Source organism: Anas acuta, chromosome 36 (genome assembly GCF_963932015.1).
Source record: "Anas acuta chromosome 36, bAnaAcu1.1, whole genome shotgun sequence".
In the NCBI taxonomy this organism is placed as follows: Eukaryota; Metazoa; Chordata; class Aves; order Anseriformes; family Anatidae; genus Anas; species Anas acuta.
This window is the reverse complement of record NC_089014.1, coordinates 1-138068: the sequence shown is the minus strand read 5'-3', so window position 1 is coordinate 138068 and position 138068 is coordinate 1. Positions and strand designations below refer to the sequence as shown.

At 53.7% G+C, this 138068-nt stretch overlaps 11 protein-coding genes and 1 long non-coding RNA gene across 65 annotated transcripts in view; 6 read left to right on the top strand and 6 right to left on the bottom strand.

Annotated features, from left to right (window-relative positions):
* LOC137846655 (rRNA 2'-O-methyltransferase fibrillarin-like) overlaps positions 1-3776 on the bottom strand; it is a gene marked incomplete at its 3' end in the record, with an annotated part of 7331 nt that extends 3555 nt beyond the window's left edge. Inside the window, 3 exon segments of the mRNA XM_068664664.1 lie at positions 1384-1539; positions 2375-2467; positions 3724-3776. Coding sequence (XP_068520765.1) covers positions 1384-1539; positions 2375-2467; positions 3724-3733 — 259 coding nt within the window.
* A 3038-nt stretch (positions 3777-6814) lies between these two features.
* On the top strand, positions 6815-9987 carry COX6B1 (cytochrome c oxidase subunit 6B1). Of its 2 annotated transcripts, none has more exons than XM_068664730.1 (4): positions 6815-6975; positions 8313-8420; positions 8529-8720; positions 8867-9848. In XM_068664730.1, exons 2-4 carry the CDS (start codon positions 8315-8317, stop codon positions 8905-8907), a joined length of 339 nt encoding a protein of 112 aa, XP_068520831.1. In that variant the 5' UTR covers positions 6815-6975; positions 8313-8314; the 3' UTR covers positions 8908-9848. The 2 variants fall into 2 exon arrangements, with proteins under 2 accessions (XP_068520831.1, XP_068520832.1); XM_068664731.1 differs by having other exon boundaries at positions 6816-6975; positions 8529-8629; positions 9793-9987.
* Positions 9988-15739: 5752 nt separating this feature from the next.
* LOC137846672 (kielin/chordin-like protein) lies at positions 15740-16700 on the bottom strand. The gene has a single exon (XM_068664735.1). The coding sequence runs from the start codon at positions 16642-16644 to the stop codon at positions 15850-15852; it is 795 nt and encodes a 264-aa protein (XP_068520836.1). The 5' UTR covers positions 16645-16700; the 3' UTR covers positions 15740-15849.
* A 31466-nt stretch (positions 16701-48166) lies between these two features.
* On the bottom strand, positions 48167-58807 carry LOC137846658 (IgGFc-binding protein-like). The gene is made up of 9 exons (XM_068664667.1): positions 58478-58807; positions 57510-58105; positions 55746-56310; positions 54600-55192; positions 53026-53599; positions 52237-52436; positions 51249-51629; positions 50437-50723; positions 48167-48724 (listed from the first exon to the last, which is right to left on the bottom strand). The coding sequence occupies exons 1-9, from the start codon at positions 58674-58676 to the stop codon at positions 48667-48669; spliced, it is 3453 nt and encodes a 1150-aa protein (XP_068520768.1). The 5' UTR covers positions 58677-58807; the 3' UTR covers positions 48167-48666.
* LOC137846659 (IgGFc-binding protein-like) lies at positions 58669-63389 on the bottom strand. Its single transcript, XM_068664668.1, has 5 exons — positions 63233-63389; positions 62274-62350; positions 60268-61515; positions 59417-59732; positions 58669-58808 (listed from the first exon to the last, which is right to left on the bottom strand). The coding sequence occupies exons 2-4, from the start codon at positions 62338-62340 to the stop codon at positions 59479-59481; spliced, it is 1569 nt and encodes a 522-aa protein (XP_068520769.1). The 5' UTR covers positions 62341-62350; positions 63233-63389; the 3' UTR covers positions 58669-58808; positions 59417-59478.
* A 1458-nt stretch (positions 63390-64847) lies between these two features.
* LOC137846660 (alpha-tectorin-like) lies at positions 64848-69380 on the bottom strand. Of its 2 annotated transcripts, none has more exons than XM_068664670.1 (7): positions 69231-69380; positions 68474-68515; positions 68354-68383; positions 67793-67923; positions 67048-67329; positions 65757-65894; positions 64848-65296 (listed from the first exon to the last, which is right to left on the bottom strand). In XM_068664670.1, the coding sequence occupies exons 2-7, from the start codon at positions 68505-68507 to the stop codon at positions 65102-65104; spliced, it is 810 nt and encodes a 269-aa protein (XP_068520771.1). In that variant the 5' UTR covers positions 68508-68515; positions 69231-69380; the 3' UTR covers positions 64848-65101. The 2 variants fall into 2 exon arrangements, with proteins under 2 accessions (XP_068520771.1, XP_068520770.1); XM_068664669.1 differs by having other exon boundaries at positions 68354-68386; positions 69231-69379.
* Positions 69381-71398: 2018 nt separating this feature from the next.
* FCGBP (Fc gamma binding protein) lies at positions 71399-102430 on the top strand. Of its 3 annotated transcripts, XM_068664672.1 has the most exons (21): positions 71403-71525; positions 72693-72746; positions 74944-76164; positions 76887-77230; positions 77995-78565; positions 79289-79890; positions 80417-80981; positions 81613-82202; positions 82653-83220; positions 83677-83876; positions 84691-84832; positions 85363-85694; positions 86105-86678; positions 87314-87912; positions 90445-91009; positions 93251-93855; positions 95116-95629; positions 97309-97508; positions 99289-99663; positions 101049-101333; positions 102258-102430. In XM_068664672.1, the coding sequence occupies exons 2-21, from the start codon at positions 72695-72697 to the stop codon at positions 102258-102260; spliced, it is 8907 nt and encodes a 2968-aa protein (XP_068520773.1). In that variant the 5' UTR covers positions 71403-71525; positions 72693-72694; the 3' UTR covers positions 102261-102430. The 3 variants fall into 3 exon arrangements, with proteins under 3 accessions (XP_068520774.1, XP_068520775.1, XP_068520773.1); XM_068664673.1 differs by lacking the exons at positions 101049-101333; positions 102258-102430 and adding an exon at positions 100524-100625 and having other exon boundaries at positions 71399-71525; XM_068664674.1 differs by lacking the exons at positions 101049-101333; positions 102258-102430 and adding an exon at positions 100755-101021 and having other exon boundaries at positions 71400-71525.
* Positions 95648-97302, top strand: LOC137846662 (uncharacterized). The gene is made up of 3 exons (XR_011090596.1): positions 95648-95957; positions 96262-96452; positions 96488-97302. It is a non-coding gene; the product is annotated as an uncharacterized lncRNA (long non-coding RNA).
* A 2244-nt stretch (positions 102431-104674) lies between the features above and the next one.
* On the top strand, positions 104675-109421 carry LOC137846671 (sushi, nidogen and EGF-like domain-containing protein 1). Its single transcript, XM_068664734.1, has 3 exons — positions 104675-104731; positions 106973-107118; positions 109077-109421. Exons 1-3 carry the CDS (start codon positions 104686-104688, stop codon positions 109419-109421), a joined length of 537 nt encoding a protein of 178 aa, XP_068520835.1. The 5' UTR covers positions 104675-104685.
* A 6745-nt stretch (positions 109422-116166) lies between these two features.
* Positions 116167-122086, top strand: LOC137846667 (FXYD domain-containing ion transport regulator 3-like). Its single transcript, XM_068664729.1, has 7 exons — positions 116167-116265; positions 117780-117815; positions 119061-119084; positions 119211-119285; positions 120386-120416; positions 121790-121833; positions 121961-122086. The coding sequence occupies exons 1-7, from the start codon at positions 116223-116225 to the stop codon at positions 121978-121980; spliced, it is 273 nt and encodes a 90-aa protein (XP_068520830.1). The 5' UTR covers positions 116167-116222; the 3' UTR covers positions 121981-122086.
* A 180-nt stretch (positions 122087-122266) lies between these two features.
* LOC137846664 (coiled-coil domain-containing protein 8 homolog) lies at positions 122267-124427 on the top strand. Of its 50 annotated transcripts, none has more exons than XM_068664721.1 (14): positions 122406-122532; positions 122573-122628; positions 122669-122707; positions 122747-122899; positions 122947-123090; positions 123138-123329; positions 123370-123417; positions 123458-123601; positions 123642-123737; positions 123825-123920; positions 123961-124048; positions 124081-124112; positions 124169-124216; positions 124312-124427. In XM_068664721.1, exons 1-13 carry the CDS (start codon positions 122412-122414, stop codon positions 124181-124183), a joined length of 1224 nt encoding a protein of 407 aa, XP_068520822.1. In that variant the 5' UTR covers positions 122406-122411; the 3' UTR covers positions 124184-124216; positions 124312-124427. The 50 variants fall into 50 exon arrangements, with proteins under 50 accessions (XP_068520828.1, XP_068520803.1, XP_068520825.1 ...); XM_068664680.1 differs by having other exon boundaries at positions 122947-122986; positions 123035-123090; positions 124081-124216; positions 124312-124411; XM_068664689.1 differs by having other exon boundaries at positions 123138-123177; positions 123274-123329; positions 124081-124216; positions 124312-124411.
* On the bottom strand, positions 122927-137769 carry LOC137846663 (leucine-rich repeat LGI family member 4-like). Its single transcript, XM_068664675.1, has 6 exons — positions 137579-137769; positions 135875-135946; positions 132116-132285; positions 129994-130158; positions 126282-126790; positions 122927-124667 (listed from the first exon to the last, which is right to left on the bottom strand). Exons 1-6 carry the CDS (start codon positions 137752-137754, stop codon positions 124365-124367), a joined length of 1395 nt encoding a protein of 464 aa, XP_068520776.1. The 5' UTR covers positions 137755-137769; the 3' UTR covers positions 122927-124364.
* Positions 137770-138068: the final 299 nt, after the last annotated feature.

Below are 138068 nucleotides of genomic sequence, written 5' to 3'. Positions count from 1 at the left end.
CCCCCCAGCCCCCATATATCGCCCCCAAATCCCATATATCACCCCCAAAACCCCCACATATCGCCCCCCAGCCCCCATACATATCGCACCTAAACCCCATATATCGCTCCCCAGCCCCCACATATTGCCCCCAAGCCCCTATATATCGCCCCCAAATCCCACATATCGTCCCCGCCCCTACATATTGCCCCCCAAATCCCATATATCGCCCCCCCAGACCCCATATATCACCCCCAAAACTCATATATCGCCCCCAAAACCCATATATCGCCCCCAAAACCTATATATCGCCCCCAAAACCCCACATACTGCCCCCTGCCCCCATATATCGCCCTCAAATCCCACATATTGCACCCCTGCCTCATATATCGCCCCCCAGCCCCCATATATCACCCCCAGCCCCCATATATCGCCCCCCCCAATCCCATATAATGCCCCCACCCCCATATATTGCCCCCAAGATCCCATATATCATCCCCCAGCCCCTATATATCGCCCCCCAGACCCCATATACCACCCCACAAACCCCACATATCACCGCCCAGCCTCTATATATCGCCCCCAAATCCCACATATTGCCCCCCAAATCCCATATATTGTCCCCAAATCTCATATATCGCCCCCCAGACCCCACATATCACCCCCAAAACCCACATATCACCCCCCAGACCCCCATACAGCTCCCTAGCCCCTATATATCACCCCCCAAACCCCATATACCGCCCCCCAGCCCCCACATATTGCCCCCCAGACCCCACATATCGCCCCCAAATCCCACATACTGTCCCCCAGCCCCCATATATCGCCCCCCAAACCCCATATATCGCCCCCCAAATCCCACATACTGTCCCCCAGCCCCCATATATCGCCCCCAAATCCCATATATCGCCCCCCAAATCCCATATATCGCCCCCCAAATCCCATATATCGCCCCCAAGTCCCACATACAGCTCCCTAGCCCCCATATATCACTCCCAAAACCCCACATATCACCCCAAATCCCACATATCACACCCCTGCCCCATATATCACCCCCTAACTCCACATATCGCCCCCCAAATCCCCATATACCACCCCCAGCCCCTATATATCGCCCCCCAAACCCCATACATCGCCCCCAAATCCCACATATCACACCCCTGCCCCATATATCACCCCCCAACTCCCCATGTATCACCCCCCAAATCCCACATACCGCCCCCCCGCCCCTATATATCGCACCCAAAACCCCACATATCGCCCCCTAGACCCCATAGATATCGCACCCAAAAACCCATATACCGCCTCCCAAACTCCACATATCGCCCCCAAAAACCCCCACATATCGCCCCCAAATCCCCTTATCGCACCCCAAAACCCCACATATCGCCCCCCCCCCCATACCTTCGTGCCGATGGGGCTCCACCGTCACCTTCTTGCCCCCCTTGAAGCCCCCCCGGCCTCCGCGTCCCCCCCCCCCCGGCCCCCTCGGCCGGGGCCTCCTCGTCCTCGGCCCCCGAAACCGCCGCCACGCCCCCCCCGGGGACTTGAAACCGCCACCTGCGGGAAGAGGGGTGGGCACTGGGGGAACTGGGAGCACTGGGAGGGGGAATAAGGGGCTGGGGAGGGAACTGGGAGCACTGGGAGGAGGGATAAGGGGCTGGGGAGGGAAGTGGGAGCACTGGGAGGGGGGATGGGGGGGTTGGGAAGGGAACTGGGAGCACTGGGAGGGAGATTGGGGGGGGCTGGAAGGGGAACTGGGAGCACTGGGAGGGGGGATAAGGGGCTGGGGAGGGAACTGGGGGCACTGGGAGGGGAGACTGGGCTTACTGGGAGCACTGGGAGGAGAGACTGGGGGCACTAGGGAAGGAGCTGGGCTTACTGGGAGGGGATACAGGGGTACTGGGAAGGGAACTGGGCTTACTGGGAGCACTGGAGGGGAAATGGAGGGGCTGTGAAGGGAACTGGGCTTACTGGGAGGGGAAATGGAGGGGCTGTGAAGGGAACTGGGCTTACTGGGAGCACTGGGATGGGAGACTGGGCTTACTGGGAGCACTGGGAAGGGAAATGAGGGGCTGTGAAGGGAACTGGGCTTACTGGGAGCACTGGGATGGGAAACTGGGCTTACTGGGAGTACTGGGAGGAGAAATGGAGGGGCTGTGAAGGGAACTGGGCTTACTGGGAGCACTGGGAAGGGAAACTGGGTTTACTGGGAGCACTGGGAGGGGAACTGGGGGGGCTGTGAAGGGAACTGGGCTTACTGGGAGCACTGGGATGGGAAACTAGCGGCACTGGGAAAGGATCTAGGCTTACTGGGAGGGGATATGGAGGTACTGGCAAGGGAACTGGGCATACTGGGAGCACTGGGAGGGGAACTGGGACGGGGGGCACTCACCTCGCCCCCCCCGGAAGCCCCACGACCCCCCCGGTCGCCCCCGCGGCCCCCCCGGTCCCCGAAGCCTCCGCGCCCCCCCCCGGGGGCTGAAACCTGCGGGAGAGAGGAGTGTTACTGGGCAAACTGGGAGCACTGGGACGGCCCGGGGGGGGGGGGCTCCCGGTTCCCTCCCAGCAAGCTCAGCAGTGCCCCAGTCCGCCCAGTTCCACACCAGTTAAACCCCAGACCTTCCCAGTTGCCCCCAATCCCTCCCAGTTACCCCCCCAATCCCTCCCAGTTATCCCCAGTGCCTTCCCAGTTACTCCCCAGTTACCTCCCAGTCCACCCCAGTTGCCCCTGGTCCTTCCAATCCTTCCCAGTTCCCCCCAGTCCCTTCCCAGTTACCTCCCAGTTCCTTCCCAGTCCCTCCCATTTACCCCCAGTGCCTCCCAGTCCCCCCCAGTTACATCCCAGTCCTTCCCAATGCTTCCTAGTTACCCTCCCAGTCCCATCCCAGTTCCCCCCAGCCTCTCCCAGTGCCTCCCAGTTCCCCCCCAGTTACATCCCAGCCCCTCCCAGTGCTTCCCAGTTACCCTCTCAGTCCCTTCCCAGTGTCCCTCAGCCTCTCCCCATCCCTTCCCAGTGTCTCCCAGTCCCCCCCAGTTACATCCCAGTTCTCCCCAGTCCCTCCCAATTACCCCCGGTTACCCTCCCAGTCCCTTCCCAGCACCTCCCAGTCACCTCCCAGTTCCCCCCAGCCTCTCCCAGTGCCCCCCAGTCCCCCCCAGTTACATCCCAGTTCTTCCCAATCTCTCCCAGTGCTTCCCAGTTACACTTCCAGTTCCATCCCAGTTCCCCCCAGCCTCTCCCAGTGCCTCCCAATCCCCTCCCAGTGCCTCCCAGTCCCCCGCAGTTCCCTCCCAGCCTCTCCCAGTCGCCTCCCAGTCCCCCCCAGTTACCTCCCAGTTCCCCCCCCAGTCCCTTCCCAGTGCCCCTCAGCCCCTCCCAGTGCTTCCCAGTGCTTCCCAATCCCCCTCCAGTTACCTCCCAGTCTCCCCCAGTTACCCCCCCAGTCCCCTCCCAGTTCCCCCCAGTTACCCTCCCAGTCCCATCCCAGTGCCCCCCAGCCTCTCCCAGTGCCTCCCAATCCCTTCCCAGTGCCTCCCAGTGCCTCCCAGTTCCCCCCAGTGCTTCCCAGTTACCCTCCCAGTACCCCCCAGTTCCCCCCAGTTACCCTCCCAGTCCCATCCAGTGCCCCTCAGCCCCTCCCAGTCCCATCCCAGTGCCCCTCAGCCCCTCCCAGTCCCCTCCCAGTGCTCTCAGCCTCTCCCAGTCCCTTCCCAGTGCCTCCCAGTGCTCCCAGTCCGCACCCGGCCTCATCCCGCCGCTGCTCCACGCGGGGCCTCACGCGCCGCGCGCTCTCTGCCGCTGCCGGAAGTCGCCGTGCGTCACCCGCTAGGCCCCGCCCAGTTCCGGGCAGCGCGCATGCGCACCACCGCTCCCGAAGCTGCGCCGGGCGGAAGTAACCGCGCAGGGCCGGGATCACGCTGGGTCCTAGCGCCCGGCCGTGCCCTAAGAGCGCCCCCTAGGGGCGACCCCTGGAATAGGGGCGGGGGGATTTGGGGGCAGGAATGGGGGATTTGGGGCAGGATTGGGGGATTTGGGGTCAGGAATAGGGGATTTGGGGTCATGGAAGGAAACTGGGGAAAGGGATGGAGAATATTAGGGTGTTTGGGGGGGATTTGGGGGCAAGAATGGGGGATTTGAGGGGGTTTTGTGGGGGATTTGGGGGCAGGAGTGGGGAATTTGGGACAGGAATGGGGGATTTGGGGTCAGGAATGGGGGATTTGGGGTCAGGAATGGGGAATTTGGGGTCGTGGAGGGGGATTTGGGGAAAGGGATGAAGAATATTAGGGTGTTTGGGGGGGAATTGGGAGCAAGAATGGGGGATTTGGGACAGGAATGGGGGATTTGGGGTCAGGAATGGGGGATTTGGGACAGGAATGGGGGATTTGGGGACAGGGATGGGGAATTTGGGGTCATGGAGGGGATTTGGGGAAAGGGATGGAGAATATTAGGGTGTTTGGGGGGGATTTGGGGGCAAGAATGGGGATTTGAGGGGGTTTTGGGGGGGATTTGGGGGCAGCAGTGGGGGATTTGGGACTGGAATGGGGGATTTGGGGGCAGGAATGACGGATTTGGGGTCATGGAGGGGATTTGGGGAAAGGGATGGAGAATATTAGGGTGTTTGGGGGGATTTGGGGGAAAGAATGGGGGATTTGAGGCAGGAATGGGGGATTTTGGGGCAGGAATGGGGAATTTGGGGTCATGGAGGGAACTGGGGAAAGGGATGGAGAATATTAGGGTGTTTGGGGGGGATTTGGGGGCAAGAATGGGGGATTTGAGGGGGTGTTTGGGGGGGATTTGGGGGAAAGAATGGGGGATTTGAGGCAGGAATGGGGGATTTTGGGGCAGGAATGGGGAATTTGGGGTCATGGAGGGGAACTGGGGAAAGGGATGGAGAATATTAGGGTGTTTGGGGGGGATTTGGGGACAGGAATGGGGGATTTGGGGTCCTGGAGGGAATTTGGGGAAAGGTGTGGAGGATATGGGGGTGTTTGGGGGAGATTTGGGGGCAGAAATGGGGGAATTTGGGGTCCTGGACGGTATTTAGGGAAAGGGATGGAGGATATCGGGGTGTTTTGGGGGGGATTTGGGGACAGGAATGGGGGATTTGGGGTCCTGGAGGGAATTTGGGGAAAGGTGTGGAGGATATGGGGGTGTTTGGGGGAGATTTGGGGGCAGAAATGGGGGAATTTGGGGTCCTGGACGGTATTTAGGGAAAGGGATGGAGGATATCGGGGTGTTTTGGGGGGGATTTGGGGACAGGAATGAGGGATTTGGGGTCATGGAGAGGATTTGGGGAAAGGTGTGGAGGATATGGGGGTGTTTGGGGGAGATTTGGGGGCAGAAATGGGGGGATTTGGGGACAGAAATAGGGGAATTTGGGGTTCTGGAGAGTATTTAGGGAAAGGGATGGAGGATATCGGGGTGTTTTGGGGGGGATTTGGGGGCAGGAATGGGGGATTTGGGGGCAGAAATGGGGAATTTGGGGTCATGGAGGGGATTTGGGGAAAGGGATGAAGAATATTAGGGTGTTTGGGGGGGTTTTGAGAGCAGAAATGGGGGGATTTGGGGACAGAAATAGGGGAATTTGGGGTTCTGGAGGGTATTTAGGGAAAGGGATGGAGGATATCAGGTGTTTTGGGGGGCATTTGGGGGCAGGAATGGGGAATTTGGGGTCCTGGAGGGTATTTGGAGAAAAAGATTGGGCATTTGGGGATGTTTGGGAGGGATTTAGGGTCGTGGGGGGGATTTGGGAAAGGGATGGAGAATGTGGGGGATTTGGGGAGGGATTTTGGGGTAAGAATGGGTGATTTGGGGTCGTGGAGGGTATTTGGGGAAAGGGATGGGACATTTGGGGGGTTTTGGGGACAAGAATTTTGTGGGGTCCAGAGTGTGGCTGAAAACAGGGATGGAGCATTTGGACGGGGTCCCGAGAGCATTTAGGGGATCCTGCGAATATTTAGGGACAAATTTGGGGCATTTGGGGGCTCCTGGGGGTATTTTGGAGACAGATATTGATCATTTGGAGAATTTAAGGGGTTATTTTGGGGTAAAAATGGGGAATTTGACGTGGAAGCTGTGGGGATTTGTATATAGGAACAGGGTTTTGGGGGTTTTGGAGTATAATTGAGGACAAAAATGAGATATTTAGGATTTGTGGGGTTATTTAGAGGTAAGAAGAGTGAATTTGGGGGGATTTATGTACGGAAAGTGGATTTTTAGGGTCTTGAACTGTTTTTGAGGACAAAAATGGGATATCTGGGGGATCCGGGGACATCTAGGGGGTATTTAGGATCAGAGAGAGAATTGGGAGGTTCTGGGGGGGATTTAGGGACACAAATGTGGGATTTTGGGGGGTATTTAGGGTCAGGGACGCGGCGTTTGGTGACCTGGGGGGAAATTTGGGGACAGAAACGAACATTTTGGGGGTGGTATTTAGGGGCGAGTGGGGGGGATTTGGAGTGAGGGGATAAAGGGATGGGGCTTTTAGGGGTCGTATGGGGACATTCATGGGGCGTTTAGGGGGGGTCTGGGGAAGTTTGGGGCCAAAAATGGGGATTTGGGGGGTTTTATTTAGGGACCTGTGTGGGAGAAAGGCACAAATTGGGGGCGAATTTGAGGAAAATTTGTGGACGCTGTGAGGGATTTGGTGAACATTCAGGTTTTTGGGGGTGCTGTGAGGGCTTCTGAGCGTGTTTTGGGACATTTCGGAGCCGTTTTGGGGCGTTTTGGGGCGTTTTGATGCGATTCGGGGAGCGCCGCGGCCTCCCCGCCGCCATTTTCCCTCCCGCCCTCCCGCAGTCCTCCACACTCCCCCCCCCGCCCTCGGCGAGGGCCGCTCTACCCTCCTCGTCTCTATGGCTCCTCCCCTTCTGCGCGCTGAGCCGCGGCCGCTACTTCCGGCGACGCTCTGCGCTTCCTGTCGCGTCTCGGTGGTTCCGGCGTGAGGGCAGCGGCGGCGGTGAAAGTCACTTTGACGGGAACGGCGGCGGCTGGTGCGGGGGGGGGGAACTGGGAGCGACTGGGAGCTACTGGGAGAGCACTGGGGGTCTACTGGGAGCACTGGGAGGGCACTGGGGGGGCTGGGTTTTACTGGAGGCACTGGGGTGACGCTGGGCCTTACTGGGAGAGGTTTGTAGGGTTTACTGGGAGCACTGGGTGGACTGGGGTGGTGACTGGGGCTTACTGGGAGCACTGGGAGGGGTTGCTGGGCTTTACTGGGAGCAGCGGGGTAATTGGGAGGCGTCACTGGGCTTTACTGGGAGCACTGGGAGAGATCTATGGGGCTTACTGGGAGCGCTGGGAGGGGTTACTGGGTCTTACTGGGAGCGCTGGGAGGGGTTACTGGGTCTTACTGGGAGCGCTGGGAAGGGTTACTGGGTCTTACTGGGAGCGCTGGGAGGGGTCACTGGGTCTTACTGGGAGCGCTGGGAGGGGTTACTGGGCCTTATTGGGAGCGCTGGGAGGGGTTACTGGGCCTTATTGGGAGCGCTGGGAGGGGTCACTGGACCTTACTGGGAGCGCTGGGAGGGGTCACTGGGTCTTACTGGGAGTGCTGGGAGGGGTTACTGGGCCTTACTGGGAACGCTGGGAGGGGTTACTGGGTCTTACTGGGAGCGCTGGGAGGGGTCACTGGGCTTTACTGGAGGCATCACAGGGGCTTACTGGGAGCACTGGGAAGGGTAGTTGGGCCTTACTGGGAGTGATCACTGGGCCTTACTGGGAGCACTGGGAGGGCTCCCAGGGCCTTACTGGGAGCCCTGGGAAGGATAGCTGGGCTTTACTGGGAGCCCTGGGAAGGACAGCAGGGCTTTACTGAGAGCCCTGGGGGGGTTCACAGGGCCTTACTGGGAGGGATCCCTGGGCTTTACTGGGAGCACTGGGAGAGCTCCCAGTGCCTTACTGGGAGGGCTCCCAGTGCCTTACTGGGAACAACATCCAACCACCTCTTACTGGGAGCACTGGGAGGGATCACTGGGCCTTACTGGGAGCACTGGGAGAGCTCCCAGTACCTTACTGGGAGGGCTCCCAGTGCCTTACTGGGAACAACATCCAACCACCTCTTACTGGAAGCACTGGGAGGGATCACTGGGCCTTACTGGGACCACTGGGAGAGCTCCCAGTGCCTTACTGGGAGGGCTCCCAGTGCCTTACTGGGAACAACATCCAACCACCTCTTCCTGGGACCCAATTGGGGCCGCTATTGACATCCCCAAACCTCCTCCCCCCCCCATAAACGAACTATTAATTAACACCGCTAATTAATTAGCTAATTAACTAATTAATTAACTAATTAATTAATAATTAATTAACTAATTAACCCCCCCCGCAGCCATGGCGGAGGACATCCGGGCCAAACTGGAGCGCTACAAGACCGCGCCCTTCGACAGCCGCTTCCCCAACCAGAACCAGACCAAGAACTGCTGGCAGAACTACCTGGGTACGCCCCTCCCCCCCCCACCCTTGGGACCCCTCCCCCCCACCTTTGGGACCCCCGTGTCCCCTCCCCGGTGACCCCCGTGTCCCCCTTTTATCCCCCCCCCCCCAGATTTTCACCGCTGCGAGAAGGCGATGGCGGCCAAGGGGGCGGACGCCACCCCCTGCCAGTGGTACTACCGCGTCTACAAGTCCATCTGTCCCACCTCCTGGGTGAGTGGTCCCCTCCCCCCCCCCGTGACGTGGCACCCTTGGGTGGCCTCGTGGGCCTCGGGTCCTCCCGGTGGCCATTGGGTGGCACCTGGTGGCCTCGATGGCTTTGGGTGGCCTCATGTCGCCTAGGTGACCTGGGGTGGCTTCGTGGCCCTTGGGTGTCCCTTGGTGGCCTCACGTCTCCCAGGTGGCCCTTGGGTGACCCGGGGTGGCCCCGTGGCCGTTGGGTGTCCCCAGGTGGCCTTGTGGCCCTTGGGTGTCCCATGGTGGCCTCGTGACCCTTGGGTGACCCATGGTGGCCCTGTAGCCCTTGGGTGCCCCGTGGTGGCCTCACGTCTCCCAGGTGGCCCTTGGGTGTCTCATGGTGGCCCTGTGTCCCTTGGGTGACCCAAGGTGGCCTTGTGGCCCTTGGGTGTCACTTGGGACACCCAATGGCCTCAATGGCTTTGGGTGTCCCTTGGTGGCCTCATGTCCCCCAGGTGGCCCTTGGGTGTCCCGTGGTGGCCCTGTAGCCCTTGGGTGCCCTGTGGTGGCCTCGTGGCCCTTGGGTGTCCCATGGTGGCCTTGTGGCCCTTAGGTGTCCCAGGGTGGCCTCACGTCTCCCAGGTGGCCCTTGGGTCACTCAGGGTGGCCCCGTGGCCCTTGGGTGTCCCTTGGTGGCCTCATGTCACCCAGGTAGCCCTTGGGTGTCCCGTGGCCATTGGGTGTCCCATGGTGACCTCACGTCCCCCAGGTGGCCCTTGGGTCACCCAGCGTGGCCTCGTGGCCCTTGGGTGTCCCTTGGTGGCCTCACATCTCCCTGGTGGCCCTTGGGTGTCCTTTGGTGGCCTCATGTCCCCTAGGTGGCCCTTGGGTGTCCCGGGGTAGCCTCGTGGCCCTTGGGTGTCCCATGGTGGCCTCACGTCCCCTAGGTGGCCCTTGGGTGTCTCATGGTGGCCCCATGTCCCTTGTGGTGGCCCCATGGTGTCCCCACGCCCCTCAGGTCCCCCCCAACCTCCCCGTGGTGTCCCCAGGCCCTCAGCACCTCCAGGACCCCCCCGTGGTGTCCCCAACCAGCACGAGGTCCTCGTGTCCACCCCAACGTCCCCGTGGGGCCACCACATCCCTTTGTGGGGCCACCACGTCCCCCCGGGTGTCCCCACAAGGCCACCGTGTCCCCGCAGGTGACAACGTGGGACGAGTACCGCGAGGAGGGGACCTTCCCCGGCAAGATCTGAGCTTCTCCAACCCGGGGCACGGGGAGGGGGGGGTTGGGTCCGGGGCCACCACCGCGGCCACCAGGAGGTGACACGGATGTCACCGGGGCGGGGACGCCGCCGGCACGGGGGCGGTTGACAATAAAAAGGGTTGAACTGGCCCGTTTTGGGGGTGTTTTATTGAATTTTTTTCATCGCCAGGTTCTCGTGGTGGGGACGTGGGGGATGGAGAAAACGGGGCGAGAACGGTTCAACGTCGAAATTTTATTAATTAACAAAATTTAAATTGGGGAGGGGGGGACAACCCCTTGCTCGGTCACCCGAGGGTCCTCGAGGTGTCCCCCCCCCTGGTGTCCTACGGGACCAGGGGACCGAGCGGGGGGGGTTGGAGACCCAGGGGCAGGTTCGGGGGGGGCAGGACCCCGGGGAGAAGCGGCGTCAAGCCCAGGCCACGCAGCGGCAGCGCTCCCAGGAGGGCTCCTGGAGGGGGGGGGGACACGGGGTCAGGACACCTCCAGAAGTGGTTTCTCCACCCAACCACCCTTCCAGCCATCCATCATCAATGGTTTTTAATCCATCATCAATAGTTTGACCACCCATCCATCATCCTTCAATCAATCATCAATGGTTTATCCATCCCTCAATCCATCATCAATGGTTTCTTCATTCTTCAATTAATTATCAATACTTTCTCCATCCTTCCATCCATCATCAATAGTTCCACCACCCATCCATCATCTTTCAATCAATCATCAATGGTTTCTCCATCCATCCATGATCCTTCAATCAATCATCAATGGTTTCTCCATCCTTCAATCAATTATCAATACTTTCTCCATCCTTCCATCCATCATCAATGGTTTCTCCGTCCATCCATGATCCTTCAATCAATCATCAACCGTTTCTTCATCCCTCAATCAATCATCAATGGTTTCTCCATCCTTCATCATCAACGGTTTCTCCATCATCAATGGTTTCTCCACCTCATCCATCCATCCATCATCTTTCAATCAATCATCAATGGTTTCTCCATCCTTCGATCCATCATCAATGGTTTCTCCACCCAACCACCCTTCCAGCCATCCATCATCAATGGTTTTTCATCCATCATCAATAGTTCCACCACCCATCCATCGTCTTTCAATCAATCATCAATGGTTTCTCCATCCATCATCAATAATTTGACCACCCATCCATCATCCTTCAATCAATCATCAATGGTTTCTCCATCCCTCAATCAATCATCAATGGTTTCTCCATCCTTCAATCAATTATCAATACTTTCTCCATCCTTCCATCCATCATCAATGGTTTCTCCATCCATCCATCATCCTTCAATCAATCATCAACTGTTTCTTCATCCCTCAATCCATCATCAATGGTTTCTCCATCCATCATCAATAGTTTCACCACCCATCCATCGTCTTTCAATCAATCATCAATGGTTTCTCCATCCATCATCAATAGTTCCACCACCCATCCATCATCTTTCAATCAATCATCAATGGTTTCTCCATCCATTCTTCCATCCATCATCAATGGTTTCTCCATCCATCCATCATCCTTCAATCAATCATCAATGGTTTATTCATCCTTCGATCCATCATCAATGGTTTCTCCATCCCTCAATCAATCATCAATGGTTTCTCCATCCATCATCAATAGCTCCACCACCCATCCATCATCTTTCAATCAATCATCAATGGTTTCTCCATCCTTCAATCAATCATCAATGGTTTCTCCATCCCTCAATCCATCATCAATAGTTCCACCACCCATCCATCATCTTTCAATCAATCATCAATGGTTTCTCCATCCTTCAATCAATTATCAATACTTTCTCCATCCTTCCATCCATCATCAATGGTTTCTCCATCCATCCATCATCCTTCAATCAATCATCAACTGTTTCTTCATCCCTCAATCCATCATCAATGGTTTCTCCATCCATCATCAATAGTTTCACCACCCATCCATCGTCTTTCAATCAATCATCAATGGTTTCTCCATCCATCATCAATAGTTCCACCACCCATCCATCATCTTTCAATCAATCATCAATGGTTTCTCCATCCATTCTTCCATCCATCATCAATGGTTTCTCCATCCATCCATCATCCTTCAATCAATCATCAATGGTTTATTCATCCTTCGATCCATCATCAATGGTTTCTCCATCCCTCAATCAATCATCAATGGTTTCTCCATCCATCATCAATAGCTCCACCACCCATCCATCATCTTTCAATCAATCATCAATGGTTTCTCCATCCTTCAATCAATCATCAATGGTTTCTCCATCCCTCAATCCATCATCAATAGTTCCACCACCCATCCATCATCTTTCAATCAATCATCAATGGTTTCTCCATCCTTCAATCAATTATCAATACTTTCTCCATCCTTCCATCCATCATCAATGGTTTCTCCATCCATCCATCATCCTTCAATCAATCATCAACTGTTTCTTCATCCCTCAATCCATCATCAATGGTTTCTCCATCCATCATCAATAGTTTCACCACCCATCCATCGTCTTTCAATCAATCATCAATGGTTTCTCCATCCATCATCAATAGTTCCACCACCCATCCATCATCTTTCAATCAATCATCAATGGTTTCTCCATCCATTCTTCCATCCATCATCAATGGTTTCTCCATCCATCCATCATCTTTCAATCAATCATCAATGGTTTATCCATCCCTCAATCAATCATCAATGGTTTCTCCATCCATCATCAATACTTTGACCACCCATCCATCATCTTTCAATCAATCATCAATGGTTTCTCCATCCCTCAATCAATCATCAATGGTTTCTCCACCCAACCACCCTTCCATCCATCCATCTTCAATGTTTTTTTCATCCATCATCAATAGTTTGACCACCCATCCATCATCTTTCAATCAATCATCAATGGTTTCTCCATCCCTCAATCAATCATCAATGGTTTTTCCATCCCTCAATCAATCATCAATGGTTTCTCCATCCATCATCAATAGTTTGACCACCCATCCATCATCTTTCAATCAATCATCAATGGTTTCTCCATCCTTCAATCAATTATCAATAATTTCTCCATCCTTCCATCCATCATCAATGGTTTCTCCATCCATCATCAATAGTTTCACCACCCATCCATCATCTTTCAATCAATCATCAATGGTTTCTCCATCCATTCTTCCATCCCTCATCAATAGTTTCTCCATCCATCCATCCATCCATCACCCTTCAATCAATCATCAGTGGTTTATCCATCCCTCAATCAATCATCAATGGTTTCTCCATCCATCATCAATAGTTTGACCACCCATCTATCATCCTTCAATCAATCATCAATGGTTTCTCCATCCATTCTTCCATCCCTCATCAATGGTTTCTCCATCTATCCATCATCCTTCAATCAATCATCAATGGTTTCTCCATCCCTCAATCAATCATCAATGGTTTCTCCATCCTTCAATCAATTATCAATGGTTTCTCCATCCCTCATTGTCGATGGTTTCTCCATCCATCATCAATGGTTTCTCCATTCCTCAATCAATCATTAATGGTTTCTCCATCCATCATCAATAATTTGATCACCCATCCATCGTCTTTCAATCCATCATCAATGGTTTCTTCATCTCTCAATCAATCATCAATGGTTTCTCCATCCCTCAATCAATCATCAATGGTTTCTCCATCCCTCAATCCATCATCAATGGTTTCTCCATCCATCATCAATAGTTTGACCACCCATCCATCATCTTTCAATCAATCATCAATGTTTTCTCCATCCCTCAATCAATCATCAATAGTTTCTTCATCCTTCAATCAATCATCAATGGTTTCTCCATCCCTCAATCAATCATCAATGGTTTCTCCATCCTTCGATCCATCATCAATGGTTTTTCCATCCATCATCAATAGTTCCACCACCCATCCATCATCCCTCAATCAATCATCAATGGTTTCTCCATCCTTCAATCAATTATCAATATTTTCTCCATCCTTCCATCCCTCATCGATAGTTTCTCCATCCCTCAATCCATCGTCAATGGTTTTTCCATCCATCATCAATAGTTCCACCACCCATCCATCATCCTTCCATCCATCATCAATGGTTTCTCCATCCATCATCAATAATTTGACCACCCATCCATTGTCTTTCAATCAATCATCAATGGCTTCTCCATCCCTCAATCAATCATCAATGGTTTCTCCATCCCTCAATCAATCATCAATGGTTTCTCCATCCATCCCTTCCCCTTCGATATTTTTTTTCCATCTTTCCATCCCTTTTCACTACTTTTTTCCATCAATCTATCCTTCAATGTCTTCTCCGTCCACCTTTTCACCCCTTTCTCTGGCTATTTTCGGTGAATTCTTCATCCCATCTTCTACTTTTTCACACATTTTTAATTTTTCATGAAATTTCGTGATCTCAGATGGTTTCTCCATCCACCATCTCCCACCCTCCTCCACCTGGTGGTCCCCCATCCCCTCATCCCCACCACGTCCCCCCCCCCTTGTCCCCTCACCTGGAGACAGGTCCCGCCGCAGCAGCGCTCGGTGGGGGACGCAGGTGACACCGGGGCGGCAGCCGGAGCCCTCGACGCACCACGGAGCTGCAGGAGATACGGGAATTAGGGGGGGACGTGGCCCGGAGGAGGGGCACGGCGGGGGGAGGACGCGTGAGGAGGTCGTGGATGGAGAAGGAGATGGAGGATGTCACGGGTGCGTTGGGGACATCACACACGGGGGTGTCACGGGTGGACAGAGAGGTGGAGAATGTCGTGGAGGAACACCAAGAGGTGGAGAACGTTGTGGAGGAACACCAAGAGATGGGAAGAGGAACATCAAGAGGTGGAGAACGTTGATGGAGGGATACCAAGAGGTGGAGAACGTTGATGGAGGGACACCAAGAGGTGGAGAACGTTGATGGAGGGACACCAAGAGGTGGAGAGAGGAACACCAAGAGGTGGAGAACATTGTGGAGGAGCATCAAGAGATGGGGAGAAAAACACCGAGAGGTGGAGAACGTTGTGGAGGGATACCAAGAGATGGAGAATATTGATGGAGGAACACCAAGAGGTGAAGAGAAGAGCACTGAGAGGTGGAGAACATCGTGGAGGGACACCAAGAGGTGGGGAGAGGAACACCAAGAGGTGGAGAACATCATGGAGGAACACCAAGAGGTGGAGGATATTGATGGAGGAACACCAGGAGATGGGGAGAAGAGCACCAAGAGATGAAGAACGTCGTGGAGGAACACGAAGAGGTGGAGAACTTTGATGGAGAGATACCAAGAGATGGAGAATGTCGTGGAGGAGCACCAAGAGGTGGAGAACGTTGATGGAGAGATACCAAGAGGTGGAGAATATTGATGGAGGAACACCAGGAGACAGGGAGAAAAACACCGAGAAGTGGAGAACGTCATGGAGGAACACCAAAAGATGGAGAAAGTTGATGGAGGGACACCAAGAGATGGGGACAAAAACACCAAGAGGTGGAGAACGTCGTGGAGGAACACCAAGAGGTGGGGAGAGGAACACCAAGAGATGGGGAGAGGAACACCAAGAGATGGAGAACATCGTGGAGGAACACCAAGAGGTGGAGAACGTTGATGGAGGAACAGCAAGAGGTGGGGAGAGGAACACCAAGAGGTGGAGAACTTCATGGAGGGACACCAAGAGATGGGGAGAAAAACACCGAGAGGTGGAGAACGTCATGGAGGAACACCAAGAGGTGGAGAGAGGAACATCAAGAGGTGGAGAACGTCATGGAGGAACACCAAAAGATGGAGAAAGTTGATGGAGGAACACCAAGAGATGGAGAGAGGAACACCGAGAGGTGGAGAACATCGTGGAGGAGCACCAAGAGATGGGGAGAAAAACACCAAGAGATGGAGAACGTCGTGGCCCCAAAGGGATGTCGTGGTTGGACAGAGAGCTGGAGAACATCACGGAGGGACACACGGAGGGACGTCAAGAACGGACAGACGCGTAGGGGACACCAGGGTGGGGGACAACGGGGACGTCATGGACGGCCCCGTGACACCGTGGATGGATCCATGGGGACATCCTGGCCACGGGGGGAGTCCCACACGAGAACCTCCTCGAGAAGATCACCCCAAACACCCCACGGCCACCTCCCACCCCGTGTCCCCGCGGTCCCCAACTCACGGCAGACGCTGGGGACGCGCCAGGGTCCCACGCGGACCTTGGCCTGGCGGCAGGCGGCCTCGTAAGCGCCCAGGACCTCGCTGAGGACCTCCTTGTCCCCGGGGGCTTCGCAGAGCTCCCAGAGGCAGACGTCGAAGAAGACCCTGGGGTGGACCGCGGCGTGACAGCCCCCGAAGGGACCTTGGGGGTCCCGCAGGACGCCGCAGAGCTCGGTGTGGACGAAGGCTTTTTTGGGGGGCTGGCGGCAAGGGGGACAGGTGGGTCCGGGGCAGGGACGGTGACAAGTGGCCGTGGTGGCCTGGTGGAGGTGGTCGTTGTAGGGGTGGCCGTCGAAGTTGCCGCAGAGGCCGCAGGTGACGTTGCGGAAGCTCGGGGACACGGTGACGGCCACCGCCGCCCCGGGGCCGGCGGTGACGCGGAGGCCGAAGTCGGCCACCAGCAGGGTGGTGGCACCCCGGGGTGCCAGGCACACGGCCTGGCCTCGCAGGCAGAAGGGCAGCGACACCTTGGAGCCGTCCACCTGCGTGGGGTGGGGTGGGGTGGGGTGGGTTGGAGGCACCCAGTAGGTGCCCGGTCCTACTGGTTCTCCACCCTGGTCCTCGTAGCAGATATTTGTCGTTCTACCACCCACCCCATCTCCTTCATCCATCCAATTTTGTTCCTCCTTTTCATCTTTTCATCTTTTTTTCATCTTTATCTGTCCAACCTTCTCCATCTGTCCGTCCGTCCGTCCATCCATCCATCCATCCATCCATCCATCCATCCATCCTTCTTCTCTGTCCATCCCTCCACCTCTGCTCTTCTCCCATCCCTTTTCCCAAGCTCTTCTCCCATCCCTTTTTCCAGGTTCTTCATCCATCCATCCATCCATCCATCCATCCATCCATCCATCCATCCATCCATCCATCCATCCTTCTTCTCTGTCCATCCCTCCACCTCTGCTCTTCACCCATCCCTTTTCCCAAGCTCTTCTCCCATCCCTTTTTCCAGGTTCTTCATCCATCCATCCATCCATCCATCCATCCATCCATCCATCCATCCATCCATCCATCCATCCATCCTTCTTCTCTGTCCATCCCTCCACCTCTGCTCTTCACCCATCCCTTTTCCCAAGCTCTTCTCCCATCCCTTTTTCCAGGTTCTTCATCCATCCATCCATCCATCCATCCATCCATCCATCCATCCATCCATCCATCCATCCATCCATCCTCTTCTCTCTCCATCCCTTCTTCATTCACTTTTCCATGTTCTTCACCCATCCCTTTTTCCATGTTCTTCACCCATCCCTTTTTCCATTTTCTTCACCCATCCCGTTTTCCATTTTCTTCTCCCATCCATCCATCCATCCATCCATCCATCCATCCATGCATCCTCTATTTCTCCATCTCTGCCCTTCTCCATCCCTTTTTCCATGTTCTTCATCCACCTACCTGTCCTCTTCTCTGTCCATACCTCTACCTCTATCTTTTTCTATCCCTTTTTCCAAGTTCTTCAACCATCCATTCATCCATCTTCTTCCTTCTCCATCCCTTCTCCATCCCTTCTCCATCCTTTTTTCCACGTTCTTCATCCATCCATCCATCCATCCATCCATCCATCCATCCATCCATCCATCCATCCATCCATCCCTTCTTCATTCACTTTTCCATCTTCTTCACCCATCCCATTTTCCATGTTCTTCACCCATCCCTTTTTCCATTTTCTTCATCCATCCCTTTTTCCATTTTCTTCTCCCATCCATCCATCCATCCATCCATCCATCCATCCATCCATCCATCCATCCATCCATCCATCCATCCACCCATCCATCCACCCATCCACCCATCCACCCATCCACCCATCCACCCATCCTCTTTATCTATTCCTCCATCTCTGCTCCTCTCCATCCCCTTTTCCATGTTCTTCATCCACCTACCCATCCTCTTCTCTGTCCATACCTCTACCTCTGTCTTTTTCCATCCCGTTTTCCAAGTTCTTCAACCATCCATTCATCCATCTTCTTCCTTCTCCATCCCTTCTCCATCCTTTTTTCCACGTTCTTCATCCATCCATCCATCCATCCATCCATCCATCCATCCATCCATCCATCCATCCATCCATCCCTTCTTCATTCACTTTTCCATCTTCTTCACCCATCCCATTTTCCATTTTCTTCACCCATCCCTTTTTCCATGTTCTTCACCCATCCCTTTTTCCATTTTCTTCACCCATCCCTTTTTCCATTTTCTTCTCCCATCCATCCATCCATCCATCCATCCATCCATCCATCCATCCATCCATCCATCCATCCATCCATCCACCCATCCACCCATCCACCCATCCACCCATCCACCCATCCATCCATCCTCTTTATCTATTCCTCCATCTCTGCCCTTCTCCATCCCTTTTTCCATGTTCTTCATCCACCTACCCATCCTCTTCTCTGTCCATACCTCTACCTCTGTCCTTTTCCATCCGTTTTTCCACGTTCTTCAACCATCCATTCATCCATCTTCTTCCTTCTCCATCCCTTCTCCATCCTTTTTTCCACGTTCTTCATCCATCCATCCATCCATCCATCCATCCATCCATCCATCCATCCATCCATCCATCCATCCTCTTCTCTATCCATCCCTTCTTCATTCACTTTTCCATGTTCTTCACCCATCCCTATTTCCATGTTCTTCACCCATCCCTTTTCCCATTTTCTTCTCCCATCCATCCATCCATCCATCCATCCATCCATCCATCCATCCATCCATCCATCCATCCACCCATCCACCCATCCTCTTTATCTATTCCTCCATCTCTGCTCCTCTCCATCCCTTTTTCCATGTTCATCCATCCATCCACCCATCCACCCATCCATCCATCCTCTATCTATTCCTCCATCTCTGCCCTTCTCCATCCCCTTTTCCATGTTCTTCATCCATCTGCCCATCCTCTTCTCTGTCCATACCTCTACCTCTGTCTTTTTCCATCCCGTTTTCCAAATTCTTCAACCATCCATTCATCCATCTTCTTCTTTCTCCATCCCTTCTCCATCCTTTTTTCCACGTTCTTCATCCATCCATCCATCCATCCATCCATCCATCCATCCATCCATCCATCCATCCATCCATCCTCTTCTCTCTCTGTCCCTTCTTCATTCACTTTTCCATCTTCTTCACCCATCCCTTTTTCCATTTTCTTCACCCATCCATCCATCCATCCATCCATCCATCCATCCATCCATCCATCCATCCATCCATCCACTCATCCCTTATTTATTCCTCCATCTCTGCCCTTCTCTATCCCCTTTTCCATGTTCTTCATCCACCTACCCATCCTCTTCTCTGTCCATACCTCTACCTCTGTCTTTCTCCATCCCTTTTTCCAAGTTCTTCAACCATCCACTCATCCATCTTCTTCTTTCTCCATCCCTTCTCCATCCTTTTTTCCACGTTCTTCATCCATCCATCCATCCATCCATCCATCCATCCATCCATCCATCCATCCATCCATCCATCCATCCTCTTCTCTCTCCATCCCTTCTTCATTCACTTTTCCATCTTCTTCACCCATCCCATTTTCCATTTTCTTCACCCATCCCTTTTTCCATTTTCTTCTCCCATCCATCCATCCTTCCTTCCTTCCATCCATCCATCCATCCTCTATCTATTCCTCCATCTCTTCCCTTCTCCATCCCTTTTTCCATGTTCTTCATCCACCTACCCATCCTCTTCTCTGTCCATACCTCTACCTCTGTCCTTCTCCATCCCGTTTTCCAAGTTCTTCATCCATCTTCTTCCTTCTTCATCCCTTCTCCATTCTTTTTTTCACATTCTCCATCCATCCATCCATCCATCCATCCATCCTCTTCTCTCTCCATCTCTTCTTCATTCACTTTTCCATTTTCTTCACCCATCCCTTTTTCCATTTTCTTCTCCCATCCATCCATCCATCCATCCATCCATCCATCCATCCATCCATCCATCCATCCATCCATCCTCTTCTTCACGCCTTTTTCCACGTTCTTCATCATCCATCCATCCTCCACCCAACCATCCTCTTCTCTTTCCATGTCCTTCATCCCTCCCTCCCTCCCCCCTCAGCCTTCTCCACCTCCCCACCCTCCCATCCCTCTCTCCACCTCCTCCATCCACCCCCCCACCCATTTTTCCTCCCCCCTCACCCCCTTCTCCACCCCTTCCACCCCTTGCCCATCCCCACCCCTCTCCCCTTCCTCCTCCTCCTCCTCCTTCTCCTCCTCCTCCTCCTCCTCCTCCTCCTCCTCCTCCTCCTCCTCCTCACCTCCACCACGCCGGGGTGCCCACCCCGTAGCACGAAGCGGTGCTGGTGCACGGTGACGGTGACTCTGCGGGGGCCGGGGCCACCCCGGGGTGGGTCGGTGACGGTCACGTCGAAGGCAGGGTGGGCGCCGGGGGGGCCGCAGCTCCGGGCCACCACGTAGGAGCAGTTGTCCGCCACGGCCATGGCCACCCCGTCGAAGCTCAAGTAGTGTTGGGTCCCCACGGCCCGGCAGGTCCCCGGGGTGCCCACGGTAGCCGGTGCTGCCACCGGCTCCTCCGAGCACCTCTGGGTGCCCCCGTGGGAGTCGTCGGGGGACACGCAGCCTTCACGGCACCCCGGGGTGCAGCCGGGGGCGCAGATGGCGTAGCGGGTGCCCGCGGGGCACTGGGGGGCTGTGGGGAGAAGGTGGTGTTGGGGGAAGGTCCTCGGTCCCCTCTGGATCCTTGGCTTCTCCTAGGTGCTCTATGGGGTCATGTCCCCATCCCACCAAGACTTTGGGGGTCCTGGGGCGCTCTATGGGGTTTTTCCCATCCCACCAAGATTTATGGGGCCCTGGGGTGCTCTATAGGGTTATTTCTCCCTCCCACCAAGACTTTTGGGGCCCTGGGGTGCTCTATGGGGTTCTTTTCCCATCCCACCAGGATTTATGGGGCCCTGGGGTGCTCTATAGGGTTATTTCTCCCTCCCACCAAGAATTTTGGGGTACTGGGGTGCTCTATGGAGTTATTTCCCCATCCCACCAGGATTTATGGGGTTTTGGGATGCTCTATGGGGTTGTGTTTCTCATCCCACCAAGACCTTTGGGGCCCTGGGGTGCTCTATGGGGTTCTTTCCCCATCCCAAAAGGATTTATGGGGTCTTGGGGTGCTCTATGGGGCCATGTCCCCATCCCACCAAGACTTTTGGGGTCCTAGGGTGCTCTATGAGGTTATTTCTCCCTCCCACCAAGAATTTTGGGGTACTGGGGTGCTCTATGGGGCCATGTCCTCATTCCACCAAGACTTTTGGGGTCCTGGGGTGCTCTATGGGGCCATGTCCCCATCCCATTGTGATTTGTGGGGTCCTGGGGTGCTCTATGGGGCCATGTCCCCATCCCACCTAGACTTTTGGGACCCTGGGGTGCTCTATGGGTTTCTTTCCCCATCCCACCAGGATTTATGGGATCTTGGGGTGCTCTATGGGATCATGCCCCCATCCCACCCAGACTCCTGGATTCCCGGGGTGCTCTACGGGGCCGTGCCCCCCTCCAACCCCTACCCCCCGACCCCCCCACGAGCCACTTACAGCAGAACCCCTTGGAACGCCACTCCAGGACCTTCCTCCCGGCCTCCTGGCAGGCCGCCACGTAGGCGGCGAGGACGCGGCAGACCCCCTCGCGGTGACACCGGTCGGCGACGCAGTCCCGAAAGTAGGTTTCGGGGTGAACGGCCTCGTGGCAGAGCCGGAAGGGCCCCTCCTTGTTCAGCAGCACCCCGCACTCCCTCCCCACCTCTTCTTGCCCCTTCCCCCCGACCTCCCCGCACCCCGCCGCGTCCCCGCACCCCGACGTGTCCCCCACCCGCCACCCCCCTGCCGGCGCCAGGTCGTTGCGGGGGTCCCCGTCGAAGTCCCCGCAGAGCCCGCACAGGTGGCCGCTGTAGGCGCCCGGCACGCGGATGCTCACCCGCCCGTGGTGCCCGTCGAAGGCCACCCGCAGCCCCCGGGGGGTCCGCACCTCCACCTCCCAGCCCCGGGGCTCCAGGGTCACCGCCGAGGCCTTGGTTGTGTGGGGCAGGAGGGTCGACACGCCGTTCACCTGTTTGGGGGGGGGCACAGGGCATAAAGGGAACCCCCGGAGGGGTCAGAATCGGTTTTCAGCCCTTCTGGAGCCCATTTCCTTGCTACTCATAGTTTACTCACTCGCTACTCCTGGTTTACTCTGTCGTTACTCATGGTTTACTCGCTGGGGCATTCACAAGCTACACACTTGTTGCTCACCATTCTGCTACCTGCCCTTCGAGGCCACTTGTAGTGGGAATCAGACAGGACTGAGCTCTCTAACTGACTACTCCAGGTTTACTCTCTTGCTACTCACTCCCTGATCACCAATTTGCCTCTGGTCCTCCTAAGCAGCTTGTGGCAGGGACTGGACCAAACCCACTTACTCTCTAGTTATGCTCTCACTACTCAGCACTTCCAGCCAACTAATACATCTCCCTACTTACGACCTTCTCACCCATTATTAACACACTTGCTACTCATTCACTACTCACTCTTCACTATGTCCCCCCCCAGCACCTCCCAGACAGCTAATGTCCCTGCTTTCTATTTTACTAACTCACTGCTCATGCTTACTCTTTACTCACTATGCATCCTGTGACAACACTGAGCAAGCTCCTACACCCAGGCCTGCTCTTTTACTAACTCACTACTCATTCAATGCTCATGCTTTACTTCCTACACATCCTTGGGCAACTCTGAGCTGGCTAACATCTTCCGCTTCCCCAATTTCTTGTCTACTCATGTGTTACTCATTACTCACTTGTTACTCCCCTTGAGAAATCTGGACTGGATTTACTTGGTCTTTACTCATTACGCATCACTTGCCTTCTACTCCCTCTTTACTCATCCCTTGGTCAGTCAACACATCCCTACTTAATCCCAGTTTGGGCAGAAAGTGCTACTCAGCATCCAGCCCTTCCCTCCCGGTTTACTCCATCCTCACAACTCCCTCCTTGTGGCCCTTACTCACTCCCCAGCTTCACACCACCACCCCCGCGCTCCTACTCCTCCCTTACTCACCGTGACCCTCCCGGGCTCCAGCTCCACACGCGTGCGGCGCACCAGGACCTCGGCACCGGTGATGCCACCCAGGCCACCCCGCACCAGGACGCGGAAGGGCTCCGGGCCCTGAGTACCGGGGCAGAGTCCGGCCAGGAGGTAGAGGCAGGAGCCGGAGAAATCGTGGTGGAGGCGGTCGAAGGTGCGGACGTGGCCCATGCCCAGGGCTGAGCAGGTGGCGGGGTTGGGGACGGGGTTAGGGACCAGGTTGGGGACGGATTTGGGGACGGGGATGGGGTTGGGGATGGGGGCACAGGGCTCCTGGGGGTGTTTGGGTGAGCAGGAGGAGGCTGTGGGAAGAGGAGAAGAATTGATTATTTGGCTTCTCCTCCTGGAAGGGTTCCTTGGTCCTCCTCCATCCCCTCTTTACCAATTATCTTTCCTTTTTCACCCAATTATCCTTCCTTCTTCACCCTTTCTCCCGTCCCTTCAACCTCCTTCACCCATTTCTCCATCCTTTCACCCATTTTCCCCGTCCCTTCAACCTTCACCCAACCCTTCAACCTTTTCACCCATTTCCTCATCCCTTCATTGTCCTTCACCCATTTCTTCATCCCTTTATTGTCCTTCACCCATTTCTTCATCCCTCAACCTCCTTCACCTATTTCTTCATTCCTTTGACCTCCTTCACCCATTTCCTCTTCCCTTCAACCTCCTTCCCCCATTTCCTCATCCCTTCAAAGTCCTTCACCCATTTCTCCATTCTTTCACCCATTTCCCCATCCCTTCAACCTTCTTCACCCATTTCTCCATCCCCATTCCCATCTCAACGCCCATCCCCAACCCATTGGCTGTCTCCATCCCAGTCCCCCATTCCCTCCAGACCCTCTAACTGGGGTCCCCGTCCCCAATTAACGTCCCCAATTAACGTCCCCACGCCCCACTCACAGCACTGTGTCCCTTGTCCCTCGCCGGCCCCCTCCTCAGGATGGGCGCAGAGCCCACAGAGCTGCCCCCGTAGCGTCGCCGGTGCCGTCACCGTCACCGCGCCGTCCCCACCAACGGCCACCCGCACGCCTATGGCCGTGGCCACCCGCCGTTGTCCCCCTCTTCGCTCCAGGCGCACCCGACCCCCTGCCAGTGAGAGGGGTAGGGGGACCCGGGTCCCGGCCACCTGTAAGGGAGGACATTGGCTGGGCAACCCTGGTGAGGGCACCTGGGTCCCTTCCTCAGTCTTGGAAGGGGGATTGAGTGGACCTAGACCCCAAGTTATGGGGTTTTGGGGATGGAAATGGGGTGGGGAGGAGCTGGACAACTGGTCTACCACTCAGTTATGGGGTCTGGGGGCTGGAAATGGGGTGGGGAGGAGCTGGACAACTGGTCTACCACTCAGTTATGGGGTCTGGGGGCTGGAAATGGGGTGGGGAGGAGCTGGACAACTGGTCTACCACTAAGTTATGGGGTCTGGGGGCTGGAAATGGGGTGGGGAGGAGCTGGACAACTGGTCTACCACTAAGTTATGGGGTCTTGGGGATGGAAATGGGATGGGGAGGAGCTGGACACCTGGGCCCACTACTCAGTTATGGGATCTTGGGGCTGGAAATGGGGTGGGGAGGAGCTGGACATCTGGGCCCACCACCCCTCTTGGAGTTCTAGGGGGTTGGGAGACCCCAGACACCTGGTTCCCCGCTCCCTCCCAGGGAATATGGGACACCCCCCTCACACCCCTTGTGCCACCCTGGGTCAAATCCTCACCCTCGCCATCGTCTCCTCGCCTCGGTGCAGGACGACCTCGAAGCCATCACCGCGGAGCGTGACGTGGCTGAAGGAGGCGCCCGGTCCCGCGCCAAACTGGCCGCCCGCCGTGACATGGAGGGTGGGCAACTGGGTGCCACAGGTGCTCACCAACGTCTGGGTGCAAGCCCCCGCCAAGCCATAGCTCTTCCCATCAAAGGCCCGGTAGCGCCAGCGCCCCAAAACGTGGCAGACGAGTGGGGGCTGCGAGACGGGGAGGCATCTGGGTGAGGATTCCACCATCTTGCACGTTGTCCCCTTCGGGCAGTGCACGTCGTTGCAAGACGCCTTGTCGGGGACGCATTTGGGTGAGTTTTCCACCATCTGGCACGTCGTTCTGGACGGGCAATGCACGTCGTTGCAGGACGGCTCGTTGGGGACGCATTTGGGCCAGTCGTCCACCATCCTGCACGTGCTCCCGGATGGGCAACGCACTTCTTTGCAAGACATCTTGCTGGGCACGCATTTGGGCCACTCCTCCACCACCCTACACGTCGTTCCGGCGGGGCAATGCATGTCGTTGCAAGTTGGCTTGTTGGGCACGCATTTGGGCCAATCCTCCACTATTTGGCACGTCGTTCCGGCGGGGCAATGCATGTCGTTGCAAGTTGGCTTGTTGGGCACGCATTTGGGCCAATCCTCCACTATCTGGCACGTCGTCCCCACCGGGCAATGCACCTCTTTGCAGGTTGGTTTGTTGGGCACGCATTTGGGCCAATCTTCCACCATTTGGCACGTGGTCCCGGCCGGGCAGCGGACGGTGCTGCAGGAGGGCTTGTTGGGCACGCACGTTGGCCAACCACCCTCCACTTGGCACGTGGTGCCCTCGGGGCAGCGGACGGCGCCGCAGGTGGGCTGGTTGGGCATGCACTTGGGCCAGCCCTCCACCATGTGGCACGTGGTCCCTTCCAAGCAGTGCACCGTGTCGCAGGTGGGCTTGGGGGGCACGCAGCGGGGGACGCCCTCCACCACTTGGCACGCGGTGCCGGATTTGCAGGAGATGCCGGTGCAAGACGCCGCGGGCGCGCTCCTCACCATCCGCACGCACTTGGGCCAGCCTCGCACCACCCGGCACGCCATCCCACTCGGGCACTGCAGGTCACTGCACGAGGGGATGCGGACACAGCGGGGCCACCCATTGAGGAGCTTGCAGCCCATCCCCGCTTGGCAGTGGAGGTTCTTGCACGAAGGTCGGGAGACGCAGGTGGGGTGGCCGTGCACCACCATGCAAACGGTGCCGGGCTTGCAGGCAAAATTCTGGCAGGACGCAGGGGTGGCAGCGCAGTGGGCACCACTGCAGGACGAGGGGATGGGGGAGACCCCAGCGGAAATTTGGGGGGCAGAAGCAGGGTGACCCCAGGGTGCAGAGCGGAAGAGGGGATGGCTGGGAAGACACTGGGGCCAACCCTCTGTCATCGTGCAGGCCGTGCCCTTGGGACACTGGATGTCATTGCAGGAGGGTTGGGTGTAGACGCACTGTGGCCACCCATCGTTCACCTTGCACGTGGTCCCCTTTGGACACTGGAGGTCCCTGCAAGATGGTCTACGAATGGAGGTCTTGAGTTGCACACACTGGGGCCAACCATCAACCATCTGGCAAGCTGATCCCTTCTGGCATTGGATGTCACTGCAGGAGGGACGGTTTTGCACACACTGGGGCCAACCGTTGACAATATTGCACGTGGTCCCCTTGGGGCAGTGGACATCACTGCAGGAGGGTTGGCTGTGGACGCACTGGGGCCACCCCTGCAGCATCTTGCACGAGGTCCCTTTGGGGCAGTGGATGTTGTTGCAGGATGGTTGCCTCAGGGTGGTCTTGGTGTGCACACATCGGGGCCAACCATCAACCATCTGGCACGTGGTTCCCTTCTGGCACTGGATGTCACTGCAGGAGGGACGATTTTGGATGCATTGGGGCCAACCGTTGATAATATTGCATGTAGTCCCTTTGGGACATTGGATGTCACTGCAGGAAGGTTGGCTGTGGACACACCGTGGCCACCCATCTGTCATCTTGCACGTGGTCCCTTTGGGACAGTGGACATCGTTGCAAGAAGGCCGTCTTGGGGAGGTCTTGGTTTGGACACACTGGGGCCAACCATCGACCATCTGGCACGTGGTCCCCTTCTGGCACTGGATGTCGCTGCAGGAGGGTTGTCTATGGATACACTGAGGCCACCCGTGCAGCATCTTGCACGTGATCCCTTTGGGACACTGAATATCCCTGCAGGAAGGTCCCCTAATGGAGGTCTTGGTTTGGATGCACTGGGGCCAACCATCAACCATCTGGCACGTCGTTCCCTTCTGGCACTGGATGTCACTGCAGGAGGGACGATTTTGGACGCACTGGGGCCATCCGTTGACCATATTACAGGCGGTCCCTTTGGGGCACTGGACATCGTGACAGGAGGGCTGGGAGTGGACACACTGCGGCCACCCATGTAGCATTTTGCACATGGATCCCTTGGAACACTGGACGTCCCTACAAGTCGGTCTCCTGATGGAAGTCTTGACTTGCACACATCGGGGCCAACCATCCACCATCTGGCACACGGTTCCCTTCTGGCACTGGACGTCACTGCAGGAGGGTGGGTTCTGGACGCAGTGGGGCCACCCATTCGTCATCTTGCACGTGGTCCCTTTGGAGCAGTGGAGGTCCGCGCAAGTAGGTCGCCTTGGGGAGACCTTGATTTGAACACACCTTGGCCAACCATCAACCATCTGGCACGTGGATCCCTTCCGACACTGGATGTCATTGCAAGAGGGTTGGGTGTAGACGCACTGCGGCCAGTTGTCTGTTATCTTGCAGATGCTCCCTTTGGGACACTGGAGGTCACTGCAAGTAGGTCTACGAATGGAGGTCTTGATTTGCACACACCGGGGCCAACCGTCAACCATCTGGCACGCGGTTCCCTTCTGGCACTGGATGTTGCTGCAAGAAGGTCGGTTCGGGACGCACTGGGGCCAACCGTTGACAATATTGCACGTGGTCCCCTTGGGGCACTGGACATCACTGCAGGAGGGTTGGCTGTGGACGCACTGGGGCCACCCCTGCAGCATCTTGCACGAGGTCCCTTTGGGGCAGTGGATGTTGTTGCAGGATGGTTGCCTCAGGGTGGTCTTGGTTTGCACACATTGGGGCCAACCATCAACCATCTGGCACACGGTTCCCTTCTGGCACTGGATGTCACTGCAGGAGGGACGATTTTGGACACATTGGGGCCAGCCGTTGATAATATTGCACGTGGTTCCTTTGGGACAGTGGACATCGTTGCAAGAAGGCCGTCTTGGGGAGATCTTGGTTTGGATGCATCGGGGCCAACCATCAACCATCTGGCACACGGTTCCCTTCTGGCACTGGATGTCACTGCAGGAGGGACGATTTTGGACACATTGGGGCCATCCATTGAACACAGAGCACGTAGTGCCTTTAGGGCACTGGATGTCCTTACAAGTAGGTTGTCTCTGAACACATCGTGGCCAACCATCTACAATCTGGCACACGCTTCCCTTCTGGCACTGGATATCGTTGCAGGATGGTTGTCTGTGGACACACTGAGGCCACCCGAGTAGCACCTTGCACACGGTCCCTTTGGGACACTGGATGTCCCTGCAAGAAGGTTTTCTCGGGGCCATCTTGACTTGGACACACTGGGGCCAACCATCTGCCATCCTGCATGAGGTCCCTGTGGGACACTGGAGGTCGTTGCAAGTTGGCTGGTGCTGAACACACCTTGGCCAACCATCCGCCATCTGGCACACGCTTCCTTTCTCACACTGGATGTCGTTGCACGATGGTTGTCTGTGGACGCACTGAGGCCAACCAAATAGTATCTTGCACGTGGTTCCTTTGGGACACTGCACATCGTTGCAAGAAGGACGTCTTGGGGAGATCTTGGTTTGGACACACCGGGGCCAACCATCAACCATCTGGCAAGCTGACCCCTTCTGGCACTGGATGTCACTGCAGGAGGGACGGTTTTGCACACACTGGGGCCAACCGTTGACCATATTGCACGTGGTCCCCTTGGGACAGTGGACATCACTGCAGGAGGGTTGGCTGTGGACGCACTGGGGCCACCCCTGCAGCATCTTGCACGAGGTCCCTTTGGGACACTGGATGTTGTTGCAGGATGGTAGCCTCATGGTGGTCTTGGTGTGCACACATCGGGGCCAACCATCAACCATCTGGCACGCAGATCCCTTCTGGCACTGGACCTCATGGCAGGAAGGCTGGGTGTGGACACACCTGGCCCACCCATCTGTGATCCTACACGTGGTCCCCTTTGGACATTGGATATCCTTGCAGGAGGGTTTGTCGTGAACACATTGAGGCCACTCATCTCTCAAACTGCATGTGGTCCCCTTGGGGCATTCGACATCGCTGCAAGAAGGTTTCCTAATGGAGGTCTTGACTTGGACACACCGGGGCCAACCATCGACCATCTGGCACGTGGTTCCCTTCTGGCACTGGACATCATGGCAAGAGGGTCGGTTTTGGATGCAGAGTGGCCAACCATCATCCATCTTACACGTGGTCCCTCTGGGACAATGGATGTCACTGCAAGTAGGTTGCACTGAGTGCATTTTGGTTTGAATGCACCGGGGCCAACCATCAACCATCAGGCACACGGTTCCCTTCTGGCAGTGGATCTCATTGCAAGAGGGCGCGTTGTGGACACAGTGGGGTTGTCCATCTGCCATCTTACACGTGGTCCCTTTGGGACACTGGATGTCCTTGCAGGATGGCTGCCTCACAATGGTTTTAGTTTGCACACATCGGGGCCAACCATCAACCATCTGGCACGCGGTTCCTTTCTGGCACTGGATGTCACTGCAGGAAGGTGGGTTATGGACACATCGTGGTTGACCATCGATCAAGTTGCAAGTAGTCCCTTTTGGACAGTGGACATCGTTGCAAGAAGGCCGTCTTGGGGAGATCTTGATTTGGATGCATCGGGGCCAACCATCAACCATCTGGCACGTGGTTCCCTTCTGGCACTGGATGTCACTGCATGATGGTGTGTTGTGGACACAGTGGGGTTGTCCATCTGCCATCCTACACGTGGTCCCTTTGGGACACTGGATGTCCTTGCAAGACGGTTGCCTCACGGAGATCTTGGTTTGGATGCACTGTGGCCAACCATCAACCATTTGGCATGTGGTTCCCTTCTGGCATTGGATGTCACTGCAAGAGGGTGCATTATGGATGCATCGTGGTTGACCATCAATCAAGTTGCAAGTGGTCCCTTTGGGACAGTGGACATCATTGCAAGAAGGTTGCCTGATGGATATCTTGTTTTGAATGCACCGGGGCCAACCATCAACCATCTGGCACGCGGTTCCTTTCTGGCACTGGATGTCACTGCAGGAGGGCGCATTGTGGACACATCGTGGTTGACCATCAATCAAGTTGCAAGTAGTCCCTTTTGGACAGTGGACATCATTGCAAGAAGGTTGCCTGATGGATATCTTGGTTTGGATGCAGCGGGGCCAACCATCAACCATCTGGCAAGTGGTTCCCTTCTGGCACTGGATATCACTGCAGGAAGGTGGGTTATGGACACATCGTGGTTGGCCATCGATCAAGTTGCACGTGGTCCCTTTGGGACAGTGGACATCATTGCAAGAAGGTTGCCTGATGGATATCTTGGTTTGGATGCACCTGGGCCAACCATCAACCATCTGGCACACGGTTCCCTTCTGGCACTGGATATCACTGCAAGATGGTGCGTTGTGGACACAGTGGGGTTGTCCATCTGCCATCCTACATGTGGTCCCTTTGGGACATTGGATGTCCTTGCAAGACGGCTGCTTCATGGAGATCTTGGTTTGCACACATCGGGGCCAACCATCAACCATCTGGCATGCGGTTCCCTTCTGGCACTCGATGTCACTGCAGGAGGGTGCGTTGTGGACACATCGTAGTTGGCCATCAATCAAGTTGCACGTGGTCCCTTTAGGACATTGGATGTCACTGCAGGAAGGTCGCCTTGGTGAGACCTTGGTTTGAACGCACCGGGGCCAACCATCAACCATCTGGCATGTGGTTCCCTTCTGGCACTGGATGTCACTGCAGGAGGGTGCATTGTGGACACATCGTGGTTGGCCATCGATCATATTACATGCAGTCCCTTTAGGACAGTGGACATCGTTGCAAGAAGGTCGCCTTATGGATATCTTGGTTTGAACGCACCGTGGCCAACCATCAACCATCTGGCACGTGGTTCCCTTCTGGCATTGGATGTCACTGCAGGAGGGCGCATTGTGGACACATTGTGGTTGGCCATCAATCAAGTTGCACGTGGTCCCTTTGGGACAGTTGACATCATTGCAAGAAGGCCGTCTTGGGGAGATCTTGGTTTGGACGCACCGTGGCCAACCATCAACCATCTGGCAAGTGGTTCCCTTCTGGCACGGGACATCACTGCAGGAAGGCGGGTTATGGACACATTGTGGTTGACCATCAATCAAGTTGCAAGTGGTCCCTTTGGCACATTGCACATCGTTGCAAGAAGGTTGCCTGATGGGAATCTTGGTTTGGATGCATTGGGGCCAACCATCAACCATCTGGCAAGAGGTTCCCTTCTGGCACTGGATGTCACTGCAGGAAGGCGCGTTATGGACACAGTGGGGTTGTCCATCTGCCATCCTACATGTGGTCCCTTTGGGACATTGGATGTCCTTGCAAGACGGCTGCTTCATGGAGATCTTGGTTTGCATGCATCGGGGCCAACCATCAACCATCTGGCATGCGGTTCCCTTCTGGCATTGGATGTCACTGCAGGAGGGTGCGTTGTGGACACATCGTAGTTGGCCATCAATCAAGTTGCACGTGGTCCCTTTAGGACATTGGATGTCACTGCAGGAAGGTCGCCTTGGTGAGACCTTGGTTTGAACGCACCGGGGCCAACCATCAACCATCTGGCACGCGGTTCCTTTCTGGCATTGGATGTCACTGCAGGAGGGAGTGTTATGAACACATCGTGGTTGACCATCGATCAAGTTGCAAGTAGTCCCTTTTGGACAGTGGACATCATTGCAAGAAGGTTGCCTGAGGGATATTTTGCTTTGGACGCACCGTGGCCAACCATCAACCATCTGGCACGTGGTTCCCTTCTGGCACTGGATGTCACTGCAAGACGGCGCATTATGCATGCATCGTGGTTGACCATCAATCAAGTTGCACATGGTACCTTTAGGACATTGGATGTCACTGCAGGAAGGTCGTCTTGGGGAGATCTTGGTTTGGATGCACCGTGGCCAACCATCAACCATCTGGCACGTGGTTCCCTTCTGGCACTGGACATCACTGCAGGAAGGTGGGTTATGGACACATCGTGGTTGACCATCGATCAAGTTGCACGTGGTCCCTTTGGTGCAGTGCACATCATTGCAAGAAGGTTGCCTGATGGATATCTTGGTTTGGATGCACCTGGGCCAACCATCAACCATCTGGCATGTGGTTCCCTTCTGGCACTGGATGTCACTGCAGGAAGGTGCATTATGGACACAGTGGGGTTGTCCATCTGCCATCCTACACGTGGTCCCTTTGGGACACTGGATGTCACTGCAAGACGGCTGCCTCACTGTGGTCTTGGTTTGAACGCACCTGGGCCAACCATCAACCATCTGGCACGTGGTTCCCTTCTGGCATTGGATGTCACTGCAAGAGGGAGCATTGTGGATGCATCGTGGTTGACCATCAATCAAGTTGCACGTGGTCTCTTTAGGACATTGGATGTCACTGCAGGAAGGTCGCCTTGGTGAGAACTTGGTTTGAACACATCGGGGCCAACCATCAACCATCTGGCACGTGGTTCCCTTCTGGCACTGGATATCACTGCATGATGGTGCGTTGTGGACACAGTGGGGTTGCCCTTCTGCCATCCTACACGTGGTCCCTTTGGGACACTGGATGTCCTTGCAAGACGGTTGCCTCACCAAGGTCTTGGTTTGGATGCATCGGGGCCAACCATCAACCATCTGGCACGTGGTTCCCTTCTGGCACTGGATGTCACTACAAGAGGGCGCATTATGGATGCATCGTGGTTGACCATCAATCAAGTTGCACGTGGTCCCTTTAGGACATTGGATATCACTGCAGGAAGGTCGTCTTGGGGAGATCTTGGTTTGAATGCACCGTGGCCAACCATCAACCATCTGGCACGTGGTTCCCTTCTGGCACTGGATGTCACTGCAGGAGGGCGCGTTGTGGACACATCGTGGTTGACCATCAATCAAGTTGCACGTGGTCCCTTTAGGACATTGGATGTCACTGCAGGAAGGTCGCCTTGGTGAGACCTTGGTTTGAATGCACCGGGGCCAACCATCAACCATCTGGCACGTGGTTCCCTTCTGGCACTGGATGTCACTGCATGATGGTGCGTTGTGGACACAGTGGGGTTGTCCATCTGCCATCCTACACGTGGTCCCCTTGGGACACTGGATGTCACTGCAGGAACGACGTTGGGCAACGCATTTGGGTCCACCTTCCAGCATGTTACACACGGTTCCTTTTGCACACTGGATGTCCTCACACGTCCTTTTTTTCTGGGTTGGTTGCGTGTGGGATGTCTTGATTTGAACGCACCGGGGCCAACCGTCAACCATCTGGCACGCGGTTCCCTTCTGGCACTGGATATCACTACAGGAAGGTGGGTTGGGGACACATCGAGGTTGGTTGTCCATCATTTTACACGAGGTCCCTCGGCGACACCACACGTCGGCGCAAGATGGCTGCGCACTGGGGAGCTGTTTCGGGACGGGCTGGGAGTAGAAATATCTCCTGGTGCCTGCCCAGTTGGGAGAAGCCGGTTGCTGGTGGTGAAAGGGCCCACTCTGCACGCAGCGGGGCCAACCCTGGGCCATGAGGCACTTGGTCCCCTTCGGGCACTGGATGTTGCTGCAGGAGGGCGGGTTGTGGATGCACTTGGGCCAACCGTTGACCATCTTGCACACGGTGCCTTGGGGACACCGGATGTCGTTGCATGACGGCAAGGGACCGACGCATTTGGGCCACCCGTCGACCATTTTGCACACCGTCCCCATTTGGCAGCGGATGTCCTCGCACGACGGGGTTTTATGGGTGGGCTGCGAGTAGGAGGTCTTGGTTGGCCCGCACCACGGCCAACCATCGACCATGTGGCACACGGTTCCCTTCTGGCACTGGATGTCATCACAGGAGGGCGGGTTGTGGACACACCGCGCTTGGCCATCTGTCACCTTGCACGAGGTTCCCTTGGGACACTGGATGTCCCGACAAGGTTGTCTTGGGGACGCCTTGCTTTGGACGCACCGTGGCCAACCATCAACGAGCTGGCAGGAGGTTCCCTTCTCGCATTTGATGTCACTGCAAGAGGGGCGCTTCTGGACGCAGTGGGGCCACCCATCCGTCATCTTGCACGTGGTCCTTTTGGGACAGTGGATGTCACTGCAAGAAGGTCTCCTTGGGGACGTCTTGGTGGGGACGCACTGGGGCCACCCATCCACCACCTTGCACGTGGTCCCTTTGGTACAGGGAACGTTTTGGCACGACGGGGGCGCCTGGGGAGCTGGCAGTGGTGGCACTTCCCTCTGGAAGACCTGCTTGCGCACGCATTTGGGCCACCCGTCCACCATTTTGCAGTGGGTCCCCTTCAAGCACCGAATGTCCCGGCAGGACGGCAGGAGGTGGACACACCTGGGCCATCCGTCCACCACCTTGCACCGCATGCCCTCGCCGCACTTGGTGTTGTGGCACGAGGGCACGGGGACGCACCTGGGTCTGCCGGCCACCATCTGGCACCGCGTCCCACCCTTGCAGGGGAAGTTCCGACACGAGGGCACGGGGACGCATTTGGGCCACCCGTCCACCATCTTGCATCGCGTCCCTGCCCCACAATGGAAGTTGTTGCACGACGGCAACGGGACGCATTTGGGCAACCCGTTCACCATCTGGCACCGAGTTCCAGCCCCACATCGGGTGTTCTTGCACGATGGCAACGGGACACATTTGGGCCATCCATCCACCATCTGGCACTGAGTTCCTGCCCCACAATGGAAGTTGTTGCACGACGGCAATGGGACGCATTTGGGCAACCCGTCCACCATCTGGCACCGAGTCCCGGCTCCACATCGGGTGTTCTTGCAGGACGGCAAAGGGACACACCTGGGCCACCCGTCCACCATCTGGCACTGAGTTCCTGCTCCACACTGGAAGTTCTTGCACGATGGCAATGGGACACACTTGGGCCATCCATCCACCATCTTGCATTCTGTTCCAGCTCCACATCGGGTGTTCTTGCACGATGGTAACGGGACACATTTTGGCCACCCGTCCACCATCTTGCATTCAGTTCCAGCTTCACAATGGAAGTTCTTGCATGAGGGCAACGGGACGCATTTGGGCAACCCATCAATCATCTTGCATTCTGTTCCTTCTCCACAACGGGTGTTCTTACACGAGGGCAATGGGACGCATTTCGGCCATCCATCTACCATTTTGCACTGAGTTCCTGCTTCACAACGGGTGTTTTTACAAGAAGGCAAGGGGACACATTTTGGCCACCCGTCCACCATCTTGCACTGCGTTCCTTCTTCACAGCGGGTGTTCTTGCAGGAGGGCAAGGGGACGCATTTCGGCCATCCATCAACCATCTTGCATTCTGTTCCTGCTTGGCAGTGGAAGTTCTTACATGATGGCAACGGGACACATTTGGGCAATCCATCAACCATTTTGCATTCTGTTCCTGCTCCACATTGCGTGTTTTTACACGAGGGCAAGGGGACACATTTGGGCCATCCATCAACCATTTTGCATTCTGTTCCCGCTTGGCAGTGAAAGTTCTTGCACGATGGCAACGGGACGCATTTGGGCAACCCATCAATCATCTTGCATTGAGTTCCAGCTCCACAACGGGTGTTCTTGCACGATGGCAAAGGGACGCACCTGGGCAATCCATCCACCATCTGGCACTGAGTTCCTGCCCCACAACGAGTGTTTTTACACGAGGGCAAGGGGACGCATTTGGGCCATCCATCAACCATCTTGCATTCGGTTCCAGCTTCACAACGGGTGTTTTTACATGAGGGCAAGGGGACGCATTTGGGCAATCCATCAACCATCTTGCATTCAGTTCCTGCTCCGCATCGGGTGTTCTTGCACGAGGGCAATGGGACACACTTAGGCCACCCGTCCACCATTTGGCACTGAGTTCCTGCTCCACATCGGGTGTTTTTACATGAAGGCAACGGGACACATTTGGGCCACCCGTCCACCATCTGGCACTGAGTTCCAGCTCCACAACGGGTGTTCTTGCACGACGGCAACGGGACACATTTTGGCCACCCGTCCACCATCTTGCACTCTGTTCCTGCTTCACAACGGGTGTTCTTGCACGACGGCACTGGGACGCACTGGGGCCAGCCATCCACCATCTGGCACCGGGTCCCGTCTTTGCACTGGTAATTTTTGCAGGAGGGCGAGGGGACGCACTTGGGCCTGCCGTCCAACACTCTGCAAGTGGTCCCCAGCCCGCATTGTACCCCAGCGCAGAGCTTGGCGCTGCTGTGGGCTGGTGGATCAGCACCTGGGGAATAAAACCAAGAGCCCGGTGAGCGACACCCCAACCCCTTATCAGACAGCAGAGAATCCACTGCTCAACGATTGGGTTAGTTTTGTGATAAATAAGGCAGATTTTCCCACCTTTTCCTCTCCTCCTGCTAAAAACACCGCTTCCTTCCCTTGGGGGCGTACTCATGGGAGGATTTAAGGGGGAGTATTCTCTAGGGGCTTGTATAAGGGTTGAGCGCCCACTGCTGCCCATTCCCAGGGGAGGGGATGGTGCAGTTATGGAGTTGAATGGATTTTGGGCTAGAAACACCAAATCTGGGCATTGGGGATGCAAAAGGAGAAGCGCAATGAAAGGATTTGGGAGATAAAAATGCCAGATTTGGGGTGGGAGAAGCAAAGCAAGAGGTGCAATGAAAGGACGCATGGATTTTGGGGTTGGAAATGCAAAATTTGGCAGGTTGGAGATGCAAAGGGAAAGGAGGGACACAATGGAGGAGACATTTCAGAGACTGGTGGGGAGAGGGGTGGGGTGGCATTTGGGTGCAGAAATGGGGATTTTGGCCAAACTGGACTCACCACACTGGAGCACGAGCCAGGCCCAGAGAAGCCACGTCCGACGAGGCCCCATCTGCACCACGCACCGCAGAGAGGACATTAAGAAAGGGTGTGGGGGGACCCAGGCATCCGAGGACCCACCCTGCCCCATAGACCCCACAACCCCCCGGGAATGGAAGGGGAGCCGTATGTCCAGGACCCACCTTGACCCCGCTCTACCCCATTGACCCCATTCCCACCTAAAACGGGGCAGGGGACCCAGGCATTTGGGAACTCTACCCCATAAATCCCCACAGCTGGGCAATGGAAGCAGCCATCCAAGACCCTCCCCACCCCACTGCACCCCACAGAACCCATCCCCACCTAAAACAGGGCAGGGGACCCCAGATGTCAAGGACCCACCTTGCCCCACCGTACCCCATAGCCCCATATCCCACTAAAATGGGGGAGGGGACCACAGTATCCAGGACCTGTCCTGCCCCACTCCACCCCATAGACCCCACGATGCCCCAGAACAGGGTAGGAGACCCAGGTGCCCACCTTGCCCCACTCCACCCCGTAGACCCCATAACCCCCCAAAATGAGGAAGGCGATGAAGGCTTCTGGGACCCACCCTACCCAATAGACCCTAAAGACCCCATAGACCCCTACAGACCCCTATAGACCCTCCCCACCCCCCTCAAATGGACCGGGGACCCAAGCGTCCAGGACTCACCATGCCAGGGCCACGGGGCTGTGACTCCTCCGAGGGCTCCGGGTTTTTGTAGGGGCCAAAGGGGTGGCAGCAGCCAATGGCGTGCTGGCTCCACCCCCCCCCCAGTGCCACCCCCACTGGTCCCCGTGGAGGGGGGTGAGGTCTGGGGGCACCCTGGCCCCGGGGGGCAGAGATAAGATCTGGGGCTGGACGGATTCGGGCCGGTGCTGGCGCCAGCAGGGCGGCGGGGGGGGGTGGTTGTGGTGGTGGTAGTGGCTCCTCTGTGGTCTTTCCATCCATCTGTCCTTCCATCCCTCCTTCCATCTCGCCATCCACTCCTTCGTTCACGCAGCGATCCGTCCGTCCGTCTGTCCATCCATCCATCCCTCCATCTGTCTGTCCATCTGTTCGTCCATCCTATGATTCATCCTTCTGTTGATCACTCCGTCCGTCCGTCCATCCATCCATCCAAGGATCCCTCAATCCATTCTTCCACCCATCCCTCCAACAATTCCTTCCTTGGTTGACCCCTCCATCCACCCGTTCCTCCATCCCCCCTACGATCCCTCCATCCCTCCTTCTACCCATCCAACAATCCCTCGATCCATTTTTCCATAAATCCCTCCATCCGTCCACCCATCCCTCCAAGAATTCCTTCCTCGGTTGACCCCACCATCCCTCCTTCTACCCATCCAACAATCCCTCCATCCATTCTTCCATTACTCCACCATCCGTCCACTTCATCCCTCCAATTCCTTCCTCAGCTGATCCCTCCGTCCATCCTTGAATCCAACGATCCCTCCATCCCTCTCTCTACCCATCCAACGACCCCTCCATGAATTATTCCATTAAACCATCCGTCCACCCGTCCCTCCGACAATTCCTTCCTCGGTTGACCCTTCCATCCATCCGTTCCTCCATCCATCCGTCCACCCAATGATCCCTCCACCCATCCAATTGTTCTTCTCTCTCTCCATCCTCCATTTCTCCTTCCATCCCTCCATCCTTCCACCTACCCATCCTTCCTTCCACCCCCCCATCTTTCCATCCCTCCACCCTTCCATCCCTCCATCCTTCCATCCCTCCACCCACCCACTCCTTCATCCACCCACCTGGATACAAACCTTCCCCATTCCCACCCCTCCATCCCCGTGCCCCCCAGCCCCCTTTTTGCCACCCCCCCAGCCCCCAGGACCCAGGAGGCCGGGTCCGACATGGGGCAGGGCCTTGTTTGGGGACGCTCGGGTCCCTCTGCTCTCCTGCTCCGGATAATTGGGGCTGCGACGGGGCAGGAGCCTTTTGTTCTCGGGAACAATAGGCATGGCCGAGGTGGGGTGGACGGGGGGGGGGGGAACAGGGGAGGTACCCAGGGTCCCAGGTAGTTGGGGGGGTTCCAAAGCTCCATGGAGTACCCATAGACCCACCAGAATAGGTGGGGGAGGGCATCTCCCCAAATATCCCCAAGGACCCCCTAATCACCCCCAAAATGACCCAAGTGCCTGGACACCCCCTCCTGACCCCCCCTGTTGTCCTGAGGGTCTCAGGGCACCTTCCCCACCCTCCAAAGCACCCAAATTTCCCCCCCTCCCCAAATCAATGTGCCTTGGGGGGGAGTCCCAAGCATCTGTGGACCCCCCCCCACCCTAGACCCTTGGGGGACCCAGGTCTGGGGACCCCCTCCCCACCCCCATAGGGACTTCAGAGATTCCTCCCTACCCCGCAGAGGATCCCAGGCATTTAGGGGGGTCCCCTCCTCAGACCCCACCACCATCACCCTGTGGGACATAGGGGTGGGGGGGGTCTGCCCCCAACTCCCCCCCCCAAAGGGACCCAGGCGTCTGAGGCAGCTGTGGGTCAGCCCCACCTTCGTCGCCGCTAATTGCTGAGCAAATGAACAGGCGGCACCGGGGCATCACGGCCCGGAGAGCCGCTAACGAGGGGCCCGGACGCTGTGGGGTCCCCCTCCCCACCAGCCATACGGGGGGCTCGGGTGTTCCCTAAGCAGGTTTGGGGGGTAGCTGGGGAAATTTGGGGGGCTTGAGGTGGTTTGGAGGGGGCCTGGGGTAGGCTGGAGGGTGCTTGGGGTAGGTTGGAGGGGACTTGGGGTAGGTTGGAGGGGTCTATGGGGTGGTGTTGGGGGTCCATGGAAGGTTTGGGTGCACCCTGGGGTGGTTTAGGGGGCATCTTGGAGGGGTTTGGGGATCTCAGGAGGGATTTAGGGTGACCCTGAGGTGATTATGGGGAGGTCCTTGGGGTGGTTTGAGGGGGTCCCTGGAAAGATTTGGGGCATGACAGAGGGTCTGGAGGGTCCTGGGGTGGTTTGGGGGGGACTCTGGAGCAGTTTGAGGGTCCCAGAAGGGATTTAGGGGTCCCTAGGCTGGTTTGAGGGGACCCTGGATGGATTTGGGTGTTCTGGGGGGCCTGAAGGGGTCCCCAAGGAGGTCTGGGGTTCTATGGAGGGTTTGGGAGCACCCTGTGATGGTTTATAGGGGTCCCTGCTTGGATTTGGGGGGGTTCTGGAGCAGCTTGGGGAATTTAAGGGGTCTCTGGGGGTGTTTTGGGGGGGTCTCTGGAGCATTTTGGGGATCCCAGCTGGATTTAGGAGCTCCCTAGGGTGATCTGAGGGCATCTTCGGGGTCATTTTTGGAATCCCCAGAGGAGTTTGGAGCTTGGGGTGAGGGGGGAGTGAGAGGGGGTCCCTGTGGAAATCTTGGGTGTCTCTGGGGTGGTTTGGGGGGACCATGGAGGGTTTTGGGGGACCCCAGAGTGGGTTGGGGGGGGTCTCTGTAGAAATTTAGGGGTAGCAGTGGGTATTTAGAGATTCCTAGGGGGTACTTAGGTTGTCCATGGGGTAATGAGAGGGTGCTAACAGTAGTTTTGGGGTCCCTGAAGTGGTCTCGGGGTCTCTGGAAGGTTTAGGGGGTCCCTGTGGTGGTTCTGGAGGACGCCCAGAGCGTTTTGGGTGATTCCTCCACCAACCCCAAGGCCAAGGCCTACCCCAAGGCCAAGGTCGACCCCAACACCAAGGCCAACCCCAACCCTCCACGTCCCCCACCCCTCAGCACCCCATCATGCTCCTATCACCCCCCCCCAAAACCCCTGAAGGCCCCATGTTGAGGTCACAAGGCCTACCCCAATGCCAACCCCAACCCCAAGGCCAAGGCCTGCCCCAACACCAAGGTCAACCCCAAACTCTACACCAAGGCCTACCCCAACCCTCCAAGTCCCCATCCCTCTCCCCATACCCCTCTACACCCCACCATGCTCCCAGCACCCCCCAAAACCCCTGAAGGTCCCATGTTGGGGCCACAAGGCCTACCCCAATGCCAACCCTAATGCCAAGGCCAACCCCAAGGCCAAGGCCTACCCTAAACCCAAGGCCAACCCCAAACCCAACTCCAAGGCCAACCCTGAACCTTCAGCCCTCTCCTCCCACCCCTCAGCACCCCACCATGGTCCCATCACCCCCCAAAACCCCTGAAGGCCCCATATTGGGGCCACAAGGCCCCAATACCCTAATGCCAACCCTAATGCCAAGGCCAACCCCAAGGCCAAGGCCTACCCTAAACCCAAGGCCTACCCCAAGGCCAAGGCCTACCCCAAAGACAAGGCCAACCCCAAACCCAACTCCAAGGCCAACCCTGAACTTTCAGCCCTCTCCTCCCACCCCTCAGCACCCCACCATGGTCCCAGCACCCCCCAAAACCCCTGAAGGCCCCATGTTGGGGCCACAAGGCCTAACCCAATGCCAACCCTAATGCCAAGGCCAACCCCAAGGCCAAGGCCTACCCCAAGGCCAAGGCCAACCCCAAACCCAAATCCAAGGCCAACCCTGAAATTTCAGCCCTCTCCTCCCACCCCTCAGCACCCCACCATGCTCCCAGCACCCCCCAAAACCCCTGAAGGCCCCATGTTGGGGCCACAAGGCCTACCCCAATGCCAACTCTAATGCCAAGGCCAACCCCAAGGCCAAGGCCTATCCTAAACCCAAGGCCTACCCCAGGGCCAAGGCCTACCCTAAACCCAAGGCCAACCCCAAACCCAACTCCAAGGCCAACCCTGAACTTTCAGCCCTCTCCTCCCACCCCTCATCAAAGGGTGTCGCCATCAAAGGTGACATAATGGTTAGGAGGGGAGACATGAATGCTGAGAAGGGTGTGTTATAAACCCCAAAATCCCCAAGAAATGTGTGCGTTGCAAACCCCGAATCCCCACGCAACATATGCGTTGCAGACCCCAAATCCCAGTGCAATGTGTGCGTTGCAAACCCCAAATCCCAGTGCAACGTGTACATGCAACACTGAATTTGCACCCCAAGGAGTGTGCAACACTGAATTAGCACCCCAAGGAGTGTGCAAAACTGAATTTGTACCCTGAGGAGCATGCAACGCCACCATTGCAAGAGGAGACGCAAAAAGGAAACAAGACGAAAGGTGCAAAAGGAGGCATGGGAGAAATGAGTGCAGAAGGAGATGCAAAAAGGAAGCAAGAGGAGGGATTGAAAAGGCGATGCAAAAAGGAAATAAGAGGAGGGGTGTAAAAGGGGTGCAAAAGGAGGCGTGCAAAAACTGGGTGCAAAAAGGGCTGCAAAAAAATGCAATGCAAAAACAGAGTGCAAGAAAGGGGATTATCAACCCATTATTATAAATGGGATTATTAAAGGCAGGGATTATTAAACGTGATGCAAAAGGAGGGTGCAAGGAGGGGGAGCAAAAGCACGCGCAAAAAATGCGGCGCAAGAGGAGGGTGCGAAAAAGATGATGCAAGAAAAGGGTGCAAAAATGCAATGCAAAAGGGGGGGTGAGGCCACGTGCAAGAGCGTGCATCGGTGTTGGTGAGCATGGCCCGAGGTCGGGCAGTAGATGGCAGCAACGACACGAGAGTGGGAGCAGGGGACCCGAGTGCCCCACAGCCACCCCAGGGGGACGGCAGCACCGGAGCCCCCGCCCCCAGCACTCACCTCCCAGTAAGACCAGTGCAACGCCCTGATGGGCGTCCCCGACATGGCTGGGAAATAAGGGGAGGGTCAGGGGGGGTCCCTTGCATGGAGCGGCGCCCCCAAATTTGTGGGTTCCTTGAGGGTCTGAGGTCCCCCCAAAATCTTTGGGGCTCTCTAAATCACCGCTATAGAGAGGTGTCCTAAAGTTCACGAGTCCCTTGGGATTTTTGGGGCCCCCAAAACCCTTAGGACCCCCTTGGTCACCTTCATAGAGAGGAGACCCCGAATTCATGGAGCTTTTTTAGGGTCTGGGCCCAACCCCTCCAGCTTCAGGAGCCTGCAAACCTCTGTCTTTAAATAAGAATAAAAAGGCATTTTCTAGGAAAAAAACATACAAAATTTTATTCTTTTAATCCCTACAATTCCTCAGGCAATGCTTCTCCCTGCCCACTCCTATCCCCCCAAAATTCTCCCCAAAGTACCCCTCCTGTTTTTATCACACGCCACCATCCCATCATGCCCAACAGATTTGCAACACTGAGTTTTTTTTTTTTTGCAAGATTTTCTCCCTCCTTTTATTTTTTAAATCTGCATTGAGTTAAATTATTTCTCTCTTTTTTTTTTTTTCTTTTTTTTTTCTTTTTTTGGGGGAGGGGGGGGGGTTACGTTTGCACCGGGTTTAATCCTTGCACTTTTTGCATTTCCACCTGGCCCAAATTCTTTCTCCTCGTGTTCTGCTTTTCCACCAGGCCAAATCCTTACACCGTTCACATTTATATCAAGGCTAAATTAATTCTCCCTTTGTTAAATTAATTAACCTTTTTCATTTGCACCTTGGGCACACCATTTCTTTTTCCATTTGCATCGGGTTAAATCATTGCCCTTTCTGCATTCACACCCAGATTATTTCTCCCCATTTTAGTATTTACACTGGGTTAAATTATTACAGTCTGTGCTTTTGCACCTGAGCAGGACTATTTCTCGCCCTTTTATCACTTGGTACTGTTTGCATTTGCACCCAGGCTAAATTATCTCTCCACCTGTTTGCATTTGCATTGGGTTTTCTTGCTCTTTCTGCATTTGCACCGGGCCGAAGCGTTGCACTGCTTGCATTTGCACCTGACCTGAATTACTTCTCCCTATTTTATTTTTTTTTGCATTTGCATCAGGTTAAATCTTTGTATTTTTTGCATTTGCACATGACATGAATTATTTCTGCCCCCTTTTTCAATTTGCTTCAGGTTAAATTACTGCTCGTTTTGCATATTTGGCCTGGCTGGGATTATTTCTCCCACTTTTTTTATTTGTTTTTCCTCCCCTCTCTGACCTGCTGCGTTACCTTCTCTCCCCACCCCTCTGCTTTTCTTCCACCTCCACAATCTCACGGAGACGAATTTTAAACAAAACGCTCTGAAACCTCTTGGATCCGGATTCCTTTTTTTTTTTTTTTTTTGGCGGGGGGGGGGGAAATAAATAAATAAATTTGCTTTTCGCAGGCGGGATTGTGAAATCGCTGGTTTACACAGCAGTTACAAGGGGATTAACCCCCAGGGAAGCGTGTTGCTCCTTGCTAAAGATCCGTTTCATTTTGCAGAGCAATAATCCGGGTGTTGCACAAGGGAAAGGCAAAAATCCCCTCGGTGTTTGCATGCTTCCCCCCCCCTCCTTCGCCTGAAAACTGCAACCAAAATCTGGTTGGAGCTGGGATTTTTGCGAAGGGGGGGGGTTGCAAAAACAAAACAAAACACAAAGAAACGACAAAAAATAACGTCTGCACTGGGTTCCCTGCTGCTCCTTGCTTGTGAGCACAGAGCTGACGGCTTGGACAAACACGGCTCAGGTTGCAAAAGCAGCCGGGCGTCCCGCCAGCTCCTCTCCGGTTTCTGGGAAATTTGGGTCTCCCGCTGCCAAAGCCGCCTTCGCCTCCCGCTTGCGTCTTTGCTTTTGCAATGGGATAGCTGAGACAGGGCCCCGGGGGGGGGAGGAGGGACGCACCTGATATTTCTTTCTCCCTGGAGATAAATAAAGAGCGGCGAGGGCCTTGCACAATGGGGGCTGGGAGGGTGCAAGGCACGGTGGCCTGGCAGGCTTTTGATTTCGTTTTCTGTGGCTTTGGGGTTGCAAAGTGCATCGTTTTGCATTGCAGTGTACCTTGTTTTGGCTTGCAATTCCCCTTGCTTTGGGGCTTGCAATTCCCCTTGTTTGGGGTTGCAATTCCCCTTGCTGGGCTTGCAATTCCCCTTGCTTTGGGGCTTGCAATTCCCCTTGCTGGGGTTGCAATTCCCCTTGTTTTGGGTTGCAATTCCCCTTGCTTTGGGGCTTGCAATTTCCCTTGTTTTGGGTTGCAATTCCCTTTGCTTTGGGGCTTGCAATTCCCCTTGTTTTGGGTTGCAATTCCCCTTGTTTTGGGTTGCAATTCCCCTTGCTTTGGGGCTTGCAATTCCCCTTGCTTTAGGTTGCAATTCCCCTTGCTTTAGGGCTTGCAATTCCCCTTGCTTTGGGGCTTGCAATTCCCTTGCTTTGGGGTTTGCAATTCCCCTTGTTTTGGGTTGCAATTCCCCTTGCTTTGGGGTTTGCAATTCCCCTTGTTTTGGGTTGCAATTCCCCTTGCTTTGGGGCTTGCAATTCCCCTTGCTTTGGGGCTTGCAATTCCCCTTGCTTTGGGGCTTGCAATTCCCCTTGCTTTGGGGCTTGCAATTCCCCTTGCTTTGGGGTTTGCAATTCCCCTTGTTTTGGGTTGCGATTCCCCTTGCTTTGGGGCTTGCAATTCCCCTTGTTTTGGGTTGCAATTCCCCTTCCTTTAGGTTGCAATTCCCTTTGCTTTGGGGGTTGCAATTCCCCTTCCTTTAGGTTGCAATTCCCCTTGCTTTGGGTTGCAATTCCCCTTGCTTTGGGGCTTGCAATTCCCCTTGCTTTGGGGCTTGCAATTCCCTTGTTTTGGGTTGCAATTCCCCTTGTTTTGGGTTGCAATTCCCCTTGCTTTGGGGCTTGCAATTCCCCTTGTTTTGGGGCTTGCAATTCCCCTTGTTTTGGGTTGCAATTCCCCTTGCTTTGGGGCTTGCAATTCCCCTTGTTTTGGGTTGCAATTCCCTTTGCTTTGGGGCTTGCAATTCCCCTTGCTTTGGGGCTTGCAATGCCCCTTGCTTTGGGGCTTGCAATTCCCCTTGCTTTAGGTTGCAATTCCCCTTGTTTTGGGTTGCAATTCCCCTTGTTTTGGGTTGCAATTCCCCTTGCTTTAGGTTGCAATTCCCTTTGCTTTGGGGTTTGCAATGCTCCTTGCTGGGGTTGCAATTCCCCTTGCTTTGGGGCTTGCAATTTCCCTTGCTTTGGGTTGCAATGCCCCTTGCTTTAGGTTGCAATTCCCTTTGCCTTGGGGGTTGCAATGCTCCTTGTTTTGGGTTGCAGTGACCCTTGTTTTGCATTGCATCGCCCCTCGCTTTGGCTTGCAATACCCGTTTTTTTGGGTTGCAAAGTCTCTTGCTGGGGGGTTGCAATGCCCCTTTCTTTAGGTTGCAATGCCCCTTGCTTTGCATTTCAGCGTGCCTTGCTCTGGTTTGCAATCAGCCTTGCTGCGGGGTTGCGGTGCATTGTTTGTGGGGTCACTGCATGTTGTTTTGAACAGCAACACGCTTTGCACTGATTGCCACGTGCCCTTTTCTCTGGGGGTTGCACCCTGCTTTGACATTGCACGACCCGGCTCGGAAAGGGTTGATCGCATGGGGTCACCTCCATTTATTATTTGTTATTTTTTTTTTTTTGAGGGGAAAAGAGTGCTTTTATTTCACTGCTGGGTTTTAATTCCCAGATGAATGCCCTTCACTAGAATTGACATCCCCCAGCGTATCAACGATACGAGAGAAAACGTTTTTCCAGGGAAATTGCCGCGCTCCGACTCCACGCAAATATTTGGGCTCAAAAGCAGTAGATTAAGTCCTGTGCCTGGGGAGGACATCCAAACCCAGGCAGTGATTAATCACCTTCAATTTATCACAGGTTTGCATGATATCTGGTGAATTAGATGTTCTGTGGAAGATCATCACTTGCTAGATTTTTCAAGGGCAGGTTGTGAATGGCCAAAATTGGGTGATTTATGACGGTCTGGGGATGTTTTTAGAATCTCTTCGGGTTTGCTAGAATTCCGCCTTTTGTAATAAATTTTGGGACATTGTTAGAATTGCTTTGGGATTTGATTTAATTGGTTTGGGATGCATTATAAATGCTTTGAACTAATTTAGGGATACTTGACTTTTCTCCTTTTTAATGGCTTTAGGGTTTGCTACAAATAGTTTGGGGTTTGTTATCATGCTTTGGGATGGTTTTATAATTAATTGCTTGGGAAATTTTTGTCATTAACCCCTTTAGGATAATTCCCCCTCTCTCCAGTTATGAGGGATTGCACAAAACTTGTTATTGTTGTGGGATTCTTGCTTAAAGTGAAAAGCTCCAGAAGTCAAGCAGCTGCTGATGACAATAATTTCCTGCTGAGCTGATGAAAATAAAGATTTTGGTGGACTTGAAGTGACCTTGCATGGATTTCATAGGAAATGATTTATTTCTCTTTTTTTATCTTTGCAAAATACTGATAGTCAAGTCAAGTATTACACAAAAAAAAAGAACCTCCCAGGGAGAAGATTCATGTCTGTATGTGTCTGCTGTCAATTTGAGCAAGCTGCATGCTGTAACGAGCCCAATAATTCACTCATTTAGCAGCAAATTCTTTTTATTTTCTTTTTAAGATTATTCTTTCTTCGCTTTAATTTTAATTTATCATTTACTTATCACTTAATTTTAATTCATTATTCTTTCTTTGCTTTAATTTCTCAGCCTGTTGTTTCTCTAAACACAAAAGCTGAGCTTGTGTTTGTGTCGTTTCCATAATAATTTGGCTGTGCTCTCGAGTGGAAACGTGTCAGGTAGTTTCACGATGGGAAATGAGTCGGATTGATTTCACAGCAGGAAACATGATAGGTTATTTTATGGGGAGAAGCACGTTGTGTTCTATCAACATGGAAAATAAATCTGGTTGTTTCCCTTCGAGAGTTATGCTGGGTTATTTCCCTTTGAGAATTATGTCGGGTTGTTTCCCTCTGAGAATTACATTGGGTTATTTCAACATGGAAAATAAATCTGGTTGTTTCCCTTCGAGAATTATGTCGTGTTGTTTCAACATGGAAAATAAACATGGTTGTTTCCCTTTCAGAAATATATCGGGTTATTTCCCTTTGATAAATATGTCGGGTTATTTCCCTTTGAGAAATATGTCGGGTTGTTTCTCTTTGTGAATTATGTTGGTTTATTTTTCTTTGAGAATATCGTCGGGTTATTTCCCTTTGATAATTATTCTGGTTTGTTCCAACATGGAAAATAAATCCGGGTATTCCCCTTTGAGAAATACGTTGGGTTGTTGCACCGTGAGCAAAACTTTGAGGCGTGTCCCCACTAACAATGGAAGCAGAGAAGACAATTCCCATTTTTCCCCTCACCCCAGGAATCACAGAGCAAAAGTAAATAAATAAATAAACAAATAAACACCAAATAAACCCCAAACCACCCCAAGCAATGCAAAATAATAATAATAATAATAGTAATAATAATAATAATAATAATTGTAAAAAAAGGTTTATTTTTAACCCAACAGCAGGCAGCATTATACTGAAAACAGTCAACAGGAACAGTGCATTTCTAGGGAAAAATGGCAGGGATTTGGGTCTGCCACCCTCCATTTTGTGCTCATTGTGGATTGGGGTATTTATTGTGCTTTCCTTCAGGCCGCTCCGGTGTGGATGGGTCATCTCGGCATTGGGCTCTACCTGAAGTAAATCAGGTCTTAAAAAAAAATTATTTTTCTCACCAGTTTGAGGTCAGATCAAGATTTTGCCCTTTTTTTTTTTTTTGTGTGTGTGTGTTTGAGGCCGAGTGACCTCCTACCGTTGACGTCCGTCATAGCTCAGTGCTGGTTTTCCCTCTTTTGCAGAAACTCAACCCGAGACGTCGCTTGGTGCCTCTATATGCATGAAAAACCTCTGCAGGGCTATTTACAAGAAGTGCATGAGCCGGTGTGCGTGAAAACTGTCCTCTTGCCTCTGTCCCCTCGTGGCTTCGTCTACTGCACGGGGTAGACGGGGGCTTCCACTTCCATCCGCACGATGTTGGAGGCGCGGCTGGAAGAGATGAAACATGGGCAGCCATCAGGGTCCCCCTTGGAAGAGGAACCACTAGACCTTCCTCTTCCTCATCGCATCCCCGCCAGAAGGGGAAAAAATTACATCCTCCCCTTCCCAAAAGGTCAGTTTCACAGAATCACAGAATTTCTAGGTTGGAAGAGACCTCAAGATCATCGAGTCCAACCATTGAGTTTTGCTCAATGCAACCATGTTTTTATGGGGTTAACCCCATCCCAAAGCAGGGGGTTGGGTAAAATGCTTCCAAACCTGGCTACCAACTTAAAACATCGTTGCCTTCATCCTCCACATCACGGATGTTGCCCCCCAAAAATTGCAGTTCCCTCCCTGCCCACCACCCCCTTGATGCAACCTTGTCTGTTGTCCTGCAGGATCATCCTCGTAGCCCGCAGAGGAGGGAGAGCAGGGGGTTAAAATGTTGCGTGAGGGCAAGTCGGGGTGTCATGCGTTGGTGCGGAGGTGCTGTGCAGGACAAGCGGCGTGGTGGGAGGGCTGGGGAAAGCGGTGGAGTGAGGGCAAGCTGGTGGGCACACGAGGGCAAGGCGTGCAAGCAGGAGGTGGAGATGGAACAGCCCTTGGAGGCATCTTCATCACCCTTCATCAGTAACTTCAGGTTTGCCCTAAAGTCGGCAAAATGTCTGTACTTGGCAAAAAGGCTCCATGTTGGGCAAGACTGCTCATTAACTGGAAAAAAATCACTCTATATTCAACAGGTTTCCTTTGTACTTTACAAAATCGATCAGTATTTGTCAAGATCGTGTTATATTCAAGAAGATTGCTCTGTTTGCTAAGCTCGCTCTATATTGGGCAAGACTGCACTATACTTGAAAAAATTGCTCTATATTTAGTGAAGACACTTTACATTCAGCAAGATTGATTACCCTATTTTCCACTGAATTGCTGTACATTTGTCAAATTACTATACTCAGAGAGATTGATCTGTATTTGGCAAGATGTCCCTATATTCAAAAAATCACAGTGTATTCAGCAGGATCGCCCTGTATTTGGCAGGATCATTCTGCGTTTGGAAAAATCACTCTATGCTTAGCAGAATCGCCCCATTTTTGGCAAGTTTGTTCTTTATTCACTGAAATCGCTATTCAGCCAAATTGCCTTGTATTTGTCTCTCTCCTCTTTGCTCCTCAGGGGGAGAAAATGTTGGGCTGATGAGCGTAGTGAAGCAGAAAATATCATGTGAGATGCTGGAGTACCACTCTTCAGCTTGCCCAATTTTTTCTTTTTACAGATAAATCTTTACTGAGCATCATGATTATGGCCAAAAAAAGCATTTAATCCAGGATGGCCTACATCAGAGCTAACTCACTGCGTGTCTCCTGTTTGTACACGTGCCTCTGACATCGATCCGTTCTGAGGCAACCGAAAACCCCAATTATTCAGGGAATTAACTGGGGAGTGTCAATCACACGAGGCCTCATCCAGCCATGGGGCCGAAGGGGTGTTTGTAGCGTGAGACGTGACAGCAAAGGAGCGGAGTCACTTACCCGAATAATTTCCTTGCGTTTGTGTGTCAGTCGCTGTGGATGAAACCAAAGAAGATGGAGAAGTCCTTTCCAGATGCCTCCTCGCCCAACCCTTTGATGCCCCACGGTGGCTGTTCCCTACCCTCTTGCTCGCCCGGGCTTAAAAAATACCAGCCCGCATTTTGGGGGAGGTCTTTGGGGGTCACTCACCATCCCGCAAAATCCTTGGCTTTCCAGGCGTCAATGACATCCGCGATGGTCTTCACGGTGCGCCCATCGGGCAGCTTCAGGTCATCGCTGGCGTCCCCGTTGAAGTTGCCACAAGGGGCACAGAGACGGTTGACCAAGGCGGCCCTTGCGGTCAAGGTCACCTCCCCGCTGGGGCCGAAGAGCACGTCCAACCCTGACGTGTGGGAGATGGTGACGTTCCCCGCCGCCGTGCTCAAGGAAATGGCTTCAGACACCTCCGCCGGCAGGCGGGTGAAGAGACCGTTCACCTGCAGGGGTGAAAAATGCCAGAAATGGGTTAAAAATGCCCAACAACCCCGTAAAGTGACGCAGCACAAGTCAATGATATCGATGTTGAAGGCTCCATGGGCAATGAGACCATATATTGAACTAAAACAATAATCCCATTAAAACTTCATCAAGGAGATGAAGTCATTTAGTCATGAAGTCATCGAGTCATTTAGTCATTTAGTCATTTAGTCATGCTGGAGACTCTTGGGCAATATTTTGTCCCTAAACTGCAGTTGGTAAATATCTTTCTTTAGCCAAGTCTACCCAGCTCAACTTAAATGTCTCAACATCTAGCCCAAAAGGAGACCTTCAACCTCATCCTGAAGCAGTAATTTAAAACGGGCCAAAAATCTCGGGTTTTGCACCCAGAAGCTAAACTAACTTTATTGATCGTCTTGAATTTAGGACTGAAAGGAAGAAGGGGTAAACCCCACCCCAATTCTGCCTCTTAATTTAATTTCTCATCTTTTTGACTACAAGGATCGTCCACGCGTCCAGCTTACCCACACCTCCATGTTGTTATTCACGGTGATGAAAGCGTCGCGGAAGAAGACGAAGACGGCCACGGCGGCCGGGATGCCGTCATCCCGACACTCGCTGACCTCCACCACCACCTTGAACCAGTTGGGCGACCGCTCGTCGCAGAGGGCGGCGATTTTGTAGGTGCCGCTGAAGGGGAGCCTCCCTCCGGCACCGTCGAACGTGGTCAAGAAGGCCCCCGGGGAAATTCGGCACCAGCCTTCCTGCTTGATGCACCTCTGCACCCCTTCCCGCGTGGCACAGACCTCGTCTGGGGGACACCGGGTGGCCTCGCAGATGAGTCCCCGGGATGGGTGGCAGTTGCATTTCGTGGAGCAGTTGTTGGAGACGACGGTCTCGCCCGCCTCAAAAGGAAAGGCTCAGAGGTGAGTCCGCATGGATGCCACCTCCAAGGTAACCCCCAAACCTCCCCACTTCAAAAAAGTCCCACAAAGAGGTAGAAAAAACATTTGGTGAAATTTGTGCAACTTAAATTAATCACCCTCCAGCCCAGCGGAGCAAAATAGGCACTTTAGGATGCTATGAATTGTATGATTTTGGACACGTGTCCCTAAAACAAAGTGGCCATCCACCTCACTGAAGACTGAGTCCCAAAATAATTTGTGTTGACTTGATGGGACAGCCAAGTTCCTCAAAGATTGAGCCCCCACATCCTTTGCATCATCTAGGTGGGACAACCTACCACATTAAAGATCGAGTCCCCAAAATTGTAGCATCATCTAGATGGCACAACCCACCTCATTAAAGATTGAGACCCCAAACCAGTTGCATCATCTACTTGGGACAACCCATCTCATCAAAGATCGAGTCCCCAAACCCGTTGCATTGACACAGTGGAACAATCTACCCCATTAAACCCCAAATGCATCAAGTAGATGGGACAACTCACCCCGCAGTCCTTCCTCAACCTGATTTCCACCAAAAACACCAAGCCTCGAGGGCCAAACTCACCTTGAAATACCGTCCCTGGTGCACGCAGCCGCATTGCTCCAAGGACACGCAGGATTCTCCGTCGAAGAGGTACCCATCATCACATTGGCATCCCTCAAAGCACGTCCAGCTGCATGGGGCCGGCACGGAGAGGCTGGCACAGGTGAAGTCGCAGGTACGGGTGCAGAGCTCATAGTGGCTGTGGGGTGGGCAGGAGAGGGCTGGGAAAAAAAAGGAAAAATGACATTATTGCCCCCCAAAAAGTGACTGATTTTCCTTGAGCCAGTGGGAGGTGGAAAACCAATGCACAATTGATGGTCTTGGGCATTTCTGGCAGCTCCAAAACGTGCTGAAGTCATCAAACCCTGCTTTTAGCACCCAAATTAAAGCATCTGCATGCCACTAATCACCTCTGAAGCAAATTAGAGGGACTTCTGATTCAAAATCTTTTGACATAAATATTGAAGTTTTGGACGTAAAGAGCAGGAATTTCTTTCTTTTAGGGTATTTTGGGTGGGAAACAGGTCAACTGAAGCCCTCAAATGAGCTTTTTGGGTGAGGTTTGTAAACATTTCTAGGGTATATCATAGATTTGGGGGGGGGGCTTTAAGCAAAAATCAGCATTGCATGATTTTATGCAGATCATTCATACATCATCTTGGTCTGGATGCTAAAGGTTTGCTTCAAAATTGGGGACAAAAAAAAAAAAGCCACAATCACAAAATTGGAGGGTTTTGCTGCAGGGAAATGTGGATTAGGGGGGAAAATAGGGCTTGAAGTGTCTCCGCGGGGATAATTTGGAGTACTTACGGCAGAAAGTCACCGTTCTCCACCCTCCAATCTCAGCCCCGGCCGCTTGGCAAGCAGCGGCGTAGGCTTGGAGGCTGTGGCACAGGGCATCCCGGGCACCCTCAGCGGCACAAACGTCGTGGAGGCAGTGGTGGAAATACTCCACCGGGCTCACCCGGTGGTGGCACGTCCCAAAAGGTCCCGTTGGGTCCCGGATGAGCCCGCAGGAGTCACCGGCACCGTAGGGAGCAGTGGCAGAGGCATCGCACACGGGGCACGCATTGCCGTTGCAACCGTCGGTGCACGCTCCGTCTTCTGCTGGCATCTTCCAGGAGGTGACAAATTCCTCGGTGCTCTTCGCCAAGGACCCCCCGGGCAGCTGGAAGTCGTCACCGGGGTCCCCGTTGAAGTTGCCACCCAACCCGCAGACGCGGCCCCGGTAGGCGTCGGGGATGGTGATGAGGAGGTAGGTGGCCGCGTTGTAGAGGAGCCGGAGGCCGGCGGCGGTTTGGAGGACGATGTTGTTCCCTTCCTGGCCGATCCGTATCTTCCTGTCCTCCGTCACCAGTGGCAGCGTGAAGTGCTCCCCATCCACCTGAGATATGGATGGAGCACGAGGTTTGCATTTGCACACCCACCCAGTGATTTTGCACACCTACGTGCACCGGAGGATTTTGTATGCATGCAAAAAAATTCTACAAATTTCTTCCTGCACATATGCACCATTTTTTGCATGATTTTGCATGCACCAGGGTCTTTGGCATGCCCTCGTGCACCTTGTGCATGAAACAGATTTTGTGTGCACAGGGTTTTGGTGTGATTCTGCATGCACTGGATTTTCCATGCATGCATTTAGCAGGGGATTTGGTGTGCACGCATGCACCAGGGGATTTTTGTTTTCCACGTGTGTGCACCAGTGGATATTGCACACACAAGTGCACCGAGGGATGGGGACATCCCAGCTTCCCAAGGAGGGTGTTTTGCACGCACCAAAATTTTGCACAGACGTGTGCACCAAGGGCTGGGGACGTCCTGACACCACTGGGGGGATTTTGCATGCAGGAAGGCTTTGCATGCATGAAGGGATTTTTGCATGCATGCATGGAGGGATTTGTGCATGCATGCATGCGTGCACCAAGAGGTTTTTTTTATGGATCCATGGATGCACCGAGCAGGATGGTGCATTCATGCATTCACTAAGGGTTTTTTGTTTGTTTGTTTGTTTGCATTCATGCACGTGCAGAGTTTTTGTTGTTGTTGTGGTGGTGGTGTTTTTTTTTTGGATAAATTAATGCATGGGGAATTTTTTGCATGCATGGATGCACCACGTTTTTTTTGTTTTGTTTTGTTTTTGTTTGTTTTTTTTTTGTTTGTTTGTTTTTGTTTTGTTTTGTTTTGTTTTTTGTTTGTTTTGTTTTGTTTTGTTTTGTGCATGCATGGATGCACTGAGTTTTTTTTAAACATGCATGGATGCACCAAGGTTTTTTCCTTGTGCATGCATGGATGCACTGAGGTTTTTTTAAACATGCATGGATGCATCAAGGTGTTCTGTTGCATGCCTGCATGCACCGAGGCACGTAGCCCTCCCAACTTACCATCACCTCCCACTTCCGACCCCTCTCCATGCTGACCGTGTACCCGTGGATGGAGACGGCCACTTTCTTCGTCAGGGCCACGTTGCCCCGTCCGCTGACGTCGTGCTCCAGCAGCACCGAGAAGTTGGCCAGCCGCTGCTCCGGCTTGCAAACCCGTGCCAAGACGTAATTGCAGGACCCCTGGAGGTCAAAAGCTCTCCCGTCGAACGTCACGTAGTGCGGGTCGCCCGACACCACCAGCCGCCCGTAGCCGGCGGGGTAGCACCCCAGCACCCCGTCCTCCACTCGGCACTCCTCGTGGGCGCCGCAGGCGGCTTCCTTGCACTCCACCACCCCGTTGGCTTTGCAGATGCACCTCTCCCGGCACGAGGCGTAGAAATCCTCGCCCTTCTTGTAGTAGCGGCCCCGGTGCTCGCAGCCGCACTCGCTCGCCGGCACGCACTCGGCGCCGCTGAGGACGAAACCTTCGTCGCAGAAGCAGCCTTCGGTGCACGGAGCTGAGGCGCAGCCCTCGGGGCTGGCTCGGCCCCGGCACGTGGTGGGGCAGGCGTTGCCACACAGCTCGTAGTGGGAATGGCGAGGGCAGACGGGAGCTGCAAAAAGAAGGCGAGAAAAACCCAAAGTCCCACTCGGATTTGCAGCCAAAAACGTCAAGGAGAGGATTTCTCTCATTGCACCGAGGCTTGAGGAGCAAATCCAAGCAAGTCTTTGGTGGGGGAGCATCATTACAGCTCCAGAGAGCAATGCAAATTTATTTTGCATTTCTTTTCCAAGCCTTGTGTAAGAATTTGGAGGAAAATTGGGATTTATTTTTAATTTTCCTTCCTTGTATAGAAGAACATGGAGGGCAATATGGATTTATTTTGCAGCAATGCATGAAGGAAGAAGAGTTTTGCTTTGGCAATGAGTTTGAGGGACTTTTCCCACATCTGTGATTGCATCTTAACTCATCATCTGGCCTTGGAGACATGGAGGGAGATGACACAGTAGTTGTCTGGGAGATGTCAAGAGTGGGGCAAACGAACCCAATTTTGGAGGCATTTTGTGTTCCCTTTGGCTCTAAACAAAGCCAAGGGCATGCAGTTGGGTTTGAACTCCTGTTTTCTGTCCGAACGAGGGGAGAAACCTCCCTTCATCCCCACTCACCGCAGAAGGACGGCGTCCTCCACTCCTCCACGCTGGCGCCGTTGCTCTGGCACTCCGTCATGTAGGCGGCGATGGCTTTGCACAAGATGTCCCGGCGTCCTTTGTACTGACAAGCATCAAAAGCACAATCCTCCAGGAAATTCCCAGGGTTGACAACCCGGTGACAATTTCGGAAGGGTCCCCCAGCCCTGGCGATCACCCCGCAGTAGCCGTCGCCGCGGTAGAGCTGTTTCTGCTCTTCGTTGCACACCGGGCAATCCCCCACGCATCCCGCCGAGCAACCGGGGACATCTCCAACCTTCCAGCTGTCGGCCAACTGGATTTCATCCTTGGCACGTTTTCCATCGCGGGCGATGAAGTCGTCATCGGGGTTGCCGTTGGCGTTGCCGCAGAGGCCGCAGACGGCGCCGGCGTAGGCGTCAGGGAGGATGACGCGGGCGTAGCTGTACCAGTCGAAGCTCACCCGCAAGCCGAATTTGGTGCGGACAAAACCATGGACGCCGCTGTGGTAGAGCTCGAACTGGTCCTTCTGGGTGAACGGGAGCTCCACGAAGGCACCGTTGAGCTGGGGAAGGAGGTAAAGAGGGTGACAGTGGTGTTGGGTTCACGCAACGCGCTCAAGATTGGGGTGTTTTTGCAAAGCCTTTCGCCTGGGGAGGATTTCGGGGGGCTTTTCTGCAAAAACAGGGAGGATTTCTGGGAAAGTGCAAATCAGCCAAGATCTGAATGTTCTTGCAAAACACCTTGCAGAAGAAAGATTGCTGGCAAAGGCAGTGTGGGGGGATTTTTGCAAACCTTTTGCACGGGGAAGGTTTTGTGGCCAGATGCAAATCACTCAAGATTTGGGTGTTCCAACACAATGTTTTGCAAGAGGGGTGGTTTTCAGGCAAAGGCAAATTGATCAGGTGTTTCTTCAAATTTGGGATCTGTGGGGCTTTTGTTAATTTATTTGTTCACGAAAGCTTTTGCATGAGGAAGATTTCCTGGGAGATGCAAATATGTCAAATATGGGATGTTTGGGGCAAACCCTTTGTGTGGGAAGTGTAATCAGACAGGTGCAAATCACTGAAGATTTGCATAAAAAGCATTGCAAGGGGAAGGATTCCCAGGCAAAGACAAATTGCTCACGATGTGGGTGTACCTTCAAAACCCTTTGAAGAGGGAGGACTTGCAGGGAAAGGGCTCTCTCTTCCACTGAAGACATGATTACTCAGAAAAAAAAATAAAGGAATGGTCACAGCACACCCTTTTCTGCAACACTTCAGCCAAAAAACAAGTCGGGAATTGAACCTTTCCCAAACTGATTATGTCAGTTTGCAGGTGCCAGGGTAGAGAGGAATTTTTAACTCAGAAAGCCACATGGGACCAGAAAAAAAGGGAAGCCAAAGACGTCAACCAAAGTGGATGCTTTTGAATGTGGAAGTATTTGTCTTATTATTCATGGATATTTGTTACTTGCTCAACTCACCAGAGCAAAAAAGGCCCGTTTCCAGCACATCTAAACCAAGCTGTGTGGGTTGTGTTTTGTTTTGTTTTGTTTTGTTTTTCTTTTCCTATTTTTTTTTTTTTTTTAGAAGAACTCTTAAGTTTTAAAAATAAAGTGTTGAAATCCCAACTAGCTGCTCAGGGCTCCCTCTGGAGACGGCAGACAGAAACTGATGCTTCCATCAAAGCGTGAATGAATTAAAAAAGAAGCTTTGAGGGACAACGTAGATAATAAATAGTTTGGATGCAGGTTGCAAGAGGTCCTTGGTGGCCACCTACCTTGACCTTGCGTGGGTGCTCCTGGCTCATGCTGATGGTGTTGCCGTAGACCTCCAGCGTGACGGTTTTGGTGAAGGACACGGCTTTGCTGCCCCTGTTGTTGTTCTCCACCTTGACGGTGAAGGGGACCAGTGAAGGGTTCTGGGAGCAGAGGGCAGCAAACTGGTAGATGCACGTCCCTTGGAAGTCATATTTCAACCCGTCGAAGGTGGTGTAGTGAGGATCTCCCGTCCCAATGCAGGTAAGGAATTTGTTTGCCTGGCAGCTGGGGACACCATCAACCATGGTGCACTTCTCGTGGGCCTTGCACCCAGACTTCTTGCACGTCACCTTGCCCCCCGCCTCGCATCGACACCGGCTCTGGCAGCTCCCGTCCTCCCAAAATTCTTCCTGGACCTTGTAGGAGCGGTCGTTGTAGGAGCAACCACAAGACTCTGCCGGGACACACGCGTCGTCGTGGAGGACAAAACCCTCGTCGCATTGGCAGCTCGCCGTGCATGGCTTGCTGCAGGACGTGGGGGCTTTGGGGTGGGCGCAGGTGGCAGGACACGCCGTCCCGCAGGTCTCAAAGTGGCTGTTTTGGGGGCATCTCTGAGCTGTGGGGATGATATTTGAGAAGATTTTAAAAAAAGGATGAGATAAGAAGCTTCCTGAGACAGAGGGACATCGGGCTCCTGCATCAGTTGATGCCTATGAGAAATTTGGGGTCCCCAGGATATCCCATGAAAAAAAAATCAACATTATTCTGCATGTTATGGACATCTGAAATCAGTTAAGACCGATTTTGGGGTGGTTTGGCATGAAAAGACCAACACAACCCTTCCCCAATGCTGTTGGCCAAGTTGTTGCCTACAAGCATCAACTTGGTGACCTGGGCAGCAATTCCCAGGCACCCAGCACCAGAACCATGCACAGATTCCCCTTTTTTCTACCCAAAAATGCTTTGGAACCCCCCCATCCAAGCTCACCACAGCCCTCCGTGTCCTGCAGTGTCCCTTGACCTCCACAATCATCCTGGCAGGAGGGATCTCGCCAGCTCTCAGCCCAATCCTCCAGGCTGGCAGCCTGGGTGCCGTCGGCGAGTTTCATTTCATCCTCTGCATCCTCGTTGAAGTTCCCGCAGAGCCCACAGGTGGCCCCGAAATAGCTGCTGGGTACTGCCACCATCACGGCCCAGTCTTCGTCATAGGTCACCTGCAGCCCAAAATCTGTTTGCAGGATGACCCTGCCCTCGTTTTGGGAGATTTGGATTTTCCCGTCCTTCAGGGTGGCCGGTAGTCTGGTGAGCTGGTCATTGACCTTGGAGGGAAGGGGAAGAAGAAGGACTAAATCTCAGTGAATTTTTTATTTTCCAAGAGCTTACCACCCCCAAAATCATATAAAAAAGATCATTTTCTTTCCAGACAAAGTAATTATCAGCCTAAACCAGAAATTTTCCTCACACCCTTCAGATACTCAACAGGTTTTAGTGGCAAAAGGTAAAAAAAAAATGAAGTGTCTCATGGGAGAACCATCTCCTTTGATTTCTGAGCTTAAAATCTGGTTTATGTTAAAACCAGCTCTGCATTCCCAAACTTTATGGGTAGGAGAAACCTCATCTAATCTTGAAAATTTGATTTATATCTCACCCATGCTGCCTTTCTGGGGTAGATACCCGTGGTTGGGGGATCACTTGGATAAAACTGACTTCACCCTGGAGTAGATGCCCACACTTGGAGGCACGGATTAACACCTAAAAACTGCCCTTGTCTTGATTTGTAATGCAAAATTGCCCAGCTGTGGTTTTGGTGGTTCTCCTCATTTTTATTGTTTTCAGTTTCACCCACCACACTTCTGCTTTCCCCAAAAGGCTTCATCCCGAATAACGCTGCCACGGCCCATAAAAAAACAAAAAAACAAAAAAACACCTGGATTTTGCCACCTTCTCCCTTGTGGATGGAGATGTTGTAGCCGTACACGAGGACATTGGTCAGCCACTCCTTGAAATTGCCTTCGCTCTTCTTCTCCTCCACAAGGAAAGGCACCAGGGTGGGATCCTGGCCGCAATATTTGGCCACGGTGTAGGTGCAGCCCCCCTGATGTCCACGGTCATCCCGTCGAAGGTGTGGTATTGCAGGGACTGCGACCCCATGCAGGTTCCCATGTAGTCGTGCACGCACACGGCCTCCCCCTTCTCTATTTTGCACGTCTCCTTCGTGCGGCACTTCATGGCCCTGCAAGGATCTAGAGGAAATTGCACACAATTAATCACGGGACCAACTTTTACGGATATATATGTGGCCTCAGGAGCTACACAAATGTCACTGTCACTGTAGATGGTCAACCAGATCACGTTCGATTAAAGCAGGGATTTATCTCAGCTAGGTTTGGCCACCCAAAACTTAGATTTGAACATCTGTGGTGATTGCTCAAGGCTCCTTTTATAGGCAATGTATTTACTCATAGAAGAAATATCCCCTCCCAAAACGGTCCAAAAAAATGTTGGTTGAATTATCACTTTTCAGAGCTTCCTGTCTTAGTGCTACGAGAGAAAACACAAGTTTCAAACCAAAGAGCCAATTTTTAAACACTTTTCTCATCATGAGCTCAGCGTCTATTAGCTACAGGGGGTTCAAAGGAAACATTGGAGACGCCCAATTCAGAGGAATAAATTCAGATGCGGTTTGGCCTTGTGTTGCAACCACACTTTTGATACGGGGGAGGAGGAGGGAGGTGAAAAGGGAGCAAGGAGAGGTGAGGGTGACAAAGGGACACTCACCACTATCGCACACGGCCACCAACCCATAGGATTTTTGTTCCCGGATCCCCATGCTGAGCAACCCGAAGGGGGACGTCTTGTGCTCCACCGTGTGGACAGCAAATTGACCCCCCAAGCTCTGCCTGACCCAGGAGTAGTCGGTGCCTGGGACAGGCTTCCACCCGACATTCCCCAGCGGCGTTTTGTTGAACATTATCCCAGCCGTCTCCGAGGTCTTGGCTATCAATATGGCGTAATTATTGTACCCTTCCAGAGCGAAGATGTTGTAGGAGTGGCAGTAGCTGGAGACGTCGGGGATGGTCATAAAAAACGGGTCGTAAGTGATAGAATCTTTATTACCCCCGTCGGCAAAAAAAATGACCTGGATGCCGTTGTTGGCAGAGAGGTACAAAGAATTTGGGGCTTGGAGTCCGTAGAGCGTTGACCGGCCGGGCCGTAGCTCCCGAGAAGTTTTGCTCGCCCCGTGTTGAGACTCCACACGTGTGACTTGGGAGGTGGAGACGTAGACGATGTCGGATTGAGTGTCGAAAGGCAACGGGGGCACGATGAAGGTGGTGCCCCAGCTGGAAACGGGTTGGAGCTGCTCCACCAAATGGTCGCACTGGGTAAATCTGGCCAGGCAAGTGTGGCCGGTGAAGACGGCCACGGGTTTTTGTGCCACGATTCGGGTGCCGGACATATCAGCCGGGCTTTGGAGCTGGGCTGCTTGGAAGGGCTCCAGTTTGATGGGGAGCACTGAGCCCCGGGGGTAAGACTGGCCTTGGTAGTTCACCGTGGCTTTGAGGTGGACGTCAACGGTGGTGGGCTCATCCCAGGCGGCCACCACGAACTCTCCGTAGCGGTCCGTGCCCACGTTGGGTGTCACAATTTGGTACTCCGTGCCCCAGCTGTCCACGGGGTACGCCACGGTTGAGTCGGCCGAGGTGGGTTTCTCGTTGATGGCCACCAAGGAGATGGCGTTGTTGGCCCTCACCACCACGGTGTTGTCAAAAATTTTGCTCCCCACCATCTCGGCTTGGGGTGGGATCTTCACCAGGACGGTTTGCCCCGTGGTCACCTGCACCGTCATCCTCAAGCCTGGCTTCTTCATGGAGATGGTCACGGCCGTGAAGGGCGAATAACCCCTGATGAGCAGCTTGAAGTCACTGTTGAGGGACTGCTGCAAACCATTCTGCATGAAGGCCACCACAAACTCTTTCCCCAGGTGATGAGGAGCCGATGCTGCGACGCTGAGCAGGTAAAAAACACCTAGAAAAGGAAAATTTGCCTTCATCACCCCCAAGCTCAGATTTAGCAGCCCAAGCTGGGGACCAAGGGTCAAGCTGGTGGCACCCTGATTTAATCTTGGTGGTTAAGGAAGAGCAATTAGATGGATTTTCAAAGTGAAGGGATATCATTTTGGAGAAACGTCAATTTTGAAGGACCGGAGATTAAAACAAATATTGATTTGAAGACGACGATTTGATGAGCTATCGACTTGAAGGGATATCAAGTGGAAGAAGTGCCAATTTGAGGGTCCATAAATTAGAACGAATGTTGATTTGAAGGAATATAGGTTTAGATGACTCTCATTCGGATGAAAATCTCTTTGTAGAACAGAAAACAGGTACCAACTAATTCGTGGGGCAGAAATTAAATTTTTTGGATGGGTTTCATGTTGGATGGAGGAATTTGAGGAGTATTTGGGCTTTTTAAGGTATTCCTTTTCCTCTCAGAAAGGCCATGGGGGTAGAAATATGAATGGAGACAGTCCTGGCCAAGGCTGGGTTGCAACCAGAAGGAAAATTGCCCTATTTTAAACCAAAACACCCCAAAACAGTTTTGGTTGGGGTCTTTTCCCATTGGTTTCCCTTCTACCTATTTTGGAGGGGTAATTTTATCTCTTCTCAGCTGTGGCACAGGATGAGGGTGCAAAATGTGTCCCCTTGGATTGAAAAATCAGATTTTGAGGTGATTTTGGAGGGGATTTTAGAGGTTCTGATGTATCCAAACCCGCTTGAACTCACCCCATAACACGGCGGTCCAGCCTCGCAGTGTTACACCGGCTTTTCTCCGTCCCGGGCTGCCATCCATGGCACTTCAGCTGCAGAAGGTGAGAAATCATTGAAAAGGAGCAAATTCTTTGAATTTTGTTACTACGTTCATGTTTCTACTCAGACCAAAAGTCTGGGCTTTATTGCACTTGTACTCGTCCCAAAATTCAACATTTTATTGCACGTCCATTCAAACATATCCCAAACAAACAAAACAAAACAAAATAAAACAAAACAAAAAAAAATTTGAGTTTTTATTTTCACTTGTACACATCCCCAAAGTCTCCAAGTTTGTTGCAGTCACACCTGTCCCCCAAATCTCTTTTTTTATCACACCTACACCCATACTTGTCCCCAGAATCTGCTTTTTTTTCGCATTTACATGTACCTCCCCCACCCAAGACCCCCCTCACCTCCATTTGTTGCTTCACATGGACCTGGTTCCCCCCAGATTTTTACACAATTCAAGCCATCCTCTGAGCATATTTGCTTTTTTCTTCATTTTTTCTTTCTTTCATTTTTCCCTGACTTTTTCATCTTTTTTTTTTTCCCTTTTCCTTTTTTTAATTTTATTTTCCCCATTTTTTCCCTTTTCCTTTATCTCTTTTTCCCTTTTCCCCCTTTCTTCATTTTTCCACCTTTTCCCTTGACCCCTTTTTCATTTTTCCTCTTTTCCCCCTTTCCCCTTTTTTCTCCTTTTCCCCTCCTTTTCTCCCATTTCTCCCTTTTTTTCTCCCTTTCTTCCTTTCCTTTTTTTTCCCCACAAAATCATCCTGGAAACAATTGAATTCAACTGCAGCCAGGATCAAACCCAAGGGTGGTAGCAGGGAGCGAGGATATCTGGGGAATTTTCAGTCAAATGTTCACATTTGGGGCTTTTTACAGCAAATATATATATTCCTATATTTAACTATATTGCAGCAGAGCCTTACCTGCTTCTGATTTTTATCCAGCCCCAAAGCGTTCCTTTCTGTCCTCAAATCCTTTCTTGCAGTGAATGATGAGAGTAACCCCAGGGCAGCTCCTCCCTTTATTACTTTTTGCAGAAAGGGGGAAAATATAAGACAAATGCAGACGACGCTGGGGGACCGACCCACCCAGTGCTTTGACATCATTTTTGGCGAGAAAAGAGGTGAAAACAGGAAAGAATGCATGGTTTTGATTAAGGCCAGGCTGATTCTGATTCACTAAAAAGGTCTTGGTTTAAAAAAAAAAAAAAAAAAGTATATTTTCTGGTGAAATTACCTCATAATTGGAAGGCGAGGGGTTTTACAGAATTGGGATGGGACTAAAAAAAAAGAAAAAAAAAAAAAAGTCCAATCAGTGCAAAAAGGGGTCAAAAAAAAAAGTCAAAGTTAAAAAAAAAAGAAAAATGAGGGAGGTGGGAATTTTTGCAAGAAGAGCTCATTTTTCTTTTTGCAAAGTATTAGGGGGAGGATGACAAATTGGGGACTCAGGTGTTTTTTGGGGGTGTTTTGTGCACTTTTGTGTGTGGTGTGTGCACAATTAGGGTGTTGTGTGCTTGTGTGTCACGTTGCATGCATGTTGTGTGCAAAAGTGCATTTTGCACATCCATGTGCAATGCACGCATCCAGCGTGTGCATGTGCACTCACAAACACGTGTGTTCACATGTGTTGTGCACATCAATGTTGTGTGCACACCTAGCACGCGTTGAGTTTTGTGTTGCGTTGCATGCTCACATTCCCACAACCACTTTTTCTTTGGGGAAAAAATAAAAAAAATAAAAAAATAAAAAAAAATTGTCATTTTGGTGATTTTTTTCCTGTAAAATTATTATTTTTCCCCTAAATTAGTCATTTGGGCTATTGGCAGACTTCACATCCCTGCATGAAAATGCCAAGAAATAGGGAAAAATTGAGGATTATAACAAAAAAACAAAAAACATAATGAAATCAGAGCATTTAGGAAATTTGTCTGCGTGTTTTGAGGGTTTTATTTTTACACCCATTGTTGCTGCTCGGAGCCGCCAAATTTGGGGCTTTTTTTTTTTTTTTTCTCTCTCTTTCTTTTTTTCCAAATCCACTTGAATTTTCTCTTTTTGCAGGCAGGGAGCGCTGGAGATCAGAAATAGACCCCTGATGCTCCCAGAGGCCGAAAATCCTAAATTCGTGCAGAATGGTAAAGGGATGAGGCTGGAGGGTGGGGGGGATGCATGCATATAATGCAAGGAATCATAAATTCATGCACGCGGAGTGCAAAAATCATAGATTTGTACACACAAAGTCAAAAAATATAATAATAAAATTGTGCACATAGCCAAAAAATCATAGATTTGTTCACACACACACACAAAAATAAATTTGTTGACAAAGGGCAAAATATACCCATAAATTTGCATATACAGACTAAAAAAAATCCAAACAAATGCACATGCACTGAGGCCAAAATAAATAAGTAAATTCATGTACGTGATATTAAAAAAAAAAACGAAATGCGTGCACACAAAGAGCATAAATTCGGACACATAAATTCCAAAAATCCCTAAATGCACACAGACACGTGAGAAATGGAGACGACACAGGAGCCACGATGTCTCGACTGCAATTTTATTGCTCTGGCAGAGGCTGTTGCACGCGTTTGACAGGGGGAAAATGGGGAGAGGAGCAATGAGAGGGGGCAGTCCTTCTGTCCCAGTTGCTTTGGTTTATTTGCAGGAAAAAAACAAGATTCATGCAAGCCGGAGTATTGGGGAAGATAATACCAATTTCCAAATCCTTACTTTTGCAATTCTCTTTTTTTTCCTAGATTCACACCTCAAAAAAAAACCAAAACACCCGACTCACAACCAGCAGTTGTTGCTGTCGGCGACCTTGGGCATCTCAGTGGGGACGCCCGTCACCTTGAAATTATCCACCTGGAAGACCCAGCGCCCCGGGACGTTGACGTTGGAGGTCTTGGTGATGTTTATGACGGCGTCGGTGCGGGAGCCGGGGATGTTGTAGTAGTTGGTTTCATCTCCGCTGTTGAAGCCAGCCTAAAAATAGGGAAAAAAAGAAGGATTTGGGGCTTAAACACCACCCTACATGGAATTAATTTTATGGGACAACCTTCTACTATTGGTGCTGTTGACCCTAACCTCCTACCGTTGATGTTGTTGACCCCAACCTCCTACTGTTGGTGCTGTTGACCCCAAAATACGTTTGTTGACCCCAAAATACGTTATGGGCCAACATCCCATCTCGGTTTTTGTCTTCCCCAAAAAGTTATGGGGGCTTCCCTCTACTTTTGGCAAACCTGGTGTGGTTGGCCCACCAAAAATGGTGCAGGTCAACCTCCAACCTCTGGTGAACCTGATGTCCCCTCCAAAAATATGATGGGCTGTCCACCTGGCGAACCTGGAGGTGCTCCTAAATGATACTACAGGTCAACCTCCTCCCTTTTTCCTTGATTCCCTTCATCCCATTTCCCTCTGCCTTTAATTCAGCCCCACGTACGTGGGCTGGGGTCCCTCCGAGGCCCGTTTCGGCGTCACCACCGCTCGCCGCCCCCGTGGTCCACTGGATGTCCTTGTAGTTGAGGATGATGAAGGACGTCTTGGTGTCGGTGGTCAGGGCAGCTTGGAAGGTGTTCCCCTGGGAAAAAAAAAGTGCAAATGACACCATCAGAAGAGGGATGAGGAGGTATGGATGGGACCCTGGCACGTGTAAATGAGTGCAGACTCCTCGCCTAGACCATCTTGGTCAAGCCATGGTTATCCAAGTAGTTTTTTTTTTCACATCTACCTCCAGAGAAATATTTTTGGTGCTCTACCAGAGCCTCTTCCTCTGCACGGGGTGCCCAGGGTGGATGGCGTGGTGGAAAAGCTGACATTCCACACAGGAAAAAAAAATGTAAATTAATCAAGGAGTAAAGGTTTGGATACAACACCTGCATGTCAGCACTTTGGGATGGTTGGGGAGCAATTTGGGGTTTTGTGTGGATGTCCAGGCTTGGCAGGTAGAACGGGGGGACTGGGGGACACCTCAAAAGGCACGAAGGCAAATGAGAGGGTGGCAAAGGCCAATGGATGGGTCATGAGGCCAACAGATGGTTCATGAAAGCCAACAAATGGGTTGTGAAGGCTAATTAAAGCAAACAAATGAGTCATGGGATCCAACAAGTGGGTCATAAAGCCAATATTTATGACCCACTGTCATAATAAATAATAAAAAATAAAATTTCTTGGCCATGAAGGCCAAGAAATTGGTCATAAAGACAATGAAAGGGACAAAAAGGGGGATTTGAAGGCCAATGAATGGGCCAAAAAATAGGTCGGAAAGGCCAATTAGTGGATCTTAAGGCCAATGAGTGGACCTCCAGGCCAACGAGTGGATCTTAATGCCAATTAGCGGATCTTAAGGCCAATTAGTGGATCTTAAGGCCAATAAGTGGATCTTAAGGCCAAAATAAGGGTCACGAGGCCAACAAATGGGACAAGAAGGCCAACAAAATGGAGCATGAAGGCCAGCACAGAGGTGATAAGAGCAATAAATGGGTTGCTTTGCCAAAAGTTTAGGCTTGTCTTTGGTTTAGGACGTCTTTGATCCTGATGACCAGTCCGAGGGCCTAATTCATTCTGCTTCCACAACACTTTTGCCCGTGTCCACGTGTTTCTCTGCACGGAGCGAGGTAGAATAAATAAATTAAATTAATTAATTAAAAATTAAATTTTTAAATTAAAAAAAAAATATATATTTTTTTTTTTTTAAAAAAAGGACCTTATTTGGCCTTAACCACGGACCTTACCTTGTTGGAGGTGGAGCCGTAGTAGGCCACGTGTTCCCAGGTGGCCACGAAAGCCCACGTGGCAGTGAAGGGGATGTCGGGGAAATACTGGTTGATTTGCTTGGTGATGAGCCCCAACAGCTCCGGGTCCGTGGTCTCGCGGTAGAAAACATCTCCTCCCAGCACGTTGTCCACGTCCCCCCAGTACGGCGCCACAAAGGAGCGCCCGTCAGCCAGGGGGAAGGGGTCGGGGGTGTACTGGTTGACCCGGCTGCCGAAGGAAATCACGCCGTTGTTGTTCACCTGCAAAATTAAAACTGGATTAACACCAGTGGGGCAGCAACCAGCTATGTTGGAGCCCTAATATGGGGTCAACTCCTTGTACTCTTGCTTGCAGGCTTCTAGAGATGGATTCAGGACCTGGATGTGCTCTCACCAGAAAATTTTACAACTCTAGGACCATATTGGAGGTTTTTAGGTCACTATTGCCTCTACAGCTCTACCAAAACCAAGGGGAAGATGGGATGTAACACAAGTCAACTTGGCCATGCCCAAGGGTGTAGGGCTCCTCCAAGACCCACTAACCCTACAAGGATGCTTTGATGCACCAGAAAAACTCATATTAAGTCTTCCGTGGGTCACTCCCGTGGAAGGGTTGACTTCAGGGTGACAAAATGGATTGAAAAGGGGAGCAAAAAAAAAAAATGAGGGAAAGATGGAAAATGGAGAGACACGCAAGGAGGACACAAAATTTTGGCTCACGTACATAAAGGGTTTGGTACTGTTTGCTATAGAAGGTGAAGGGCACGGCGAGGGACAGCTTCTTCGATGAGCCGTCATCAAGTTTGGGGTTTTTCTGGTCTTTCTGGTCCAAACCATAGGGGTAGAACAGGGATGCTGCAGGAAGGCAGAGGTAGAGGTAATGCAGGACCAACCCCCACCCCATCCACCTTGTCCACCCCACCCCAGCCCCTCCCAGCCTCATGCATTTTGGGGTGAAGCTCATCAGGTTTGGAACTCATAAATAATAATAATAATAATAATAATAATAATAATAATAATAATAATAATAATAATAATAATAATAACAACAACAACAACAACAATAATAATAACAATAACAATAATAACAACAACAACAACAACAATAATAATAATAATAATAATAATAATAATAATAATAATAATAATAATAATAAATTTGCATTTCCATATATCCACGAGAAATCCCCACTCCCTTCCACCTTCCCAAACCAAAGCAGAAACAGCCACATTTTTGGGTGGGAATATCATCTATTGAAGTAAATCCCACTGCCCAAAAACTCACTTTCTTGCACCGGTTGGACGTTTACCACGGCTTCTGGAAAGGAGAGGAGGAAAATATTAACCACCACGTTTCCATCTAACAGCACCCCTGGAAGAAATCCCATTTTTTTTCCCCACATACCCAACAGCAGGAGCAGGAAAGTGAAGGACTTCATCCCAGCCCCTGCAAAAAATGTAAAAATTCTGTAAATTTTTAATTGTAATGATTAAACAGCTCTGTAGGTGAAAGGTTTCTCATTAAAATAACAGCTGGGCTTTTTTCATAGCAATTTTCACCCAAAACACGATGAGTTATTTTGGTTGGTCCTCAAAGCATTGCCTGGCCAAGAAGGTTTTTATTTTTATTGTTGAGGCAGTTGAGAAAAAGCAGATTTCACCTGCGCATTTCAACCTTTTAATCACCCCTTTTTGCCCCAATCTGGGGACTGAACCCATAGGAATCACTCCCTGGAGCAAAACTAGCCATAAATTGGTGGGATTTTGGTGAAAATGCATAAACACACACACATTGAATAATAATAATAACAATAACAATAACAACAACAACAATAATAATAATAATAGTAGTAGTAGTAGTAGTAGTAGTAGTAATAGTAGTAGTAGTAGTAATAATAATAATAATAATAATAATAATACTACTACTACTACTAATAATAATAATAATAATAAGTTTTTTTGGATGGATGGAAAAAGAGAAACTGAGGCAGGGCAGAGGATGCATGATGTCATCAGGATGATTTGATGAGTATTTTGCAAAACAAACAAAACAATCATTTTTTGCACCAAATCTGGTTCTTCCTCAGGAGCAGACTGCTCGTTTTATGCAATTTTAAGCAATTTAGAGAGGAATTAAGGGGGAGAAAAAATAATTCTCTTACCTCGATATCTCGTCGTGTCCCGATTTCACGGGGGAAAGGCAAAAAAGAGGCACTGACACGAGCGTGGCCACCAAGAAATGAGTTTTCCAGCAGATCCTGACCCTTCTTTTAACACGCAGCCCTCACGGCCTCCCTCTGCCATAAAAAAAAAAAAAAAAAAAAGCAGAAACGCGGTGGAATCTGCCAAATTTCTGCCCATCAAGGCAGCGTGGAGCCGCAGTCCCCTGGGATCTCAGGGGAAGATTTCGGGACCTGGGAGACCCTTGGCTCCTCCCGATGTTTTTTTCATTATCCTACACGAGGTTTTGGCAAGGAGGTGGAGCAGATGTGGGGAGGGGGGGGTGGTCGTTCCTGAGGATTCCCAGATGGGATTTTTCCAACGAAAGAGAGAGAAAAAAAAAAAACACCATTTCGAAGGGTGCTGGGGCTGCAGCTGGGGATGTCGTGCGCTCGGCGGGGTTTATTGGCAATAGCCAAAAAAAAAAATATGAAATAATGCTAATGAGGGTGGCCACAGGTTATACAATTAGTGCAATGTTCTCCATGGGTCTTGCACCCGTTGCAATGTCCCATGTTGGGTCCTGCACCCGTTGCAAGATTTTCCATGGATCCTGCACCAGTTGCAAGGTTCTCCATGGATCCTGCACCCATTGCAAGGTCACTTGCAGATTTTGCACCTACTGCAAGGTTCCCCATGGATCCTGCACCCCTTGCAAGGTTCCCCATGGATCCTGCACCCATTGCAAGGTTCTCCATGGATCCTGCACCCATTGCAAGATTTTCCATGGATCCTGCACCCATTGCAAGATTTTCCATGGATCCTGCACCCATTGCAAGGTCACCTGCAGATTTTGCACCTACTGCAATGTTCCCCATGGATTCTGCACCCTTTGCAAGATTTTCCATGGATCCTGCACCCCTTGCAAGATTTTCCATGGATCCTGCACCCATTGCAAGGTCACCTGCAGATCCTGCACCCCTTGCAAGATTTTCCATGGATCCTGCATCCATTGCAAGGTTCCCCATAGATCTTGCACCAATTGCAAGGTTCCCCATGGATCCTGCACCCATTGCAAGATTCCCCATGGATTCTGTACCCATTGCAAGGTCACCTGCAGATTTTGCACCTACTGCAATTTTCCCCATGAATCCTGCATTTATTGCAAGGTTCCCCATGGATCCTGCACCCATTGCAAGATTCCCCGTGGATCCTGCACCCATTGCAAGATTCCCCATGGATCCTGCACCCCTTGCAAGATTTTCCATGGATCCTGCACCCATTGCAAGGTCACCTGCAGATTTTGCACCTACTGCAATTTTCCCCATGGATCCTGCACCCTTTGCAAGGTTCCCTGAGGATCCTGCACCCATTGCAAGATTTTCCATGGATCCTGCACCCATTGCAAGGTTCTCCATGTATCCTGCACCCTTTGCAAGATTTTCCATGGATCCTGCACCCATTGCAAGGTCACCTGCAGATTTTGCACCCATTGCAAGGTTCCCTGAGGATCCTGCACCCGTTGCAAGGTCACCTGCAGATCCTGCACCCATTGCAAGGTTTTCCATAGATTCTGCAACCATTGCAAGGTTTCCCATGGATCCTGCACCCATTGCAAGGTCACCTGCAGATTTTGCACCTACTGCAATGTTCCCCATGGATCCTGCACCCATTGCAAGGTCACCTGCAGATTTTGCACCTACTGCAAGGTTCCCTGAGGCTCCTGCACCCATTGCAAGATTCTCCATGGGTCTTGCACCCGTTGCAATGTCCCGTGTTGGATCCTGCACCCATTGCAAGATTTTCCATGGATCCTGCACCCCTTGCAAGATTCCCCATGGATTCTGCACCCATCGCAATGTTCCCCTGCAAACTTTTTTTTTTTTTTTTTTTTTTTTTCCAAGGAAAGCATTGCAAGGGCGAGGGAAACCAGCTGCTTATCTTCAACTCCTGGCTCACCACGTGCCCCAGATATTCTCGTTTTCAGGAAACCCGGGGCTGTTTTGCAACTTGACCTCCACGAGCCACGTGAGATCTCGGCAGCTCCTGCCCTATCCCCCTCCACAGGATTCTCTCGAATCAGCCAAAATCTGTCTTTTTCAGAGCCAATTCCTTCCCCCCCCCCCCCCCACCCGTGGTCCCGGGTGAGTTCTGCAAGAAGATTCTCAGGAAAACACAGATTGGTCCCATCTGATTATAAAAAGGGAGGATTTGGGACCGACCCTGCACTTTTTTCCCCTCCATCCTCACGTTTCCATGGGCTTCGGGGAGAGCAAAGAGCTGCGCTGAGCCTATCAGTAAGTGGCTCCATTTTTAAGTGACTTTCTGCTCTTTTTCTTAAATTTATGTTTCTCCTCATTCCCGTCTTCATCTCCGTCCCCGTCCCCGTTGTTATCTTCATCATCAACCCCATCCTCATTGTTTTCTTCATCATCATCCTCATCCTCATCCCACCCTCATCCCCATCCCAGTCTTCATCCCCATCCCTATCTTCATCCTCGGCCCCATCCTCATCCTCATCCCCATCTTCATCCTTATCCTCATCTTCATCCCCATCCCCACCGTCATCTTCATCTCCATCATCATCATCCTCAGCCTCATCCCCATCCTCATCTTCATCCCCATCTTCATTCCCATCCTCATCTTCATCCCCATCTTCATTCCCATCCTCATCCTCATCTTCATCTCTATCCCCATCCCCAACCTCAAATTCATCTCCATCATCATCCTCAGCCTCATCTTCATCCCTATCTTCATTCCCATCCTCATCCTCATCTTCATCCCCATCTTCATCCCCACCCTCATCTTCATCTTCATCTCCATCATCATCCTCAGCCTCATCTTCATCCCCATCTTCATTCCCATCCTCATCCTGGGTTCTACTGGGAGCCCCTACTACATCCCGCATGAGCAAAATAAAGCATCGGTGATGCCTCCACCCAACCAGCAGGCGTCCCAGCTGGCTTAAATCAACCACAAATTAATTAAAAGGGGATTTTTTTCCCCAACCCAAGCCCAGCCAAAACACCCGGTCCCTGTTGGTCCAATTAGTTGGGTGCCAAACCCAACGGACGTTGGGTGATGGAGAGGAACCCGCACCTCTGAGAGCATCTGGAGGTGGGCGGGGGGCTTGCCCCTGCACTTTGGCCCCTTTTTGTCCCAAATTTCAACGATTTGGGGGTGGATTCATCCATAGGAGGCTTGGTGGAAGGTCACCAGGTGGGTGGAGTTGATGGAAATAAGGGGAAGGATGAGATTTTGGAGGTGGCATCAAGAGGGGCTTCAGGATTTGGGTTTGAAGTGGTGGGAATGGGGTGAGGGTGGGGCTCATCCCCCTAAAAAATTAAAAAAAAATTAAAAAATTAAAAAAACAACATCACTTTGGGGTAGTTTTGAGCTAAGATGGGACATTGAGGTCATTTTTTTGCCTCTTTTTAACTTTTTCTTGGCATTTTTTTATCCAGCGATGGCGATGGGCAGGATGTGGTGGCTCCCAGCCTGGCTGTCCCTGATGTGTGGTGAGTGATGATATGAAATTTCCAAAAAAAATCCAAAAAATGTCATTTTTCTGAGGATGGGGCTTGTTTTGGGGGGAAATTGGTGCATTTCTGCAGTAAGAAACCCTTATTCCTTTTTTCTTTTTTTTTTTTTTTTTTAAAAAAAAGAACATTTTTTCTGTTTTTTTTTTTTTTCTCTGCAAAAATCTTTATTTTGTGTCTTTGTCATCAAAAATCCCTTATCACCTATTTATTCATTTTTATAAAAACAAAACTACCTTTATTATCTGCTCCTTTTTTTCCAAGAAAATCTCTTTACTCCCTATTTTTTAGGAAAAAAAAAAGGTCCTTATCACCTGTCTTTCCCTTTTTTGCCGAAAAGCCCTTATCACCAGTTTTCTTCACAAAAAAAAAAAAAAAAAAAAAAAAAAAAGACATCATCACCTGTGATTACTTTTTACTAAGAACCCTTATAACATGTTTTTTATAAGGAAAAATAAAACCTTAACATCCTATTTTTCACTAAACAGCATGATTGTATTTTTGGTAAAAAGCCCTTGTTTCCCTAATTTTTATTTTTTTTAAGAAATAAGGTTTATTCCCTGTTTTGTGTTTCAGTTCTTGGAAAACACCTATTATCATCCATTTAGTGGCTGTTTCTTTCTTTTTTTTTTTTTTAGAAAAAAAAAAAAAAAGGTCTTTGTTACCTGTTTGACTTCATAAGGGAAAAAATATCTAATACCTGATTCTTTTTCTTTTATTTATTTTTTTTTTTTTAGGAGAAAAATGCCCTATAAACTCCTTTTTTTAGCCACAACACCCTTATATAACCTATAACCTGCTTTTTTTTTTTTTTTTTTTTTAGAGCATTCCCCTATCACTTGTCCCATTTTTCAGAAATAGTTTTTTTTACTCTTTGAATTCTTTTTTGTTTAGAAAAATGCCCTAAATTCCCTTTTCCCATCCAACAGTCCTTTTTACTTCTTTGGTTTACATTAAAAAATAAATAAATAAATAACTTATTCCCTGGGATTTTTCTTTCTTGGTTTAAAAATGTCCCGTTTACCTTTTTATTTTATTAAAAAAAAAAAGTCTTTTTCCTTCTTTTCCTTTCCAGAAAATTAATTAATTAATTAAATATATATATATATAACCTGTTTATTTGTAGGGGGGAAAGGTCAGGAAAAAATGTATTAGTTTTCACCTAAAAGCCCATTAAAACCTGTTTGATTTTCATCAAAAATCGTTAAAATCATTTATTTGTTTTATTCTCAGCTAAAGGGTCTTTTTATTGTAAAAAGGTCCTTTTAACCTATTTTTTGGGGGAGAAAATAGCTATTACTAACTGTGTTAATAGGAATTTTTATGGCAAGTTTCTGCTGAAAATTTTTGGGTCTATTTTTGTTTTTCTGGTGTTTCCCCCTTGACTTTTCTGCTGCAGTCACTGTATTCAGAGAGACCTTATCCTCCTTGCCCTGAACTCTTAAACTTCAGTTTTCTCCAGCAAAATGCCTCTATTCTTCATATTTTGGTTCTCAGGGCTCTGCGCTATAATCTATGCGGAAAACCCCATTCATGCACGCTTTAAAAACTACGAGGAACAAAAAAGACAAAAATAAACCTCAAAACTTTCTACTGCAATTTCCGCATCAAAAGCTTTTTTTTTTAGTTTTTCTGAACTTCTTAGCTGTATATTTCTGCAACAACAACAACAACAAAACCCCACTTTATTTCCTACTTCCCTGCTTTCAGAAATTTCAGTTGCAATTTCTGCAACAACAACAAAAAAACATTTATTTCCTATTTTTCATTTTTCAGAACTTTCTCCCACAATATTCTACTGGGGGGGGGGGGGGAATATATATATTTTTTTTTCCCCAGAAATTTATATTGCAATTTTTGAGGCTGAAAACCCTTCTTTTGCATTTTTTAGTACCTTCTACTGCAATTTCTGCAGCTGGAAAGCCTTCTTTTCCTGGTTTTGGGTGTTTGGGTTCTTTTTGTTGTTTTCTTTGTTGTTGGTGGTGTTTTTTTTTGTTTGTTTGTTTTTTGTTGTTGTTGTTTGTTTGTTTGTTTGTTTTCCAGAGCTTCCTGTTGCAAGTTTCTGCAACCAAAAAAAAAGTTTAATTTGGGATTTTTTTTTCCGCAGAATTCCCTACTATAATTTCCGCGGCCAAACCCACACTTTTCCCCCGTTTTTTTTTTTTTTTTTTTCCAGGCCTTTCAACCGCAACTTTTCGCGGCAAGGAGTTCTTGGTCGCCTTCCCCCAGAACAACGAGGAAGCCACCCGCCCCAACATCAAGCTCCTCTTCACCTCCTACTTCGAGTCCACCCAAGTGACGGTGACGACGGACGACGACACCTTCAGCGACGCCGTCACCCTCAGGAAAGACCAAACGTTTTCCTTCTACGTCCCCGGGACCTTGGAGCTCGTCAGGAGCCGGGTTTCCCAAAAAAGCCTCTTGATCAAGTCCACCAAGGACATCTCCGTGCTCTTCACCAGCTCCAAGCCCTACAGCATCGGGGCCGCCGCCGTTTTGCCCCTGGAGAAGCTGGGCACCGAGTACTACGTGGTGACGCCGGATGACAGCTCGAAAGACGGCTCGAAGGAATTCGTGGTGGTGGCCGGGAAGGCCGCGACCTCCGTCTCCATCAGCTTCAAGGGCAGCGTTTATTTCAGAGGGACGACTTACCCCTCCGGCTCGCTTCTCCGCCTCTCCTTGGACCCCTACCACAGCCTGCAGCTGCAGAGCACCGACGATCTGTCGGGCACCAAGATCACGTCGGACAACGCCGTGGCCGTCTTCAGCGGCCACACCTGCGTCAAGATGCGCACGGACTGCGACTACGTGGTGGAGCAGCTCCTGCCGGTCGCCGCCTGGGGGAGCGCCTACATCGTGCCCCCCAACCCGCTGCAGAAGGTCCACGATTACGTCTACGTCGTGGCGGCTGAGAAAACCTCCATTTCCTACCATTTGGGGGATTCAGCCTCCAGAAAGGACATCCTGGCCGGCGAGGTCTACAGGTTTGAGACGAGCCAAAATTCGCCGTTCTACGTGAGCTCTTTGGCCGCCATCCAGGTGGTTTTCTTCTTCACCGGTGCCAAAAAAGGCTCGCTGAGGCAAGACCCTTTCCTCCTCAACATCCCACCCATCAGCAGCTACTGCCCGTCCTACTGGGTCAACGGCCTGAACGACTACAAGAACTACGCGCTCATCGTCGCCAAGAACACGGACACGCACTCCATCACTGCCAACCAGAAGATGTTGAAGGGCTCATGGGAAGAAGTTCCCGGCTCGGACTTCTCCTGGACCATGCTCAGCATCAGCAAGTCATTCGAGATCCAGAGCGCCGAGCACCACCCTGCAACTTTTGGGCTACTGGTCTTTGGCTTCAGCAGTTACAGAGGCTTTGGCTTCACTGGTCTTTGTGCCACGCGTAAGTAGGGCTCGAGGCGTGGTTATGTGGCCGTGAGGTGGTGGCTTCTTGCTCTGTGGAACCACAGAGTGGTTGAGGTTGACCTCTGGAGGCCAACTGGTCCAAAATGTGCTCAAGCAGCTCACCCAGGATCACGTCCAGGTGGCTGTTGAAGATCCTCTAAGGAGGAGACTCCACCACCTTACTGGGTTGGAGCCGGTGCTCCATCACCTGCACAACGATGTTCTTCCTGATGTTCACCTGGAACCCGTCGTGTCCCTGTGCCTGGGGGATGCTCTGTCCCATCATCCCGGTGTAATGATTTGTAATGATTCATATCTTCATTAATATAATTAATATCTTCATATTAAGATGACCATTATTTTATTAATATGGATATTACTTATTTATATATGGATATTATGGATATTAATATATTATTGATATTAATATGGATATTTATTTATATATGGATATTATGGATATTGATATTATTTTATTAATATGGATATTATTTATTTATATATGGATATTGTGGATATTAATATATTATTGATATTAATATATTAATGAAGATATTAAACAGGACTGGACCCAGTATCAACCCTTGGGGTATTCCACTAATTACTGGCCTCCAACCCACTGACCCTTCCATGCTTTGTTCCCACCGTTGTACCTTGCATCCTGCTGGCTTTTCTCGTGGATGCTTCTGCTTCTCCTTAACCACCTATTTTTTATCTCAGCAACTCGTCCCACGCTTTCCTGCGCCGACGTCACCTGCCAGGAGCAGGAGAGGTGCAAGATGGTGGAAGGAGTGCCCACGTGCATCCAGGAGACGTTCTCAACCTGCAGGGTCACCGGCGATCCCCACTACCTGACCTTCGATGGGAAAACCTTTGATTTCATGGGCACGTGCACCTACACCATGACCAAGACCTGCGATGAAGACCCGGACCTGCCCGTCTTCAGCGTCAAGGCCAAAAATGAGCACAGGGGTAACCCAAAAGTCTCCTACGTCGGTGTCGTCATCGTCCACGTCTACGACATTACCATAACCGTGGTCAGGTCCGAGGATGGCTTTGTGAGGGTACGCATAAAAAAAAATTAAGAAATCTAAAAAATATTGTGGTGTTTTACTAGAATAACATATTTTCTGTGTGTATATTTCTGCTACCGTGTGGGCATTTCTTGCGTGGCAGGAAAATTGCCTTTGCCACCTTGGCCCTAGTGTGGGTGGAACCAATGCCATTTTCACATCTTTTGGAGGAAAATGGTGTTGCCTCGATCCCACCTGGGTTTTGTCGTCCTTGGCTGATCATCAGATTTCTGCACAAGGAGAGGGGAAAATTGGGGATGGTGAAGTGGAGGGGAAATGCTGGTTTTTTGTTTGTTTTTTTTTTGTTTGTTTTTTTTTGTTTGTTTTTTTTTTGTTTGGTTTTTTTGTTTGGTTTTTTTGTTTGGTTTTTTTGTTTGGTTTTTTTGTTTGGTTTTTTTGTTTGGTTTTTTTGTTTGGTTTTTTTGTTTGGTTTTTTTGTTTGGTTTTTTTGTTTGGTTTTTTTGTTTGGTTTTTTTGTTTGGTTTTTTTGTTTGGTTTTTTTGTTTGGTTTTTTTGTTTGGTTTTTTTGTTTGGTTTTTTTGTTTGGTTTTTTTGTTTGGTTTTTTTGTTTGGTTTTTTTGTTTGGTTTTTTTTTGTTTTTTTTTTTTTTGTTTTTTTCTTTGTTTTTTTTTGTTTTTTTGTTTTGTTTTGTTTTTTGTGTGTGTGATTTTTTTTTTCTGAATTTGAGGCTCACAACTCGCAAGAAAACACCTCCAAATTCAACACGTCTTGCATCCGATTTATTTCCCCTCCAGGTGAACAACCAGTACTCCCGCCTCCCCATCTCCCTGGCCCAAGGGAAGCTCCAGCTGCAGCAGAAGGGCCGGTCCGTCCTGATTAAAACCGACTTCCTCCTGAAGGTCCTGTACGACTGGGACGACCACTTGGTGGTGAAGATCCCCAGCGCGCTGGCCGACAAAGTGTGCGGGATGTGCGGCAACAGCAACGGCAACCCCCAGGACGACGTTCTCCTGCCCAACGGGGACACGGCCCAGAACACCGAGGATCTGGGCTGGGGGTGGAAGGTGTTGGATGAGAGCAGCGCCTGCTTCGACAGCTGCATCGGCGAGTGCAAGCGGTGCCCGCGGGACGAGGCCAAAAAGTACAAGGTGGAGGCGTTGTGCGGGTTGCTCAGTCAAAGCTCGGGGCCCTTCCAGCGTTGCCACGCCGTCATCAACCCCAAAAATTATCTGGATAATTGTGTCTACGACCTCTGTGTCAATGATGGGCTCCATAACAAGCTGTGCCAAGCCCTGAAAGCCTACGCGGATGACTGCCGGGAAGAGGGGGTCATTGTTGATGACTGGAGGACGCCGGCGCGTTGTCGTGAGTAGCTCTTGGTTGGCAAAAAATCCTCCCTTTGGGCGAGCGAGGTGCCGTGGCGCTAATTAGGGTGGGCGGAATTAAGGTGAGACGGGGTGGGAATGGGCAGAGAACGGGTATGAAATGGAAATTGCACCAAAAGGGATGGTTGTCCCTCTGAAGTGGGTCACTTTGAATTAGGCTGCATAAAATTGCGCCTGAAAAAGCCGTGATTTCCATGAAAAGAGGTGTAGAAAAAGATATTAAGGCAAGTCCCCGTAGAGGCTAGCAGAAGACCACGCAAAAAGCCCATAAAATCCACGTTGCGCTCCCATAAAGTCCATGTAGAAAGACCCAAAAGTCCACGTGGGCTCCCAAAAGTCCCTGTAGAAGCCCCATAAAGTCCACGTGGGCTCCCAAAAGTCCCTGTAGAAGCCCCATAAAGTCCACGTGGGCTCCCCAAAGTCCCCATAGAAGCCCCATGAAGTCCATGTGGGCTCCCAAAACTCCATGTAGGAAGACCCATAAAGTCCACGTGGGCTCCCAAAAGTCCACGTAGAAGCCCCATGAAGTCCACGTGGGCTCCCAGAAGTCCCTGTAGAAGCCCCATAAAGTCCACGCAGGCTACAGAAAGCCCACAAGGGGCTACCAAAAGTCCCCGTAGCTACTCTTACCGTTCTGCTTCACTCCCTTACTGCCGAGGAGCAACCCACCCATCGCAAACGTGATGTACCATCCCTTCAACAGCCATGTCCTGCCCAGAGAACAGCAACTACACGTCTTGCGGCAGCACCTGCCCCGCTACCTGCAACAACGCCGCGATGCCGTCCGACTGCGGTGCCTCCACCTGCGTGGAAACCTGCGAGTGCCAGGAGGGCTTCGTGTTGGACGCTGGCAAGTGCATCCCCCAGGCCGAGTGCGGCTGCGTCTTTGAGGGCCACCTCTACGGCCTCGGCGAGGAGTTTTGGGGTGACAACACCTGCACGAAGCGTTGCGTGTGCGACGCGGCCACGCGGACGGCCGTGTGCCGCAAGGCCAGCTGCCGTGCCCGGGAGGAGTGCCGGGTAGAGCAGGGCATCCAGGATTGCTACCCCACCAGCTATGGGAACTGCACGGCCTACGGCACCACTCACTACAAGGACTTTGACGGCGGGAGGTTCATCTTCCAGGGCACGTGCGTCTACCAGTTCGCCGGGTTGTGCAAGAAGACCCAAGACCTGGTGGATTTCCAGGTGCTGGTGCAGAACGGCCAGCACAACAACCAGCTTCTGTCCTCCATCGCTCTCGTCAAGGTCAAAGTCTACGGGAAAAGCATTGTGATCAGCCAGAAGGACCGCAACAAAATCACTGTGAGTTTAGCAAATTTTGTTCCGTTTCTACGTTCACTTCCTGCTCCTCACCCCAGCCTCCTTTTCCCATTTTCACTCTTCCACGTTCGTTCCTCATTTTTCCCCCCCTGTATTGCTGAATATTCTTCTCCAGCTATGCTGCTGATATCCGGAGCTACCAGGTCTGATTGCCCTGGTAAATTTAATTAATTTTAATTAATTTATAATAATAAATAATAAATTTATAAATAATAAATTTAATTTAAGTCTTGATTTAATTGCCTAAACATTAGGCCTTCATTGAAAGGTCTTCACCTGAACCAGGAGGTCAGTATGTGATAAGCCAAGGCACCGTTTATCTCAAAGATGGTGGGCATCTCTGCTTTGGGGCAGATGATTAGATCTGAAAAGTCTTCTAAATAACTTCTAAATAACGATTAATGCTTTAGATAGAGACCAAATTGCAAGTGTCTGAGGTGGCATGAAAACACAATTTGTCTTTACAGATGGATTATTTATTATTTATTTATTTTTCTTTTGCCCCCAGGTCAACAACCAGTTGGCCAACTTACCATACCACCACAAGAGGAAGATCTCGGTCTACAGAAGCGCGCAGGACGCGGTGGTGGAGACCGACTTCGGCCTCACCGTCACCTACGACTGGCAGGGCCAAGTCACCGTGGTGGTGCCTGGCACTTACGCGGATGCCCTGTGTGGCCTCTGCGGGAACTACAACGGGGACGTGAGTGATGACATGATGATGAAGGACGGTCAAATGACGCTAAACCCCGACGCCCTCGGGGAGAGCTGGAAGGTGGCTGACGTCCCGGGTTGCATGGAGCTGTCGAAGGAGCAATGTCCCACCTTGCTGGAGGCCACGAGGCAGCAGGAGGTCGCAGAGAAGGGTTGTGGGCTCATCTCGAAAGTGGACGGGCCCTTCTCAGCCTGCCACGCTCTGGTGGACCCCTTCATATATTTCCAGAGCTGCGTGCACGATTTTTGCCTCTTCCCAGACCAGCAAGCGGTGGTGTGCCAGCAGATCAGCCACTACGCCGCCACCTGCCAAGCCGCCGGCGTCACCATCGGGAATTGGAGGACGGACGATTTCTGCAGTAAGCTGGGACAATTAAAGCATTTTTTTGCTTCACAAGGGGTGGTGAGCATCAAAAGGAGCCCCAGTCCTGGGAAAAACCCATGTGGGGATGAACCAGAGGTCATACCCACATGGGGATGTTTTGGGGTTTTATCCCACCCAAAGTCTGGCTTGGACCCCTTGTTGTTGTCTACAGCCAATGCACGCCCTCATCCAGCTATAAATGATTTAATCCCAATAAACACCAAATTGTTGGCTAAAATGAGTCGAGGCTAATTGCCTGGGTTGCTTAGAGGTCAAAAATTTATAAAATGCACCAAAAATGTGCACTAAGGGAGAGGGACTGGTGTCAAAACTCAATTAGGAACCTAACATGGCAGCAATTGTGTTGCTTGAGGGAATAATGGGGGAAAAAATGGATGATTCAGGGGTTTAAAACCCCGCCTAAAAGGGTTGAGACCTCCCTTATGGACATCTCTTCCCTCATGTCCACAGCAAGAGATGAGATTTAACCATGAAGGAATTGGGTGAAAAAATCCTACTTCTGGCCAACCTCATCTCTGGGCCCAACTCTTTCCAGTTAGAGGAAACCTCTGGGCTCTGTCCCGTAATTTCCTTGCTCCTAACGATCCCCCTTTGTCTTTTGGCAGGTATTTCGTGTCCTGCCAACAGCCACTACGAGCTGTGCTCCCAGAGCTGTAGCCAGATCTGCAGCAGCATTTACACCCCGGTGAAGTGCCCCGAGCGCTGCCGGGAGGACTGCGTGTGCGACGACGGCTTCGCGTTCAGCGGCGATGAGTGCGTCCCCATGGCCCAGTGCGGATGCCTCTACCAGGGCTTCTACTACAAGCTGGGGGAGACTTTCCACCCCACCAAGCAGGAGAAATGCCAGTGCCAGGACAACGGCTCCGTGCTCTGCGAAGAGGTTCCCGAGACCGACGAGACCGAGTGCAAAGTCGTCGACGGCGTCACCCAGTGCCAATCCGACGCCCTTGGGACCTGCGTGGTCACCGGTGACCGCAGCTACGTGTCCTTCGACGGGTTGGCCTTCGAAATCCCCGGCGCCTGCTCCTACATCCTCACCGAGACCTGTGCTGGTGATGACAGCGTCATGTCCTTCGTTGTGAAAATCGAGAAGGATTCAAGGCAGAAAAGGAAAGTTTCCACCGTCCAAGCGTTGTCCGTTGAAGTCTACGGGCTCACGTTGACCATGACACGAGGCAAGACGGGAACAATCATGGTAAGGAGGTAGTTGGTGGCCCAACACGGGCGTGAACGTGCTGGTGACAAAGTCTACAGCCTAATGATGACTTTGGCATCAAAATGGAGGGGACACCCCAATATAGTTGGGCTTCGTGCTCAATCTCTCCTTTGGTTGCGAGCTGATGTCAAAGTCTACGGGCTGGTGTTGGCTTTGGCGTGAAGCAAGAACTGAACGGTCCAAATTTTGGGGTTCACCACTTTTTGGGTGCAAACATGAGAGATCCAAAAATTTTTCCTTGATGGGGAGAAGAACTTACCTTTAACAGAAAGTCATTTTCATCCCCACTTCACTTTCCAGTTGCAAACTGGGAGCCATAAATTCATAAAAACATTGGGAGACGCCTTCTAACCACGATTTTTTTTTTGCTCCTACCCCCGTAGCCTCCCTCCCTAAGGTCTCACCATGGGATTTCTCTCTCCGTCCCAGGTGGACTCCATACTCTACAACCTCCCGGCCATCCTGAACGGGGGACAGGTCCAGGTGCACCAACACGGGACGGGCGTCCTCCTTCAGACCAACTTCGGCCTCGTTGTACACTACGACCTCCTCCACCACGTGAGGGTCACGGCCCCCCAGGGCTACAAGGGGCACCTCTGTGGGCTCTGTGGCAACTACAACGGGCAGCAAGAAGACGATCATCTCCTCCCCGATGGCCACAACGCCCCCGATGTGACCGCTTTTGGCTCTGCCTGGAAAACACCCGAGGTGGCTTGCAGTGACGACTGCTCCAAAGACGACTGCCCGGAGTGCACGAAGGAGAAGGAGGAGGTCTTCCAGAAACCCAACTACTGTGGCATCCTCGTGGTCCCCGAGGGCCCCTTTTCCTCCTGCTACAACACCATCAGCCCAGCCCCGTATTTCCACGCCTGCACCCGTGACCTCTGCCTCACCGAAGGCAACACCAACGTCCTCTGCCAGAGCGTCCAGAGCTACGTAGCCACCTGCCAAGACGCTGGCGTCACCATCGAGGCGTGGAGGAAACCTTCCTTCTGCCGTAAGTGGGGGTCAGAGGTGGGAAACGCCCCCCGTGGTCTGGAATTCACACCCCGTTGGGAGGAATTGAAAGATAAAATTCGGAGGGGCAGCGTCTTGGCCAAGCGCCTTGAGAGCCGAAGCACCATCAAGGCGTGGGGTGATGCGAATGGTGGTGCTGGGGTGGGATGATGGGGGTGGCATGAAAATATCTGGAAAAGTCAATGCATTGGGGTGTGTTTTGAGTGGGAATAGACTTGGAAAAGCCGATAAGATGCATTTTTATTGGTTTTGAGGGTGAATGGAAAAAGCCAAGGCAAGTATCAATGGGGTGGGTTTTGGCTCCCCTTGGGGACAAATGTGAAAATCCAACCAGTGGGGTGGATTTTCCCCAAAAATAGGGCTCCGCTGTCTCTATCGGGTGCAATCCTGGGCTGCCCAACCTTCAGTTTGGGGATAATCTTCCTTTTCCTTCCAGCCTTGAGTTGCCCGGCCAACAGCAGCTACTCCTTGTGCACCAACCTCTGCAGCAACAGCTGCGCGGGGCTCGTGGATGCCTCCAGATGCCCCCAAAAATGCACCGAAGGCTGCCGCTGTGATGACGGGTACACCTTTGATGGGAACGCCTGTGTCCCCAAGGACAAATGTGGATGTTTTGTGGAAGGGATTTATTACAAGGTAGTCTTGAGGCTGGGGGATTTGGGGTTTTCTTAATTTTATTTGGGTTTTATTCTTCCCACCTGCATGGCAGCCTAGTGCAAGCGAGAACCTTTAAAGGCAATGAGCGCATGGCACAAAGCACCTTGCACAAAAAAAAAAACCACAAAACCTTCCATCTGCCAAGTGATTCTGCTCCTTGTTACGAAGAAATCTGAGGCATTTTCACGTCTTTTCATCACTTGGCATAAAAGTGCTAGCATAGCCGTGGGTGCCTGCGGATAGATGCGATGCATTCTACAGCTGAAGGTGCTAAATAATAGATTTTTCCTTTAGGGAAGGTGAAAGAAGGCAGATTTTTTTTTCCAGACTCCTTCCTTGCAACAAAAACAAGACATCCTTCAGCAATTTTGCCTTTTGCAAGCTGTGTATTTGCTCCGGTAGATCTCAATGCATTTTTCCCCTTTTTGAGCACATTAAGACCAAAAAAGAGCACTCTTCCGTGTCTCGGATGACCTGATTTTTCTCTCTGCAGGAGAACGTGGAAGAAACATCAAGTTCTTGCATTTTCCACATTTTTCTAAATATCTTAGTCACCCAAAATCAGCTTCTCTTGGAGCAAAACTAAATGGATAAATGGAAAGGAGGTGTGGTGGTTTTTTTTATGTTGTTTTTTTGTTTGTTTTTTTTTTTCCAAGAGGGAGGCAGTTTTTCTAATTTTCTAATAATAGGAAATTAAGAATCTGGTCCCTGGGTTCCAATTCCATATTTTTACGATTTTACACCTAGTGGTTTGCTCTTCTCCTCTCAACATTAACAACCTCTTGCCCTGCAGCCCCGTGAGTTGGTCGTGCAGCACAACTGCCGGTCGAGTTGCACGTGCATCCCCGGCAAGGGCGTGACCTGCGAGAGCCACAGATGCAGCGATGATGAAAGCTGTGAAATTCGGGACGGGGTCTTGGGTTGCATCAACCAGAGTAAGGAAAAAAAAAGGGGTTGTATGAGTTGGGGGGGGAAAGGGGTCTCTGAGCCAGAGCAGATCCTGGGGTTGGCTGGGATCCGTGGATAAAGGTGCAGGACGAGGTGGGAACCCTACAGCAAGGGGAGATGGAGCCCACAGACCCCATTTCAACACTGAGATGCTCAGAAACGTGGTGGGAGGATTTTGTAGAAAAAAAGGGTTTCAGCAAAGCCAACTCTTTGCTTTGGGTCCACCCAAATGTCCAATTTTAACCAATCTTAACCTTCTCGAAGGGCAGGAGGGAACTTGGGTAAGGACGGACCCAATCTTGATGCTTTTCCTCATGAAATGGGGGGAAAAAGAGCTGAAAAGGGAGGGATTTGGGCTCAGGGGTGGATTATTGTGCTCCGATTTGCATCTCAGAGCTGCCGAGCCCCTCTTAAAGCCCAAGGGGGGGCTTTAAGAACAGAGGAGGACCTCAAGGCCAGTGAAGACGCGTGGTCTGCACCAGAACATCCCCCCCATGGGCATTTATTTTCCTTCCAGACCCCTGCAAAGCTCTCCAGTGCCGGCCCAAGGAGACGTGCAAATTTGAGGACGGCCAGGCCAAGTGCGTCCCCTCCCTGGTGGCCACCTGCTGGGGTTGGGGTGACCCCCACTACCACACCTTCGACGGGCTCGATTTCGACTTCCAAGGCACCTGCACCTACACCATGGCCGAATCCTGCGGGAGCGACACCAGGTTGGTGCCCTTCAAGGTGGAGGCCAAGAACAACGTCCGAGGCGGGGTGAAGTCCGTCTCCTACATCAACTTGGCCAACATTGAGGTCTACGGCCAACAAATCTCCATCCGTCAGAAGGAAGTGGGCAAAATTAGGGTGAGTTAGGCTTAAATTAGGCTTAAAACGGGTAGGATTGGCTTTTCTCCGTCTCCTTTTTCACCCATCTCATCCCCGCCTCCTTTCCAACCCTTTTTTCCATCATGGGCAACATCTCCATCAAGGCAACCGTCATTTTTGGCTGAATCCGTCAAGCCAAAAACGTGAAGTTTTGAAATGTTGGGGTGCGAGGGGAATGCCCTGCCTCACACGGGGCAACGTGGGGTGTTTTTTTGCCCCCTGGGGAAGCCAAAAAGTGTGCAAGAAACCCCAGAGCAAGTGGGACACCTCCCAGGAGGCTTGCGTAAATTGGGTAGGGCAAAGCCCAACAAAAGTAACTGCACATGGATGCAAAATAATTGCAGAAAAATAATAATTAGAAAAATAATTGGAATGCGCCTCGTCCCTAGGTGAACGGGGTGCTGACCCTGCTCCCGGTGAGCCTGGAGGACGGCAGGATGGAGCTCTTCCAGAGCGGGCTCTCCGCCGTGCTGGAGACCGATTTCGGCCTCCGGGTGACGTACGACTGGAACTGGTACCTGTTGATCGAGCTCCCCAGTAGCTACTACAAGCACACCTGCGGCCTCTGCGGCAATTTCAACCTCAAGCCGGAGGATGACATCCCCCAGGAGAGCGACAACCTCGTCGCCTCCATCGTGGCTTGGGCCAAAGGCTGGAAAGTCCCCGAGGACGACCCGTTTTGCTGGGATTTCTGTGAAGGCGACTGCCCCGTGTGCGAGGAGGAGAAGAAGGAGCTGTACAGTGGCAACCAGTACTGTGGCCTGATCAAAAAAAGCTTCCAGGGGCCCTTCAAGGCTTGCCACGAGGTGGTCAAACCCGGGGATTTCTTCCGCAACTGCCTCTACGACGTGTGCATGAGCGACGGGGCGAAAAGCATCCTCTGCAAGACGCTGGAGGCTTACGCATCCACCTGCAAAAAGCAAGGGGCCGTGGTGCACGACTGGAGGACACCGTCGGGCTGCTGTGAGCAACGGGTTTCCTCCTTGCCCGTGCACTTTTGCAAAATAAGGGGAATATCCAGCGTGGGATGATGCATGCAAAGTGCTTGGCGTGTTTGCAAGGGGGAATATTTAGCTCTGGGGTGGTGCTTGCAAAATAATCGGTGCATTTGCAAAAGTTGTGCATCCAGGGAGGGTTGCTTGCAAAGTGTGCTCACGCAATGCAATATCAGTCCCCAGGAGACCGCGTGCAAAGTAGTCGGGGTGCTTGCATGCTGCATGCAGCATCCCCAAATGAGTATTGCAGCGTGGAAATGCAGCGAGCATTTTGCAATATGCTCAGGACACCGCATGCAAAGCACTCGTTGTGTTTGCACGGAGCAATATCCGTCTGCAGGATGCTGCATGCAACGTGCTCCATGCATTTGCATGGTGCAAAATCTGCAAGGGGTCGCATGCAACATGCTTGTTGCATTCACAAGGTGCAATGTTCATCCTTGGCATCTTGCATGCAAAATGCTTGGTGCATTCACAAGGTGCAATGCTCACCCTTGGGATCTTGCGTGCAAAATGCCTGGTGCACATAACGCTTTGCAACGCATGCGACCTCGCTGCATTTCCACCCACCCCTCAGCTAATTGCCCCCCCTTTCTCCTGCAGCATTACCCTGCCCGGAAAACAGCCACTACGAAGCTTGTGGCAACGCCTGCCCGGCCACCTGCACCAACCGGGACGCGCCCTCCTCTTGCACCCAGCCCTGCGTGGAGACCTGCGCTTGCAACCCGGGCTACGTCCTCAGCGGTGGCCAGTGCGTGGCGGTGGCCGACTGCGGTTGCACCCGCGACGGCCGCTACTACCAAGCCGGCGAGGAGTTTTGGGACGACGAAACCTGCCATTCCCGGTGCAGGTGCGACCCGGTTTTGGGCATGGTGGTGTGCAAGGAGGCCAGCTGCAAGGCGGGCGAGCAGTGCGCCGTGGTGAAGGGCGTGCGGCGCTGCGTGGCCAAGGGCCGCTCCATCTGCGTGGCCACCGGGGACCCCCACTACACCACCTTCGACGGGCGCCGCTACGACTTCATGGGCACCTGCGTCTACCAGTTCGCTGCCCTCTGCTCCGAAGACCCCACCCTTGTCCCCTTCGTGGTCACGGTGGAGAACAACAACCGGGGCAGCCGCGTGGTCTCCTACACCAAGGAGGTCACCTTGAAGGTCTACAACATGACCCTCAGCCTCAGCCAAGCAGACCCCCAGAAGCTCAAGGTAGGGAGGGGGAGGCATCCAGTCGCAGCAAGGCATCTGGTTGGGTCGCAAGCTCCTTGCGTGGCACCGGGGCAGCTTGCAGGCTCCTTGTGTGGTGTCCAGTTGGGTTGCAAGGTTGTAGAAATCCAACTAGACATCATACAAGCCCGTTGCGTGGCATCCAGTTGGGTTGCAAGCTCGTTGTGTGGCATGTGGATGAGTTGCAAGGGCGTCGGGAGACGTCCAGTTGGGTGTCAAGGGTGTCGGGAGGAGTCCAGTTGGGTGTCAAGGGCATCAGGAGAAGATTGGTTGGGTGTCAAGGGTGTTGGGAGACGTTTAGTTGGGTGTCAAGGGCATCAGGAGAAGACTGGTTGGGTGTCAAGGGTGTTGGGAAAAGACTACTTGGGTGCCAAGGGCATTGGGAGACGTCCAGTTGGGTGTCAAGGGCGTTGGGAGGAGTCCAGTTGGGTGCCAAGGGTGTCGGGAGGAGTCCAGTTGGGTGCCAAGGGTATTTGGAGACGTCCAGTTGGGTGCCAAGGGCGTTGGGAGACGTCTAGTTGGGTGTCAAGGGTGTCGGGAGGAGTCCAGTTGGGTGTCAAGGGCGTTGGAGGCGTCTAGTTGGGTGTCAAAGACATCAGGAGAAGATTGGTTGGGTGTCAAGGGCGTCGGGAGAGGTCCAGTTGGGTGCCAAGGGCGTTGGGAGACGTCCAGTTGGGTGTCAAAGGTGTTGGGAGACGTCCAGTTGGGTGTCCAGGGTGTTGGGAGACGTCCAGTTGGGTGTCAAGGGTGTTGGGAGACGTCCAGTTGGGTGTCAAGGGCATTGGGAGACGTCCGGTTGGGTGTCAAGGGCGTTGGGAGACGTCCAGTTGGGTGTCAAGAGCGTCGGGAGGCATCTAGTTGGGTGTCAAGGGCGTCGGGAGATGTTTAGTTGGGTGTCAAAGACATCAGGAGATGTCCGGTTGGGTGTCAAGAGCGTCGGGAGACGTCCAGTTGGGTGTCAAGAGCGTCGGGAGACGTCCAGTTGGGTGTCAAGGGCGTTGGGAGAAGATTGGTTGGGTGTCAAGGGCGTTGGGAGACGTCTAGTTGGGTGTCAAGGGCATGGGAGATGTCCGGTTGGGTGTCAAGGGCGTCGGGAGGAGTCCAGTTGGGTGTCAAAGGTGTTGGGAGACATCCAGTTGGGTGTCAAGGGCATCGGGAGACGTCCAGTTGGGTGTCAAGGGTGTTTGGAGATGTCCAGTTGGGTGTCAAGGGCATCAAGAGAAGATTGGTTGGGTGTCAAGGGCATTGGGAGGAGTCTAGTTGGGTGTCAAAGGTGTTGGGAGACATCCAGTTGGGTGTCAAGGGCATCGGGAGACGTCCAGTTGGGTGTCAAGGGTGTTTGGAGACGTCTAGTTGGGTGTCAAGGGCATGGGAGATGTCCGGTTGGGTGTCAAGGGCATTGGGAGGAGTCTAGTTGGGTGTCAAAGGTGTTGGGAGACATCCAGTTGGGTGTCAAGGGCATCAAGAGAAGATTGGTTGGGTGTCAAGGGCGTTGGGAGACGTCCAGTTGGGTGTCAAGGGCGTTGGGAGACGTCCAGTTGGGTGTCAAGGGTGTTGGGAGACGTTTAGTTGGGTGTCAAGGGCATCAGGAGGAGTCCAGTTGGGTGTCAAGAGCTATGGGAGACGTGTAGTTGGGTGTCAAGGGCATCAGGAGATGTCCGGTTGGGTGTCTAGGGCGTTGGGAGACGTCCAGTTGGGTGTCAAGGGCGTTGGGAGACGTCCAGTTGGGTGTCAAGGGCGTCGGGAGACATCCAGTTGGGTGTCAAGGGCGTTGGGAGACGTCCAGTTGGGTGCCAAGGGCATCGGGAGAAGATTGGTTGGGTGCCAAGGGCGTCGGGAGACGTCCAGTTGGGTGCCAAGGGCGTCGGGAGACGTTTAGTTGGGTGTCAAGGGCGTCAGGAGGAGTCCAGTTGGGTGTCAAGGGTGTTGGGAGACGTCCAGTTGGGTGTCAAGGGTGTTGGGAGACGTCCAGTTGGGTGTCAAGGGTGTTGGGAGACGTCCAGTTGGGTGTCAAGGGCGTCGGGAGACGTCCAGTTGGGTGTCAAGGGCGTTGGGAGACGTCCAGTTGGGTGTCAAGGGTCTTTGGGAGACGTCCAATTGGGTGTCAAGGGTCTTTGGGAGACGTCCAGTTGGGTGTCAAGGGCGTCGGGAGACATCCGGTTGGGTGTCAAGGGCATCGGGAGACGTCTAGTTGGGTGCCAAGGGCGTCGGGAGACGTCTAGTTGGTTGCCAAGAGCGTCGGGAGGAGTCCAGTTGGGTGTCAAGAGCTATGGGAGACGTCCAGTTGGGTGTCAAGGGAGTCGGGAGACGTCCAGTTGGGTGTCAAGGGCGTTGGGAGAAGTCCAGTTGGGTGTCAAGGGCATCAGGAGCCAACTGGCCATGGTTGCACGGTGTCAAATTAAATTGCAAGCTCATCATGAGCCATCCAGTTGGACTTCAAGCTCGTTGCACGACACCTGGGGGGGCTGCACGCCCCTGGCGTGGCGTCCCCCTGCCCTTCCCCTCCCCTTCCAGGTCAACGGGATCCTGGTGGACCTCCCCTTCAGCCACGGCACCCAGCTCCGCGCCTACATCAGCGGCGTCCACGGCTTCCTCAAGACCGACTTCGACGTCATCGTCACCTTCGACTGGCACAGCTACGCCCGGGTCATCCTCCCCACCACCTACGCGCGCTCCGTCTGCGGGCTCTGCGGCAACGCCGACGGGAACCCCGAGGACGACTTCGCTTTGCCCGACGGCACCTCGGTCACCGACGAGGTCCAATTCGCCGACGCCTGGAAGGTGGCCGACGTCCCCGGCTGCTCTGCCGGCTGCACCAAGGATTGCCAAGTTTGCACCGAGGCGGAGAAGCGCGCCTACCGCGGCGACAAGCACTGCGGGGTGCTGGTGAAGAAGCAAGGTCCCTTCGCCGCCTGCCACGGCGCCATCGACCCGGCTCCCTACTTCGACGACTGCCTCTTCGACACTTGCCTCTACAAGGGGCACCAGGAAACCGTCTGCAGCGCCGTCAGCGCCTATGTCACCGCCTGCCAGAGCCAGGGGATTCGCGTCGAGCCGTGGCGCACGGCCGCCTTCTGCAGTACGCGGGGCTCGGCGCGGGGAGATCCGCTGGGGTTGCACTGGGGGGGTTGCGAGGAGGCTTTGGGGTGTGTATGCATGGAGGGGGTTGGGTGTGCATGGAGGAATTGGGGTGTGTATGCACAGAAGGATTTGGGTTTGCATGGAGGAATTGGGGTGTGCATGCACGAATTGGGGTGTGCATGCATGGAGGGATTTGGGTTTGCTTGGAGGAATTGGGGTGTGCATGCACGAATTGGGGTTTTCATGCATGGAGGGATTTGGGTTTGCTTGGAGGAATTGGGGTGTGCATGCACGGAGGGGTTTGGGTTTGCATGGAGGAATTGGGGTGTGCATGCACGGAGGGGGTTGGGTGTGCATGGAGAAATTGGGGTGTGCATGCATGGAGGGGTTTGGGTTTGCATGGAGGAATTGGGGTGTGCATGCATGGAGGAATTGGGGTTTGCATGCACAAAGGGATTTGGGATCTACATGAAAAGTCTGGGGTTTGCATGCAGGATTTGGGCATGATTTCTACAGGATTTGGGAATTGCAGGAAGGGATTTGGGCTCACATTTCTGCAGGGTTTTGGAATTGCAGGAAGGGATTTGGGGTCACATTTCTGCAAGGTTTAGGGATTGCAGGAAGGGTTTCGGGGTTTGCATTTTTGCAGGGGTTTGGAATTGCAAGAAGGGATTTGGGCTCAAATTTCTGCGGGGATCTGGGATTTCAGGGAGGGATTTGGGCTCACATTTCTGGGGTGTTTTGGAATTGCAGGAAGGAATTTGGGTTTGCATTTCCGCAAGGTTTAGGGGTTGCAGAAGGGGATTCAGGGCTTGCATTTCTGCAGGGTTTTGGAATTGCAAAAAGAGATTTGGACTCACACTTTGGCAAGGTTTAGGGGTTGCAGGAAGGGATTCTGGACTTGCATTTTTGCAGGAGTTTGGAATTGCAAGAAGGAATTTGGGCTCACATCTCTGCAGGGTTTGGGGATTGCAGGAAGAAATTTGGGTTTGCATTTTTTCATGGTTTTGGAATTGCAAGGAGGGATTTTGGGTTCACATTTCTGCAGGGTTTTGAAATTGCAAAAAGGAATTTGGGGTCACATTTCTGCAAGATTTAGGGATTGCAGGAAGGGTTTCGGGGTTTGCATTTTTGCAAGGGTTTGGAATTGCAGGAAGGAATTTGGGCTCAAATTTCTGCAGGGATCTGGGATTTCAGGGAGGGATTTGGGCTCACATTTCTGGGGTGTTTTGGAATTGCAGGAAGGAATTTGGGTTCGCATTTCTGCAAGGTTTAGGGATTGCAAAAATGGATTTGGACTCACATCTCTGCAGGGTTTGGGGATCGCAGGAAGGGATTTGGGTTTGCATTTCTGCAAGGTTTAGGGATTTCAGGAAGGGATTTGGACTCACACTTCTGCAAGGTTTTGGAATTGCAGGAAGGGATTTGGGCTCACATTTCTGCAAGGTTTAGTGATTTCAGGAAGGAATTTGTGGTCGCATTTCTTCAGGATTTTGGAATTGCAAGAAGGGATTTGGGCTCAAATTTCTGCAGGGCTTTGGAATTTCAGGAAGGGATTTGGGCTCACATTTTTGGGGTGCTTTGGAGTTGCAGGAAGGAATTTGGGTTTGCATTTCTGCAAGGTTTAGGGATTTCAGGAAGGGATTTGGACTCACACTTCGGCAAGGTTTAGGGGTTGCAGGAAGGAATTTGTGGTTGCATTTCTGCAGGGTCTGGGAATTGCAGGAGGGTTTTAGGGGTTGCATTTCTGCAATGTTTTGGAATTGCAAAAAGGGATTTGGGGCTCACATTTCTGCAGGGTTTTGGAATTGCACGAAGGGATTTGGGTTTGCATTTTTGCAGGGCTTTGGAATTGCAAGAAGGGATTTGGGCTCACATTTCTGCAGGGATCTGGGATTTCAGGGAGGGATTTGGGCTCACATTTTTGGGGTGCTTTGGAATTGCAGGAAGGAATTTTGGGTTACATTTCTGCAACGTTTTGGAATTGCAGGAAGGGATTTGGGTTCACATTTCTGGGGTGTTTTGGAAATGCGTGAAGGAATTTGGGTTTGCATTTCTGCAACGTTTTGGAATTGCAAGGAGGGATTTGGGGCTCACATTTCTTCAGGGATTTGGAATTGCAGGAGGGGATTTGGGCTCACATCTCTGCAGAATTTCGGGGATTGCAGGGAGGGCTTTGAGCACAGACAGACGTGGGACCCTGCACCCATTTTTCCCCCCCCACCCCCCCCTTTTGCAGGTCCCGTCTGCCCCCCGAACCAACACTACGAACTCTGCGGCTCGTCCTGCCCGGCCACGTGCGGCGGCCAGACGGAGGACGAAGGCTGCGACGAATCGTCCCCGTGCACCGAGGGCTGCTTCTGCGACCCCGGCTTCTTGCAGAGCGGCGACCGCTGCGTCCCCCTGGCCCGCTGCGGCTGCTTGCACGACGGCCGCTACTACCAGCGGGGCGAGGAGTTCTACTCCTGCCCCCGCTGCACCCAGCGCTGCACCTGCAAAGGGGACGGGGAGCTGGAGTGCGAAGAGGCGAGCTGCGGCGAGGGGGAGGCGTGCAGGGTGCAGGAGGGGGTGCGGGGGTGCTACCCCAGCAGCTGCGGGCGCTGCGAGGTGCTGGGCGCCGCCTCTTTCCGCACCTTCGACGGGCGCGCGTTGCGTTTTGCCGGCTCCTGCACCTACACCCTGGCGGCGGCCGCCGAAGCCGAGGGGTCCGAGGTGGACCTGGTGCCCTTCATGGTGCGGGTGCAAAAGGACCACAGGGGGCCGGAGCCGCTCACGCAGCAGCTGCTGATCACCGTGCACGGCGTCACCATCAGCATGAGCCGGGGGAAGCAGTGGGAGGTGAAGGTGAGGGGCCGGGGGGCGTTGGTGCAAAAAGGGGGTCCGTGCACCCCAAGGTGCTGCTTGGAGGTGGAGGATTCGTGCGTCCCGTTGCAGCGCTCTCGCAGCCCTGTTCTGGGTGCAACCCCGTTTCAGGCTGCAGAGCATGCAAACCCCCCATTTTAGATGCAAACTCCCTTTTAAATGCAAATCTTATTTTATTTATTTATTTATTTATTTACTTATTTGATTTAAAGTCAAATTTTAAATGCAAACCCCGTTTTAGGTTGCAGAGCAGAGCATGCAACTCCCACTTTAGCTGCAACCCCACTTCTGGTTGCAGAGGATGCAACCCCCCATTTTAAATGCGAACTCCCTTTTAAATGCAACTCTATTTTAAATGCAAATCCCATTTCAGGTTGCAGAGCAGAGCATGCAACCCTCCCTTTAGCTGCAACCCCATTTCGGCTTGCAAAGCGTGCAAATGGGGCTTGCATTTAAAATTCTGTGATTCCATGGGGTTTTAGGTTGCAGAGCATGCAACCCCCACTTCAGCTGCAACCCCGCTTCTGGTTGCAGAGCATGCAAACCCCCCATTTGAAATGCAAACTCCCCTTTAAATGCAAATCTATTTTAAATGCAAACCCCATTTTAGGTTGCAGAGCGGAGCATGCAACCCCCACCTTTTGCTGCAACCCCATTTTGGGTTGCAAAGCGTGCAAATGGGGCTTGCATTTAAAATTCTGTGATTCCGTGGGGTTTTAGGTTGCAGAGGATGCAATCCCCTTTTTAGCTGCAACCCCATTTCAGGCTGCATAGCAAGAAAACCCCATTTTAGATGCAAACTCCCTCTAAATGCAAATCTGTTTTAAATGCAAACCCCATTTTAAGTTGCAGAGCAGAGCATGCAACTCCCCCTTTAGCTGCAACCCTGTTTGGGGTTGCAAAGTGTGCAAATGGGGCTTGCATTTAAAATTTTGTGATTCTGTGGGGTTTTAGGTCGCAGAGCACGCAATCCTTTCTTCACCTGCAACCCCACTTCTGGTTGCAGAGGATGCAAACCCCCCATTTTAAATGCAAACTCCCTTTTAAATGCAAATCTGTTTTAAATGCAAACCCCATTTCAGGTTGCAGAGGGCACGAACCCCATTTTAAATGCAAACCCTCTTTCCAATGCAACCCCCCCTTTCCCTACAACCCCATTTCACGTTGCAGACCCCCCCCAAACCCCCTCAACCCCTGGAATGCCCACCCTGATGCCCCCTTTCTCCCCCCCCCAAATTGCAGGTGGACGGCGAGCGGCACCTCCTGCCCCTGATGCTGGCGGGGGGCGCGGTGACGGTGACCCAGGAGGGGGCCCACCAGGTGCTGCGGGCGCAGGGGGGGCTCAAGCTGCTCTACGACACCGTCTCCTACGTCCTGCTCACCCTCCCCGCCTCCTACCGCCACCACACCGGCGGCCTCTGCGGCAACTTCGACGGCGACGCCGCCAACGACGCCGCCGACCCCGAGGAGCTGGGGAGCAACTGGGGCATCCCCGTCCGGGGTTGCAAGCACGGCTCGCAGCCGGAACCCTGTCCCCAAAGCAAACCCGAGCTCTGCAGCTTGCTGGAGGACGAGACGGGGCCTTTCGGGGGGTGCCACAAGGTGGTGGCGCCCTGGGAGCACGCGGCGAGCTGCGCGCAGGAGGGCTGCGGCAAGGCGGGCGGCGCGGAGCTGTGCAGGGTCTTGCAAGCCTACGCCGCCGCCTGCCAGGCGGCCGGAGGGGAGCTGCAGGAGTGGAGGGAAGCAGCCAAGTGCCGTGAGTGGGCGTGGGGGAGGCGGGGAGGCGGTTCGGAAAAGGGGGGAGCTGTTGCATGCAGCAGTTGTTTGGTTCCGTGGTTTGCACGCCGTTGCATGCAGAGGTTCTGCGGTTTGCACATGGTTGCATGCAGTTTTCCTGCTGAGTTTGCATGCAATTGAAAGCACCAGTTTTGCGGCGTTTGCACACGGTTGCATGCAGCAGTTTTGCAGAGTTTGCACATAGTTGCATGCACCAGTGCTTGCATATCTATTTTTTTCCTTCCCTTGCCAGCAGCTGCATGCAGCAGCAGCTTAGTTCCGTGGTTTGCACGCCGTTGCATGCAGAGGTTCTGCGGTTTGCACGCCGTTGCATGCACTTTTTTTTCTGCAGAGGTTGCATGCACCAATTTGGCAGAGCTTGCATGCCACTACATACACTTGTTCTGCAGAATTTGCACGTGATTGCATGTACTTTTCCTGCCAAGTTTGCATGCACTTGAAAGCGCCAGTTTTGCAGAGTTTGCACACAGCTGCATTAAGCAGTTTTGCAGAGTTTGCACGTAGTCGCATGCACCAGTGATTGCAATTTTTTTTTTTTCATGCCAGCAGCTGCAGCTTAGTTCCATGGGTTGCACACCATTGCATGCAGAGGTCCTGCAGTTTGCACATGCTTGCATGTACTTTTATCCTGCAGAGTTTGCATGCAATTGCATGTGCCAATTTGGCAGGGTTTGCATGCCATCACATACACTTGCTCTGCAGAATTTGCACGTGACTGCATGTACTTGTTCTGCAGAGTTTGCATGCAATTGGACACATCCGTTCTGTGGAGTTTGCACACAGTTGCATGCAGCAGTTTTGCAGAGTTTGCACACAGTTGCATGCACCAGATCTGCAGAGTTTGAAACTCATTGCATGCACTTCTTCTGCCAAGTTTGTGTGCGGTTGCATGCAGTAGTTTTGCAGAGTTTGCACACAATTGCATGCACCAATGCTTGCTTTTTTTTTCCCATGCCAGCAGCTGTGTGCACCATCAGTTTAATTCCACAGTTTGCACGCAGTTCTGCAGAGTTTTCACACCATTATCTGCAGAGACACTTGCATTTTTCTCAGAATGCGACCAGTTGCATGCAGCAACAGCTTGGTGCCACATTTTGCACACATCACCGTGCAGCACTGCTTGCATATTTTAGTGCCAGCAGTTGCATGCAGCAGCAGTTTGGTTCTGCAGAGCTTGCAAGCCGTTGCACGCAGCAGTGACTGCATTTTTTGCACGGGTCAAGGCACTTGCAGGGGTTCCCGTTTGCAAGCAGCAGTGTCAAATGTCTGCAAGTGAGGAAGTGTTTGCATGCAGCAATGTAAATTTACTTTTGCTGATTTTTTGCATGGGGAAGCAATCGCATGCAGCAAGTTTAAATCCCCACGAGGGGTCGAGCAGTTGCATGCTGCGGTTCTTTAGGCCTTGCAAACTTTTGCAAGGGGGGAAAAAGTGGCTGCATCAATAATTTGCTGGCATATGGGAAAATTTGCAGAGGGAAAACACCTGGCATGGAATTTGGGGGAAAGCTTTTGCTAGGGAGAAGCAGCCTGCACGCAGCCCCGCCTTTTGGGCACGAGCAAATTTTGCAACACAGAGGAAGAAAATAAGCAAAAAATGGCAAATTTTGGAGCTTTTCTTTCTGCTTTTCCACCCGCCAGCGCTCTCCTGCCCCCCCGACAGCCACTACGAGCTCTGTGCCCGCACTTGTGACCAGACGTGCGCCAGCCTCTCCGCCGGCAGCAGCTGCACCAGCAAATGCTTCGAGGGCTGCCAGTGCGACGAGGGCTTCGTCTTCAACGGGGGCGAGTGCGTCCCCATGGAGTCCTGCGGGTGCATGCACCGCGGCCGCTTCTTCGAGGTGGGTGCTGCTGGGCGCTCACATGGCCCGGTTTGCACTTTGGAGGTGCTGTGGGCGTTTGCATCCTTGCAAAGGGGGTGTTGCAGCATTGCACGCCCAGTGGGTGCTTGCATTTTGCACGGGCAGCTTTGCACTACTGTGGGTGTTTGCAGCCTTTGCAATGCAGAACCCCATTGCATGCTGCATTTCTCTCCTTTTCTTTGCAATTTTTGCAAGTTAGAACCCTGTTGCATGCAGCTCTCCTTATTTTTTGCGCCCTTTGCAAGGGGAAAAACTGTTTGCATGCATCTTTCTCCCAATTTTGCACCCTTTACAAGGCAGAACCCCATTGTATGCTGCATTTCTTTCCTGTTCTCTGCAAACTTTGCAAAGCAGAGCCCTGTTGCGTGCAGCTTTTTTCCCATTTTGCATCCTTTGCAAGGAAAAAATGCTTACACGCATCTTTCTTCCATTTTTGCACCCTCTACAAGGCAGAACTCCATTGCATACTGCATTTATTTAATTTTCTTTGCAATTTTTGCAAGGCAGAACCCTGTTGCATGCAGCTTTCCTCCATTTTTACACCCTTTCCAAAGCAGAACCCTGTTGCATGCAGCTTTTTTTCCTTTTTTTCACCCTTTACAAGGGGAAAAACTGCTTGAATGCATGTTTCTTCCATTTTTGCAGCCTTTGCAAAACAGAACCCCATTGCATGCTGCATTTCTTTCCTTTTCTCTGCACATTTTGCAAGTCAGAATCCTGTTGCATGCAGCTTTTTTTTCCCTTTTTGCACCATTTGCAAGGGAAATAATGCTTACATGCATCTTTCTTCCGTTTTTGCAGCCGTTACAAGGCAGAACCCCATTGTATGCTGCATTTATTTCTTTTTCTCTGCACCTTTAGCAAGTCAGAACCCTGTTGCATGCAGTTTTTTTCCCTTTTTGCACCCTTTGCAAAAGAAAAAATGCTTATATGCATCTTTCTTCCAATTTTGCACCCTTTGCAAGGCAGAACTCCATTGCATACTGCATTTATTTAATTTTCTTTGCAATTTTTGCAAGTCAGAACCCTGTTGCATGTAGCTTTTTTCCTTTTTTTCACCCTTTTTTAGGGGAAAAACTGCTTGCATGCATCTTTCTCCCATTTTTGCACCCTTTACAAGGCAGAACCCCATTGCATGCTGCATTTCTTTCCTTTTCTTTGCAACCTTTGCAAGTCAGACCCCTGTTGCATGCAGCTTTTTCCCATTTTTCCACCCTTTGCAAAGGAAAAAATTTGCTTGCATGCAACTTTCTCCCATTTTTACACCCTTAGCAAGCCAGAACCCTGTTGCATACTTCATTTCTTTCATTTTCTTTGCAATTTTTACAAGGCAGAACGCTGTTGCATGCAGCTTTTTTCCCATTTTGCATTCTTTGCAAGGAAAAAATGCTTATATGCATCTTTCTCCCATTTTTTTCACCCTTTACAAGGCAGAATTCCTTTGCATACTGCATTTCTTTCCTTTTCTTTGCAACCTTTACAAGTCAGACCCCTGTTGCATGCAGCTTTTCCCCATTTTTCCACCCTTTGCAAAGGAAAAAATTTGCTTGCATGCAGCTTTCTCCCATTTTTACACCCTTAGCAAGCCAGAACCCTGTTGCATGCATCTTTTTTTCCTTTTTTCCCACCTTTTGCAAGGGGAAAAAACTGCGTGCATGCATCTTCCTCCCATTTTTGCACCCGTAGCAAGGCAGAACCCCATTGCGTGCTGCATTTTTAACCCTAAAAAAAGGATTTTACCACCCTATCTGCCCCGCAGATCGCCGAGACCATCCTCTCCGCCGACTGCAGCGAGAGGTGCACGTGCCGGGCGGCGGGCGGCATGCTGTGCCAACCGGCCGGCTGCCCCTTCGGCCAAGTCTGCGGCACGCGCGACGGCGTCCGCGGGTGCGTGGAGCAGCCCGGCCGTTGCACCCTGGTCCCCGCCACCCGCTTCACCTCCTTCGACGGGGCCACCGGGGCCACCATGGCCATGGGCAACTACGTGGTGACCTCGCTTTGCAAGCCCGGCCATCCCCAGTGGTTTCGGCTCTTGGTTGACGTCCAGGAGGTTGAGGACCGGCCGGTCGTGGTGGCCCTACATTTCTTCGGTGGTTCGTCTTTCATCACCATCAAGAGGGACAAGAAGATTTGGGTAGGTTGAATCCGCCCCAAAAATCCCCCCCGGTGTCAGCCCGGCAATTCATTGGAACCAAATTTGGTGGGTTTTCCATCAATATTTTGCACGGGGCACCGGTTTCGTGCAAGGCTTCATCCCACCGTCATCAGATCTTCATCCTTCAGCTCATCCCTTTGTTTTTAACCCGAATTTCCTTCTTTCCACCAATTTATTCCAGGAGAAACACCCACGGGTGCCGCTCTTCACCCCACCATCATCGCAAGATGGTCATGGATTGGCCTGTCCCTCCATTTTAACCAAAACCATATTTTTTTTCATTGGTTTATTGCAAGAGGAGGACACCCATGTGGTGTTCTTCATCCCATCATCATCACAGGATTGCCACGCAGCTCTACCGCCCTTAATTTTTCCCAAAATCACCTTCTTTCCTCCAATTTATTGAGGAGGAAACACCCATGGGTGCCATCCTTCATCACAAGATGTCCATGAGTTGGTTTTTCCCTTCATTTTAACCAAATCAATGTCTTTTTCCACCAACATTGCAAGTGAAGGACCACCACATTTTGTCCTTCATCCCACCACCAAGAGATCTCCACTCAGCTGCCCAGCCCTTTATTTTGACCAAAAATGCCTTTTTTTCCATTAATTTGGGGGGCCTGGCCTCCATCCCGGCCAAAATCTCTGGCCGGTTGACCATTTTTGAGGCCAAGAACACCAAATAACTTAACTAAACCCCCTCAAATTTGAGGGATTTCACCCTATTTTAGGCTCCCCAAGAATGGTGGGATGGAAAACCAATTCCTTGAATTTTTCTCCCCAAAATTTGAGGTTAACTCATTGAGGCGTTGTGTTATACCCGCTTCTCTCTCCTTCAGGTCAACGGGGTCCCGGCCTCCATCCTGGCCAAAATCTCTGGCCAGTTGACCATTTTTGAGGCCAAGAACACCACAAAACTCAACTAAACCCCCTCAGATTTGAGGGATTTCACCCTATATTAGGCTCCCCCGGAATGGTGGGAGGGAAAACCAGTTCCTCGACTTTTTCTCCCCAAAATTTGAAATTAACTCATTGAGGCGTCGTGTTCTACCCGCTTCTCCCTCCTTCAGGTCAACGGGGTCCCGGCCTCCATCCCGGCCAAAATCTCCGACCCATTGACCATTTTTGAGGCCAAAAACACCAAATAACTCAACTAAACCCCCTCAAATCAAGGGATTTCACCCTATTTTAGGCCAAGAACACCACATGACTCAACTAAACCCCCTCAAATTTAAGAGATTTCACCTTATTTTAGGCTCCCCAAGAATGGTGGGGAGGGAAAACCAATTCCTCGACTTTTTCTCCCCAAAATTTGAGCTTAACCCATTGAGGCGTTGTGTTCTACCCGCTTCTCTCTCCTTCAGGTCAACGGGGTCCCGGCCTCCATCCCGACCGAAATCTCCGGCCAGTTGACCGTCTACGAGTCCGAAAACACCGTGTGGCTCTCCCAAAAATCCGCCGTCCTCATCGGCCTCAGCCCCGCCAGCGAGGTGACGGTGACGGTCCCCAAGGAGATGAGCAAGCTCCTCTGCGGCCTGTGCGGCAACTACGACGCCGACGCGGCCAACGACCTCCGTGGCCCCGATGGGGTTTTGGTGGCCAACATGGCGGCGGCGATGAAGGCCTGGAGGGCGCCCGACTTCACCCACGTGAGCGTCCCCCACGGGTGACAACGCGGGGAGGCTTTTTTTGGGGAGATTCAGGGTGATATCGGTAGCGGCCTGGTTGCGGCCTGGTTGAGGCCTTGTAGGCCGCAGTGAATGTAGGCCCATGAGTTGGTCAAAACCCTTCAGATTAACCAAAATTGTGCTTTTTTTCTACAAATTTTGGTAGAAGGAAGTAGCAACAGGAGTTGTCCTTCATCCCACCATCATCCTGACCCTTCAGATGAACCAAAATGGCCTTTTTTTCCCCCAATTTGCTGCAGGGGAAGTCCGTAGAACTGCCATCCTCCACCCCCTATCACCAAAAGATATCCATGCAAAATTAACCAAAATTGTCTTTTTTCTCCACCACTTTCATGGAAGGGAAGCACCCGGGTGGGCTGCCCTCACCAGGAGGCGCCAACCCCTTCATTTTGACCAAAATTGTTTGGTTTTCCCCCAGTTTCAAGCATGGCAGATATCCATCCGTGTTGCCAGTAGCCTATCCCTTCAGATTTACCAAAATTGGCTTTTTTTCCACCAGTTTCACACAAAAGAAGCAGTTGTCAGTTATCCTACTAGCAGCAGTCGGCCTTCATAAGTCAGCTCATCCCTTCAGATTAACCAAAAATCATGTTTTTCTCCCCATAAATGTAACACAAGGAAAACCCCCACAGACTGTAGACCATATTAACCAAAATCCTCTTTTCTCCCCCCAGAATCAGGCCCTTTGGGGTTTGCAATGAATGGCTTGGTTCATCAGCACCAGAAGGGGGAAAAATGGGATGAAAGAGCCTAAATTGAGGGGGAAAAAATAAAAAGAGAAGAAAAAGAAAGAGAAAAGGGGGTAAAAAACTGAAAATGAGCAAAAGAACTGAAAAAGGGGTTAATTCATGTGGGTTTTTCTCTCTTTTTTTTTTTTTGACCCAGTGACGCAGAGAAGCAGAAATGTCACGCCTTGCCCCTGAGGCCACCGCCGCCCAGACGCAGCCTAACAAAAGGCCGGCTTTTAACCCAAACCAGGGCTTTTTCTCCCCAGAACTGCAGGGTTTTGTTCTGCAATAAAATGGCTGAAATTAAGGAGAAAAAAAAAAAAAGTATTTTTTTTTAAAAAAGGGACAGGCTTAGGGTAAAAGGGGGTTGGGTGGAGGGGGGGGGGGGGACCCGGATGCCTGGGTCCCCTGCCAGCCCTTTGGTGCCCCAGGCACCTCCTGTCCCCCCCCCCCCAGGTGTCCCCGTCCCCCCCCCCCCTCAGTCAATATTTCCCGTCACGGCCACCACGTCATTGTCACCTCCCGTGTCATTGTCACCTCCCTGCCCATGGCCCCAGGGCACCCCCTTGGGGGTGGGGGGGGGGGCACCCGGACATCTGGGTCCCCTTGGAGGGGGTGGCACGTATGTCCCCTGGGGGGGGGGTGACAATTTGGTCCCTCGGGGGGGGGTGACACCCAGATGTGTGGGTCCCCTGGGAGGGGGGGGTGGCACTTGGGGACCCTGGGGGGTGACAATTTGGTCCCCTGGGGGGGGTGACACCCGGACACTGGGATCCCCTTGGAGGGGGGGGGGTGGCACCTGGGTCCCCTGGGGGGTGACAATTTCGTCCCCTGGGGGGGTGACACCTGGGTCCCCCGGGGGGGGGGTGGCCACGTGTCCCTGTCCCCCCCCCCCCAGTCCCGGATGCGTCCCCAGTGCCAGGAGGGATACTGGGAACCGCCACTGGCATCGCCCCGGGCCACCACTGTCCCTCCCAGTATGTCCCAGTTGGCTCCGGTTCCCACCCCCCCAGTTAACCCCAGGGTGTCCTGGCTACATCCCAGTTATCCCCCAGTTTGTCCCAGTCCACTCCCAGTTATCCCCCAGTTTGTCTCAGTCCACTCCCAGTTATCCCCCAGATTGTCCCAGTTCACGCCCAGTGCCCCCCCCCCCAGTGACCCATGCTCTTTCATTATGTCCCAGTCCTCCCAGTACATCCCAGTGATCCTCAGTAGCCCCAGTTCCTCTAAGTCACCCCCCCCAGTATGTCCCAGTTCCACCCCCCTCTATGTATCCAGTGCCTCCCAGTACATCCCAGCCCTCCCAATATGTCCCAATTCACCCCTCCAGTGTCACCCCCAGTGCCCCCAGTCCCTCCCAGTATATCCCAGTCCCTCACAGCACCCCCTCCAGTCCTCCCAGTCCCTCCCAGTCCCCCCCCCAACACAGTGTCCCCAATCCACCCTAGTGCCCCCCCTCCCTTTTGGCTCCCCCAGTCCCTCCCAGTACATCCCAGTGTCCCCAGTGCCGTGGGAACGGAGGCGGAACCGCCCCAGGGCTCTGGGAGGTGCCCCCCCCGTGTCCCCCCCCCCTCCCTTGTCCCTGTCCCTTGTCCCCGTCCCCTCCCAGGGGATAAATCAGCTCCGGGCCACCCCAGTGGGCACCAGCGGCACCATGGCACCCGGGTGAGTGGGGACACTGGGGGGGGGACATTGGGGACGGGGGGGGACAGGGACACCCATGGGGACGAGGTCACCCATGGGGTCACCCTTAGGGACAGGGACACCCATGGGGACAAGGACACCCATGGGAATGGGGACACCCTTGGGGATGGGGACACTTTTGGGGACAGGGACTCCCATGGGGACAAGGACACCCTTGGGGACAGGGACACCCATGGGGACAAGGACACCCATGAGGACACTTTTGGGGACAGGGACACCCATGGGAATGGGGACACCCTTGGGGTCACCCTTAGGGACAGGGACACCCTTGGGGTCACCCTTAGGGATGGGGACACCCATGGGGACAGGGTCACCTTGGGGACAGGGACACCCATGGGGACAAGGACACCCATGGGGACACCTGTGGGGATGGGGACACCCATGGGACAGGGACACCCTTGGGGATGGGGTCACTTTTGGGGACAGGGACACCCATGGGACAGGGACACCCTTGGGGATGGGGACACCTTGGGGATGGGGACACCCATGGGGTCACCCTTAGGGACAGGGACACCCATGGGGACAAGGACACCCATGAGGACACTTTTGGGGACAGGGACACCCACGGGGATTGGGACACACAGGGGACAGGGACACCCTTGGGGTCACCCTTAGGGATGGGGACACCCATGGGGACACCCACGGGGACAGGGACACCCATGGGGACACCTGTGGGGATGGGGACACTTTTGGGGACGGGGACACTTTTGGGGACAGGGACACCCATGGGGACAGGGACACCCTTTGGGACACCCACAGGGACAGGGACACCCATGGGGACAAGGACACCCCTGGGGACAGGGACACCCTTGGGGACACCCCTGGGGACAAGGACACCCTTGGGGACACCCTCGGAACCGCCCCCACCCAGGTCCAGGCAGATGAAGGCTGCCCCCGTCCTCCTCCTCCTCCTCCTCGGCCACACGGGTGAGTGCGGGGGGACCCTGGGGACATTGGGGGGGGACACCCTGGGGACATGGGGGGGCACCCTGGGGACATGGGGGGGGCACCCTGGGGACATGGGGGGGCACCCTGGGGACATGGGGGGCACCCATGGGGCACCCATGGGGTGTGGGAGGGTCCCAGGCCCATCTGGGGGGATACTGGGAGGTTTTAAAGCCATACTGGGAAGTCTCAGTGTCATACTGGGAGGTTCCAGAGCCATACTGGGAGGTCTTAAAGCCATACTGGGAGGTTTTAAAGCCATACTGGGAGGTCCCAGTGTCATACTGGGAGGTCCCACAGCCATACTGGGAGGTTTTAAAGCCATACTGGGAAGTCCCAGTGTCATACTGGGAGGTCCCACAGCCATACTGGGAGGTTTTAAAGCCACACTGGGAGGTCCCAGTGTCATACCGGGAGGTCTTAAAGCCATACTGGGAGGTCCGAAGCCCATACTGGGATGGTCCCGAGGTGACACTGGATGTCTCAAACCCATACTGGGGGGTCCCAGGGTGACACTGGGGGTCCCAAACCCATACTGGGATGGTCCCAGTGTAACACTGGATGTCCCAAACCCATACTGGGGAGTCAAGTGGTTACACTGGGAGTCCCAACCCCATACTGGGATGTTCCCAAGGCGACCCTGGGGGTCCCAAACCCATACTGGGGGGTCCCTAACCCATACTGGGATGGTCCCAGTGTAACACTGGATGTCCCAAATCCATACTGGGGAGTCAAGTGATTACACTGGGGATCCCAACGCCATACTGGGATGGTCCCAAGATGACCCTGGGGGTCCCAAATCCATACTGGGGGGTCCCAAACCCATACTGGGATGGTCCCAGTGTAACAACGGATGTCCCAAACCCATACTGGGATGGTCCCAAGGTGACCCTGGGGGTCCCAAATCCATACTGGGGGGTCCCGAACCCATACTGGGATGGTTCCAGTGTAACACTGGATGTCCCAACCCCATACTGGGGAGTCAAGAGGTTACACTGGGGGTCCCAACCGCATACTGGGATGGTCCCAAGGTGACACTGGATGTCCCAAACCCATACTGGGATGATCCCAGGTGACCCTGGGGATCCCAACCCCATACTGGGATGGTCCCAAGGTGACCCTGGGGGTCCCAAATCCATACTGGGGGGTCCCAAACCCATACTGGGATGGTCCCAGTGTAACACTGGATGTCCCAAATCCATACTGGGGAGTCAATTGATTACAGTGGGGGTCCCAACCCCATACTGGGATGGTCCTGGAGTGGCACTGGATGTCCCAAACCCATACTGGGAGGTCCCAAGGTGACCCTGGGGGTCCCAAATCCATACTGGGGGGTCCCAAACCCATACTGGGATGGTCCCAGTGTAACACTGGATGTCCCAAATCCATACTGGGATGGTACCAAGGTGACACTAGAAGTCCCAACCCCATACTGGGATGTTCCCAGGATGATACTGGTGGGTCCCAACCCCATACTGGTTGGTCCAAGGGTGGATTTGGGGGTCCCAAACCTATACTGGGTGGTTCTGGGGTGACATTGGATGTCCCAAACCCCATACTGGGATGGTCCCAAGGTGACACTGGATGTCCCAAACCCATACTGGGGAGTCAAGTGGTTACACTGGGAGTCCCAACCCCATACTGGGATGTTCCTGGGGTGACACTGGGGGTCCCAAATCCATACTGGGGGGTCCCAAACCCATACTGGGATGGTCCCAGTGTAACACTGGATGTCCCAAACCCATACTGGGGAGTCAAGTGGTTACACTGGGGGTCCCAATCCCATACTGGGATGATCCCAGGTGACACTGGGGGTCCCAAATCCATACTGGGGGGTCCCAAACCCATACTGGGATGGTCCCAGTGTAACACTGGATGTCCCATATCCATACTGGGATGGTACCAAGGTGACACTAGAAGTCCCAACCCCATACTGGGATGTTCCCAGGATGATACTGGTGGGTCCCAACCCCATACTGGTTGGTCCAAGGGTGGATTTGGGGGTCCCAAACCTATACTGGGTGGTTCTGGGGTGACACTGGATGACCCAAACCCATACTGGGATGGTCCCAGTGTAACACTGGATGTCCCAAATCCATACTGGGGAGCCAAGTGATTACACTGGGGATCCCAACCCCATACTGGGATGTTCCCAAGATGATACCGGTGATCCTGGGCCACCCCCCCCGGCCCACTCCCAAATTTTTTTTGGGGTCCCCCCAGGTGGGCGCCCCACGAGCGAGCTGCTCTACCCCTTCGGGCCCGAGGAGGGGGACGCGGCCACCCCCCGCGAGGACGACGGCATGAGCCCCGAAATCCCGCTGTGGGAAACCTTCTCCTTCTACGGGGTGCCCCACCGCTCCCTCTACGTGAGTTTCGGGGCATTTTGGGAAAGGGGGGGGGGGGCGCTCGAGGGGGTGGGGGTTGGGGACACCAATGGGGACATGGTTGGGGACACCATGGGTGGGACACTGTGGTTTTGGGTCATGGTGGTTGATGATGTCATGGGTTGGAGGCGCTGTGGTTGGGGACATCATGGTTGGGGACATCATGGTTGGGGACATCGTGGTTGGGGACATCGTGGTTGGGGACACCATGGTTGATGACGTCATGAGTTGGGGATGTCATGGTTGGGGACATCGTGGTTGGGGACATTGTGGTTGGGGACATTGTGGTTGGGGACATTGTGGTTGGGGACATCATGGGTTTGGTCCGTCATGGTTGATGACGTCATGAGTTGGGGATGCTATGGTTGGGGACACCATGGTTGGGGACATCGCAGTTGGGGACATTATGGGTTTGGTCCGTCATAGTTGATGACGTCATGAGTTGGGGACACTATGGTTGGGGACACCATTGGTGGGGACACCATGGGTTTGGGTCATCGTGGTTGATGACATCATGGGTTGGAGGCGCCATGGTTGGGGACACCATGGGTTTGGTGCGTCATGGTTGATGATGTCATGAGTTGGTGACACCATGGTTGATGACATCATGAGTTGGAGCCACCATTAGTTGGGGACACCATGTTTGGGGACACCGTGGTTGGGGACATCGTGGTTGGGGACACCATGGCTTTGGTCCATCATGGTTGATGACATCATGAGTTGGAGACACCATGGTTGGGGACACCATGAGTTGGGGACACCATGGTTGATGACACCATGAGTTTGGGTCATCGTGGTTGATGACATCATGAGTTTGGGCCACCATGGGTTGGGGACACCATGGGTTGGGCCATCATGGTTGATGACATCATGAGTTAGGGTCACCATGGTTGGGGACACCATGGGTGGGGACATCATGGTTGGGGACATTATGGGTTTGGTCCACCACGGTTGATGACGTCATGAGTTGGAGCCACCATGGTTGGGGACATCATGGTTGGGGACATCGTGGTTGATGACATCATGAGTTGGTGACACCACGGGTTGGGGACACCATGGTTGGGGACACCATGGTTGATGACATCATGAGTTTGGGTCATCGTGGCTGATGACATCATGGGTTGGAGCCACTAGGGGTTGGGGACACCATGGTTGGGGACATCATGGTTGGGGACATTATGGTTGGGGACACCATGAGTTTGGGCCACCATGGTTGGTGACACCATGAGTTTGGGTCATCGTGGTTGATGATATCATGAGTTGGAGGTGCCATGGTTGAGGACACCATGGTTGGGGACATCGTGGTTGGGGACATCGTGTTTGGTGGCACCATGGTTGGGGACATCATGGTTGGGGTCATCATGGTTGGGGACACCATGTGTTGGGGGACACCACGGTTGGGGACACCATGAGTTTGGGCCATCGTGGTTGATGACATCATGGGTTGGGGTTGCCATGGTTGGGGACACCATGGTTGGGTCCTCCATGAGTTGGGGACACCATGGGGTTGGTGACATCATGAGTTCAGGCCACCATGGTTGATGACATCATGGTTGGGGACACCATGGTTGGGGACATCGTGGTTGGGGACACCATGAGCTTGGGCCACCATGGGTGACGACATCATGAGTTGGTGACACCATGGATTGGGGACACCATGGGTAGGAGCCACCATGGGTTGGGGACACCGTGGTTGGGGTCATCATGGTTGATGCCACCATGGGTTGGTGACACCATGAGTTGGTGACACCATGGCTTGGGGCCACCACGGTTGTAGCCACCACATCTAGAGACACCCTAACTGGTGGCCACCACGCTTGACCACCCCCCCACCGTTGTCCCCCACCGTCACCGAGTGCCACCACGCCTGGTCCCCCGCCCCCCCCCCCCACCCAGTGGGTGCCACCAGCCGACTGTCCCCTCTGTCCCCTCCCCCGCAGGTGAACAACAACGGGTGGTTTCCTTCGGGACGGGGTCTCCGAATTCACCCCCAACCCCTTCCCGTTGCCCGGCCACCGTCCCTTCGTGGCCCCGTACTGGGCCGACGTGGACACCAGACTGGGAGGGGACGTTTTTTACCGGCAAACGCGGTCCCCGGAGCTCCTGGCCCGCCTGACCCGCGAGCTGGCCCCCGCCGTGCCCCCTCCGAGGAAGCCCCCAGACCCACCTGGGCTTTCGTGGCCACCTGGGACCGCGTGTCTTCTTCGGAGCCGCCTCGGATAAGGTGGGGACCGGGGGTTGGGACAATGGGGACAATGGGGACAATGGGGACGAGGAGGGGATGAAAAGGGTGGGGTGAGAGGGGGAGTGGGGAGGGGGTGGGGGGGTGGGGGTGGGGGGGCGTCAGGGTGGGGTGAGGGACACGGATGGAAATGAGGCTGGATGTAGGACACGGTGACAGGGTGACATGGTAACACGGTGACGCGGTGACACCAGGGTGACAGGGTGACACGGTAACAGGGTGACACAATGACACAGTGACAGGGTGACAGGGTGACACAGTGACATGGTGACATAGTGACAGGGTGACAGGGTGACACAGTCACAGTGGTGACAGGGTGACATGGTGAGAGGGTGACACAGTGACAGGGTGACAGGGTGACATGGTGAAACGGTGACACGATGACAGGGTGACAGGGTGACACGGTGACAGGGTGACAGGGTGACATGGTGAAACGGTGACACGATGACAGGGTGACAGGGTGACATGGTGATAGGGTGACACGGTGACAGGGCGACACAGTGACATGGTGACATGGTGACACGGTGACACAATGACAGGGTGACAGGGTGACAGGGTGACATGGTAACACGTGACATAGTGACGCGGTGACACCAGGGTGACAGGGTGACACGGTAATAGGGTGACATGGTAACAGGGTGACGGGGTGACACGGTGACAGGGTGACAGGGTGACACGGTGATGAGGTGACAGGGTGACACAGTGACACGGTGATGGTGACATGGTGACAGGGTGACACAGTGACAGGGTGACAAGGTGACACGGTGACACGATGACACAGTGACATGGTGACATGGTGACAGGATGACACGGTGACACGGTGACGCGGTGACACGGTGACAGGGTGACATGGTGACAGGGTGACACGGTAATAGGGTGACACGGTCACAGGGTGACAGGGTGACACAGTGACACAGTAATAGAGTGACACAGTGACAGGGTGACACAGTGACAGGGTGACACGGTGACAGGGGTGACACGGTGACACGGTGACAAGGTGACACAATGACACGATGACACAGTGACAGGGTGACACCAGGGTGACACGGTGACACAGTGACATAGTGACATGGTGACATGGTGACACGGTGACAGGGTGACACGGTGACATGGTGACAAGGTGCCACTTGTCCCCCCAGGTGAACACCTTCCAGGCCGTGCTGGCCACCGACGGTGTCACCTCCTTCATCATGCTCAACTACGGGGACATCCAGTGGACCACCGGCATCGCAACCAGGGGACCCCCACACCGGGCTGGGGGGCGTCCCGGCACAGGTGGGGACAACGGGGACACCGGCGGCGGGGACAGCGGGGGGGGGACAGCGGGGGGGGACAGTGGGGGCACCACGACCCCATGGGAGAGTTTTGGGGGAGGAAAGGGGGTTTTGGGGAGGGAAGGGGTTTTGGGGGAGTTAAGGGGATTTTGGTGAAATTAGAGGGATTTGGGGGGAATTAAGGGGATTTGGGGAGAGGAAAGGGGGTTTTGGGGGAGGAAAGGGGGTTTTTGGGGAGGGAAGGGGGTTTTGGAAGAGTTAAGGGATTTTGGTGAAATTAAAGAGAAAAGGGGATTTTGGTGAAATTAAAGGGATTTGGGAAGATTTAAGGGAATTTTAGAGGAGTTAAAGGGATTTGGGCAGAGTTAAGGGGATTTGGGGAGAGGAAAGGGGATTTGGGGGGAGTTAAGGGGATTTTGGTGAAATTAAAGGGATTTAGGAAGATTTAAGGGAATTTTAGTGGAGTTAAAGGGATTTGGGGGGAGTTAAGGGGATTTTGGGGGAGGAATGGGGGTTTTGGGGAGGGAAGGGGGTTTGGGGGGAATTAAGGGGGTTTTGGGGGACTTAAGGGGATTTTGGGGAGGAAAGGGGGTTTGGGGGGAGGAAAAGGGGTTTTGGGGAAGAATGGGGATTTTGGGGGAGGAAAGGGGATTTGGGGGAGTTAAGGGGTTTGGGGGGGAGTTAAGGGGACTGGGGCAGAATTAAGGGAATTGGGGCAAAATCAATGAGATTTGGGGCAGAATCAATGGGATTTGGGGCAGAATTAATAGGATTTGGTGACCAAATCAGGGGATTTGGGGCAGAGTTAAGGGATTGGGGCAGAATCAATGAGATTTGGGGCAGAATCAATAGGATTTGGTGCACAATTGAGGGGATTTGGGGCATAGTCAAGGGGATTGGGACATAATCAATGGATTTGGGCAGAATTAATAGGATTGATTTGGGGCAGAATTAATAGGATTTGTGCCCAAATCAGGGAATTTGGGGCAGAGTTAAAGGGATTGGGGTAGAGTTAAGGGATTGGGGCAGTTAAAGGGATTTGGGGCAGAATTAATAGGATTTGGTGCCCAAATCAGGGAATTTGGGGCAGATTTAAGGGGATTTGGGCAAAATCATTGGGATTGGGACGGAATCAATAGGATTTGGGGCAGAATCAATGGGATTTGGGATACAACTAATAGGATTTGCGCCGCCACTCATAGGTTTGAACCCAAATCCCCGCGATTCGCGCCCAATCACCCCCATACAACCCCAAAACCCCCCCCAATTCCCCTCCCCACCCCAAAACCCACCCAAAAACCCCAAAAATTCCCCTCCCCAGGCCGGCTTCAACAGCGGGGACGACGTCCACTACTACAACATCCCGGGCTCGCGCTCGCCCGCGGTGGTGGCCATCGGCCGCACCAGCAACGTGGGGGTCCCGGGGCGTTGGATTTTCCGCGTCGACGTCTTCACGGCACCGAGCCCCCCCCCGAAGTCCCCAAGACCCCCCCCCCGGCCGGTGTCACCCCCCGTCACCAACCCCTCGTCGGTGGCCGCCACCACCACCGCGGGACGAAGCACGAAGGAGGAGGAGGAGGAGAGGGAGTATATCTGCTAGGGGTGAGTTTTTTTGGGGGGGGGATTTGGGGTCGGGGGGGTGACAAAGGGGTTTTTGGGGACATTTGGGGGCAATGGGGGTTGGGGACATTTGGGTCGCCTTGTGGGGGCATTTGGGGACATGGGGAGAAGGGGTTGGGGACATTTGGGTTCTCCTGGGGGGCATTTGGGGTCATGTTTTTTGGGGGGTCAGGGTGTTTGGGGACATTTGGGGACACTGGGGGTTGGGGACATCTGGGTCACCTTGGGGGACACTTGGGGACATGGGGACATGGGGTTGGGGACATTTTGGGACTCCTGGGGGGCATCTGGGTCATCCTGGGGGGCATTTGGTGTCATGGGATTTTTGGGGTCAGGGGTGTCTGGGGGGCGTTTGGGGACCCTGGGGGTTGGGGACAGCTGGGTCACCTTGGGGGGACACTTGGGGACATGGGGACAAGGGGTTGGGGGCATTTGGGGACATTTTGGGACTCCTGGGGGGCACCTGGGTCATCTTGGGGGGCACCTGGGGCATCTTATGGGGTATTTTGGGACATGGGTTTTTGGGGTCGGGGGTGTCCGGGGGGCGTTTGGGGACATTGGGGGTTGGGGACATTTGGGTCACCTTGGGGGGGCATTTGGGGACATGGGGACAAGGGCTTGGGACATTTGGGGACATTTTGGGACTCCTGGGGGGCACCTGGGTCCTCTTGGGGGGCATCTGGGGCATCTTGGGGGGCATTTGGGGTCCTGGGGTTTTTGGGGTCAGGGGTGTTTGGGGACATTGGGGACACTGGGGGTTGGGGACATTTGGGTCACCCTGGGGGACACTTGGGACATGGGGTGGGGGGCATTTGGGGACATGGGACAAGGGGTTGGGGACATTCGGGTCCTCCTGGGGGGCATTTGGGGTCGTGGGGTTTTTGGGGTTGGGGGTGTCCGGGGGGCGTTTGGGGACCCTGGGGGTTTGGGGACAGCTGGGTCACCTTGGGGGGGCATTTGGGGACATGGGGACAAGGGCTTGGGGACATTTGGGGACATTTTGGGACTCCTGGGGGGCATTTGGGTCATGGGGTTTTTGGGTTGGGGGTGTCTGGGGGGCATTTGGGGACACTGGGGGTTGGGGACATTTGGGTCACCTTGGGGGGACACTTGGGGACATGGGGACATGGGGTTGGGGACATTTTGGGACTCCTGGGGGGCATCTGGGGCATCTTAGGGGGCATTTGGGGTCATGGGTTTTTTGGGGTCAGGGGTGTCTGGGGGGCATTTGGGGACATTGGGGGTTGGGGACATTTGGGTCACCTTGTGGGACACTTGGGGACATGGGGACATGGGGTTGGGGACATTTTGGGACTCCTGGGGGGCATCTGGGGCATCCTGGGGGGCATTTGGGGCATCTTATGGGGTATTTTGGGACATGGGTTTTTGGGGTCGGGGGTGTCTGGGGGCATTTGGGGACCCTGGGGGTTTGGGGACATTTGGGTCACCCTGGGGGGACACTTGGGGACATGGGACATGGGCTTGGGGACATTTGGGTCCTTTTGGGGGGCACTTGGGGACCTGGGGACATATTTTTGGGGCCCCCCGTGTCCTTTTGGGGCCCACCCGCATCCTCCGAAAATTTGGGGACCCCCCCCACCCCCCCCCACGATGTCCCCTGGGGGTTGGGGACACCCCTGACCCCCTCCCCCCCCCAAAATGTCCCCCCCCCAGGAGGTCACCGGGGACGCGTCACCGCGGCAGCGCCAATAAAGCCCCCGCCGAGCACCCCCCGTGTGACATTTTTTTTGGGGGGGGGACATTTTTGGGGGGGGGGGGGGGACACGTGTGACATTTGGGGACAAGGGGGGGGGGAGGGGACAGCAGCTGGGGGGGGGAGGGGACACGGCCCCCGGCGCCGGGTGACACCGCCGGGAGGGTGACGCGGAGACGGGCACGGGGCCAGGAGGAGGCGGCGGCGGGGACGTTGGGGGAGGGTGCCTACAAGGGGTTTACTCCGGGTGCTACAATGGGTTTACACCTTGTGGTACAATGGGTTTACACCTGGTGCTACAACGGGTTTACAGCCTGAGGTACAATGGGTTTACACCTGGCACTACAATGGGTTTACACTGGGTGCTGCAACAGGTTTACAGCTTGTGGTACAATGGGTTTTACACCTTGCACTACAATTAGTTTACACCTGGTGCTACAATGGTTTACACCTGGTGCTACAACGGGTTTACACCTGGTCCTGCAACAGTTTTACACCTTGTGGTACAATGGGTTTACACCTTGCACTACAATTAGTTTACACCTGGGCACTACAATGGGTTTACACCTGGTGCTACAACGGGTTTACACTGGGTGCTGCAACGGGTTTACACCTTGTGGTACAATGGGTTTACACCTGGTGCTACAACGGGTTTACACCGGGTGCTGAAACGGGTTTACAGCTTGTGGTACAATGGGTTTACACCAGGTGCTACAATGGGTTTACACCTTGTGTTACAATGGGTTTACACCTGGTGCTGCAACAGGTTTACAGCTTGGAGTACAATGGGTTTACTCTGGGTGCTACAATGGGTTTACACCTGGTGCTACAACGGGTTTACAGCTTGCGCTACAATGGGTTTACACTGGGTGCTACAATGGGTTTACACCTCACACTACAGCTGGTTTGTCTTGCACTACAACTGGTTTACACCTTGTGTTACAGTGGGTTTACACCTTGCACTACAACTAGTTTACATCTTGCCCTACAACTAGTGAGTGCCTTGCACTACAACTAGTTTACACCTTTCACTACAACTAGTTTACATTTTGCTCTACAACTAGTTTACACCTTGCACCACAACTATCTTGCACTACAACTAGTTTACACCTTGCACTACAACTAGTATCTTGCCCTACAACTAGTTTACACCTTGCACAACTAGTATCTTGCACTACAACTAGTTTACACCTCGCACTACAACTAGTGTCTTACACTATTAATGTTTTCCACTAATACCTATGTGTATCTCGCACTACAACTAGTTTACACCTTACACCACAACTAGTATCTTGCACTACAACTAGCTTACACCTTTCACAACTAGTATCTTGCCCTACAACTAGTTTACGTCTTGCACTACTACTAGTTTACACCTCGCACTACAACCAGTGCCTTACACCACTAACGTTTTTCACTACTACCAGTGTATATCTCTCCCTACAACTAGTTTACACCTCGCACTACACCCCCCCCTCCTCCACCCCCCCGCCCCCTGATCCTGGCCACGCCCCCTTTTTGGCCACGCCCCCTCCAGGTGAGGCCACGCCCCCCCCTCCCCCCCCCCCCCTCCCAGTCCTGTTCCTGCTTTGGTCGGTGCGGGAAGGTGAGCGGGGGGGGGCACCCTTGGGTGGGGGGGGGGCACTCATGGGTGGGGGGGGGACCCTGGGGGGGTACCCGGGGGGGGGGCACCCATGGGTGGGGGTCTTTTGGGGGGGGTAATTCGGGGGGGGCACCTTTGGGGGGGGGTTCTTTAGCGTGGGGGGGGGGACTGGGTGCTGGGGGGGGGCACCTATGGGTGGGGGGGGCACCCTGGGGGGGGGCACCCATGGGGGGGTACCCGGGGGGGGGCACCCTGGGGGGGGGTCTTTTGGGGGGGGTAATTTGGGGGGGGGGGCAATTTTGGGGGGGGGGCTGTTGGGTGGGGGGGGGAACTGGGTGCTACTGGGGGGGGCTGGGGGGGCACCCATGGGTGGGGGCACCCCGGGGGGGTCATTTTTGGGGGGGGGGGGGAGGGACAGTTGGGTGCCCCCCTCCCCCTCCCATTCCTCCCAGTTGCCTCCCAGTAACGCCCCAGTAAGGAATCCGCCGCCGGGCGGGTGACTCAGCGCCCCTCCCCCACCCAAGGGTGCCTTTTTTTTTGGGGGGGGGGGGGGAGGGGGGGGGGAGCGATGGGTGCTGGGGGGGGGGGAGGGGCACTCATGGGGTGCCCCCCCCCCAGGGGTCAAAGGTCACCATGGGGGGGGGCGGCGCGGGGGTGCTGGTGCTGCTGGCTGCAGGTACTGGGGGGACTGGGAGGGACTGGGAGGGACTGGGGGGGACTGGGAGGGAACTGGGGGGGAACTGGGAGGGACTGGGAGGGGGTTGGGGGGGGAACTGGGTGGAATTGGGAGGGGGTTGGGGGGGATTGGGGGGAACTGGGACGGGGACGGACTGGGGGGGGACTGGGAGGGATTGGGGGGGAACTGGGGGGGACTGGGAGGGACTGGAAAGGGGTTGGGGGGGACTGGGAGGGATTGGGGGAGAACTGGGGGGGGACTGGGGGGCATTGGGAGGAACTGGGAGGGGGTTGGGGGGGAACTGGAAGGGACTGGGAGGGATTTGGGAGGAACTGGGGGGGGACTGGGAGGGAACTGGGAGGGTATGGGGAGGGACTGGGATATACTGGGAGCACTGGGAGGGGGCTGGGGGGAGATTGGGGGAAGTGGGGGGGGTTGAGGGGGGGACTGGGAGGGACTGGGAGGGGCTGGGGGGGACTGGGAGGGACTGGGGTGGGACTGGGAGAACTGGGGGGGGTTGGGGGGGACTGGGGGGGACTGGGGGGGGACTGGGGGGAGACTGGGAGGGGGACTGGGGGGAGACTGGGAGGGACTGGGAAGGGGTTGGGGGGACTGGAGGGGATTGGGGGGGGCTGGGAGGGGTTGGGGGGAACTGGAAGGGACTGGGAGGGATTTGGGAGGAACTGGGGGGGACTGGGAGGGAACTGGGAGGGTATGGGGAGGGACTGGGATATACTGGGAGCACTGGGAGGGGGCTGGGGGGAGATTGGGGGAAGTGGGGGGGGTTGGGGGGGGGAAGTGGGGGGGGACTGGGAGGGACTGGGAGGGGCCGGGGGGGACTGGGAGGGACTGGGGTGGGACTGAGAGAACTGGGGGGGGGGTGGGGGCGAACTGGGAGGGGACTGGTGGGGGACTGGGGGGGAACTGGGAAGGATTGGGGGGGAACTGGGCGGAACTGGGAGGGGATTGGGGTAACTGGTAGGGAACTGGGGGGGGATTGGGATGGAATGGGGGAACTGGGAGGGAACTGGAGGGGGACTGGGAGGGACTGGGAGGGGGTTGGGGGGGACTGGGGGGGACTGGGAGGGATTGGGGGAATGGGGGGGGTGGGGTGGGGAACTGGGAGGGAACTGGGGGAATTGGGAGGGACTGGGAGGGGACTGGGAGGGACTGGGGGGGATTGGGGGAACTGGGAGGGATTGGGGGGGAACTGGGGGGGACTGGGAGGGAACTGGGTGGGACTGGGGAACTGGGGGGGGTTGGGGGGGGGAACTGGGAGGGAACTGGGGAAATTGGGAGGGACTGGGAGGGAACGGGGGGGAACTGGGAGGGGATTGAGGGAACTGGGAGGGAACTGGGAGGGATTTGGGAGGAACTGGGGGAAACTGGGAGGGACTGGGAGGGGATTGGGGGGAACTGGGAGGGAACTGGGAGTAATTGGGGGGGAACTGGGGGCACTGGGTTTTTGTCCCCCCCCCTCCCCCCAAACTGGTTTTTGCCTCCCCCCCCCCCAGTTCTGCCTCTGGCAAGAGGGAGCTCGGAGTCCCTGGGTGAGTTACTGGGATGAACTGGGATGAACTGAGAAGTGAGGAGGGGCTGTACTGGGAATGGGTGGGGGCATACTGGGAATCGGGGGGCTGTACTGGGAATTGGGGGGGTCGTACTGGGAATAGGGGGGTCATACTGGGATTGGGGGGGTCATACTGGGATTGGGAGGGCATACTGGGATTGGGGGGGGATCATACTGGGATTGGGGGGGCTGTACTGGGAATAGGGGGCATACTGGGAATGGGAGGGTTGTACTGGGAATGGGGGGTTATACTGGGAATGGGGGGGCTGTACTGGGATTGGGGGGCTCATACTGGGATTGGGGGGGTCATACTGGGAATGGGGGGTCTCATACTGGGATTGGGGGGGGGCTGTACTGGGATTGGGGGAGTCATACTGGGAATTAGGGGGGGTCATACTGGGAATGGGGCGGGGGCATACTGGGAATTGGGGGCCATACTGGGAATGGGGGGGTCATACTGGGATTGGGGGGGTTATACTGGGATTGGGGTTTATACTGGGATGGGGGGGGCATACTGGGAATTGAGGGTTCATACTGGGATTGGGGAGGCATACTGGGATTGGGGAGTTCATACTGGGATAGGGGGGTTATACTGGGAATGGGGGGCTCATACTGGGATTGGGGGGGTCATACTGGGATTGGGGGGGCTGTACTGGGAATAGGGGGCATACTGGGAATGGGAGGGTTGTACTGGGAATGGGGGGGGTTCATACGGGGAATAGGGGGGTCATACTGGGATTGGGGGGGCTTGTACTGGGAATGAGAGGGTTGTACTGGGATTGGGGGAGTCATACTGGGAACGAGGGGATACTGGGAATGAGGGGGTCATACTGGGAATGGGGGTTTATACTGGGATTGGGGGGGGTCATACTGGGAATGGGGGGCATACTGGGAATGGGGGGGCTGTACTGGGAATTGGGGGGCCATACTGGGATTGGGGGGGTTATACTGGGAATGGGGGGTTATACTGGGTTTGGGGTCTCATACTGGGATTGGGGGGTTTATACTGGGATTGGGGGGGTCATACTGGGATTGGGGCGGTTATACTGGGATTGGGGTTTATACTGGGATGGGGGGGGGCATACTGGGAATTGAGGGTTCGTACTGGGATTGGGGAGGCATACTGGGATTGGGGGGTTTATACTGGGATTGGGGGCTCATACTGGGATTGGGGGGGGCCATACTGGTCCCAGCAACCCTCTGACCCCTCTCCCCCCCCCCCCAGATGCCACCAGTCCCTTCTATTACGGTGAGTGTGGGGACAGCGGTGTCCCCAAGGGGGGGTGACAGCGGTGTCCCCAAGGGGGGGGGGGGGAGGGGGGGACACGATGTCCCCTCCCCCCCTGTCACCGTGTCCCCCCCGTCCCCCCCCCAGACTGGTACCAGTTGCGGGTGGGGGGCCTGGTGGTGGCGGCCGTCCTGTGTGTCACCGGCATCGTCGTGCTGCTCAGTGAGTGTCCCCAAATTGTCCCCAAATGTCCCCAAGGTGTCCCCAAGGTGTCCCCAAGGTGTCCCCAAGGTGTCCCCAAAATGTCCCCGAAGTGTCCCCAAGGTGACCCCAAAATGTCCCCAGGGTGTTCCCAAGGTGTCCCCAAATTGTCCCCAAATTGTCCCAAAATTGTCCCCAAGGTGTTCCCAAATTGTCCCCAAAGTGCCCCTAAGGTGTCCTCAGGGTGTCCCCAAAGTGTCCCCAAGGTGTCCCCAAAATGTCCCCAAATGTCCCCAAGGTGTCCCCAAATTGTCCCCAAAGAGTTCCCAAAGTGTCCCAAAATTGTCCCTAAGGTGTCCCCAAAGTGTCCCCAGGGTGTCCCCAAAATGTCCCTAAAGTGTCCCCAAATTATCCCCAAATTGTACCCAAAGTGTCCCCAAGGTGTCCCCAAAGTGTCCCCAAGGTGTCCCCAGGGTGTCCCTAAAGTGTCCCCAAATTATCCCCAAATTATTCCCAAAATGTCCCAAAAGTGTCCTTAAGGTGTCCCCAAGGTGTCCCCAAGGTGACCCTAAGGTGTCCCCAAAGTGTCCAAAAGATGACCCCAAATTATGCCCAAATTGTCCCCAAATTGTCCCCAAATTGTCCCCAAGGTGTCCCCAAAATGTCCCCAGGGTGTCCCCAAATTGTCCCCAAGGTGTCCCCAAGGTGTCCCCAAAATGTCCCCAAGGTGTCCCCAAAGTGTCCCCAAAATGTCCCCAAATTGTCCCCAAAGTGTCCCCAAAGTGTCCCCAAAGTGTCCCCAAGGTGACCCCAAATTGTCCCCAAATGTCCCCAAAGTGTCCCCAAGGTGTCCCTAAACTGTCCACAAAGTGTCCCCAAGATGTTCCCTAATTGTCCCCAAATTGTCCCCAAGGTGTCCCCAAATGTCCCCAAGTGTCCCCAAGTTGTCCCCAAAATGTCCCCAAGTCACTAGGGGGGTCCCCAGGGTGTCACCCGGGGAGGTCTCCATATAATTGGGGGGGATCCTGTGTCACTGGGGGGTCCCGGTGTCACCTGGGTGTCCCCATGGGTGACATCGTGTCCCCCCCTCATGCCTGTCACCTCTGTTGTCCCCCCCCCAGGTGGGAAGTGCAAGTGCCGGAGCAAAGCAAGGTGGGACCGGGGGGGGACACTGGGGACATGGGGGGGGACATTGGGGACAAGGGGGGGACATTGGGTGGATATGGGGACAAGGGGGGGTTATGGGGGGGCATTGGGGACATGGGGGGACATTGGGGACATGGGGGGGTCATTGGGGACATGGGGGGGGGTCATGGGGACATGGGGGGGACATTGGGGACATGGGGGGTCATGGGGGGGGACATGGGGACATGGGGGGGACATTGGGGACATGGGGGGGACATGGGGACATGGGGGGGATATGGGGACAAGGGGGGGTCATGGGGACATGGGGGGACATTGGGACATGGGGGGGACATTGGGGGACATGGGGGGGACATTGGGACATGGGGGGGACATTGGGGACTTGGGGGGGACATGGGGGGGACATGGGAGGGACATTGGGACATGGGGGGGACATTGGGGACATGGGGGGCATGGGGGGGACATTGGGGACATGGGGGGGACATTGGGGGACATTGGGGGATATGGGGACAAGGGGGGACATGGGGGGGACATTGGGGGGATATGGGGACAAGGGGGGGTCATGGGGACATGGGGGGGACATTGGGGACATGGGGGGGCATTAGGGACATGGGGGGGATATGGGGACAAGGGGGGGGTCATGGGGACATGGGGGGGACATGGGGACATGGGGGGACATTGGGGGCATGGGGGGGACATGGGGGGACATTGGGTGGATATGGGGACAAGGAGGGGTCATGGGGACATGGGGGGGACATTGGGGGACATTGGGGGGATATGGGGACAAGGGGGGGGGTCATGGGGACATGGGGGGGACATTGGGGACATGGGGGGACATTGGGGGGATATGGGGACAAGGGGGGGGTTATGGGGGGGTCATGGGGACATGGGGGGTCATGGGGACATGGGGGGGACATTGGGGACATGGGGGGGATATGGGGACAAGGGGGGGGGTCATGGGGACATGGGGGGACACTGGGGACATGGGGGGGACATTGGGTGGATATGGGGACAAGGGGGGGTCATGGGGACATGGGGGGGACATTGGGGACATGGGGGGACATGGGGACATGGGGGGGGATGGGGGGGTCATGGAGACATGGGGGGGACATGGGGGGGACATTGGGGACATGGGGGGGACATTGGGGGGACATGGGGACATGGGGGGGACATTGGGACATGGGGGGGACATTGGGGACTTGGGGGGGACATGGGGGGGACATTGGGACATGGGGGGGATATGGGGACAAGGGGGGGTCATGGGGACATGGGGGGGTCATGGGGACATGGGGGGGACATGGGGGGACATTAGGGACATGGGGGGACATGGGGGGGGGACATGGGGACACACGGGGGTGTCCCAACCCCCCCTGACCCCACAGCCGCCACCGTCCCCCTCCGGAGGCGTCCCACCTCGTTGGCCCCGGTAAGTGTCCCCCCCCCCCAAAAAAAGGGACCCAGGTGACCTCAGGGGGGGACACCCCAAATTTTTTGGGGGGGTCCCAGGTTTTGGGGAGCCCCCTGACCCCCCCCCCCCCCCCGTTTCTCCCCAGGAGCCGCCAGCTCGTGCTGAGGTGTCCCCAAACGTCCCCAAACCCCAGGAGGGACGCGTGGAAGGGGTGGGGGGGGGAAAATTTATTTGGGGGTGAAACCCCCCCAAAAAATAAAAAAATCCAGGAAAAGGGGAAATTAATAAAAAAAGTGTTAAAAAAAGGGAAATTTGGTTATTTTGAGGGAAATCCGACAAAGAGGGGACAAAGGGACACGAGGACGGGGGGGGGCGTTGGGTGGGTGGTGACAAGGTGACGTGGGGCTGGTGGTGGCCTTGGGGACACGGGGGACACGGGGACAACGGGGTCACGGTGACGTTGGGGACAGCGTTGGGTGGGTGGGGACACCAGGAGAGGACAAGGTGACACCGCGAAGTCAACGGTGACATGGTGGCCACCAAAACGTGGTGGCCATCAACTCATGTCCCCAGGTCCTGAGGTTCTAGGTGACACAATGGCCGATGTCCCCATGTCCCCAGGTCCTGAGGTTCTCGATGACACAATGGCCGATGTCCCCATGTCCCCAGGTCTTGAGGTTCTAGGTGACACAATGACCAATGTCCCCATGTCCCCAGGTCTTGAGGTTCTAGATGACACAATGGCCGATGTCCCCAGGTCCTGAGGTTCTAGGTGACATGATGACCAATGTCCCCATGTCCCCAGGTCCTGAGGTTCTTGGTGACACAATGGCTGATGTCCCCATGTCCCCAGGTTCTTGATGACATGATGACCAATGTCCCATGTCCCCAAGTCCTGAGGTTCTAGGTGACATGATGGCCAATGTCCAAGGGTCCTGAGGTTCTTGATGACACAATGGCCGATGTCCTCAGGTCCCCATGTCCTCAGGTTCTAGGTGACACAATGGCCGATGTCCCCATGTCCCCAGGTCCTGAGGTTCTAGGTGACACAATGGCCGATGTCCCCATGTCCCCATGTCCTGAGGTTCTCGATGACATGATGACCAATGTCCCATGTCCCCAGGTCCTCAGGTTCTTGATGACATGATGGCCGATGTCCCCATGTCCCCAGGTCCTGAGGTTCTTGATGACACAATGGCTGATGTCCCCATGTCCCCAGGTCTTGAGGTTCTAGGTGACATGATGACCAATGTCCCCATGTCCCCATGTCCTGAGGTTCTTGGTGACATGATGACCAATGTCGCATGTCCCCAGGTCTTGAGGTTCTTGGTGACATGATGGCCGATGTCCCCATGTCCCCAGGTCCTGAGGTTCTAGGTGACACGATGGCCGATGTCCCCATGTCCCCATGTCCTGAGGTTCTAGGTGACATGATGACCGATGTCCCCATGTCCCCAGGTCTTGAGGTTCTAGATGACACAATGGCCGATGTCCCCATGTCCCCAGGTCCTCAGGTTCTTGATGACACAATGGCTGATGTCCCCATGTCCCCAGGTTCTTGATGACATGATGACCAATGTCCCCATGTCCCCAGGTCTTGAGGTTCTAGGTGACACAATGGCCGGTGTCCCCATGTCCTGAGGTTCTTGGTGACATGATGACCAATGTCCCCATGTCCCCAGGTCTTGAGGTTCTAGGTGACATGATGACCCATGTCCCCATGTCCCCAGGTCCTGAGGTTCTAGATGACACAATGGCCGATGTCCCCATGTCCCCAGGTCTTGAGGTTCTTGATGACATGGTGACCAATGTCCCCATGTCCTGAGGTTCTTGGTGACATGATGACCAATGTCCCCATGTCCTCAGGTCCCCAGGTTCTCGATGACATGATGACCAATGTCCCCATGTCCCCATGTCCTGAGGTTCTAGATGACACAATGTCCGATGTCCCCAGGTCTTGAGGTTCTGGGTGACATGATGACCAACATCCCATGTCCCCAGGTCCTGAGGTTCTTGATGACACAATGGCCGATGTCCCCATGTCCCCAGGTCTTGAGGTTCTAGGTGACATGATGACCAATGTCCCCATGTCCTCAGGTCCCCAGGTTCTTGATGACATGGTGACCAATGTCCCCATGTCCTGAGGTTCTTGGTGACATGATGACCAATGTCCCCATGTCCCCAGGTCTTGAGGTTCTTGATGACACAATGGCCGATGTCCCCAGGTCCCCAGGTTCTAGATGACACAATGTCCCATGTCCCCAGGTCCTGAGGTTCTAGATGACACAATGGCCGATGTCCCCATGTCCCCATGTCCTGAGGTTCTTGGTGACATGATGACCCATGTCCTCAGGTCCCCATGTCCTGAGGTTCTAGGTGACACAATGGCCGATGTCCCCATGTCCCCAGGTCCTGAGGTTCTTGGTGACATGATGACCAATGTCCCATGTCCCCATGTCCTGAAGTTCTAGGTGACACAATGGCCAATGTCCCCAGGTCCCTGACAACGTCCCATCTGTCCCCACCACACCGGGACGTCCCCGCGTCCCTCAAGCCCCCAAGTCCACGGTGACGTGCCGGTAGATCTGGGTGGCCCCCTTGAAGCTGGAGGCCACCAAGAAGTGCCCGTGACCCAAGGAGATGGGGGCGAAGGCACGGGGGGCGGGGGCCAGGAGCTCCTGGGCGGGTTCCAGGTGGCCACCAGGTCCCAGGCGGTAGACGCGGCTCGGGGCGTAGTCGTTGCCCAAAATGACGTAGCGGTGGCCGGCCAAGGACAAGGGTTGGAAGACCATCGAGCCCCGCGCCGGCACCTGCTGGACCTCGCGGAACATGGACCCCTCCCACCGCATCACCTGGGGACAAAGGGACAACGGGGAGGGGTTCGTATGGGGCGGGGGGGGGCGTCACGGGGCAGGGGTGGAGGTGGGACCCCGTAAATCCATGATAGAGGTGGTGGGAACCCATAAACTCGTGATGGTGATGGGACCCCATAAACCCATGTTGGTGGTGGGACCCCATAAACCCATGATGATGGTGGGACCCCATAAATTCATGATGGTGATGGGACCCCATAAACCCATGATAGAGGTGGTGGGAACCCATAAACCCATGTTGGTGGTGGGACCCCATAAACCCATGTTAGTGGTGGGACCCCATAAACTTATGATGATGGTGGGACCCCATAAACTTGTGATGGTGGTGGGACCCCATAAATCCATTATAGAGGTGGTGGGACCCCGTAAACCCATGATGATGGGGGGACCCCATATACCCATGATGATGATGGGACCCCATAACCCCATTATGGTGGTGGAACCCCATTAACCCATGATGTTGGTGGGACCCCATAAATCCATGATGGTTTTGGAACCCCAAGAACCCATGATGGTGGTGGGACCCCATAAAACCATGACTGTAGACCCCCATGAGCCCATGATGGTGGTGGGACCCCATAAACCCATGATGATGGTGATGGGACCCCATAAACCCATGATGGTGGTAGACCCCCATGAGCCCATGACAGAGGTTGTAGGACCCCATAAATCCATGATGATGGTGGAACCTCATCAACCCATGATGGTTGTGGGACCCCATGATGGTGGTGGAACCCCATGAACCCATGGTAGAGGTGGTGGGACCCCATAAACCCATGACTGTAGACCCCCATATGAGTCCGTGATGATGATGGGACCCCATAAACCCATGATGGTGGTGGACCCCCATGAACCCATGATTGTGACGGGACCCCATAAACCCACGATGATGATGGGACCCCCTAAACCCACGATGATGATGGGACCCCATAAACCCATTATGGTGGTGGGACCCCATAAATCCATGATGATGGTGGGACCCCATAAATCCATGATGATGGTAGACCCCCATGAACCCATGATGGTTGTGGGACCCCATGATGGTGGTAGAGCCCCACAAACCCATGGTAGAGGTGGTGGGACCCCATAAACCCATGACTGTAGACCCCAATGAGTCCATGATGATGATGGGACCCCATAAACCCATGATGGTGGTGGACCCCCATGAACCCATGATGGTTGTGGGACCCCATGATGGTGGTGGGACCCCAAGAACCCACGATGATGATGGGACCCCATAAACCCATGACCGTAGACCCCCATGAGCCCATGATGGTTGTGGGACCCCATAAACCCATGATGATGATGGGACCCCATAACCCCATTATGGTGGTGGAACCCCATAAACCCATTATGATGATGGGACCCCATAAACCCATGATGATGATGGGACCCCCAAAACCCATGATGATGGTGGTGGGACCCCATAAACCCATTATGATGATGGGACCCCATAAACCCATAATGCTTTTGAGACCCCACAACCACCTACAGCTGACAAACCCCAACAAACCCACCAAACCACCACAACCCCACGCTGCCGGTGCCCCCCCACAACCACACCACCACCACGAGACCCCCCCCCAACCTCACCTTGGCGTCCCCCAAGAAGCGCGTGAGGCAGAGGAAGACGTGACCCCGTAGGCGGAAGTGCTTGGCCGCGTAGACGTCGGGGACGTGGGGGATGTCCGTGTGGGGGGCGAAGGCCGCCCCGCTCCACCGGTAGACCAGTGGCCTCCTGGTCCCGCTGCAGACCACCAAGGCCGGCCGGCCCCCCAGCTCCAAAAACTCCAAGTGGGTGTCCCGGTGCCAAGGCCTCAAGGCCTGGTGGGGGTAAAAACCCCGTCCCCCCCATCGGAAGAGGGTGCTGGTGCCCCCCTTGGAGCTATCGGCCACCCCCAGGTACCAGTGGCCCCCCAAGCGGGCGCTGGCCACCGCGTGGGGGCGTCGCAGTCGCCCGTTGCCCAAGGCCTGAAGGCGGACGAAGCGGCTACCGGGGCCACCGGCCCGGCGCCAGACGGCCGAGCCCCCCCCGAGTTGGGCCACCACCACCAGCAGCGCCCCCCCGAGTTGGAGGGGGTGACAAGCCACCGGGGAGGAACCTGTGGGGAGAAGGAGGTGGGTGGGTGGTTAGGGGGGGGGGGTGGGACAACCCCGTGGGGGGTTTGGGGTCGAGGGGGTGGAGAAAATCCTATAGGGTCATCGGGGTGGGGGGGAAAAGCCTGGGGAGGTTTTGGGGTCAAGGGGGTGGAGAAAACCCTATAGGGACATTGGGGTGGTGGAGACAACCCCATGGAGGTTTTGGGGTCAAGGGGGTGGAGAAAACCCTATAGGGACATTGGGGTAGTGGGGACAACCCCGTGGAGGTTTTGGGGTCAAGGGGGTGGAGAAAACCCTATAGGGACATTGGGGACCTTAGGGTGATGGTGATGACCCTATGGGGACATTGGGGTGGTGGGGACAACCCTGGGGAGATGTTGGGGTCAAGGGGGTGGAGAAAATCCTATAGGGTCATCGGGGTGGGGGGGGAAAAGCCTGGGGAGGTTTTGGGGTGAAGGGGGTGGAGAAAACCCTATAGGGACATTGGGGACATTGGGGTGATGGTGATGACCCTATGGGGACATTGGGGTGGTGGGGACAACCCCGTGGAGGTTTTGGGGTTGAGGGGGTGGAGAAAATCCTATAGGGTTATCGGGGTGGGGGGGAAAAGCCTGGGGAGGGTTTGGGGTCAAGGGGGTGGAGAAAACCCTATGGGGACATCGGGGACATTGGGGTGATGGCGATGACCCTACGGGGACATTGGGGTTTTCCAGGCCATTTCTGAGACCTCCCCCCAACCATTTTTAACCCCATCCCCCACCCCTTCCACCATCCCCCCCAGGTCTTTTTGGGGTTCCCCCAACCCCAATTCAATTTTTGGGTCCCCAAGACCATTTTTTGAGGTTCTCCAACCAATTTTTTGAGGTTCTCCAACCCATTTTTGATGTTCTCCAACCCATTTTTGAGACCCCCCAACCATTTTTAACCCCATTCCCCACCCCTTCCACCATCCCCCTCAGGTCATTTTGGGGTTCCCCCAACCCCAAATCCAATTTTGGGTCCCCAAGGCCATTTTTTGAGGTTCTCCAACCCATTTTTGATGTTCTCCAGGCCATTTTTGATACCCCCTAACCCATTTTAACCCAATTCCCCACCCCTTCCACCATCCCCCCCAGGTCGTTTTGGGGTTCCCCTAACCCCAAATCCATTTTTGGGTCCCCAAGGCCATTTTTTGAGGTTCTCCAACCCATTTTTGAGGTTCTCCAGGCCATTTTTGAGACCCCCCAACCCATTTTAACCCAATTCCCCACCCCTTCCACCACCCCCCCCAGGTCATTTTGGGGTTCCCCCAACCCCAAATCCAATTTTGGGTCCCCAAGACCATTTTTGAAGTTCTCCAACCAATTTTTTGATGTTCTCCAACCCATTTTTGATGTTCTCCAGGCCATTTTTCATACCCCCTAACCCATTTTAACCCCATTCCCCACCCCTTCCACCATCCCCCCCAGGTCTTTTTGGGGTTCCCCCAACCCCAAATCCATTTTTGGGTCCCCAAGACCATTTTTTGAGGTTCTCCAACCCATTTTTGAGGTTCTCCAGGCCATTTTTGAGACCCCCCAACCATTTTTAACCCCATCCCCCACCACTTCCAGCTTCCCCCCCAGGTCGTTTTGGGGTTCCCCCAACCCCAATTCAATTTTTGGGTCCCCGAGACCATTTTTGAAGTTCTCCAACCCATTTTTGAAGTTCTCCAACCCATTTTTGAGGTTCTCCAGGCCATTTTTGAGACCCCCCAACCATTTTTAACCCCATCCCCCACCACTTCCAGCTTCCCCCCCAGGTCGTTTTGGGGTTCCCCCAACCCCAATTCAATTTTTGGGTCCCCGAGACCATTTTTGAAGTTCTCCAACCCATTTTTGAAGTTCTCCAACCCATTTTTGATGTTCTCCAGGCCATTTTTGATACCCCCCAACCATTTTTAACCCCATTCCCCACCCCTTCCACCATCCCCCCCAGGTCTTTTTGGGGTTCCCCCAACCCCAGGTCCATTTTTGGGTCCCCAAGGCCTTTTTTTGAGGTTCTCCAACCCATTTTTGAGGTTCTCCAGGCCATTTTTGAGACCCCCCAACCATTTTTAACCCCATTCCCCACCCCTTCCACCATCCCCCCAGGTCATTTTGGGGTTCCCCCAACCCACAGGTCCATTTTTGGGTCCCCAAGACCATTTTTGAAGTTCTCCAACCAATTTTTTGAGGTTCTCCAACCCATTTTTTATGTTCTCCAGGCCATTTTTGAGACCCCCCTAACCCATGTTAACCCCGTTCCCCACCACTTCCAGTTTCCCACCCAGGTCATTTTGGGGTTCCCCCAACCCCAATTCAATTTTTGGGTCCCCGAGACCATTTTTGAAGTTCTCCAACCCATTTTTGAAGTTCTCCAACCCATTTTTGATGTTCTCCAGGCCATTTTTGATACCCCCCAACCATTTTTAACCCCATTCCCCACCCCTTCCACCATCCCCCCCAGGTCTTTTTGGGGTTCCCCCAACCCCAGGTCCATTTTTGGGTCCCCGAGACCATTTTTTGAGGTTCTCCAACCCATTTTTTGAGGTTCTCCAGGCCATTTTTGAGACCCCCCAACCATTTTTAACCCCATTCCCCACCCCTTCCACCACTACCCCAGGTCATTTTGGGGTTCCCCCAACCCCAAATCCATTTTTGGGTCCCCAAGACCATTTTTTGAGGTTCTCCAACGCATTTTTGAGGTTCTCCAACCCATTTTGGTGGTCTCCAGGCCATTTCTGCGACCCCCCCAACCATTTTTAACCCCATTCCCCACCACTTCCAGCTTCCCCCCAGGTCTTTTTGGGGTTCCCCCAACCCCAAATCCATTTTTGGGTCCCCAAGGCCATTTTTTTATGTTCTCCAATGCATTTTTGATGTTCTCCAACCCATTTTTGATGTTCTCCAGGCCATTTTCGAGACCCCCCAACCATTTTTAACCCCATTCCCCACCCCTTCCACCACCCCCCCAGGTCGTTTTGGGGTTCCCCCAACCCCAAATCCATTTTTGGGTCCCCAAGACCATTTTTGAAGTTCTCCAACCCATTTTTTGAGGTTCTCCAACCCATTTTTGATGTTCTCCAGGCCATTTTCGAGACCCCCCAACCATTTTTAACCCCATTCCCCACCCCTTCCACCACCCCCCCCAGGTCGTTTTGGGGTTCCCCGACCCCCGGGTCCATTTTTGGGGTTCCGTCACTCACCGTTGATGATGGTGGGGGCCCGAAAACGCCCGGCCAACTGGTCCCATTCCAGGAGGGCGCAGGCACCGGCGAAGGGTTGGGCCAGGGCCACCCCTGGGTGCCCCCCCAGGGCGAAGGGCTCGGCCGCCAGCGAGGCGAAGGGCAGCGACTGGAAGGGCCGCAGCTCTGCGGGACCCCCCCGTTAGCCCCCCTAAAACCTGGGACACCCCCCCTGGGGACCCTCCCCACCCTGGGGGACACCTTTTGTGTCACTATAGGGAGGGGACACCGGAGGGGACCCAGAAATTGGGGACATATGGGACCAGGGTGTTGGGGACAAGGGGAACCCAAGTATTGGGGTCAAGGGGGGGCCAAGGTGTTGGGGACAAGGGGGACCCAGAAATTGGGGTCAAGAGGACCCAGAAATTGGGGTCCATATAGGACCAAGGTGTTGGGGACAAGGTCAACCCAAGTATTGGGGTCAAGGGGGACTGAGATTTTGGGGACAAGAAGATCAGAAATTGGGGACATATAGGACCAGGATGTTGGGGACAAGGTCAACCCAAGTATTGGGGTCAAGGGGGGGCCAAGGTGTTGGGGACAAGGGGAAACCAAAATTGGGGATGAGAAGACCCAGAAATTGGGGACATATAGGACCAAGGTATTTGGGACAAGGTCAACCCAAGTATTGGGGTCAAGGGGGACCGAGATTTTGGGGACAAGAGGACCCAGAAATTGGGGACATATAGGACCCATAATTTGGGGACATATAGGACCGGGATATTGGGGACAAGGTCAACCCAAGTATTGGGGTCAAGGGGGACTGAGATTTTGGGGACAAGAAGACCCAGAAATTGGGGTTCATATAGGACCAAGGTATTGGGGACAAGGTCAACCCAAGTATTGGGGCCAAGGGGGACCAAGAAATTGGGGACATATAGGACCCATAATTCGGGGACACATATAGGACCGAGATATTGGGGACAAGGTCAACCCAAGTATTGGGGTCAAGGGGGACCCAAAATTGGGGACAAGAAGACCCAGAAATTGGGGTCCATATAGGACCGGGATATTGGGGACAAGGTCAACCCAAGTATTGGGGTCAAGGGGGACCCAGAAATTGGGGACATATAGGACCCATAATTCGGGGACATATAGGACCGACATATTGGGGACAAGGTCAACCCAAGTATTGGGGTCAAAGGGGACCAAGATTTGGGGACAAGGTCAACCCAAGCGTTGGGGACATATGGGACCAAGATTTGGGGACAAGAAGACCCAGAAATTGGGGTCATATAGGACCAAGGTGTTGGGGACAAGGCCAACCCAAGTATTGGGGTCAAGGGGGACCCAGAAATTGGGGACAAGAGGACCCATAAATTGGGGACATATAGGACCCATAATTTGGGGACATATAGGACCAAGGTATTGGGGACAAGGTCAACCCAAATATTGGGGTCAAGGGAGACCAAGGTGTTGGGGACAAGAGGGACCCAGAAATTGGGGACATATAGGACCAAGGTATTGGGGACAAGGTCAACCCAAGTATTGGGGACAAGAGGACCCAGAAATTGGGGACATATAGGGCCAAGGTGTTGGGGACAAGGTCAACCAAAGCATTGGGGACAGCAGGGACCCGGATTTTGGGGACAAGAGAACCTAGAAATTGGGGACATATAGGACCCATAATTTGGGGACATATAGGACCCATAATTAGGGGACATACAGGACCCATAATTCGGGGACATATAGGACCCATAATTTGGGGACATACAGGACCCATAATTCGGGGACATATAGCACCAAAAATTTGGGGACATACAGGACCCATAATTCGGGGACATACAGGACCCATAATTTGGGGACATATAGGACCCATAATTTGGGGACATACAGGACCCATAATTCGGGGACATATAGCACCAAAAATTTGGGGACATATAGCACCAAAAATTTGGGGACATACAGGACCCATAATTCGGGGACATATAGGACCCATAATTTGGGGACATATAGCACCAAAAATTTGGGGACATACAGGACCCATAATTTGGGGACATATAGGACCGAGATATCGGGGACAAGCCCAACCCAAGCATTCGGGAACAACGGGGACCCGAATTTTTTGGGGTGGACGCCGTACCGGACACCAGGCAGTCGAAGTCTCGGGGTTGGAGCTGCGCCAGGGGGGTCCCGGCGCGAGGGGGGGGTCCCCGGCAGCGCCCGGCTTCGGCGGCGGGGGCGGCGCTGCCCAACCAGGCCACCAACCAGCGCAGGCGGCAGTCACAATGGAACGGGTTCCCCCGAAGGTCCCTGGCACCGGCACCCCCGGGTCACCCCCTATAACCCCATATCCTGACCCCATAACCCCATGACCCCATAACCCCATGTCCCCATGACCCCATATCCCGACCCCATAACCCCATATCCTGACCCCATAACCCCGTGACCCCATATCCCGACCCCATACCCCATATCCCGACCCCATATCCCAACCCCATAACCCCGTGACCCCATATCCCTGTGACCCTATGACCCCATATCCCATCCCCATGACCCCATAACCCCGTGACCCCACACCCCGACCCCATGTCCCCATGACCCCATAACCCCATGACCCCACACCCCGACCCCATGTCCCCATGACCCCATATCCCCACATCCCCATGACCCTATAACCCCGTGACCCCACATCCCAACCCCATAACCCCATGACCCCACATCCCGACCCCATGACCCCATATCCCCATGACCCCATAACCCCGTGACCCCATATCCTGACCCTATAACCCCATGACCCCATATCCCTGTGACCCTATGACCCCATATCCCATCCCCATGACCCCATGACCCCACATCCCCATGACCCCATATCCCGACCCCATATCCCCGTGACCCCATAACCCGGTGACCCCACACCCCGACCCCATAACCCCATGACCCCATAACCCATCCCCATGACCCCATTTCCCCATGACCCCATATCCCAACCCCATATCCCAACCCCATAACCTCATGACCCCATATCCCCGTGACCCCGTATCCTGACCCCATATCCCAACCCCTTATCCCCATGACCCCATAACCCCGTGACCCCATATCCCGACCCCATATCCCCATGACCCCATATCCTGACCCCACACCCCGACCCCACATCCCCATGACCCCACATCCCCATAACCCCATAACCCCGTGACCCCACACCCCGACCCCATAACCCCATGACCCCATAACCCCATAACCCCGTGACTCTATAACCCCGTGACCCCATAACCACATGACCCCACATCCCCATGACCCCATAACCCCATGACCCCACACCCCGACCCCACATCCCCATGACCCCATAACCCCATGACCCCACACCCCGACCCCACATCCCCATGACCCCATAACCCCATGACCCCATATCCCCATGACCCCGTATCCTGACCCCATATCCCCATGACCCCATATCCCATCCCCATGACCCCATAACCCCGTGACCCCACACCCCGACCCCATAACCCCGTGACCCTATAACCCCGTGACCCCACACCCTGACCCCATAACCCCGTGACCCCATAACCTCGTGACCCCATAACCCCATGACCCCATATCCCAACCCCATATCCTGACCCCATAACCCCGTGACCCCATAACCCCGACCCCATAACCCCGTGACCACATAACCCCGTGACCCCATATCCCAACCCCATATCCCGACCCCACATCCCCATGACCCCATATCCCTATGACCCCATAACCCCGTGACCCCATATCCCGACCCCATATCCCCATAACCCTATATCCCATCCCCATGACCCCATAACCCCATGACCCCATAACCCCGTGACCCCACATCCCAACCCCATAACCCTGTGACCCCATATCCCAACCCCACATCCCCATGACCCCACACCCCGACCCCACACCCCGACCCCATAACCCCATGACCCCATAACCCGGTGACCCCACACCCCGACCCCATAACCCCGTGACCCCATAACCCCGTGACCCCATAACCCTGTGACCCCATATCCCGACCCCATAACCCCGTGACCCCACACCCCGACCCCATACCCCAACCCCATATCCCTGTGACCCCATAACCCCTTGACCCCATATCCCAACCCCACATCCCGACCCCACATCCCCATGACCCCATAACCCGGTGACCCCACACCCCGACCCCATAACCCCATGACCCCATAACCCCGTGACCCCACACCCCGACCCCATATCCCCGTGACCCCATAACCCCATGACCCCATATCCCGACCCCATACCCCAACCCCATAACCCCGTGACCCCATAACCCCGTGACCCCATATCCCAACCCCACATCCCCATGACCCCACACCCCAACCCCATAACCCCATAACCCCATAACCCCGTGACCCCACACCCTGACCCCATAACCCCGTGACCCCATAACCCCGTGACCCCATAACCCCATGACCCCACATCCCCATGACCCCACACCCCGACCCCATAACCCCGTGACCCCATAACCCCATGACCCCACATCCCCATGACCCCACACCACGACCCCATAACCCCGTGACCCCATTTCCCCATGACCCCATATCCCATCCCCATGACCCCATAACCCCGTGACCCCATAACCCCATGACCCCACACCCCAACCCCATAACCCTATGACCCTATAACCCCGTGACCCCACACCCCCATGACCCCATATCCCCATAACCCCATAACCCCGTGACCCCATATCCCCATGACCCCATAACCCCATGACCCCATAACCGCATGACCCCACACCCCGACCCCATATCCCCATGACCCCATATCCCATCCCCATGTCACCCTATCTCCATGACCCCATAACCCAGTGACCCCACACCCCGACCCCATAACCCCGTGACACCATATCCCATCCCCATGACCCCATGACCCCATATCCCATCCCCATATCACCATTACCCCACATCCCCATGACCCCATAACCCCATGACCCCATATCCCAACCCCATAACCCTGTGACCCCATATTGCGACCCCATATCCTGACCCCATATCCCCATAACTCCATGACCCCATATCCCATCCCCATGTCACCCTATCCCCATGACCCCATAACCCCATGACCCCACACCCCGACCCCATATCCCCATGACCCCATAACCCCATGACCCCATATCCCAACCCCATAACCCCGTGACCCCATAACCCCATGACCCCAAAACCCGACCCCATATCCCCATGACCCCATATCCCCGTGACCCCACACCCCGACCCCATAACCCCATAACCCCGTGACCCCATAACCCCATGACCCCAAAACCCGACCCCATATCCCCATGACCCCATATCCCCATGACCCCATAACCCGGTGACCCCACACCCCGACCCCATAACCCTGTGACCCCATATCCCCATGACCCCATATCCCAACCCCACATCCTCCCCATGACCCCATATCCTGACCCCATATCCTGACCCCATAACCCCGTGACCCCATAACCCCGTGACCCCAAACCCCGACCCCATATCCCCATAACCCCGTGACCCCACACCCCGACCCCATAACCCCATGACCCCATAACCCCATGACCCCACACCCCGACCCCATAACCCCGACCCCATAACCCCGTGACCCCATAACCCCGTGACCCCATAACCCCGTGACCCCATAACCCCGTGACCCCACATCCCGACCCCATACCCCAACCCCATAACCCCATGACCCCATAACCCCATGACCCCATATCCCGACCCCATACCCCAACCCCATAACCCCATGACCCCATAACCCCGTGACCCCACACCCCGACCCCATAACCCCATAACCCCATGACCCCATATCCTGACCCCATGACCCCATAACCCGGTGACCCCACACCCCGACCCCATAACCCCGTGACCCCATAACCCCGTGACCCCATAACCCCGTGACCCACAGCTGTGTCAGGGTCTCCAGCCCCTGGAAGAGGCCCCGGGGCAGCGTCTCCAGGCGGTTGTTGGCCAGGCTCCTGCGGGGACAGGGGACAATGGGGACAGGGGACATGGGGACCCCAATGTCCCCAAATGTCCCCAAATGTCCCCAAATGTCCCCAAATGTCCCTAAATGTCCCCAAAGTGTCCCCCAATGTCCCCAAAGTGTCCACAAGGTGTCCCCAAGTTGTCCCCAATGTCCCCAAAATGTCCCTAGGGTATCCCCAAGGTGTCCCCAGTGTCCCCAAATGTCCCTAAAATGTCCCCAAGGTATCCCCGAGGTGTCCCCAATGTCCCCAAAGTGTCCCCAAAGTGTCCCAAAGATGACCCCAAAGTGTCCCCAGGATGTCCCCAATGTCCCCAAGGTGTCCCCAGTGTCCCAAGGTGTCCCCAGGGTGTCCCAATGTCCCCAGGGTTCCCCCAGTGTCCCCAAGGTGTCCCCAATGCCCCAAAATGTCCCCAAATGTCCCCAAAGTGTCCCCAGGTTGTCCGCAAAGTGACCCCAATGTCCCTAAGGTGTCCCCAATGTCCCCAGGGTGTCCCCAATGTCCCCAAGGTGTCCCCAAATGTCCCCAAATGTCCCCAAAATGTCCACAAGGTGTCCCCAAGTTGTCCCCAAAGTGTCCCAAGGTGTCCCCCAATGTCCCCAGGGTGTCCCCAAGATGTCCCCAAAGTGTCCCCAGGGTGTCCCCAATGTCCCCAAAGTGTCCCCAAATGTCTCCAAAGTGTCCCCAATGTCCCCAAGATGTCCTCAGGTGTCCCCAATGTCCCCAAGGTGTCCCCAATGTCCCCAAATGTCCCCAAAGTGTCCCCAAGGTGTCTCCAAAGTGACCCCAATGTCCCTAAGGTGTCCCCCAATGTCCCCAGGGTGTCCCCAAATGTCCCTAAAATGTCCCCAAGGTATCCCCAAGGTGTCCCCAATGTCCCCAAAGTGTCCCCAATGTCCCCAAGATGACCACAAAGTGTCCCCAAAGTGTCCCCAAAGTGTCCCCAGGGTGTCCCCAATGTCCCCAAGGTGTCCCTAGTGTCCCCAGGGTGTCCCTAATGTCCCTAAAGTGTCCCCAAAATGTCCCCAAAGTGTCCCCAAGGTGTCCCTAATGTCCCTAAAATGTCCCCAAAATGTCCCCAAAGTGTCCCCAGGGTGTTCCCAAATGACCCCATGGTGTCCCCAGTGTCCCCAAGGTGTCACCAGGGTGTCCCCAATGTCCCCAAATGTCCCTAAAATGTCCCCAAAGTGTCCCCAGGGTTTCCCCAATGTCCCCAAAGTGTCCCCAGGGTGTCCCCAATGTCCCTAAAATGTCCCCAAAATGTCCCCAAAGTGTCCCCAAGGTGTCCCCAATGTCCCCAAAGTGTCCCCAGGGTGTCCCCAAGGTGTCCCCAAAATGTCCCTAGGGTATCCCCAAGGTGTCCCCAAGATGACCCCAAAGTGTCCCCAGTGTCCCCAAGGTGTCCCCAAGGCATCCCCAGGGTGTCCCCAATGTCCCCAAGGTGTCCCTAGTGTCCCCAAATGTCCCCAAAGTGTCCCCAATGTCCCCAAGATGTCCCCAAATGTTCCCAAATGTCCCTAAAATGTCCCCAAATGTCCCCAAAGTGTCCCCAAGGTGTCTCCAGTGTCCCCAAATGTCCCCAAATGTCCCCAAATGTCCCCAAGGTGTCCCCGTGTCACTCACAGGTAGAGCAGCCCCCGCAGGCCCCGCAGCGCCGTGGGGGCGATGGTCCCCACCTCATTGTCCTCGATGAACCTGGGGACAGCCCACAGCGTCCCCCAGTGCCTCCCAGTACATCCCAGTACATCCCAGTATCCCCCAGTGTCCCTCCCAGTACCCCCCAGTGCCTCCCAGTCCATCCCAGTATCCCCCAGTGTCCCTCCCAGTACCCCCCAGTGCCTCCCAGTCCCTGTCCAATCCATCCCAGTGCCTCCCAGTCCCTCTCCAATCCACCCCAGTGCCTCCCAGTGCCTCCCAGTCCATCCCAGTATCCCCCAGTGTCTCTCCCAGTCCCTCTCCAGTCCATCCCAGCACCCCCCAGTGCCTCCCAGTCCATCCCAGTACCCCCCCAGTGCCTCCCAGTCCATATCAGTGTCCCTCCCAGTGCCCCCTAGTCCATCCCAGTACCCCCCAGTGTCCCTCCCAGTGCCCCCCAGTCCCTCCCAGTGCCCCC

Bases quoted from the DNA above. Each gene is read 5' to 3' on its own strand.
- LOC137846658 (XM_068664667.1), bottom strand. From the start codon at position 58,676: ATGGTGGCAGTACCCAGCAGCTATTTCGGGGCCACCTGTGGGCTCTGC. The intron at 55,193-55,745 runs GTGAGTGGGGAT...TTCTTTTTGCAG, and splicing joins GAGGACGCCGTCCTTCTGCG to CTCCCGTCTGCCCTCGCCAT. The intron at 48,725-50,436 runs GTGAGTGACCCC...CATCTCTTCCAG, and splicing joins GCCAAGGATTTTGCGGGATG to CCGCGCCTCCAACATCGTGC.
- FCGBP (XM_068664672.1), top strand. From the start codon at position 72,695: ATGGCGATGGGCAGGATGTGGTGGCTCCCAGCCTGGCTGTCCCTGATG. The intron at 82,203-82,652 runs GTAAGGAGGTAG...TCTCCGTCCCAG, and splicing joins GCAAGACGGGAACAATCATG to GTGGACTCCATACTCTACAA. The intron at 87,913-90,444 runs GTAGGGAGGGGG...CTCCCCTTCCAG, and splicing joins CAGACCCCCAGAAGCTCAAG to GTCAACGGGATCCTGGTGGA.
- LOC137846664 (XM_068664677.1), top strand. From the start codon at position 122,412: ATGGCCGATGTCCCCATGTCCCCAGGTCCTGAGGTTCTCGATGACACA. The intron at 122,533-122,572 runs GTCTTGAGGTTC...CGATGTCCCCAG, and splicing joins CAATGTCCCCATGTCCCCAG to GTCCTGAGGTTCTAGGTGAC. The intron at 122,900-122,946 runs GTTCTCGATGAC...CCAGGTCCTCAG, and splicing joins CCATGTCCCCATGTCCTGAG to GTTCTTGATGACATGATGGC.
- LOC137846663 (XM_068664675.1), bottom strand. From the start codon at position 137,754: ATGGACTGGGAGGCACTGGGGGGTACTGGGAGGGACACTGGGGGATAC. The intron at 126,791-129,993 runs GTGAGTGACGGA...TTCTCCCCACAG, and splicing joins GGCCCCCACCATCATCAACG to GTTCCTCCCCGGTGGCTTGT. The intron at 124,668-126,281 runs GTGAGGTTGGGG...CTTTGTCCCCAG, and splicing joins GCTTCTTGGGGGACGCCAAG to GTGATGCGGTGGGAGGGGTC.
- LOC137846671 (XM_068664734.1), top strand. From the start codon at position 104,686: ATGAAGGCTGCCCCCGTCCTCCTCCTCCTCCTCCTCGGCCACACGG. The intron at 104,732-106,972 runs GTGAGTGCGGGG...GGGTCCCCCCAG, and splicing joins CCTCCTCCTCGGCCACACGG to GTGGGCGCCCCACGAGCGAG. The intron at 107,119-109,076 runs GTGAGTTTCGGG...CCTCCCCCGCAG, and splicing joins TGCCCCACCGCTCCCTCTAC to GTGAACAACAACGGGTGGTT.
- LOC137846667 (XM_068664729.1), top strand. From the start codon at position 116,223: ATGGGGGGGGGCGGCGCGGGGGTGCTGGTGCTGCTGGCTGCAG. The intron at 117,816-119,060 runs GTGAGTTACTGG...CCCCCCCCCCAG, and splicing joins AGGGAGCTCGGAGTCCCTGG to ATGCCACCAGTCCCTTCTAT. The intron at 119,286-120,385 runs GTGAGTGTCCCC...TCCCCCCCCCAG, and splicing joins CGGCATCGTCGTGCTGCTCA to GTGGGAAGTGCAAGTGCCGG.
- COX6B1 (XM_068664730.1), top strand. From the start codon at position 8,315: ATGGCGGAGGACATCCGGGCCAAACTGGAGCGCTACAAGACCGCGCCC. The intron at 8,421-8,528 runs GTACGCCCCTCC...CCCCCCCCCCAG, and splicing joins CTGCTGGCAGAACTACCTGG to ATTTTCACCGCTGCGAGAAG. The intron at 8,721-8,866 runs GTGGCCTCGATG...GGGTGTCCCCAG, and splicing joins TGGCCATTGGGTGGCACCTG to GTGGCCTTGTGGCCCTTGGG.
- LOC137846660 (XM_068664669.1), bottom strand. From the start codon at position 68,507: ATGAAGTCCTTCACTTTCCTGCTCCTGCTGTTGG. The intron at 67,330-67,792 runs GTACGTGAGCCA...TTAATTTTGCAG, and splicing joins AACAGTACCAAACCCTTTAT to GTGAACAACAACGGCGTGAT. The intron at 65,895-67,047 runs GTAAGGTCCGTG...TTTTTTTCCCAG, and splicing joins ACGGCTCCACCTCCAACAAG to GGGAACACCTTCCAAGCTGC.
- LOC137846659 (XM_068664668.1), bottom strand. From the start codon at position 62,340: ATGGATGGCAGCCCGGGACGGAGAAAAGCCGGTGTAACACTGCGAGGC. The intron at 61,516-62,273 runs GTGAGTTCAAGC...TTCCTTTTCTAG, and splicing joins CTGGACCGCCGTGTTATGGG to GTGTTTTTTACCTGCTCAGC. The intron at 59,733-60,267 runs GTGAGTGTCCCT...AATTTCCTCTAG, and splicing joins GGTGGCCGTGTGCGATAGTG to ATCCTTGCAGGGCCATGAAG.
- LOC137846672 (XM_068664735.1), bottom strand. From the start codon at position 16,644: ATGGATGAAGGAGATGGGGTGGGTGGTAGAACGACAAATATCTGCTAC.